Here is a 139646-nt window from a genome sequence, read left to right as displayed (position 1 = left end):
ATTTATAATTGATAAAGTTTAGGATAAATATGGTTGTCCTTCAGTCAAATTTGAAAAGTAGCCAATCAAAGTGACGGGTATACAGCATACATTATGTCACCTTTGTGCCATGTTTGAATGAAATTTACTCAAAGGAATTAGACACCGAGAGATGGAGGCACATGCACAAATACAATTCATAGCACCCTCTAGGCCTTGCCAGATGTGGTCTAATTATTAATAAACGTATTTCTATATAATAATAATCTTTCCTCAAATAATGTTAAAATAAACAGTACATAAAATAGATGAAATTATTTTAAATAGAAATCATGGGTTACCTTCAAACTAAACATTCTACAAGGCAGTAGTAAACAACTCTGTCAAAAAACAACTTGGTTGGTCATGATGAATGTTAACAAGAAGAAGAGAATCACTACAAAGTATTGAATCTGCTGGATGGTTGCAAAAAGCAAAGACGATTCTGATCAAGTGGTATTTAACTCAATTTTGAAGTACATGACTGTCATGGAGACAATTATCAAACTCAAAACTTACATCGGGCATGTTTTACATATGACTACAACTATTTCAAAAGGCTGAGTTGTGAAAGTGCTTACTATGAACAACGTGATAAGACAGACCATTTGTAGTCGGTACAATGTTTATCACTGTGTTCAACGTCTGTCTGGTGATTGGCCTTTGCAAGAATGACAACAGGCCCTCTTATAATACCAGTGCTTACACAGTGCTAACTGCACTGCTAGTTTACAATTAGCTGTTGGGTCATTCTGACAATCTTCAGCTGTGTTGGATATCATGGCAACCATACAAAAGAAGGTAATGGAGGAGAAAAAAAGAAAAGAAAATGCGTTAGATTAATTTGGTTAATGCTAGCCTACAAATTCAGGTAATAATACAGTTTACTATTGCAGGGCAATGGGAAAGATGGGTCAACATTTCAAACAAGTTGGAAATGTTACTGATCTATATACCCAATTTTAAATGATACCCAAACAACACAGAAGGAAACTGTTTGTTTTATGTATAAATAAATGTGTAGAAAATTACAAGAAGAACAAAATTATATAGAATTTGAGATCTGAGTAAACTCAGAGGGATTCCTTTTGAGGGGTATAGCCATGCATCAAGAATGACAGCCCCTCTCCTTCCACAGTTGTCAATAATATCTATAATATATGCATATGGTACAGTTCATACGCCTTAAAAAATGAGATGTCCACATAACCATATTCAAGCCTTTAAGCCTGATATTACCTTAATAAAATCTGTAAGAGAATTTTTCCAGGATACCTGAACTGTACAAACTTTCAGAAAATGACATGTATTAGAATTAAGGAAGGATTCTAACAACTTTTGGCACTCGCTACCAGATTATTGATAATGTCTGTCTTTAATTATCTTACCTGGTGCTTCATTGGAACAGCTAGGTGTGTCGCATTGTTCTTCAGTTATTGGCTTGGCATTCTCACTACAACCACGGGTAGGGACATTGTTCAGATAACAGGTTACCTCCCTAGTCCGCACACCTTTACCACAACTTGTAGAACACTGTAACAACACATTAACAATATTAACGGAGACAAACAAACAAACAGAGACAGACAGACAGACAGACAGACAGACAGACAGACAGACAGACAGACAGACACACACACACACACACACACACACACACACACAGACGGACGGACGCACGCAGGCAGGCAGGCAGACAGACAGACAGACAGACAGACAGACAGACAGACAGACAGACAGACAGACAGACAGACAGCATAGGAGAAAGAAAGCAAGCAAGCGAGTCCATTTGTCCCCAACCCACACATTCCTTTTAATACATTATGAACATCATGAAGAATACAAGAGGATATGACGACACTTTTGTGTACCCTACCCTTTTGCAATATGCATGAGATCTCCTCTTACCTGTGACCATTCTGTTGAAAACCACTTTGGCTGGTCTTCACATGGCCCTTCTCTACAGTCAGCTGTCTCATCTGGTTTAGTTACTACATCACATGCTGAGTTATTAAAATTTTTAACTTTACCATTACGTAGACCAGCACATACAATATTTCGCCTCTTAATACCACAATTTGAGGTACACTGGTGGAAAATAATGACAAATTAAAGCTGTTAGTGCTACACAGTTGATGTAATATTGTTTTGCTTTCAATGTTTGAATCAGAAGAGGATATGAGGATACATTGTTTGTACCCTTCCTAGGACAGGTGTAAAATAGCGGGGAATTCAAAATAACATTTACTCATTTAGGACTTCCAAAGAGTTGCTTTCTATCTTGAATAATCTAAACAAAAATTGTACCGTTAACATTTGGTCAACATTTCTACTACAAATTTAGTTTTTACCTCAGACCACTATAGAAAAAAATATATGCATCGCAAATAACACAGCGATTTCCATCGTACCATAGACATTGGAGAGATTCCAATGTCTATGATCGTAATTAGGATTGCCTCTGTTTGAAGTTGGGATTAGCTCTGTAATATATGAAGCACCATCACCGTCAGTGTGACGTAGGTCCTGATTTTATATACCCTGTGAAACGAGACCTGCCCAGCTGTCACGAGACCATGATCTGAACGTGATATGTGACGTCATACACGGTCAAAGTTCACTGACATTGCTACAGATACAAACGAACAATGTCTTCTGCCGAAATGCCACACTTGTCTGATTTTGAAGATGTTGATCATTACAAGTACATTATTTCATAACACAGGCCCATTACAATACACACATAAGCATGACTATAAACTTGAGACGTGCAACATAGGAATGTCTCATTCTGTAACACCTCTCAGGTGCACGTGGTCATCATCATCCAAGTGCTACAGATTCGAACAGGACTATATCATCGGCTATGGATGCCATATTGACTTCGAACATGAATTTGCAAATGATCGAAACATTCTCCCAACATACAACAAGAATGCCTTGAGAGACCATATTTCAAGAAATTCGATTACTACTTCCATTTTCTGCTATATTGTCCAGTTTTACTGAATAGTACTGAGGAAGTGCTCATTATAAATGCATACAGTCGTGTCAAAAATAGGGGAATATTCAAACAGCTGTAATTTACCTAAAATGTGGAAACATTGACTACCTATAAAATGACATCTGTCTCGAATATACCAAAAGGATACCCGGAGTGCAAATCGGCAATTACGAACATGCACGAAAAGCGGGCAATCGGCAAACTTCGGAACGAGATGGCTCAAAACAAGAGTCAGGAGGACACTGTGAGTGTTGAGCAAGGCAATCATTGACTTCTTAAATCCGGCGATTCACACCTACAAACAATACGCATTGCATATCTGTTTTCTATAGTGGTCTGAGGTTTCACCTGGCATCACAAGCTCAGTCATGTCAGTGGGTATCAAATAACCATGACACACACAGAGGTACACAGCAAGACATGCTAATCTATTTTTGGTTTTGCTCATACTCTTGGTACATTGTCAAATTATGTATGCTAAAAGTCAATTGACTTCCAAGGCTTGCATAAGCTATTAATAATGATTTATTTCTCTCTCCAATTTTCAGCAATTTTGATAGCAATATAAATGAACAAAGCCAAAAACAGACGAGTTGGTGTTCCAGGATACTTACTGCATCCCAATCGTGTGGAACCCACGTAGGATCACAATTGTCACCACACAGTTCAACTGTATGTGGTATTTCTTTACTTGGATCACATGCATCCAGTTCCATACTGTCGCCTTTCAGGTCCACGCAGTAAAGGGCACGTGATATAATAGTGCATGGCTCTGTACACTGTAAAACAAAATTATTTGACCATTTAAGCATTTTAAGCATCCTGTGCTGCCTGTCATAAAATCAAAAGTGATCTGAATGCAAAATTTTGAATTTTCATGTTCACTTGAGTCTGTATTATGTTCAAGCTATGATTATGTCTGAGGACCCGAAATTAATAGGGTTTTTTGTTAAAACGTTTCGTTTTGAAAAGGAAAAGTTGCAGTTTACATTGTAATGTCACATCTTTATCTCACTCGACAGGTGATACTGTCCAGACAGTCTGGTACCACTTACCCACTACATGTTGTTGCACTGTCCTTACTGTCTGATACCCATATTATTTGAAAGCACTCACCTCACTCCAAGGTCATACTGCTCAGCTCGACTCATACCACTTAACAAATGCAACTCTAAGCTGAGCATGATACTGTAGTTTGATACAACTTACCAACTCCATATCTTTCAGCTGTACATACTGTTTGAAAATACACCTCCGACGTGATACCTTCAAGATAGTCTGATACCACTTAGCAAGTCTTATTCACTTACCAATTCCATGTTGTTGGGCTGTACATACACTGTTTGAAGACACTTACCTCTCCGAGGTGATACTACCCAGATGGTCTGATACCACTGTGACTTACTAACTCCAAGGTAATACTATCTAGATAACCTTATACCAATTAACCAAACTCCATATTCTTAAATTTGCAAACACTTACCTGGCTCCAAGGCGATACTGCCCATTGAGTCTGACACGGCACTTCATTGCACCTCTGTCGATAATTTGGCTTATCTTCACGTTTACAACTGGTGCTTCCTGGCACTGAACACCTAACCTCCCTTGTGCGATAACCTCCGCCACATTTTCTTGAACACTAAGAAAAAATGTTATGTAAATGTTATCAAGCATTACATATATCCTCATGCACATTAGGGTATTACAATTCATATATATATATATATATATATATATATATATATATATATATATATATATATATATATATATATATATATATATATATATATATATATGAAATATATATATATATATATATATATGATGTTGACTATATTGATAACATTTAATCCTATCATACATGTAATACCATAGACTGTTAATTACTATATATGCAGACAATATGATAATGCCTTAGATGCAAATCACACACTATAATACGTAATCCCATACTATAAATCAATCATTTGAATTCATTATTGTGTCTAAACATGTTGAACTTCATAATAAATGCTTAGAATGTATAGTACAATACAAACCTGTCCCCAATCAGAAGTCTGCCATAGTGCACCACACTCGGGTGATTGGCATTGTCTAGTAGTTTCTGGTTTCTCACCACTATCACACTGTGAGTTGGCTACTGAGCTATCTAAGCCTTCTGCCATCATTCTCCAACAACGAACAGCTCTGTACTGCAATCCCTGGCCACATGTTACTGAACACCGACTCCATTTACTAGCCATCCATCTACAATACAATAATAATACATCACAAAGCAATGTAATACAATAGAATACTTATGTTACAATAATACATTACAATACAACAGAGTACAATAAATTACATATATATATATAAGTACTTTATTTCATCGATAAACTTGTAACTGTATACATTTATAGACTGCAATCTCTAGTTGATACATCTTGGATGTCACATGGTGTTGGAATGCTAGAACGTTGTCACTATTAGTAGCACAACCACAGTGGGTGTCATAATCACTGAACATGTTACAAGAACAAACAATTGGATACATTCATTCCATGTTTATGTGTTGTGTTATGTTGTATGAAATAAGTTGTGTGAAATAAGGATACATCTGAATATTCAAGTGTTTTGTTAGATATGCAAGTGATGGTGGTGGTGGTGGTGGTGGTGGTGGTGGCGGTGGTGGCGGCGGCGGCGGCGGCGGCGGCGATGATGGTTGTGTTGGTGTTGGTGTTGTTGTTGTTGTTGTTGTTGGTGGTGGTGGTGGTGGTGGTGGTGGTGGTGGTGGTGATAGTTGTGGAGGTGTTGGTGGTGTTGGTGTTGGTGGTGAGGATGATGATGATGATGATGATGATGATGATGATGATGATGATGATGATGATGATGATGATGATGATGGTGGTGGTGGAGGTGGTGGTGGTGGTGGTGGTGAGGATGATGATGATGATGATGATGATGAGTGCGTGATTTTCAAGGAAAACAATGACAAAATTTCATACCTGGCCTCACATGGTTTTCCACCACAAGTACGTTCTAATCTGGGTTCTGGTCTGGTAGCGGGATCACAGTCTGATTCTCTGGCGCTCTCCCCAGTATTACGAAAACATCGAGCATATGTCACTGACAAACCTGTGTGTGTAAAACAATGGTGCCGATGGAATTATAGTACAAATGACAAATAGTTGAAATATCTTATCAATTAATACAAGTCAAGTTTTGCTTTGGGTGAACGACTTTAAACCAATCACAGATGTCTGTGATATGACATGAATATTAGTATATTGCCATATAAGGAACTCGAGTAAGATAAGGAGGAAAATCATATAAGGAGTTCTGTTTTGCCATATAAGGAGTATCTCTATATAATGTGTGGTGTGCTTTTCATGTAATCTCCATATAAGGAGTTGAGTTTTTACCATGTAACGATTATGACCTCCATATAAGGTGTTGTGTCTTTGCCACGTACGGAGCAGAATTTCCATATTAAAGGAGCCGTGTCATTCCCATTTAGGTTGTAAGCTCTCCATGTATAATTACCTGAGGAACATGTGGCACTACAGGGTGCAACATTTGCTACCCAATAATACGTATGCGCAGGCAAATACTTCTTATCAATGTCTGATTCATTAAACTTTGCTCTTAAATTGGATCTGTCGTCTTGGTTCGTCTTGTCATTGTTTCTGTTTCTATAGCCACGTCTCGTAGAACTAAGAGCCATGATGTCTGGTGTCGGTACTAACGTTGACTGGACATCGATTTCGAAAAATGAGTCTTCACTATTATCATCATAATCTTCTTCATCCTGTGTCATCTCTGCCTCATCATATCTATCTGCAATTACTGGAATGTAAAATAGTAGATAGATGCTACACATAATTCATTCAATGAAAGTGGCACAGTCTGTAACTGGCAGCCCATTTTAAGGCCAAAGACTTAGTGTAGAAACTGCTCAAATATAATAAACACACACGAGAGTGCATGGGGGAAGTGAGTGCAAAGTAGCACAGAAACCAAGAATGATGTGCATCGTATTATTTCCAAATATACTAGTAACTAATAAATTACATCATAATTCCATCGTTCCATCATGTCCAAACCCCCTATTAAAGGCTCTATCAGTTGCTCAAGTATATTCAATTATGTCATACCTTCTTTGAGTTCACCATGACTCGGTTTGGGTGCATACTGAAGTAAACCAGCAAGGGTCGGACGTTCCTCAATTTTAATCTGTGTTTCCGATATAGCATACTGGTACGATATATGTAAGTTTTGTACGTTATGTGGTGCCATCGATAGTACCTGTAAGAAAATCAAGTTCAGAATGACTTATTTTGGAAACAGATCCTGGTTAAATCTGCACTAGCTAAAAACTGGAATATTTTGTAGAAACTGTTTTGTTAAATATAATTGGGATACTCATAATGTATTGAATTACCTGTGAGTAAACTGTGTAGCTGTACGCAAAGTGTGGTGTGCAATAAATACAAACAAATTGAATTGGGGGGGGGGGGGGGTCCGCACATAACAATCACGGCCCCTATGCAATTATGATTTCAACTTGTTACTGTACTACTTATGGATAAAATCAGCCTCTAATTAACAGGTACATAATTTGTCTAATTTTAGTTTAACAATTTTCAGTGAATATATGTTTTGTTGTCTGGTCTGCAAAATAATACTAGAGTTACGACAAGAGCCCCTTCAGAAATACAGTTCAACCCTGTATGTATCATTTGTCCAGTTATAACCAAAATCGAAACTTACAATTACACTTATTGAAAATGATTTAATCAAAGTTTTGTGTAATTATTTTTACCCGCATTTTAAACCTTACAAAGTCTGCTTGTCCCTCCTTGAACATTAAACGTTCCACCACTAAAGTGACACGCCCCCTCCCCTCCTCCCTTCAGCTATCTATATACTCTCATTTGGACAAAGCTTTCTTCATATTGATGTGACCCTTACCATAAGCATGAGTGGTTGGTCTGTTGGTCCTGGTGCAACCATATTCTCCTGTGTATCATTTCTCCTTTCTGTTGGTCTCACATAGTCGAGAGTGGTTCCAGCTATTTCATACTTAGTTGGTGGATTTATCATCCTATAACCATTGATAAACAATCTCTCATCTAGTCCACTTCTCAATGCTTGGGTAAAAATCATAAAAGAGAATTGCTGGCAACAAAGTACATACACACCTAATAAAACAGTTTTGGTTGAGATGGAATGGAATAGAAATAGACTTTATGGTTCGTCTTTAGTGTCAAAACAGTGTGTAATGAAGACATGTGCAACAATATTTTCCAACTCACCTAAATACACGTCGTCATATCTGGTTTTCTCTACTATTCTGATGTGAGTTGCACCTTTAGGTATTCTTACGACTTCAGTATAACCTGCAATGAAATACCAGATGTAAACTGAATGCCACCACCAATTACATTAAAGAACGTGTATGCTGAATTTTGTTTAATTTGAGCAAGTTGTTCTTGACATAATGATGACACAGACAAAAACAACAAACAAACAAACAAACAAGCAGACAGACAGACAGACAGACAGACAGACAGACAGACAGACAGACAGACAGACAGACAGACAGACAGACAGACCCGTAACATAACATAACCTCCCATTGTGGGAGGTGAAACACACGTACTGTAAATCAATATCAATATAAGATGCAATACTGTACCATGGAAATATATGTAAGACATGGCCACATGCGAATCTAGACTCAATCAACACGCATTCAATGTTACGCAGCTTATGCAAATGTATGCATTAAACTCCAATAATCTCATACCAACTGATACAGTTTGAAAACAATTTCTCTATATGTACTCTTACCTTTTGTTATGTTGGATTGTTTAAAAGTGCCTCTGATAGTTTTACAGGCCTTCCTATCACCACCACATACACCACAATGATCAAGCCTCAAGTTCGAGTAAAGTTTACCGTCACATCCTATGGGCTGTATGAAAACAGTGTTCGTGTTAATGAATGGAAAATCAGTAAAATCACAGAACTAGTCATTTTACTAGAGTTACAGACCGGTGTTTTTTTGTAAGAGGGTGACAAGTCGGTAAAATCACTGGACTAGTAATTTTATCTGGTTCCTGACCATTGTTTTCGTTGAGGATGGTAGATCAATAGAACCTGGTTCTAGTCCCGATACAATTTATTGGGGTCGTTACCAGGGAGATGAGTAGGTGAAAAGTGCGTATACCGAGTTTCTCAACCTACAAGATTCTACAAGATTATGGTTCTCAACCTGTGCTTTTACTAAATAAAAGATTTCTAGAATCTACTTGAGGTCTAAGACATTGTTCACGACCAGTCGTTTGGTCGTGAAGGTTAAGTTGATAAAATCCATTTTACTGGGATTCCAGTGTTTTTTAAGAATAGTACGTAGATGAAATTTGCCAACGTTCTCCAATCATTTCACGAGAGTCCCCACGTCCCCTCACCCCACAAGTGTTTGAAACTGTGAAAGAAAATAAAGTGATAAACTCTACCTGAGGTTCGTGCCATTTTACAACGACAACGAAATGTGTGTAAGGTATAAAAAAAATTATACAATGTTTCATTTGAGTATATGAAAACAGGCAAAATCTACCCGAGTTGCGTACAGTCACTTTTGTGATGGTGGTGTTAAAGTTTCTTTTGATTGGCATTGGAATATTACTAAAAAGACTGGGGTTTGAAGTATACCTGACACTTGCCAGCCACACAGATTGCCTTCTGGTGTTTCATTTCACACGGCGTACCGTCTAATACTTGAGATAATTGCGTCACCAAAGATGGCTCTTCCTCAGAGTAACACACCAATGCACATGGATTGCTGTTTGCTTCTGAAATATCAAAAACAATGAGATGCTATTCTACTGTACTAGTTGTAACTGGAGTATCATTTTTCGATCAGACATTGTATATGTCAATCAGAGGGATGATAGTATCCATACGTAATACAGCAACAAGTTGAAATAATGATCACCGTTGAGGGGGCTGTTTTTTCGGTACAATTTAAGAAAAAAAGAAAAGTACATTATGAATGATATAACAATATTACATCTTCCTTTTACATCTCTGCAAAACTATTGCGCTCTGCCACTGCGGTATAGAGCACTGTCTTAGCAGATTGATACTCACCGAGTTATATATATATATATATATATATATATATATATATATATATATATATATATATATATATATATATATATATATATATATATATATATATATATATATATATATATATATATATAACTCGGTGAGTATCAATCTGCTAAGACAGTGCTCTATACCGCAGTGGCAGAGCGCAATAGTTTTGCAGAGATGTAAAAGGAAGATGTAATATTGTTATATCATTCATAATGTACTTTTCTTTTTTTATATATATATACACAATTAATTGCCGCTAAATTCTTACCTTTTCTAGTATAATATGGCTTCCAGTGATGTTGTCTACCAAGATAGAATAACTCTGTGTCGAAAGAAGAACACTGCATGGCTCGGAAGTCCCCGAACAAACCAGGCGGGCATGGCTGCAAAATCATGATATAGTGACATTGCACATATAATATTGCATACAGTTAAACACTTCTTACTATTTTCACGAGAAGCTGACAACGTACATGGTTTTCAATTAATTTATATGTTGAGAAGCAACTTATCATATTCAGGTCACGGTGTTACAATTAAAATAATACGTCGATATCATTTTGTCGTTTTTGTCATCAAATTACTCGCATCATGATAATGAAAGGAGATGTTCAATACTTACATGTATGTTACAGGCTCTGTATTCCCTATCTTGACCGCCACAGAGGTCGTTGTGTACTGATATGTACATGCTCCTATATATATGAAGGTAAGACAAGGGTCGGATTATGTTTACAATTATTCTGTGATTTTGCACCCTACACGTTTTATTTGATGTTAGACTGCAAGATCAGTCGTTGTGGGCGTTTTTTAAAATCTCTTTCCATAAAAGGGGGGCGATAAGGATTCTCTCAGCGATGTATTTTACTGCGTAAGGCCCTACAAGACTGGTCGTTGTGGGCGCTCTTCTCAGCACTTTCCACAGCGGAAATATACCAATTTGAAATTATTCCTGGAAAGTTCACTTCTACTTAGCTGCGTTACCTGTACTAGCAGTTGATGGCACTGTGTGTACTGACTTGATGTCCTTGAGTACACTGTACCAATATACAGACGGGGTCATTTAATTGTTTGTCAACAAATCCATGGGATGCTACAAGGATTTGATCAGCACGAGATGATATAGGCTTCAGCAACTACTATGACATATTAATTCCGTCCAAAACCACGAATGAAAAATAGCTTCCGTGCACGTGACAATTACGGGGACTTTAAGTTAATCACACTGTAAGTGTAAAAGTTACATATTTAAATTCATATTCACATTATTCTATGTTTATTGTGAGGGCAACTACTTCTTAGATGTCATCTTGCTAGAGAAATTCGGTAGTGATACCTCAGACAATTATTTGGTTGCAGTGCGTGAACGAGTGACGATAGTTAGGGCCCCGGGGTAAGGACAACCTAGGTGACCCATGGTGAACCGTACACATGTACTTCAGTAATTATACAAACTAACAAATACTCAAGCATCAGCAGAAGGCAACACCAGCACTACGTGTTTTAATCATTCTCGAGTTATTATTTCTACCACTACATTTCCAGTGGGAGGCTCGTTAAGAACGTTGCCGTAAAACAGGCCGTGGTTTGCGACGATGGTTTTAATACACCAACAAGAATACCAGTTCGTTTTCAGTGTTTCAACTACAGTCGAGTCACATTTATGGTTTCAACACTTCTCACTTATTAGACCTAAGAATCTCAGTCCATCAGTCTCGCAAGCCAGTGTACATATATTTCTACTGAAGCGACTTAGCGGTGCGTCTTGGACGGTGCCGTAAAAGAGGCTGTGGTTTACGACGATGCAGTCCATATGCAAACTCTGTTCCCAATATTGAAATCTTAAAGGTGGCGGTTGTTGTTGTTGTTGTTGTTGTTATTGGTGTTGTTGTTGTTGATGTTCGTTTGTTTGTTTGTTTGTTTGTTTGCATGTGTGCGTGCGCGCGCGTGTGCGTATGTGTGTGTGTGTGTGTGTGTATGTGTGTGTTTGTTTGTTTGTTTGTTTGTTTGTTTGTTTGTTTGTTTTCGGGTTTTTGTTTTTGTTTGTTGAGGGGTGTTATTTAGTGCACATTACAATTGATTCATATTTGCACATGTATTCAGTAATGTTGTTCCCTTTACACATTTACACTTTGTTTCTCATCAGGGAAACAACCAGTATCAACGACACGTATGAAAGGGGATTCCATTGGTTTACCTCACCCCACCCATCTATCCTTACCTATTCATTGACAAATTGAACGTCACTATACTAGTAGGCATAACGGATATGAAGTGCAATATTTGTGTGATCATGACTAGAGTACATTTTCTTTTCGGGTGATTTGTTACATATGATAATAACTTCCCGGGTGAAATAACGTGAAATGCTGAAATATCCAGGAATTTGGTTTTGAATCCAAACTTACGTCACATATTCTGTGAAAGCTATTTCAGATCACCAAAGACAACAGACCAACGGAAAGTAATAATATCCCGAAACAGCCAGACGGTACAGTCAGTGCCGTAACATGAGGAGGAGTATACACTTTCGTTTAGACCGCAAGGAAAGGGAAATTGTTTTGAGGTGTCTAATACTAGCAATAGATATATATTTAAATTGGTTGCAGTTTACATATTGAAAGGTGTTCTCTTGTAATAATTACAATATCACACCACCTCGCCTCACCCAATCTGATTGTCTGATGATCATCGTACGACCACATCGTATAACCATCATTCCTTATATGATCGTACGACCTGGGTGTGTGTGGAGGTAAGCTGAATAGAAAACTCTCGTGATCGCAAGAGTCGCATGATTTGGCATATATATAAAATATCTGTTACATCCGCCCATAATATTCACCATGATCCACAAAGAGTCTTTTAAGAACATTGACACAAGCCACCAATACATCATGGTATGAATGCCGTCGGGATTTCCGATCGCTCGCAGCGATGTATATGGCGTGATGTTCTGAAAATCCGTACGTTATTGGTGTGGTGTGATGGGGCGTTATTGGTGTGGTGTGGTGTGGTGTGATGGGGCGTTTATGGTGCGATCGGGGAAAACTATGCATACATCTCCATATTTTGATCTTCGACCCCCTGTTACAAGTTTGTAAACCCACAACCCTCTTTGCCGTAACAGTATCAACTCTCGCCACCATATTTTTAGTCGCCCTAGCGGAAAAAAATATCTGCTCTCGCTTGTGAGAATGTTGACTGTCGGTCATATTATTATAAACTGATATTGTTTTCATTCTTCCCTTTTATTTGATTTGGTAAAGTTACAGAGTTCAACCCGAAACACATCTCGCAGAATAAAACCTAACTACGTTCTATGATTCTGAAGTCAGTGGAAATTTCTAGGTATACCCTAAAATTACGTCACAGGTTCGTTAATTTAGAAAAAAATACTAAAAACGCAAAAAAATTGTGTAGCCTCACGAGAAATAGGGGATGCGGAAACTGCCATCAACGTAAAAAAAACAATAAGCTTATAAAACTATTCTTCCACTCTGTAATGGCTGTATATGTGATAGGAAGAAATAAACAACACAGAGACTATTTGGAAAACAATGGAAAAAATGAAGTAGACACCCACACAGAAAAAAAAATATAGTAGAATAAAATTTAAAAATCTACCTATCCCACCAATTCTAAAATTGAGCGTAATCGGAACCACACAATTTTTTTATTAGGCCTTTAGTACATGTGTTGATTAGGTGGAAATAAATAATTGTGTGTTTTGGGATAACATGTCCTCAGCAAATAGGGTAGGTAGTTTATTTTATTTTATTTCATCTTCTTTTTTTTAAATTAATTTTGAAAAATATTGCTTCAACCCAAAAACAAACAAAATATCGATTAGAATACCCCTTCTGTGATAGTTTGATGAAATATGTACAGACATCTCTGGGGAAAGACAATAGTCGTGCATGAAGGTCAACAAAAAAACAAAGAATTTCGGGGTTTTTTCGTTTTTATTTTAAATGTTAAAAAATGTTTAGGATGGGAGGCTTAAACTATGGTCGGTGGTTAGGCGTAAAAAAATTTGTGTGGTTCCGATTACATTCAATTTTCAAATAGGTGGGGTAGGCAGACTTTGTTTTTTATTTTATTACATTTTTTTCATGTGCGTCTAGTTCAGGTTTTCCATTGTTTTCCAAATGTTCTCTATGTTGTTTATTTCTTCCCGTCAGATGTACAACCATTGCAGATTGGAAGAAGAGTTTTTTATTGTCTTTTTAAGTTGATGTCAGTTTCCGCACCAACTATTTCTTGCGAGACTTTACTTTCAACCACTTAACTCTCTTATAACATCATAGGGGCTGTAATTTGCCTGTATGTCAATATATGTATATGTACTTACCCCGTCTGCAAACATGTTCTTTCTCTGAACGATGCTCCAATGTCACAGGGCCGTGAACATTCTTTCCAGACACTCCATGTACTCCAGTAGTATTCTGTGTTCTATGAGAATGTAAGGACACAAAGGTGTAATGTAAACACAAGTGTAAATAATGTAACAGTAAAATGTAAATAATTTAGTCTAAGAAGAGTCTTTTAAAACTCTTCCTTCCATTGCAGTACAACCATGCCTCTGATCAGAACGTCTTTTTATCAGGGGTGGACAATTAAAACTGACTTTGAAGAAGCCGTAAAATCTCCTTGTCGCACATGTGAATTCTTTTTACATATACCTGTAACCACTGCATACATGATGATGCAATATGTAAGAAAATACAGAGTACTTCAAGTCATTAGTTTAATAGTATATAGCATCGTGTGTTCAGTGTGTCTTTGGGTACGTTGTATCCTAGGATCCTCCTGTGTGCTTTTAGCATGTCCGTGAGCGAATATATGTCAGTTTGATAGTGTGATAATGAGACTTCTCGGCACCTTCAAGTTCAAAGTCAGTTTTAATTATCCACCACTGATAAAACAGTGTCTGGTCACAGGAATCTCTAGCTCTAAAAACGGTGAGAATGGCTGTAGCGATGTGATCCTATAGAGCAAGTAAAACAACAAACTTGAACTTGCCTAATGATTCGGCTTTGACCATCATGAAATTATATAATTACACACTCTTTGTGATAAGTTACATCCTTGTTTTACTCTGTAGCGAGTCTTTACATTAGATGAACTATTTCATCGTTAACGTGAACGGCGCAAAATTAACAAATGTTGGACTATATAGTCGATATCAAGTGAAAAAATAAATGCAGACATATGCTTTCTTTGTTAACAGTTGCTATAAAAATAAACTGACTTTTTGACTGACAGTTGACATCACGAAGCTTTCAAGTTGGCAATATATATCCCTAGGACGAAATCAGGTCATGAACTTGTACTTCAACTATTACAGTCGTAAAGTTTGACTATAGGTTGATTTACATGTAAACAAATTTATATCAGAATCAGAATCCACCCATTCACAATTCAAGCTAGATCTACAAATAACTTTTGCGAGGAAATTTGATTTAGTTATATTGACTACGGGTTAGGTTTACTCAGAAGTGCTTACAAATTTAGTAATTAATTGTATGAACGTTAAACATTCTACCATTGGTATATTTGTTATTGTTTATTAAGGTGTCCTGTGTGGACTTATCAGTACTTGGATAAAATTTACAAAAGAGGGAACCAATTCAAGCCCTATGGGTTATAGGACACAAAGAATATCAAATTAAATACATAAATAAATAAATCACACACGTCTTAGTTGTAAATAATTTACATGTAAACAAATTTAAAGTTTTTCCTTCGGTTAAAAGCCTCGTGTAAAGAGTTTGCAGTATCAATGGGAAATTTCTCATGGAAACACGATGGGCGTTTATTTATTTATTTATTTATTTATTTATTTATTTATTTATTTATTTATTTATTTATTTATTTATTTGTTTGTTTGTTTGTTTGTTTGTTTGTTTATTTATTTATTTATTTATTTATTTATAAAGCGACAGGTTGCCTGAATTACAAGTTCGTAAAGATGTTAACTTAACAACTATTCACACTACAGAAATAGGACAGAAATGATTTTTTAAAAAAACACTGCTCAGATGTTAAAATAAGTCATTTAAAAATTCCTAGATCATTAAAATCGCCCAACTGGTCAACATTCTGAAAAATGTCCATGGTGTTAAAAAAAAAATATCTGAGTCCTGGATAAAAAAAGAAATTTTTTAAAAATACTTGCTCAAAATGTGGTCGAAAGAGTTGACTACATCCAAAGTGTTGACTATGACGTCATGAAATTGTGGCGAAAACCATGTACAACTTTGTAACACTTGCAGTACAGTAACTGACTTCAATTCATTCAATCTTATCCGACTTTATAAACTGAACAATGTTAACGATATGAAGGCATTACCAAGATTTGAACTACGAACAGACGGACGAGTGCGGAAATAACAGAGAGCTAAAGTCTTGTAAAATGTACATTTTTTACTCCACTAACTCCGAGGAACACTTGTAAATTGTGTATTAATATGATAACACGTGTACCGTTTGCCAAAGTTTTAGAATGTGGATAACAGATTTAGGACTAAGGTGTCAGAACTCGTACGTCTTTGAGGGGAAATCTGGTAAAATTTACATTTTATCCTGTAAAACTCCAACGGGAAGCTTGGCACGAAATCTTCGGAACTTTACACATTCGCCAGGCGGCGTTTTGCCAACGTTTTAGAAGTCTGATACCTGCGAGGGGAAATCTGGTAAAATTTGCATTTTTTATCCAGTACACCAAAAGTAACTTCGGTCGAGTTGGCTCGAGGTTTTAGAACTCGGATAACTGAGAGCGGAAATCAGGTAAAGTGTATATTTGATCTGTATAACAAGCTCTTAGAATGTTGCCGCCTGAGAGAGGGGACTCCTGGTAATTTTTAAATAGTTTTTCATGTATATAACTAACTGAACGTAACTTCATTTTAACGTGTACACTGTCAAAAACTTCGGTTGGGAGCCAAGTCAAATGAGTGAAATCGTACATTAATACACGTAAAACTTGCGATTCACAGACGACTGCGTGGTAATTACAAATTAAAATTGAAGCAATTTTTGGCTGAAATAGAGAAATGATGAGATATTTCAGTAACTGTTTGTTTCTTCTCTATAAAGTACAATACAACGGCACCATTATATGAAATATACAAACACTATGTTATCACATAATTTTATGAAATATACAAACTACGTCATCATGTCATTTTATGAAATATACAAACTACGTCATCATGTCATTTTATGAAATATACAAACACTACGTCATCACTTGTCATTTCGTGAAATATACAAACACTACGTCATCGTGTCATTTTATGAAATATACAAACTACGTCATCATGTCATTTTATGAAATATACAAACACTACGTCATCGTGTCATTTTATGAAATATACAAACACTACGTCATCGTGTCATTTCGTGAAATATACAAACACTACGCCATCATGTCATTTTATGAAATATACAAACACTACGCCATCATGTCATTTTATGAAATATACAAACACTACGTCATCATGTCATTTTATGAAATATACAAACACTACGCCATCATGTCATTTTATGAAATATACAAACACTACGCCATCATGTCATTTCATGAAATATACAAACACTACGTCATCATGTCATTTCATGAAATATACAAACACTACGTCATCATGTCATTTCATGAAATACACAAACACTACGTCATCATGTCATTTCATGAAATATATAAACACTACGTCATCACTTGTCATTTCGTGAAATATACAAACACTACATCATCATTTGTCATTTCATGAAGTATAGAAATAACAATTCATTACTGAATGAAGTAAATATATACACTTCGTCATTATTCGTCATTGAATCAAATATACAAATGATATTGTTTGCCTTAGCAAGAAACATACAAACACCACCACACGTGTTTTTCATTGAATGAAATACACACATTCTACGTAACTGTTTGTCACTGAATGAATATACATGTGCGACGCCATCACTTTCACTTAATGAACTCTAAAAACAAGCCACATCACCGCTCCGTACATCAAGTCATCAGTCGTTATTGAATGACTATACAAGCACTACATAATCAATCATCGGACGAACTATAAAAATAAGCCACATATCTACTCATCTTTGAATCTGAGCCCACCAAATCATCGTTCGTCATTGAGTGAAACAAAAGTAATATGCTAATTGCGTCACTATTGAATGAAATGCTACAAATACACGCCACCATCATTTACCGAAAAAAACAACAGTATGCTGCAATTCCTCATTAATTAACATATGCACACTTAGTCCGTCATTAAATGAATACAATTGATACCCGGTCACTTTCCGTCATCCAATGAAATGTACAACTCTAGGACACAAATCACTATTATTAAATAGAATAGAATAAATGGAAGCTCACAAAATGTCATGCAATGAAGTGGATACACAGACATTGATAATTATTCGTCACTACACATGTGATATAACAAAGGCTTTATTATTTTCCGTCACTGAATACAACGAACTAAGTAATAAGTCGCCATGAATGCTTTAATACATCAATCATTGAACTAGTCATTATTCGTCATTGAATGAAATATTATAAACACTAGCTAACTAAACTTTTGTCACTGAATGAACTTTGATGGAGGATACCTTCAGTTAATGCATTATAAATACAACAATCATTGAACCAGTCATTATTCGTCATTGAATGAAATGTAATGAACACTAGCTAAGTAAACTTTTGTCACTGAATGAACATTGATGGAGAATACCTGGTAGATCTTCAGTTAATGCATTATGAATAAAGCAATCGTTGAACCCGTCGTAATTCGTCATTGAGTGAAACATAATAAAGACTCACTAAGTCAGCATATGTCACTGAATGAACTTGATCAATGATATCTCACAGATCTTCGATGAATGCATTAATATAACAATCATTGAACTAGTCATTATGCGTCATTGAATGAAATATAATAAAGACTCACTAAGTCAGCATATGTCATTGAATATGATATAACATATCCTGGATCACAACTTGTCATTGAATGAAGCATAAACATTATCATCGTCATTGAATGAAATCAAACAAACATTAAATCCTTGTTTTATTTGTTATTAGGTGGGAAATAACACAACGACGTCTCCATTCGTAGATGAATGAAACAAAACAAACACTTCAGCACCGTTGGGTAAAACTGAATGAAATACCACAATTACGAGGTCACAGCTAGGTAGAGTACTAATATTCCCAGTGTAAACATATTGAAGCTGACCCCATTCTCCTTAAGCATCTATTCATTACGACCTCCATCTACCTTAAATACACATAATGGGAAGTAGGGCGAGATCGTTGGAAGTTATTCGACGTCGCAGATACTTGGCATCCCTCGTACATACTACAGTGTCCCTCTCCGAATTCTTTCTCCCGATCATATTAACGACTTTTAATTTTAAAAAGAGAGAAACCGTTCTATCAGTAATCTTCTCTGCATAGTTTTAAAGTAAAGCTGGTGGTTACGTCGCACCATACTTTTAAACGTGAATGTTTTACTGTAAACGGTCTTAGATACTTCTACTTAGCAGATAATCTCCTCGTGTTCAATTCACTTGGACAAGCAGTCTTAGCAAGTTTATCACATCAATAAATGTCTTGCTGTTAACAAAAAATCGCGTTAAAATATACAGCGAAAGAAACATATCAGAAGACCAGCTGGTTGCTTTTCAAATCATTCCCATGGAAACAAAAGGTATAAGGGAATGTTTCTCGTCTATTCTTTGTGGTTTCGGCTCTCCTTTACTATAAAATCGGAAATAACAGAGCTCTCGACACCCTTGAGTCCGTCAACAGAAAGTGGGCTTTGTGCACAGAAATGCTGGCAATAAACGGGCGAGTACTAAGAATGCCAATCTGCTTAGCCTGAAAGGGTTGTAAAGTGTGTCAATAACTATGTATTGAACCGCACTCAAAGGCAAGATAAATACGGGATTTTGCAGAGACTGTTAAGACTATTCCGAACAATGGCAGCTTCTACGCAGATGTCTGATTTTTGTCATTACTCGGCTTCAGCTGGTTGAAAGAACTTTCGTTTAAAATCTATGACAGACTCGAAAAAAAAATTGTCAGAGGCTGCTTGCTCCTGTCGTAATATGAATGTTTGCCTTAAAGACTATCGGTATTTAAAATACAAGAAACAACGTGTTATGATGGAGAACGAGTTATGAATGCTAACTATACATATACATTAGGACCATTCATACATGTATCGGCCGTGGAGGGATTCAGGGGAATGAAAAAGAAACACACCGTGCCAGGGAGACTTCCAAAATTCGGTCCGTTCTATCACACAAAGTACGGGACGTCCTTTTCTGTTTGCTAAATAAATGTGAGTACGCAATATCTCTGTTACAACCTTGTAGAACGTATCTATACAATATTTCTAACATCACAAATATAGCTTCAATTGAAGGATAGATGTATTTGTCAACGAGACATTCGGCACAGTGGCAGAACTGGTATGCCCAGGAGGACTTCACTTCCCACGCCATGAAAATCATCCTAACACCAAAACAAGTCTTTTCCTGACAATTTTTGTTATCAATTTTATATTGATCATTTCAAACTAATATTGGTGGTATAGATCAAGTGGTGGGGTTCACATTCACAAGTCCTGTACCTTAAATTTGATACTGAATAGATAAATGTATAACACCTAGATTATAAAATCTGCAAACAGCATGGAGATATTTTCCGAGATAATAAAAAACCTAAAGTCGATTTATCTGGCCACAAATCAACAAGATTGTCGCTACAGGCGTTGAAATGGTCTAACCCCCCCCCTACTCTCGTGATGTAGTTTCTTTATACCTCCATGTGAAATGTTACTATGCCCCCCCCCCTGTGATAAATACTGACGAGTCCCTTACACCTTGAAAGTACCGGTAGTTAATGAGTCCGAGTGGGGTCAGAAGAAACACAATCGTTGTGCGGAAGTATAGGTTATCAAGCAGTATAGGTTATCGGCTTTGTAGGGTTGGAGTGAACGTCATACATTTATCAGACTTATCAAGATAACAAGTTTAAAAATGATTAAAGACACATAAACTTGACCCTTCATCGAAATACTTTTTAGGTGAAAAACCGTAGACTACCCCTGGAAAGCTTTCAAAATTGCTGTTATCGTGTATACATATACGGTATGTACCGAGGGCAGTATGGAATATATATGTTTTTTTTAGCGCGATGGTTGTTTAGTTGCCTCGTTTGACGTGATTTATAGCAACAGTCGATACAAACTTTAAAGGTAGGGGTCAAAGACACAAGGTCTCTGCATCATTTGAGTAAAGTCAACGAATATTCTGCAAGTATACACACGTGCCTTCACATCTGAACTTAGTCGATTCCTTGCCGTACATTTTTGACGTTATCAAGTGATCAAAGAGCAAGGCCACTGTCAAAATCACAAATAAATTTTCAACTCGGACGTCACGGTTACAGTTAAAGTATGTTGAGAAACTGGTAAGAGAGAACTTCCTCTGTTATGTGTACCCCCAACTAGACGTGTGCATTTAGCGAGTACTTGTTTTGAAAAAAAAATTCTATACAGTCATTTCCTCTGTGCGTTGTACGTTTGAAGAAAGGGAGACAACAAAAGTAGCATTAGTAATGAAGCGGCGCTATGGATCGTTGAAGAACAGACTGGCCGGGTCATTCAATTGACATGACGATAGAAAATAGGTAGTTAATGGTCGTTCCTCAAGTCATGCGGGACATCATAAACAGTAGTCGCAGTGAAACAGCTCAGTTAGACCGAGATAGAAGGACGGTGAACCCGTTAAAAATCACACCATGATATACTTACTGTTTTCTCTATGTCGGAGGTTTCCTTGGAAGTTATCCACTCCTCTCCAAACTGTCCTGCAGCCTGATTCGTCCATAGGCAGTACAAACTAAGGTGTATCAAACACACCCGAAGAAACGACCTGCGTTCCATGGTAAAATAGAAAAAATGACGACGAGAAAGAGAGGAAGTACGTGTGCTTTGGAGTTGAACTGCACCGATACTCGACAGGGTTCTAAATGCTAAGTTCCACCACTGTCATTTTAAGCCTTTTATAGGCGTCTGACTTCAAGAGGCTTTTGTTGCTCCTTTCTTGTAGTACCTTACCGCTTAATTACATAATGACTCTGCCCTCCTTGTCAAGAACTTTGACAACCACTGGTTGACATGTACAGTAACACTCGTGGCGACACGTACGTAATGTATGGCTCAGTGATATAAAGCCCGAGTTTCCTGTCCATTTCGGCATTGTGTCCTTGCGTTGTTGTGAATCGTTCAGTATATATGGGTCACTATGTTTCCTTGCCTTAATTAATGCATCATTGCTAGAGAATTATTACAAGAGATATATCGGTGCCAAAGGGAATGTGTCTTCTTAGTGCGATATCGCTTAAATAGCAACCTCGCTCGTCATGGCACGGTGCCTCACAGACACGCTGTAGACATTCTAAACATTTGAAAACTTCTGAACACGAAATAGGGTGTGAAAATATTGGCCTGTCAAGCACAAAGGTGAAACTATTATATCCACGGGCTGCAGGAGGAGTCAGTTCGTGGATACGAAACGTAAAGACTACGAATTCTCATTTTCGTCAGGACACACATTGTTTTTTTCGAAGCCTCGAATAAAAGTCGAATTTGTACTAACTACGTATGTCTATCAAAATTTTAATGTACTAGGAGAAATCGAAGGAAACTTGAAAGGGGGGATAACAAAAAAGAAAATAATGCTGAAAATTGTGCGATAAATTAAGCTTATTTTAAGTCAATCCGTTCGGGAAAGAACTGGAGAAACTGGATGCCTTGAATATGGTCATAATTTTTCCGACGTCTTCTAAAACGACTTTAATTTGTACATATTCTAGAATGACTTGTGTATATGGGGAATGTATTTCAAAAGAGTCGTGTTACTTTTTTTTAAAATGCAACGTAACGAATTCTTAGACTTAGTGAAATTCCTGTTATTGTACTTACTGTCTTTTGATGGTTAGGCGTGTTCAAAACAGAAACGATTGTATCTGAGTGAAAGAACCGGAATGGAATCTCCATCACTCAAATCTCAAATGGGTATAAAGTTTTACGAGCAATAAAAGAGTTAACTATGACTACACAGTACACTAATCTGAGCGCAAAACATGTTTAAAAACACGCGATGCTAATATTGTAGAGTGTCGATTTGATTACAGAGATACAATGTGTTAATTGTTACCAATTAATACTCTCTCAGAGTGGCAATCTATTGCGGCAGCAAACAACGACAACGTTGTCATCTATGAAGTATATAAATAGACACTAACAGTCGAGATAAATGACTGCAATTGGATTATGAGCGGTGTTTAGCCCAAATATTTACAGCGTTACTAGTGTCTTACGGGTAATCTCCGTGTGCTCGAAAACGGTCTATTGGTTTGTGAGTGGCACTGCAGAGTAATAGTTATTCGAAAGTGGCACATTCTTATAAGCCTGAGTGCTTTTCCGCTCACCTACATACACACACATGTTCTACCATTGGCCGCAAAGAGGCATGGGGGATTTACGACAATATTGACAATGTCATGAAGAAGGACAACCAGGATTCCAATTTTTGCTGGGGAAGTATTTAATATAGATATCGTACTGCGCTGCTTTGTGGGTTCGCGCTTCCTTTCCTTCGTCCTTCTGTGTCGTCAACTTTTCTTCATTAAGAAGGAATAGCATAAACAGGCGTTATCGTTCTCACAAACCAGGGCGCTGTTACTAGTATTTCATAGACCTTACACGAAACGTGTAGGGTCTATGGTTATTTCTTCCGCGACACTGCGAAATAACTTGGCGGTGCGTCTTGAATGGTGCCGTAAAAGAGGCTGTGGTTTACAACGATGAGGCGTTAAGGTCGGGACGGTGTGTGATACTCAAAACGCCCAATAAATGTGAAATCCGACTGTTTTTTTCCAAATTAGAAAGAAGAGGCGCGTGTAGAACGGTAGCCATTTGTTATCAGATTAAATTCAAATATAGTTTGTGATAGGGGGTCTAAACCCACACCTGTCCCTTACCCAACCCAAACGTTAACTCCCTAGTTTTGATAAAGATGTACATCGTTTGTTTAAAAACGCCAACTTTCGACATTCTTGTCAAAACACTCTTGGATAGAGGACAGATAGTGAAGATGGATTTATCTTAACCGCATTTCTATATGCTTTTGGAGCATGAAAAGCCATTTTCACAAACTGTCAGGCTGTATCGCGTAACCTCTCTAAAAAAAAAGAGTTAAAATTCTTTTTAAAAAAATGGCAGATCTGCTTCCATTTACATAAAGTGTCTGAATTCTACCGGGGAATTAAGAATATAACTTATATCTAGGACGGTGGATTTATACCCAGGACCTGGTGTAGTGTTGGATAGTCCTCGTGTCTAAGTGACTACAACACACCATTGTCTTTACTTGAGAGTGGATCGTGTTCAACAGGCCGGATTTGAAGGAAACATGAAAACAATTGAAACGCCAATCATTCTCCATTACTACAATTGTATAACAGCGGTACTAAGAAACACTTTGAGTGTAAACATTCAGATCCCGTGGAATCCCCAGTTGTCAGTTATAATCCATTAATAACGTGTAGGACTACACATCTAGTCTCAAAAAACAAACACTGTGTTCGGATAAAAATAGCACTGAACCGAAATTCCGACGGTTTAGAAGATTATTGCACTCCGAATATACAACATTCAATTACCGTGATTGACAGACGAGCCTCGTTCCCGATCACAACTTTCACTATTGTAAATAGTTTACGTATTCAAATCGTTCCATTCCAGAAACCGGGATCGTAGCAACGTGATCACACTACATACAAATTTGTTCTCTTCCATGCGTCATTATTTTCTATTTAAAAAAATACTTTGTTTCGATAATTTAGAATTTGGAGTTCGCGTCACATACTTCAGCATCTTGTCAACTTTCAACAAGATACAAAACAATGCAAGTGACGTTAACCAGCGATCTCTGTCACGTGCACACTGGAATAACAGTGTCGGATTAATAGCCTATGGAAAAGAATGCCACTTGACAATGTGACCATCAATGTTACAATAATCCGAGGTAATCAGTTGATACAAATACTAAGGTATGCGTGTGACAACAACGACAAAACAAACGGCAACGTTTCTATTTGTAGTCTATCGTCTGCTTAGGTTGTTTCCATACCAACCATACATTATTCCGACAGTGACAGTGATACTTTATTTGCTATGGTTGTAATTTTGTCGAGTACATTTCAATCACAGATATTGATTCTGTTAGTGCTCATCTCATTAAGAGACGGCGACTAAGCAACACGACTTGTTTACGTACACCCTTTATTTCCTGTGGTAGAATCTTCTTAATACCCCCTCAGGGCCGGGGATTGATTTAACATGCCTGTCGGTTTCAATTAACATTGTCTGACGGTCCAGACAAACTAAAACGACGTGCCATATCACCGTGAAAAAGTTTCAGGACCGGTCTTTCCATAGGTCTTTTTTCTCCGCGTCTTCTCTGAAATTACATTTGAATCCAAAATATATCGATTGAAAATATATTGTTCATGTGTCGAAGAATGAACTTGTCGCAATCGTTTCCAATTTACCGTTCCTAAGTTCCATGTCTGTTTCACTGTCCCATTGAAACGATATCCACGTACTCACCTACAAAAAATTTAACTGCTTGAATTTTATTAGCCATATGTACAATTTCGATAACATTTGTACTTATATTTGGTACATCATATATTCTTAAATTCATATAACGTGTTTTTGATCTTTTATGAGAGAATTTTATAAATTATTAAGCATAATTTGACGGAATATTATATAAAATAAAACAAAATGCTTTATTTTAGAATTGATTTGTAACTTAGTATGGAGAGAGTATTACGTTTGTGAGAATGTTTGTATGCGGGGGGGGGGGCGAGGAGGGGATAGTAGGTTGGAATATATAGGCTACGAGATGTGTCTGTGTGTATGTATAAAATGTATGTATGTATATATGTATGTATGTATGTATGTATGTATGTATGTATGTATGTATGCATGTATGCATGCATGCATGCATGCATGTATGTATGTATGCATGCATGCATGCATGCATGCATGCATGTATGTATGTATGTATGTATGTATGTATGTATGTATGTATGTATGTATGTATGTATGTGTAAGTGTGTCTGATAATGGGTTCACATTATTGATGCATAGTACAAATTGCACCCATAGTTTCATATAGTAACACCCATAGTTTAGTACACAGTCCACAGCTTTTGAAAACTCTGAGACAAAAAAAAACTATATACAGATTGAAATGTTCTTTTTGAATGTGAGGTCTACATCGTTACCAAAACGTGTGTTACACCAACATTTCCCTGGCACTGATTTACTTCAATATCACATTTTATCGTTATCGATTCTAAGCACTCACTGCAATCATTGGTTTGACATAGTTATACTATCACAGCCAATATTAATCACACAGAGGGAGAGAGAGCTGACATAGTGAACGTCTACTAACTAGAGGCTACAATAACACACAGTCAGATAACCCAGCTGTATCTGTTTGCCAGTAATATGACTATCGATCTTTAGATCCTGCACACGCGCATATAGACTATCTAAGGGACTGACCAAAGTTTCTCCAGCCGGGGGGGGGGGAGTTATATGTATCATGCTAACTTTGCTATGCAAAGGTCATTAAACTAATCAAAAGGTGAAATGTAAGATACATTTTTGTATTTCAAGCATACTGTACAAGGTGTTAATAATCCAATTAATTTTTTTTTATGTCTATATTTTGTCACAAGTTCCGTTTGTTACTGCTTGCTTGATGAGGGTCGTTGGAGTATCCTTTTTAGGTTCTTTAAGTTTAGGGAGATAAAATTAAAGTTATGTTAAGGTTGCCCCAACCTTTTCAAAAACCAATTTAGCGGATTTCAATCCCGAGTTTTGATAATGCAACAGATTGGTATTTGCTAGTGCTATTTTATAAGCAATGTTGGGCTGACTTCTTTCACCTACAGACCATGGGTCTGTTTTGCCCCACAAAATGAATCACTGTCGACTTTGTGTATGTATCACTGGCGTATGTAACCGCAGCGCCTTATTTGCATATACACCCTGATAGTAATAATCAAAACCAAATATAGGAAAAAATCCATCAATGTCAGAATCAACCATGTTATCTGTATTACTCATATAGTTAATCTGTTTTCCGGCCTCTTCAACATGCAGTATTGTACACACTGTTATAGCTTTTTAAGGACCCACAGCGATGACTATTTCCGGCAAATTGTACGATACAGGCACCTTATCTCAACGTTTATGATCCCATTGAATCGAAAAACATACATAATTAGAAAATGATGCCATCTTTCCGGAATTTGCGTGGGATCTGGGGGCGTATAAATAGCTGTAATAATTACTCCCATATTATGAGTACTCTCAATGAGACGTTTCATTACCTTAGATGACAACAGCTGACACAAGTAGAATTTTTTTCTGACCACTAACTACCAGTAAAATGTGCCATGCAATTTAGACGAGTGATTTGTAGGAGTTATGTCACGTGAACGAATAACATGGTAACCGTCCCCAAATCCGATGCAGTTGCTTTTTTCCTTTAGATGATCTGTTGTTCAAAAAGTTAGTTTGAATAATTACTCTAAAAACTCACCCACTCACCAACTCACTCACTCACTCACTTACTCATGCATTCACCGCTCACATACGTAACACCCTCCCTCTCTCCGTCGCTGCCTATCTCCTGCTACCCCTAACTAATCCACTCTGTTACCCCTCACACACACTTCATCGCGCTCTCCCCTCCCTTATACGTGCACACATTCTCTCATTACCTCCACTCCTTATCTGCAATCCAGTCTGTCTCTCCTCCCCTGACTCTCCGCGGTACATTTCTATTCCCCCCTCCCTCCCTCCCTTCTCTCTCTCTCTCTCTCTCTCTCTCTCTCTCTCTCTCTCTCTCTCTCTCTCTCTCTCTCTCTCTCTCTCTCTCTCTCTCTCTCTCTCTCTCTCTCTCTCTCTCTCTCTCTCTCTCTCTCTCTCTCTCTCTCTCTCTCTCTCTCTCTCTCTCTCTCTCTCTCTCTCTCTCTCTCTCTCTCTCTCAAATGTATTCTTATGAAATGTTAATTATATAACGGAACTGATGACCAGAGAGAAGCATGGAGAATGTGGTCAGAGCTCGAGGTCTTTTCTCCACCAGATGTTAAAAGCAGAATACATCGTCGTGTGCTCTGCCATCCTCATGAGGAAAACAAAACGTGTGAGGTACATTGTAGTTTTATGTCGCTTTTCATCGTTTCTTTACTTATTTTCATAAGGTGTTTCCTCTAATTTGAAAATAATTACGCGATTTCTTCGCGGATTACTAATGAGCGGACAGTAACGTATTCTGATGTGTTCTAAGAATCTGTAACTTTTCGCTATTTCAATGGAAATACCAATAAGCTTAGTAATTTCATCAATTTATCATAAAGCTGATTGTATTTTGCCCGTTCAAGAAAACATCAAATATTTCCTGCAAACCGCCGAATTACCTGTCCGCTTGTCGTAGATGTCTAGTTCTGTATAGTGTGCGGGCTTGATGTCCCGACAGTGTGTGAGTAGTACGAATAAACAATCCCGTTTATATGATACCATAAGGACCGATAGGGTTTGGCGAAGCGGTAAATACTAGACACACTTATTAAGGCTAGAGGTGCTGGTGTTACGGATAACAGAACACAATTTTCTTATAGTCGGCCTCGCAAAGTTTTGAGGTCACGCGAGATCACAGTGAACTCTCAGCAGTCATGGAGTAATAATACTTAGAACAAATATTTGCGTTTCACGAATAGTATTCTTGTGAGATGACAACATGAAGTTATTAAAATATCACCGACGTCAGGTAATGACTAATTACAGGCAGCTGAAAGAACAATGACGTAATCACATTGTTTAGCTAGTTTTCATATTTTGTTATCATTTGCATTGAATTAAGGCGACGGCAACACTTCCGTTTATTCATTTTAATATGGTGATAATTAATTTACCATTCAATCATTTGAGTATTGTATAATTTATGTTTATAAGAATTTGATGTTGGAATAAAGACGGGTCGATTCCCTTTAGAAGCAAGAGAGCTGAAGGCAAAAGCTAGGCCTAGACTAGGAGCTTCGATCTGCACCAAGGCTACTTCTAAAATGATCCAAGTTAACTGTGGGCGTTGTATGTAGTCTGAGTTAATTCCCTAAAGTCCAAGTGATTCCGGTACACAAGTGTGAAGATCACAGAAAGTAACATTGATGGAGAACTAACGTTAACAAAGGGGGTCGAACATTTGTTAAACCGGTGACGACCACACTTTTGTTACACTGGCAATCCTGTTGATTACTGTCTTGAGTGAGTGAGTGAGTGAGTGAGTGAGTGAGTGAGTGAGTCACTGAGTGGGTTGCTAGGGTGGGTGTGCGAGCGAGTGTATGTAATACAATGTGTATGGTTGTGCGTGCGTGCGTGCGTATGTAGTTTGTGTATGTGTGTGTGTGTGTGTGTGTGTGTGTGTGCGCGCGCGCGCGCGTGTGTGCAAGGACTTGTGTGTGACCGATAATTCCACGTACACGGTATACTACACCATCATACTCAGCAGGACATACAGTAGTACTCCACTGCATTGATTTACCGTACGTGAATGGAGTGACGACGTGGACGAAGTTACATAGTTTGCAAAGTCCTGTATCAACAATCAAGCTGAATGGAAGACTACGATATATTGAAGATATTGAGAGATAGATAGGGTAAACCATAGATTCTACACGAAACCCAGACCCTTGGGTATATGGGTAAACACAAGTACAATGTGTGTAACCATAAATACATACTGTATAGTTGGGCATATCACAGTGTACGACATCGTAAAACCTGCCATTTTTTTATCTATTTATTTTATTTTTTTTTACAAATTTGTACATAGTAATATCGTTCATCGAGGATCCGCGGGGACATGACACCCGTGCGGTGTACGAGGGTAGACAATGTGAGTATTCTTCAGTACTACCGTTTACGACGACAATAACGTGTAATACTAGTACATAAACAATAATCACTGAGAATCTTCACTGAGACGGTGTGAGAATATCGCATACTGTCTGGAAGCGAAATTCCTTCGTTTATTTCAAGACAACCCTCCCACACCTACCCCACTCACGACAGCGAGGGAAAGAGGGGGGAGAGAGAGAGAGGGAGAAATGCAACAAAATACAAACTTACATTTTATGTGTTAAATGAAGGTATATTTATTCTTCTATATTTAATCGAAAAAGTGCAAATGTAAATAGAAAGTTCACTCTGCTGCCTGCATTTCTACATCTTCACCCGTGATGGCGCTGTCTTCCTTCGTTGTCGGCGAGACAAATTCGACTGAAAGAAAGGAAAGTAAATGAGACGGTAATATCTTACTATTAAAATGTGAATCTTCACAAAGCACGTCTTGTGGCGACAAATTCCACGTATTTTTTCCACAGCGTCCATTTCTATCACTTTCTATGTAACTCACAAAACGCCGAAAATATACCCATACTTTCATAATCTCGCACGTAATTATTACCGATCTGGATATTTATGAAAATCAAGCACAGAGTCGTGCTTGGTCGAAACATTTGTTTGTGCCATTAGCTGGCCCAAACTCACAAACTCTGTTGATTGGTTAATTTTTTTACTGAAATATTCGTCGTTGTGGGCGCTCTTCGCTATGGTGAACGTACGTGTGGGACCTCTCAGTATGACAGATTATTTCATTTCAGAATGCCAAATATTCCGACTCGTCTTGAAAAAATATGTAAATGCAATTATTAAAAGTCAAACTTCAATGACAATTTGATAACGCTAACCATCCATTTGACTTCTTTCTCTCTCATTTCGTAGTAGACCCTTCAGAAGTTTCCGTTTCTTCTTCCCTGACAACTCAGTATTGGCCTTGGGATTGGTTCTAAAATGTAATACAAATCGTCAGTAGTAACGAGGACCCGAACAGCAGACAAACATGAACACAACACAGCATGCCATATTAATGAAATATCGACAGCAGAAATGAAAAATCTCGATGCACAAAAATTCACCCTGTTATAGTACATCCTCAGGTACCAACACAACAGCCGTTTGTATTGTCATGATTATTACACAGAGGTATCATTGCATTGTAACGGACGTAAGCTGCGATACAACCTGACTTTGGCTCCGTTGACATGATATGTTTTCAAAAGAAAATACAATGATTTTGTTGTATCTGCGCCTACCCGTTTACACGGAGACGCCAAAGATGCACATGAAAACGAAACTATTTGAAAACGCTGCAGATTTTTTTTTCAAAGACAAAACGTTTGCTTCTAAAACGAAGTCCGTGTAAACGAACGAAAACGAAAGGGGAGTCAAGTAAACGAAGTCTTGACTAAGAAAGACTGTGGTTTGAGACCCTATTAAGCGAACAAACTGAATACACACATCTTTCATTCGAACAGTGATATGACCAAAACTGTAAACAGTCGTCATTTCAGATTGATGTAGAGCGCCCTCGACGGCGTGTCTTTTAATGTACATTTTGAACAAATGACAGGCTATCCAACCTTTTCTTTTTCAGCTGTTCTGCTGCTATGCGATCGCCCGCTGCTTTAGATTTCACGTAGTCTCTTCGAAGTCGCTTGAGTTCCTTCTTTCGCTTCTGTACTTTCTTCTGTTGTTTCTGCTTCTGTACACAAGAAAGATAAATAAAAAAATGTCTGAGAATCTTTAGAGATGGGACTCAGTGAGACGGAGTATGTGGAATTCCGTTTTGCATATAACTTTGTAAAGTTGTATAGCTGTTGACAGTGACTGTCTACATCTTTTTTCGTTATCTCTGGTAAATACATCTGTAGAGTGTCATGTGCGCGATTTCCAAGTCGAAATTGTGGTCGATAGCGCGGAAGCTCGAACTACGAGCAGACGTTGAATTCTATCTCTGACCACCACTTGGTCTGTGATTCTATGAATTTTAAGAAGATGTCACTCACATACATATTAGTAATTGTGACTTTCACCAAAGTCAATTTCACTAAAACTGTCAACTTAAAAAAAAATATAAAAAAAATAACCTGTAAAACTTAAAACTGTACTAGCTGCAACTGGAGCGTTCTTTGAAAATGTTTTGTAAATATAACGATTTACTCATAACATATAGCGAGGGCCAAAGTACTGGGATCAAGAGAAAGTTGGGCGTTTTCAGAGACCAAACAGCGACAGATTAGAGAGGTTGGCGAAGTAAAACCTAGTCCACTGATCATACCGCCCTCTAGTGGCCGTATCGAAACTCATTCTGCAGAACAAGATACGACCTTGACATACTGAAATTTCAATGTCACTTTTCATATTGAAATGCATGTGCTTGGACGATTTGTGCGTTGCTAGTATAGCAATGGGTCGACGCGTTTCCACCATGTGAGTTACCGCTGTTGGTACATGGTAGGGATAACGCATCACACCTCCCGTGCGGCTAGTCCTGCTTACATACGGATTAAGTCGTCCCTTCTTTTTGAGGTGCTGAGGGTCATGTCAGTAATCTAGACCCGTGCACCGTCTGCAAGCAGGACTAACCCCCGTGCGGCCAGATGATGGTCAATCGTAGGTTCATACACAGGACATACAGATGACACCAGACTGCGACAGTCTGGCTGTTAATTCTGTTTACAATAATAATGGATCGAAAATCTGATTAACATGCTCTCAAACATCTATAAATATTGTAGATGATGTCATGTGGGAGTGTTATTTGTTGTTGTTGAGTTTTCCGTCGTTCCGGAATTTGCACTCACAAATAATATTGTAAAATAACGCAAACCCTGGAACGACAAAAAGCTCAAAATTATATTTTAAAAAATAATGACGCTGCGATTATTACAGTTGTAATCATGTTTATCTAGTAATACTTATAAATTTGTTTACGAATGGTAAATATTTCTCGGACAGGTTCAGTTATATTGTGTTGTACGTACGTGTCTTGCATTTCAAGTGCCCAATTATCGACACACCATATGTGTCACTTATTTTTTTCCAAAACTGATTGTTCCACGTTGAAAGATTACTAATTCAAAATACACGACACAAAAATGTCTTTTAAGTGGATACACACTGAGTTTTCCAATGTTGACATCGTGTGATTTGTAGGGTCAAAGAGGCCCCCTAACTGTCTGGAATTTCTACAGCGAGTCTCTATTCATTCATCATCGTGTATTTGCAACAGTGCAAGGAAGGGCCTGTGCCGTTTCAACGATGGAATTATCTTGGCCGCAGATATTCATAATAACAGCGTTGCTGCTGATACCCATTCTCTATGAATGTAACAAAACGGTTCATTATTATTGCAAATATATAACGTACCAGCTGATGGTCTTACTGGTTGGGCTTATCACAATTCCGTTTGCACTTCGAAAACCCGGAGACGTAACGAACCAAAGGTAACCCTTTTGTCAATTGTTCTCAGTTAACACACATAATCGATTTGACTCGTTGAGCTTTTGGTCCTGTACAACGTGTACAACACGAGATTGGTCAATTTACGAACACCGTTGAACTCTCCCATCGTCGCACACACTAGTGTCAAACATGCTATAATTCAATGACTGTGAATGAATGAGTTGGTCAGTAGTCGGCCATGTTCCAACTTTCCACGTTGTCAACAGCTGGTTCAGCCGCCAGTGACAGTACAATAGTAACGGTTGTATCGAGTGTGGCCTTGACGGCTAATCGAAGCTTTCCAGCCCGGTCAGTGCACTTTGTCCCCGCGCCACAACTTCCAAAACAAGCGTACCAAACACAGACCTTGTTTGTTATTACAATCATCGTTCCGAAAACAACTGACAGAAAAATTGTGACATAAATATTAATATTTATACCAAGTCTGCTGGGATATTGGTACATTAGTGCGGTATTTGTACTATTCAAATATTGATCATTGGAATTATTTTTTAAATTGTTGTAATCATTGTAATAAATGGGATAATTCTGACATTACATAATGATATCACGTGACTTGAAAGTAAGGAATAGGAATCTACAGGTACGGTACATGCACATAATGCTTAGTCCTGCTTGCAGACTAGTAAGTCAGGACTCAATATTCTGACATTGCCCCCCCCCCCCCCCCTTTCAAAATCACATCTGCAAGCAGGACTAGACTAGCACATTCCACACAGTGTCTATCACAGTCACTAGTGTACATCTATAAGTGTGTAGGTAAATACATGCCTATGACACAACAAAAAATAAATATTAAAATAACATTCTAAAAGTATATTATGTAACTTTCCATTATTTTTTCATCTTTTTTGCCAGTCGATAAATACAGTAAATCTTTACTGGCAATAGTGTAGTCCTTTTGGTTACCAGGGTTACCTCATTGTTAATTGTAGTAATTGTACACTCCCCCTCGCTTACAAGTGAAGTATGTTGGAAACCTGATTCTAACATTTGTGCCTTCTACACTAAAGAAGAAAAAGAAGGATATGGGCCAATGTCAGAATTGAGTCCGAAACTACTCTGTCCACAAGCAGGACAATAAGGGCACTGGCTTGGTGTCTGTGTGTAAAAAGTTATGAAAGGGATACACATCAGAAACTTGTTTGTCAACAAACTGTAAATGCATATGATGTGTCTGTCTGTCTGTGCGTAAGCAAATTCATCATCATACATACTTCATCAAGTACAAAGTATAGATAAACCAACAACAATTATTGAATTTTTTAGACATGTACATGTATCCTTCAGGGCCATACATGGATCTCGATTTGATGAAACCATACTTTATTCATATACAATGTATGTACATGTATATATGTATGATCATGGCCAGATAAATGCATATCCAGTGCCAGCCTGTGTAGGTATTACAGTGCTTCCAATCAAAGTATGACCGATGAAGTACTGCAACATACTGATACATAGTCAAAGTATGACCGATGAAGTACTGCAACATACTGATATATAGTCAAGGTATGACCAATGAAGTACTGCAACATACTGATACATAGTCAAGGTATGACCAATGAAGTACTGCAACATACTGATACATAGTCAAAGTATGAACGATGAAGTACTGCAACATACTGACACAGTCATTTGCCTGATGCTTTGGCCTAGATTTAGCTATAGTAGTCACAACACTGCCAACTCAGGGGCAAAGTTGAATAAAAGTTTACTTTGATAGTGCCGCCCAATGAGCACACAATATTCATTGTTACAAATAAAACCCATCTATTGGTAGATATCACCATGGCTAGATGTACAGAGTAATGCATTAGACAACAAACCTCAGTAAGTGTAAGTGGGGCCAAATTTAAAATTTGTTATAACTGAAGTTTTCAGTAATGATGCACACAATTGCATCACACAGGGCATCTTTGATCTGACCCTACTAAATCATACACACAGACTTAGCTCAGTAATGTATCTGTATGTTGCAGTACTTCATCGTCCATACTTTGATTGGAAGCACTGTAATGATATAGATAAAGATTTACATGTACACACACATAAACGTATAGATAATAATAATAATGTTGGTTTTTATATCTCGCTTTCCCAGTCTCTGTTCAAGCTCTTTTACAGTTAGTGTACAATAGTAATCGGATCTCACCATAAACAAATTTATTTTCTATCATCTGAAACACCTGAGGAGGGATACGAATGTAGTCGGCCTCATGCATGTAAAATCCAGACTTGATTTGTCCCCACAAGCTTGAGCTAATAGAGGCTTAACGATGATTATACAGTCCCTAATTATAACACTAAATTTATCTTCAGAAATTATCTCCATTAAGATCATAAATATTTAAATACCATGAACAGATGGCCAGTTCTACTGTTTCTGTTCATACCTACCACTTTTGCCTTGACAAATCATTAATGACAAATATAATGAACATATGTCTCATGTGAATATCAAAATGTATTTTTTTTTTTTTTTTGCAAGAGCATGATAACAAAAATTGACAGTCAAATAATGAAGTGTGTATCAATAATTCAGTTTATTTGTCAGCTAATGATATGTTGATGATGTAGGATTAATTTCACTTATTCAAACTGTTCAGACAAACATATTCTTTTTTATGATGAGGTGAATTTATAATGAATGCCAGAACAATGAATTACCTGTGGCAGCTGCAGAAAGATGATTGACTCTAAAACACATGTAATATATATAAAATATCGTGATTATAATTTTTTGAACAGATGCAATTCCTGGGTATCCATTTAATGTGGTGTGTCCGCAAAGCAAATCTGACATTATATTGACACTAAGATAAAAAGTTATGATGTGCAGTGTGGTGTTCCCCAAAGATAACCCAGTTTTCATCATTATGACCCATAACAAAATATTTTGTCAGTGTTTTTGATATGGGTGGTAAGCAGGTATTAAAATCTGCTGGGGTTCCCTAGTAATTTTACCAGTGTTCCCCAAACAAAATTATAGTAGATTGTACCGAAAACTATGCAACTTTTACCCCTTTCCCACTCGCTGTTACCAAGGTTACCAACCTTACCGAAAACACTGTCTGTGTCTTATGAGAGGGCAAACTGGTATGTAAATAAACATCCTTGGTGATGAAATCATTTTTTTGGACAAGTGATTTATTAAAGTTGCACAAGCTGAGTTAGTAAACATCCGAAGGAAATGAATCATGACAATCAAACAGGCATAAAGGGGTACAAGTTGAGTTTACACATTTTGGGCGAGATTTATGTTGTGTATTTAAAAGACACTCATAGTATTCTATGTAATGAAGCAAAGGTAACTATTGCTTGCAATTGACTGACCTCAAACCTGGTATTAAGATAAAACATATCAATGACCTGATGATGTAATTTTTGATTAGTACCAAAAATGTTGAGGAATCCATACTAGGAAATGTTCTAACCAAATTAGAGACAACTGTAATGTCATTGAAGGCATACAGCGACATTAATATTATACTATTATAATAATAGTTGAATCAAGATTTAATGCGAGTATTTTCACTTGCATAAAAAGTTTTTAAAACTATCATCGAAAACACGCCATTAGTTGCTGATAATCACAGTATAGACAAGGCTCCAATCTTTTCTGTTTAATCAGCTTCCTGTAACATCCTATTGTTGTTTATATCTTTATTGTGATGATAGGAATGGCATGATGTGATAAACCAATGACTAACAAGTTACTTTGGTCACTTCACCTGAAATACAAAGGTTCAGATTAAAGGTTAAAGATACATAAGTACATGTAGTACCCAGTTATAGACGTATAAATACATGTAGTACCCAGTTATAGACGCACTGACGCAACTTGACCTGTTGACCTTTGCCTCAAAATGGGGGCAATACATAATACATGATTCGGCAAGACTTCAATGCATTCATATTTAATTTTTCTACTTAATCAAATGTGAATGATGTATGTCAGGTTGTTAATAATAATTTTATGGGCCGGATAAAGGTTTTGCTGGCTGAGGTTATACATATACTGTAAGCTGTACGGCTTAGTACTGGGTTTTTTATCGTTTACCCTATATATTTGCAAGGAAGCATCATTTGAATCACATAACCACATATATTGATAGTAAAACATTTTATTCGCAAAAATGTAAAGATAGTAAAAGTAAAATCAACATCAAATCACTCAGCAAATGGATGTTGATGAGCGTGCCACTTGCATATTTTGGTTAAGTTGCGAGTGTGTGATATGGAAAATTACTCCACATGTTCGATGGGCTTGCTCTCTACTGAATTGCATTGGAAGTGTTACTATGACAACAGTATTTCAACAGTTGTGATACTGGATTTTCAATTTCAGCAAAATATGTATTAGTTATTCTGTTTGTACAAATGTAAATTTACTGATGGGGTTTTTGCCAAGCGCTGGCCATCACGCACCAAACCAAATAACCAGTTACTTTCTCTAAAGTAGCTGACTACTTTTTCAAAAAAATGTACTTTAGAAGTAAACTGTAAAATTGACCAGTGTTGTTCTGTTTGTACAAATATACATACATGTACATACGTAAACCTAGATATTTTCACTACTAGAAAATTTGGCAATTTCCAAGTCTTCAGCTAGTTCTCAAAGACTAATTTTTACTAATTGCCAGACTGGTATATTGTGTTCATGTATAAGAAGGTATTTTAGTCACTACTTATTTTTGCGTCGTTGTTTTCAAACAAAATAAGTGAAAATAAGTCATTTAAAAAAAACCCTAAATTTTCCAGGTTTACAGGATGTCTTTTTAACCTATTAAAATTGGTAGGTTTTTATTACCTGAAAGTGAAACAATGTTTGTGACAAAATAAATTTCTACCAGGAAAATGATATCTGTCGTAAATTCTGAGTAAGTAGTTTAGTACATGTAGTTACATGCAAGTAATGGAGGTAGATTTATTCAATTTGATGTGAATTAATACTAAGTGATTGTCGCTGTAAGTGTACTATGGAGTCAAATCTTTTATTTGCCTGAATAAAAAGCAGACAGTGTAAAAAAAATTGTGCTAAAATTGGTCACCACTAAAATAAATAAGTCCAGTAGTTGCTATTCTGATCAGAGTATTAATATCGTTGTATTGGAATTAAGTGGCAAATTATATATTTAGTGTAGTTGCTAAGATTTTGGTAACTGAATGGGGGAAATCTAGTAAAACATTCATTGACTTCCATACATGTACCATAATTTGAGTGGGTAACCCTGGTAACAGATGGGTGAAATCTGGTAAAACTTGCATAGCTTTCCATACATGTACCTGTCATAAGTTTGGTTAGGAACTCGGTAACATAAAAGGAATGCTAATTTCTAGTTAAAGTTACATAAATTTCCATGCCATGTACTATAAATTTGATGGGAACCCAGTAAAGTTACTGGAGTAATTGCATGTAGGTTTGACCTGTATTTTATACCTGACCATACTTTGTGAAAAACATAGATTTATCATACATGTACAAAATGTATATGTAGAATGAATGAATGATTATGCAGATGTGCCATTTTATTTCATTTTCAACACATGACAAAGCATTGAAAAGATTTAGAAATGTTTTACAACAAATAGAACTAAAATAATACAATATAATACATTGATGGACATGAATAGAATTTAAAAAATAAAATCTTTTACAAAATACACTGTATACTATTATGTAGAGACATGTAACAATTACCAGGGCTAAGTTTTAGTTATTAGAATACTGAGATAATGCTGAACAAATTTCTTTCTCATCATCATACAGTTGAATGCAAATATAAGTCCTATATGTAAATATAGAACAATATGCCCAACATATTAACAGAAAACAATGCTAATCCTTTGGCAAACCTACATTCCTAGCATGACTACACCTTGGGTATTGATGGAACTTGTTACAAACAGGGAAAGTAAACAATGGAATTGGATTAATGACACTTGGCACAGCATGTTGGAACAGCAGAGATTTGTACATTTGTATTACAATTCATCATTTGATAGGAACAGTGCTATGGCCTCCTCACATAGCTTATGGTCACAGACAAAATTCATCAATGCTTTAATGTTGGCGGTTGTAAATCTCGGCATAATGCCATCACAGGGTGTATTTTCAAATGCAAATATACTCGTGTACATGTAAATATAGAACAATATACCCACATGTGAAAATCAATTTTATGCTTAAGTTTAATGCCATCAGAGGGGTACATGTATTTCAACTCATTTACAACAAGCAAATGAAAATGTACCGACATACATGTACATGTATTTATTAAAAGCAGAGAATAGTATACCCACACATTTGATAAAAATCACATAATGCTAAACCTTTGAAATACATACTTCTCACTATAATACGGTACCATCACAGGACGATGAACTTTTCATAAAATGCAAATGTACCTATGTGTAAACATAGAACAATATACGCACATGTTAAAATCAAACAACGCTAACTTTGAAATTCATGAGTCTCAGTATAATGCATTCAGTAATCATAGGATGTACGGTATTTCAACACATCTTGAAACATAATAAAACACAAACAACAACAACGTACGAAGGAAGCAGAGGTACATAAAGTAATCTGATTATCGAGCTGAATTCCTACATCAGATTTTTAATCAGACTGTACTGCCCCCAACACAAACTATGCCTGGCTTCAACTACATGTATACATGTACTTGGACATTAAACAAATCTTGCATATTATAACCGTCCCCAATATTGACCTTTGTGCCAGATGATCGGATGGTAATCTACCCGATGTGTGTAGAGCATATAACCTCTGATCAGAAGGGGGGAAACATCAATCTTAGGGTTGTAATATTTCCATGATATGCTAAAGGAATATTATTCTTGCAATTATGATTCCATATGGTTAGATTCCTGAAATCTGATGTTATCTTGCAAACATCAAAATTTTGATTCATAGTACATGTACTCTTAATACTTTGCCCATTGGCAATAAAAAAGTCACTTGCTCAGCAACCATCCCAGATGTTCTTTACTGTAACTATGGCAACATAGCATGTGTATATGAAGGCATGTAATAAAATAGTATATTTTTACATAAAAAGGACAGTTTAATATATTCTGTTATGCAGTTACCCAAAAATTTCTCATTGATAATATGAATTTCAAAAATGATTCAAACTCCCTTTCCCTCTGATTATAGAAGGCTGATATTTTGATATTTGATGATAATGTGCTGGGTTACAACAATGTTGTTCTTAGAATTTGATTAATTAAACTTTATCGATGTTTTCATTTGAGAAGGGTTAAAATATCAAATCTATCAAAGACGTGAACTAAGAAAAGAATCATGTCATTTTGTGTGTATAAAGAACACTTGTCACTCTGGTGAAAAGTATTGAAGTATTCACTGATTTTATTATTTTATTATTTAAAGATGATAAAATCCCAAAGTGTTTTACCAGGGTTCCAAAGTTACAGTACAAGGCATGGAAAATTAATTTATGCAAACTTTACCAGATTCCTTTATCTATTAGTCTTCAGGCTATCCGTTAGTTTTTGCATCTGAAGGTCCCTTACCTTGAATAGCCCTCTAGAGTTTATCTATCCTTCTTTTACTGGAGTAACAGTTCCATAATTTATATGCAAACTTTACCAGATTCCACTTCCCTTCTGATACATAAATTCTGAAATCTTAGCAAACTTTATCAGATTCCTCTAGCCCTCTGTTACTGGGGTTCCAAAATCTATACAAATTTTACCAGATTCTTCGACCTCTCTACAGGTGTTTCAAAATCTATTGTAAACTTTACCAGATTCTTCTTTACACTCTGTTACTGGGGTTCCAACATCATAGCAAAGTTTACCAGATTCTTCTTCACACTCTGTTACTGGGGTTCCAAAATCTATGCATATTTTACCAGATTCTTTGACCTCTCTACAGGTGTTTCAAAATCAATGTAAACTTTACCAGATTCTGCTTCACCCTCTTTTACTGGGGTTCCAACATCTTAGCAAAGTTTACCAGATTCTGCTTCACCCTCTTTTACTGGGGTTTCAAAATCTATGCAAATTTTACCAGATTCTGCTTCACCCTCTGTTACTGGGGTTCCAAAATCTATGCAAATTTTACCAGATTCTTTGACCTCTCTACAGGTGTTTCAAAATCTATTGTAAACTTTACCAGATCTTCTTCACACTCTGTTATTGGGGTTCCAACATCATAGCAAAGTTTACCAGATTCTTTTTCACCATCTGTTACTGGGGTTCCAAAATCTTATAAAAACACTATATTATATGAATTTTTCTTCTTCTTTTTTCAGATGGGCATCATGGGCAACCACAACTCTTATCAAACCTTTGTTTGGTATTCGAATGACAATATTAGACGAAGAAAATTTGGAAAGTGAAAAGCCATTCATTGCAATCTGCAATCACCAAACTTTTATCGACTTTGTAGGCAAGTTATAATGCTACATGGAAAAATGTCATTTTGACCTTTAACCTCATGGAAAAAGGGATACACCTTGTTAACTAGCTTTCATGTACAAATGTAACATTTCGTAATGATGAATTGAATGACCAATGAGTCATGTACTTATCTGACTGAATACGCCCTAATATTTGAGTTATCAGAAAGATCAAATATTTCATAGTGTGGCCATTAGGAGTACTGTTCGGGGGCCATTTTGGGACCAGAATACTGGAATGATGGAACCCAAAGGTTGCAGCCACAAAGTTACCACTCATTTCGAGAACAGGTGAAGCCTGCGGCACTACTACATTAGGGCCCGTCTATCCAATATCATCTGTATTGCAGACATGCATGGGCTGGTTTCAACCAAACGTGGCACAAATGTCAACCTGAACAGGCAAAACATTACTCATAAGGGAATAAGAACCCTTGGTCATGACACAAGAACTAATGATAAATGATGAATATATCTAAGTTTTAGTCTATCTGAGCTGGTTTGTTGAAACTATGGTAGGTCTGCCGTTGTTTATTTGCCTCCATTCAAGTCTGGATAAACAGTTTTACTTGATTTCTACAAGGTATTCTGTAAGGTAGGCCATGATGAGGTGCCCTCACACATTGGTCAACCCCTCCCAAGATTGATGCAGAATTCTATATGCATAATTTTTTGGATAATTTTTTCTTTGTTTTCTGTAGGGATGATGGAGATCTATCCAGACAGATGTACAGCACTTGCCAAGAACTCTTTAAAATATGCTGGGACATTTGGTATAGGGATGTGGCTGACTGGTATCATCTTTATCGACAGATTTCGTCCAGACAGAGCCAAAGATACAATTGATTCTTGTGTGCAAGTTATGATGAAGAAAAATGTAAGTATTGTAAATAAATTTGTATAAGTCAATAGTGTGTATCAAAAGTGAATAATAGTTTAATTCGTATTCGGGAATCTGTGTGCCATCCGTATCAATTTGACATGTCATTGACGCATATCAATTTCTCGTAATGCACAAAAGTTGTAACGCGTCTTTTCCCACATTGTAACAACCGAGAGATAGTCACTACCGACAGTAAACAGATTGTTTTGGGGTGATCCACAGTCCCTCGAGGAAACAGACATATAATGTTGCCCTCACGATAAGTCAACATGTGTACATAATGTTCCCTATCCTTTTCTAGGTCTGGCAAAGTGTGCCCTCTAGGCTAATTTCATGCACCACTGACGCACCAAATTTGGTATTCTCCAGTCCCTTACTATGTCCGGTGATGTGTGGCCCGTAGGCCAATTTGATGGACCACTGACAGACCAATTTTTAAAACTCACATACCAAAATTTGGTGTTGTGGTGACTCACAAGAATACCCATTTTATCGTGCTGAAACATAACAAACGTTGGCTATTATATTAGATGGAATACTGCCGGTATTCAACTGGTCTAACTAATTCATACAAAATAAGTGTGAGTTGTTCTGCACTCACTTGACTATAGCACTTAGCATGTTTTGACTTTTGTTATTTACATGTACATGTACATACATGTATCTTGTTTCTAGTGTTAGAAAGGTACCATGTATCAAACAGCTGGTTTCAAACATTTAAAGTTGATATATTTGTAAAACATAGTTTCCTACTAGCCTCAAATAAGTTACTCACTAAATAAAACTGACAAATCATGTCATCAAAATTTGCATATATATTTTTAAATTGCAATGTCTGTATTTGAGGTTTTATGTTCATTAATTGTGCGTTCTCTTTCCCAGGCCAAAGTGTGGATTTTTCCAGAAGGCACCAGAAATCCAGATGGTGGTTTATTAACTTTCAAGAAAGGGGCCTTTTATCTGGCAGTTCAAGGCCAGGTGAGTACATGTATATTGTGACTACATATTACAATGTACCTCAACACTAAGTAGGTATGTCCGCACCTGAACAGAGTATTGCCACACCTCCTACCCCCGCAAGGCAAGTATGTATATGTATGTATGTATGTATGTATGTATGTATGTATGTATGTATGTATGTATGTGTGTGTGTGTGTATGTGTGTGTCCACACTTGAATGGGGTTTGTTTCCCCCCGCCCCAATGACAAGGTACATAAAGGTACATGTACATGCCTGTCTTCTACACAAAGTTGGGGTCTGGTCTTCCATGGCAAGGTAGGTGTACAAAAAGTATGTATGTACATGTCTGTACTCTGTACACTATACAGCAACATTTCTAGGCACCATGTCCACACATGCAGATCGTATCTGATCCTCCATAGGCTGTTCTGATTTCATTTCATTTACTTTTATATCTGTTTCATCTGTAACATACAATCTCTCTACTATCCAAAAGTCCATATATACATGTTTCTACACATTTATACAAGAATTCACATGCAGTGAAATAATCTCAATAAATCTCATTTCTTTACATTTACAGGTCCCTATCGTACCAATTGTCTTTTCAAATTACTCAGAATATTTCTGTGCGAAAGAAAAGAAATTCACAAACAACGGTGAGTATGTTACTATAGACATTTAGTATTACATAGTACTACTAGTAGTAGTAGGTCAGCTTGTGTTTTGATGTACATGTACGTGATGCACAACCTAGTTCCAAAAACACATGCACACAGGTCAATGTTCATAATGTACATTTACGCACAGACAAGTAGAAATTACTTGTCTGTGATTTACGTCACCACATTACTACAAGAGCTATATGAACTTTAAGTGGCAGTCTGTCATTGAAGCCCTTTTGACTTTCAACTTAAGTTAGGGATGATCAGAAAATATGGAATTTATACCCTGGTCATTCTTTGTCATGACAACGCATATCTATGTCAGGTTCTGCGACGCTCACAATACGAGTAAAAACATTCTGAATCACTATATTTTTCCCAATGTTTCATGAAATACAGTTACGACAATACATGTTCACTGGTATTGTTCTCTGTTCAACCAAGCAAAAAATACTTCAGCCCTCTGGGTTTTTGTCACTACCAGGGTACTTGCAATCTTTTGACTGGAACTGCACCCCTTAAGTCACTCATATTTTCACTCGGCCGACCAAAAAAAAAAATATATACAATGTTTGGAAACAATAAGCACAATGTAAAATATGGACCTCCATATTGCTATAAACACCGTATGTTTTAGAAGTTGAAGTAGTATGAGGATATTTGAATACAAAACAATAGTAACCACTCAAAATGTAAAGTTCCAGAATTTTGCCCAATTAATAATAACAAAACAAAATAGTGGCTAAAAACACGTCGAGCACAGTATTATTCAGTGTCAATAATAGAGCGATATATATATATACAAAATATACCTCTATATTATTACAGGATCTGTATTAATTTACAATTTCTACTGAGTATTAGATGTATTTTCAATTATACATTTATAAAAGTGGCCATATGGATGGGGATTGGGTATTTATTTTGGATTTTTTTAATTTATAAAACAATTTTATCATGGCTTCCTATTTGAAAAATCAATGTGAGTCAACAGTGTGACCAAGTCTGTGTTTGTAATTCAATATAGTGAAAAAAAGCTAATACAAATGTGTGAAAAGTTTGTTATGGTACGTATAATAACAAAGATTTTACATATTTTATTAATCTTCTGTAATTTATAGACTTACAAACGCAGACTTGGGCTACGTTGTTTCACATTGATTTTTCAAGTAGGAAGCTATGATAAAATTGTTTTATAGTTTAAAAATCCAGTCAATTCTCGTCAATATATGGCCCCTTTTCATTGTTTACAATTAATGCTAAAAGGTATACATGGTAATTGAATATCTGACTGCAAGCAAAACTAGTTGATAATTAGCTAAAAAGAGTAATGAATCATTTGTATACATGAATATTCATGCCCGCTGTGTTCATACATGTACAATGTAGTATCAACTGAAAATTTCTACTTGCAGTTAAAAAAAAAATCTGAACCGAATCCCAAATGACATCATGTGATAACAACCCATTGTAATACACTCCTTGACAATGCTGATGAGTCACCAGCAAAAATTTAGAATTCACTTCCAAAATTTTTTTTTTGAATCGGAATAGAAATTTTGATTCGATAATAAATCATTTTGCCTGTCACTTTATAGATGTGAAGACCAGTAACTCTGACTGTGAGCTGTCATTAATTCCACTAGATTTAGTTTCTGCAGGTCTAAATTATGTACATACGTAGACAGTGGAGGGGAAATGGAGCATACAAGTCAATTAGTTCTATTTATAGAGGGGGTATATGTACAGACGGTGATTTTAGAGTGTTTTTGTTATTAAAATCTGCACAAGATGTAACTAAGGTATTATTTTTTCAATCAGATAACCAACAGTATATTCACTAAAAATTGTTAAAATACAAATAATTAGACATTGTACATGTCAATTAGAGGTCTATTTTATCTATAAGTAATATAGTAATGAGATAAAATCATGATTCAATGGGGTACTGATTTTTGGGTGCGGACCCAAAAATCAAGTTCGATTGGTTATATTGCACCATACTATGTGTTCTGCTACACAAATATGTTTATAACAACAGGTGATTCAAAACTATACAGGATGTACGATGATATTACGAGTAAGTCATAACATCTAGAAAATACATGTATACACATATATATATACATATATATTATATATGTATTATATTATTTTGACAAATGTAGTAGAGAAATCACTGATCCAAGAATATTTTGTGCACTAGTCAGAAATAACAGCAGTTGGCTGATATAACACATGCTTGGCCTACATGTAGCTTGGGTCTCATGCTACCAAGACATAGCTATTATCTAGGTTATATGCAAACAAAACTACTGTATTTGGTATTCTGACGAGGACTCATGAATAGCCAAGCCTATAGTACCGGTATATAGGTGAACTACATTGTAGTATTTGTACCTAACAAACAAACAAACAATCAGCTGATCGAACCACCCAGAGGTCAGCCTTAACGAGAGAAGTCATCTTAAAACACGATTGTTGATCAGGGATAGATCAAAAACTGACCTCTGGGTGACCTACCTCATGTCTAAAATCAGGTGATCATACTGCCACCTAGAGGTCAACTTTAGCTAGGGGGAATTTGTAAGTCTGGTGAAGATTATCGGACAGCTTAAAAGTATATTGTGTCATCGGTTGAACAGCTCTATGAGTTGAAAAGTCATATATCCAGATATCCCTGATGAGCCAATTCCAAATTATTCTTCGCTATCAATCAATATGTACTTACATGTACAGACCTGGCTCAAAATGACAGCTTCTCATATCTTTTGTATTTGCTAATAATTTATGTTATATAGTTTATACATGACATTATTTCTGAAAGCCTTGAGTCGACATATATGATCTTCTTTGTGTTAATTTGCTTACAAGCAGTCATGTACACCGATATGTGTTGAATACCCTCAAAGTTCTTTCATTGGGTGCAGGAGATAATATCAGAAGGACATTTATATAATAGCAATATTTATATTGTACATTTTGTATATTTAAATCCGAGCTACATTTATATTTATTTTAGCCTTGCAAATCAATTTACTGTTGTGTGTGCCCAATATCATGTTGTACGACATCAAGCACGTACTCCACATTGTGTTGTCAGACAACAGCATGATGTGGAAAGCCCAAAATGACATATCTGTCAATCTACAATTGTATGAAGTAACAAATACTTCAACATGTTTATGTATTAGGGACAATCACCTGATGTCAAAGTAGACGAACTTTGTTCGCTTAGAGGGGAGGGGGTCTGCCAGTGTCACTCAACGCAATTGTAATCTGGATGCCAACAAGGTCTTTAACTGATGTAATTTTATTGTAATGATAGGAACTAGACTTGTCACTAATATTCAACTTCTGAACTTCATTTTTTGCATTTCCAACCAAATTTTGAAAACTTTCATGCCTTCAAGGATAACAGGTTTTGTAGTTACTACTGAGATGTTGATAAGTTGATTAAAATTTACTTCTGATGTGAGATATAGTATTTGGTTTCCGGTCAGTATTATAAAATGTTTACCATGTTTTTTAAAATAGTATTGATCGTACTGGTATGACTGCCAAAATTCTCACCATGGTTTACATCTTACATAAATGAATCAATGTCACACTTGTACGAATTCGTTTTAGGGGATGGGTTTTGACCTAAAGGAACAAAAGTTTGTTTGTTGACCTTGTGTGACACTGTCGGATTGTCCGTATGATATTTTTAGGAATGAGGCACGAAAGATACCAATATTGTGGTGTCTGAAAAAACTAGACAGTTCATTTTGTATTTTTTCCCAATGTATGGTAACTGTTTTCATAACTTTCCTATTTGTCAACATGCGTTTAATAACTTTTTGCCTCTCTTTGATTTTATCGACAGTGAAATTCACTATTAAGGTGCTACCACCGATTCAAACAAAAGGATTAACGATGTCAGATGTTGGAAAACTATGCGAGGACACGAGACAGAAGATGCTAGACACCTACAATGAAATCTCTAGAAAGGATAAAGGCCTTGAAAAGTGATTTCTTTCTTGATAAAATCACAATCGTTGGATCTGGTCCAGCTACTGATCTGCGACCTATGACCTGGACTAGTCAATTTTTTTACAAGGGGTGTCTGACACCAAACGGAGGATACGAAAGAGGGACCAATCTGAATGTCGGGAAAAAAGTCATAGTGCGTAGAATAGACGCCAAACCAGATCCCACGCTTACTTAAATGCATTTCTATCAAATTTTACAAACAGTAAAAATAATACGTCGTTTTATTTGAGATGTAATTTTGACATAAAAAGAAGTATGTCGTTTCTTGAAGTCCAGACATATCAACTTTTCATATGCCCAAAGTACAAATTTCGTCTTTGGCAACTCATTCTTGATAAATTTTCACCCATTTCTAAATGACTTTTCAGCGTCATACAATCGTATGTAGTTAGTCACATGTACTTACATATTCTCACACAAGCATTTTAGGTTGGCCAATGTTTGAGGGCGCCCCGTCACGGCGTACCTTACAGACTATATATTAACGACAATCTGTATGTGCAATACGGTATATTTAATAAAGCCCCAAACTAAAGAATTCAAATCTGGCACTTCTTGTAATAATTCCCACAAAATATATTTAATAAATTTGACACTGCCAGTCATCTTTTAAAAAAGATGTAAATTTGTGTCAGAAAATTAATAACATCATTGTTGTGACAATCATTTTAATATTTATTCGTCAATCACACAAGATAAAATTACAAAATGATTGACACTGCCAATTATGCAAAAGATGAATTCATGTAAAAAAAAAAGAGAAATAACATAATTATGATAGTTATTGATATTAATTCAGTATAACGACATGTCCAAATTTGATATGGTAATTACAAGGGTCTTTTGGTGATAACTGCATCTAATAATGTTGATTTTTGTGTAATTTTCAGATCAGCTGTACCTGTTGTAGACTACCATTAGCTGATACGTAGAAACAAAATTTGTTCATGCCACCTTACCAATAGATTTTCCTTTCTAATACAACAAGTATAAGTATCTCCTTGTTAATTTATTCTGGCCAGCAGTGGCAGCTTTGACCTTTGACCTTCAAGATGGTCAGATTTTGTGTGATACTTATGCTACCTTATATATATATATATATATATATATAGGGCTATCTTTGTATATGTTTTGTAACATCGACTTGCTCTTTTTTTAAATCCAGACTATTTTAGTTATTTTCTGATCAAACTTTCTATTTTACTCCTCTTCCAAAAAATGCTCAACGTGACTACACAGTGAATTTTAAAATTACTGCAAATATTATACTATTTTGGTTCAAGGAGGCTTTATTTTATATGAGTTTAATAGGGGTTAATGTTTGGTTAGGTTTAACTATGTTATCATTTGAAAAGTGGTTACATTAGGAAGTCTCTCCTGTTTTCATAAATTATGTTCATCAATTCACTATTCCTCTATGTGCGTATGGTTGTAAAATTGTGGCAGTCCAATATGACATATTTCAGTTATCAACCCTGTATCACAAGAGGGCGCCCTATACAAGAAAAGTGAGGATAAAAAATGACATTGCATGGAATACAGCAGGCAGCACATGTGGCTAAAACAACTGAGTTCCTAAAAAAGTATGTGATCTGCAACAAAGTTAGTGGACTATTTTTATTGGTGAAGAATGCAACCAACTTTTCTTGTAAAACACTGGGAAATGAACGATGATTTATTCAAAGAAGGCCATATGGCTCACACTTCTGGTCCCACTAGGTGTGGCTGAACAGCACCCCTAGTGACCAAACTGTACAATCTTTTGTCTTTATCACAACTGGTGTATGACATAATTATAGTTTGTTACCTGTAACGAGTATGTCATGCCATCTCTAAAGAATCATTATTGAGCAGATCTATCTGACAATTCAATTTTCAGGGTCGCACTTCACTAGGTCAACAGTATAATTGGAAGCTTTTGGGATATTGGTTTACAGCTTCTGTCTGTCTGTCTGTCTGTCTGTCTGTCTGTCTGTCTGTCTGTCTGTCTGTGTCAGTTGCTTGATCATATGTGGCTCTTCATGTATCTATCATTTATTTTCATCTGCTCTGCTCACTGCAATGGTACTTGGTTAAATGAAACTTTGTACACATGTACTTGTCTAAACAGAGAAATTATAGTAAAAATGATGTCATCACCAAAATATGTTTTCCCATGAATCCCTGCAGCAAATCCTAAAAATGGCCGAACACATTTCAAGTGCAATAGGGCTTCTTTACAAGATTTCAAAATTGTGTAAGTTACTGAGGTGCTATTTTATTACCCCGAATCATACTGAAGTTGATAGCAGTAACCAGCATAAGTGTACTTGAGGCAGAAATAAATCTTGACAGACTTTTCCTTTAGATAAATGTACTTAGCAGCTTAACGTGTCATAAAAGTATCCGCCACCTGTTGCCATGCCAACCATGCATGATAAATAGCTGCTGTTGTAGCAGAGTCGAGGCCTATACATGTATTTACACATACATGTATCTCTAGATAAGTCATCTTGTAAATAGTCGGACAACAAAGGTTTCATTTATGTTATGAATTTAAAGAAAGTGTCAAAATACTGTTGTGTCAAAATTATAAATATTGACATTTATTGGGAGGTACAAATGGATGTAAGTCATGTTTGCATAATTTTACATTTTACACATACAGGTTTTAATTCATTTTTGAATATGCGTAAGAATATTTTTAGATCATTTATAAGGTAACAAATTGTCAGTTGACTTACGTTACAGTGCCATTTTGGTGCAATTTTAAAAGTTAGGATGGAAATCTGTTTTCATGGCTTAAGACATACCAATGCAGCTACACAGTACAACAAAATCTGACTGTCGTTCTCCTTTGAGATACAATATTTATGTTACCAAAAAAATGCCAAGAAATTAAGTTTTCTTGAATTTCAGATTTTTGAAATATTCTGAATTTGATATTACTTCATGTACATGGGTAGACACAGAGTGGTGGTGGTGGTGGTGGTGGTGGTGGTGGTGGTGGTCCAGAAATTTATAACAAATAGGTAACAGCTGATTGTAATTTCGTACAATGTGCATAATACAATTGGTAACATTTACAGAACCATCACAGCTGATCTCATACATATTCATGTGATGAAAGAATGCCGGCTTAGAGCTGTGATGGGAACAACTTGCCAAAATACATGCATGTACCAGCTCCAAATCTAACCACTCAACTACTACACGTCATTGTCAGTCATTATTACGACCTATGACATGACTTTAAAGGCCCCTGATTCAGTCCCAGGTTAAAGGACCTTTCTGGAGAACTAATTTTCCCTCAATTTTCTGCTTGACAACTGTTTTTCAAACCACAATTTGAATTCTTATGCAAGTACCTTTAAGATTACAAATGTACTGTAGGTGACAGTGATTGGAGATGCATGTTATTTTACAGCCTAAGTTATAAGTATAGAATCTGTATCTTTTTAAAAGTCAGGGTTTTAATCAAAATTCTCACATTCATGTAATCTTATCAGTGGACCTACATGTATACAGCCGATTTCATGTTAAGTATTCACTGGCTCTGTTTGATACAACCATGCAGAAACTAATAAGAAAGTATGCATGCTCACAAGATAACAATTCTTGCTACATTTAGCCTAAATTAAATAAACCATTCAAACATACTGCAACAAGATACAGACACACAGGCACCAATTTTTTGGTGCCTACCTTTGATGTCTGCGTTGTGGCACTTTAGTTCATTTCATTTTAGACAAAATGTAGCAAGACACTATTCATTTTAGACAAAATGTAGCAAGACACTATTCATTCAATTTTGCTATCTTAAAATGTAGCATGTCCAGTTTCTTTTTGGTTTCTGTCATATCGCATCAATCAGTGAATGCTAACATGAAACAGGCCGTAATTAAGACCAATGGCAATTCTTTCTGTAGACCTCTTTGACTGTTTTTCTCCTGAAACCCTTAATCATCATTGGTTGAAGTAGATTGGATGATCCGTTGTGTGGGTTAGTGAATGGTTACAGAAACAGTTCAACAATGGATCTTCAAGCCTATGGTTCAAGATGCATGTTTTTTATCTCCCGAGTATAGTATCTTTTTTATGTTAAATGAAGTTTATTAGTTTCTTTTAAAATATTTCGGTAACAATAACGAGTACATTATAATGTGTATAAAAGGGAATCAATTGTGTATTTCCATAACTGCTTGCATGATATCTCTTCCATCTTTTTACTAAATTCTTTTCATACAATTTAATAATTGTACTTGAACACAGGGTAAATAAGCAAATATTGCTTTATTTAGTTTCACTGAATTAGTAAAAGTGACTCTGGTCTCTCTATCTACATGTCTATAATATATTATTATTAGTGACCTATAGTGTGATTTCACCCTGTAGTGGACTGATGCAGACCAATATAACTTGTGAATTTCATGTAGCCCAATGACCAGTGTACATATGAAATGTGAACTTCTCCCTGCTTGCAATGAATCAATCACAGATGAAATGTGAATTTAAATGAACCAATCACAGATGAAATGTAAATTTCACCTTGTAATAGACCAATCACAGGTGAAATGTGACCTTTTCCTTGCAATGAACCAATAACAGATGAAATGTGACCTTTTCCTTGCAATGAACCAATCACAGATGAAATGTAAATTTCACCTTGTAATAGACCAATCACAGGTAAAATGTGACCGTCTCCTTGCAATGAACCAATCACAGATGAAATGTAAATTTCACCTTGTAATAGACCAATCACAGATGAAATGTGACCGTCTCCTTGCAATGAACCAATCACAGATGAAATGTAAATTTCACCTTGTAATAGACCAATCACAAATGAAATGTAAATTTCACCTTGTAATAGACCAATCACACATGAAATGTGAATTTAAATGAACCAATCACAGATGAAATGTCAATTTCACTTTGTAATGGACCAATGAAACACAAAATATGACTTTCACCATGTAATGGGCCAATGACCAAATGCAAAAATTGAATTTCACCATGTACAATAGTCAATATATATATAGTTTATAACCAACATCAATGACATACATATAATGTATACCATGAATTTCACTCTCTAGTGGACCAACAAATCACCTCTAAAATGTGAATATCACCTGGAGGTAACTCACTGACCAATTGATGCAAACTGAATTCAGCTTGTAGCAGACCAATGAATGAAAAATGAATACATACATGTTATGTATATATCACCTTACATCATGATCTAATCTGGTCATTTTTGGCACCAAAATGAAAGCTTTGGTGCAAATAGGTTATAATATATGCAGAGCTTCATCAGTGCTACAAATGAGATAGTGAAATAAAGTGAGCCAAAAATTGCCAATAATAGTTACCATGGTACAGCTGCTGAACCAGACAATAGCCTTCAACAAGACTTGGCAATTAAAAGTAATCATGTGTACTTAATAGACATTTAATACTTCTGTAAGATATACATGTACTGTACATGTATATGAGCACACGCACGCACACACACACACACACACACACACACACACACACACACATACACACACATAGACATTTCTTTGCGTGTACATTTCACATTTTCAGTCTTCCAAATTTCTGCTTTTTACTTTTTCTCAAGTCTTTCTCCTAATTTGGCATGTGCAATAATAAAAAATAATCAAATAAAAGATTGTGTTATCTTTGATTTGTATGTATGTGTGTATGTGTGTGTACATTGTATGTATGTATGTATGTATGTATGTATGTATGTATGTACAAAATGTATGTATGTATGTATGTATGTACTATGCATGTATGCATGTATGTGTGTATGCATGTACATGTATGTAAATGTGTATATGTGTGTGTATGTATACAGTATGTATGTATGCATGTATGTATGTATGTATGTATGTATGTATGTATATGTATACTATATATATGCATATGTATGTATGTATGCATGCATGGGTGTGTGCATGTACATGTATGTATATATTGTGTGTGTATGTATTGTGTATTTGTATAACTGTATTAACCTACATATTCCTTGGTCCAGTATTACTCAAGAAGCCAGGTGGACCATTTGCATATGCAAATAATAATTTATTTCAGTGAAAACTCATAAAAAATTTATGCATAGTTAGCTTTAAACAGAGACCCTTCACGAAAGTAGGGTGTACGCTTTAAACTGTGTATCACGTGTTTAACCATAGACCCTACATGTACATGTATTGGGTCTATGGTTTAAGGTTCAAAGTACTGTCATTCTTAATCTAACACACCATACATATTCTGTAACAGTATTAATCAGACCAGTCCTTGTTCATACAAAATTTGTTTAGAGTCTTTTCAATCAATCAATTTTTACAGTGCACTTGTATTAGACACAGAGTCAAGAGACACTGTACAGTCACATGCAGTCTATAAGGTAAGCCGTGACAGGGCGCCCTCACGAGTCACATATCGCTCAACCCCCTTGTGAGAGGAGGCTAGAACAACACAATGTATATCTTACAGTTCTAGTCACATGTTGAAAAGTAAAATGAGAAGTGATTCCAAAAATTGTAAATTTATTACACTGAATTCAAGTCAATCAAAACAATGTGACTTGGATAAAATAAAGGAGATGAACATATTCTTTGTATACACAGACTGGTAGATTATTGTAACACCAATCAACCAATCACGGGATTTAGATGAAGTGTGACGAAAACATGTATATACAACAACAAAAATTGATGTATTTACAACAACTGAAATTGATGTTTTGGCAAATAGAAATGGACACAAACTAAAACTATTGCTGTGATATGTTGATGTAAGCTATTGAATGAACAGTTGGTTTTATTGTACTTACAGTATTAAATGTATGTATGTGTGTGTGTGCGTACATATGTATGTATGTATGTATGTATGTATGTATGTATGTATGTATGTACAAATGTATGTATGTGTGTGCGTGTGTGTGTGCATATGTATGTACATGTATGTATGTATCATGTATGTATGTACATACGTACGTGTGTGTGCATGCATGTGTACGTATGTATATGTATGTATGTATGTAATCAGTATGTATGTATGTATGTATGTATGTATGTATGTATGTATGCACAGGTACTCGAATCAATGTGTAGAAAAAAAATGTATTGTGTCTTATTTATATACATATTTTTTTTTTAAATCATACATATTGATTCAAGTACCTGTGTATGTATGTATGTATGCATACATGCATGTACGTAGTGTATATGTGTGTGTGTGTGTGTGTGTTTTGACGGCCGGACGGACAAAGTAAGTGGAAAACTCTCCAATCACCAATGTTTGGAAGCATATCTAATACTGCCATGTATTGGTTGGAGAGCAGATTGGAGAGGGGGGATAGGAACAAGTAGATAAAAAGTGTCATCTAAAACCGTTTCGCCGGGAGTGTATACATCGCAATCATTATGGACACAGTGTGTAACACCATAAGTGTGCTGGGTGCCATAATGTGTATATAAATGGTTTACCAGAGTCTGCACAGATAACAAGGAAGTCTGTGCTTCCATTGAACATGGATGTATCCATGTATAGCGCATATGCATTGAATAACTCCTATTTTTAACGGGTGTGAAAGGTATTAACGATCGAGAACCCACTCACCTTTGGCTTTCTTGGACGGTTAAGTCCTCCCGAAGCTGGCATTGTTATCCCCTCTGTAAATATTCTGATAACAAGAAGAAGTAGCCGAGTAGATCGACAGCATACAAATACACGTGCAGCTTGGAAAAGGTGACGAGTGTGAAGCTACCATCATATTCATATTCATATTCACTTTCAAAAGTTGACCTCTAGCTCAATGTGAATATGATGATAGCTTCACACGTTCATCATCAGATTCGAAGTCTTCCGAACGGGTACGAACAAGCGTTCGGCAAATCACATAAATCCTTCATTGGCAGGTTGAAATGATGTGATTGTAATTACTTTTCACTTGATTTGCGTGGATTTGCATGCTTTCTTCTTATTTTTGCCAGAGTATCCAATTTGCACCATGAATTATTGTTGTCATAGACCATAATTTTTACAATCGATTGCGTTAACCCTCCCCGATCAAGGGAACTACATACATTGTGATAATTGTGGTCTTGACAACACTATTTTGTGTAAATTTCACCAGTGTAAGTGTTAAGTAGGGTTTCAAAGATAGCGACACTTCGGGAAATCAAAACACACCCAGCCAAGCCGTATTTTATTACATTACTCACACAGGTTTTTTGTACATTCAAATATTGATATTTCATTTTCAAAGATATGGGAAAGGCATACTAAACATCCAAATTAGTTTTTTATATGACAACAATAATTCATGGTGCAAATTGGATACTCTGGCAAATCCACGCAAATCAAGTGAAAAGTAACTACAATCACATGATTTCAACCTGCCAATGAAGGATTTATGTGATTTACCGCGGCCCGAACGCTTGTTCGTACCCATTCGGAAGACTTCGAATCTGATGATGAACGTGTGAAGCTATCATCATATTCATATTGAGCTAGAGGTCAACTTTTGAAAGTGAATATGAATATGAATATGATGGTAGCTTCACACTCGTGAAAAGGTGACCTGTAACATCAGTCGGTCACAGGTCAATCGTATTTTAAATCTGCGTTGGGGGCGCTAATCTAAATAAACAACATTGCCTCTCTATGCCTCTCATGCCTATGCATGCTATGAAAGGGTCCGGGTGGGACTGCGGCTACAGACAACAACAGTTTCCGCCTTCCTTTTATCAACTCCATATGGAATGACACTGAGCTGCAAAAGCTAGAAAGACAACATGGTGCACAATCGTTATGGAGAACTTTCATTCTGGATAGGTGCGATATGTATTTCGTTCAACTTCATAGTTACGGAATGTGTTGTTGGGACAGCTGACACGTTCAATGGTACATCGTCAAAATGGATCGAAGTGACAGATCACGCAATCTCTCCCTCTGGGCTTACTCTTCTCAACAGATACATTTCGAACTATCTCTTCTGGGATTTCAGTGTAAACCAGGAAAAACATTTCACACTGAAAAACTTAGAAAATGATCTACACACGACACAAGCAACGAATGACAGAATGGAACATCTTCCCCCATGGGTTGTCAATTTCCCAATCAATCAATTCAACAAGACACAGACGTGGAAAATTATCAGGAGAATTCTGAAGAAAAGGACTAACACATATTTTTATTTACGAGAAATAAGAACTAGTGCGACCTGGAGAACAGATCAAACTTTGAGACAAAGTTGTAAAGAGGAAAACGAAATAGTAGTCTTCATACAGCTCAATAAGTATTGGGAAGATAATTGGTATGGAGAATTGCTACTATACGGTGAGACCGGAATCGAGAAAGTTGTACACCCAAAAGCTGGTAGGATTGTCATGGCTCGATGTCCAACTAATTATCTGATAAAATCACCCTCTATGAACACCAAACAGGGAGTAAAAACTATGATCATCAGAGCGACCCCGTCTTATAAAGTACATTCTGATGCGTGTAAGGTTGAGGAAAAGAGAGAACAAAATTTCTATGAAATGATGTTGGCAAATGATCAGTATTTCCCTACAATGAACACAGAATTATCAAAACAGAAGACCTTTGATCCCGAGCAATACTTAACAAAACATTATTCTGTCGATGACAAGAGAGACATTTACATATTTGATGACATCTTTGAGATTTCTGATGTTGATTCTCTGGCAGATTTCATTAATTCTAACGTTTCATACCAGGAGAGTATACCAGAAGACATTTCTGATAATGTGTACTGGGCATCCGGTAAGTTTAAACATTAAAGGGGCATAGTCCACATCAGAATATTTTTCTGTCCAGTAAGTTTAAACAATAAAGGGTATAGTCCAGATCAGAACATTTTTCCGTCTTTTTGTTGTTGTTATTGCTTAATGTGAAGAATCAATAGTATATAATAGGAGAGGTCCATATCATTGTATCATTGTTAACTAAGCAATTCAATAAAAATAATTTTAGGGTACACCTGGAAATTGTCAATGACATCATGGCAGCATATAAACACCATTTTAATTATGAAAACATAGCTATTGGGTGATTTCACACTTGTTGCACGAATCAATATCAATACAATACTAGGTGAGTTTTTGTAGTATGTTTTTGTTTCGATAACAAAAATGGTGGTTCAAGTTGGACTACTATGTACCTTTAATGATAATGGACAAGGACTAGCAGAAACATTGAATATCACCATGATTGTCAACCGAAAAATCAATTGATTATTATTTTATAGGTGGTAAGTTCATTTTCAGATAATAGGAATTCTGTAGTACAAAACAAAGGTAAATTACTAATTTATACAGCCATGTCTTAATTAGCATACTCCTCTTTAAAGCCCAAGGTGCAGCCATGCTAGGTGCCCATGCTACGGAAGTAGGTTTTGCGCATGTGCAGCAAAAAATTTTTGTTTATCTGGGAGGAGCATTTGGTAAATCTCAGACCCCCTAAAAGAAGTGGTGTGAGAGCTAGTTTAGGCAAAATGTGTAGAGCTATAATGGTATACACCCTTTTGTTTGCTTGTATTGTTTGATATTTGGCATCTCACATGTTGATTGTTTGCACCATTCACAGTGTCTTATGTAATGTCCATGCTTTGTGAAAACCTGATTGACAACTCGGCCAATGGTTTTTACTGAAATAAATTAACCTTGTTCTATCATAAACCTGCTATATTGACTACCAAAGTTAGTTAACATCAGTTATTTCTACTCAGTTGCAATTTCTATATACTTACAAACAGTATATATGAAATATGAGAGCCATGTAAAACGTTTTCGGTGCAAAATGGGATGAAGACATGAACTCAAAGTCATTGCTCCTTTACAGCAGTTTGAAATTCCTACTTTTGCAAAAATTACCCATAATCCCTTTTAAATTCCAGGCTGCTGCATGTAGAGACAAATAAAGAGTATATAGAAAGGGTGTCTATTCAGATAGAAGAAAAGGAATACCTTTGCTATTGTGTTTACTTGAGTATATTAGGATACTAGTATCAGCAGTACAATGAACACAGGGTGTGATTATGCAGGTTTATATTATACACCATGGAGATATCAACAATTGTGAACAAGTTAGGGGGCTTGTATGTGCATCGCAGACTCACATAATAACAAGAGTTGTGAAGTGATTATGCAAAAACTGCCAAAACTTACAGTTTATTTCAGTAAACTACGGCGGTATAAACACTTTCAAAGGAGTCAGTGGTATAGGATCTATGAGGGGCTCTAGAAACTAGAATATGGAGGAGGGTGGTCATTACTATATGATTCTATATTTTGATTCTAATATATGATTCTAGCAGCCAAGTTCAATCCTAGTTTGCACCCTCCCTGCTGACCCCCTTCCCCAACCCAAATCAACAGGGGACTATCTTTCCCAACACACTAGTGGGTAGCATATTCACATACTGTCGACCCTTATTGTAGTACCCTTACTGTTACTTGGCTATAGCAAAGACAAGGAAATCTGTGGCTATTATAAGCTACCCATTCTAACGTTAATTTTGTTTGTTTTTTGACAGGTTATAATGTTAATGTATTCATCAAGTCAGCAATCTGGAAATCAGTCAAGTCATTAATTCAGTATGTGACTGGACGTAGTGATTACGTACCCTATGATGTTACCTGTAATCTGATTAGAACATCAGATCACAGTCTAATACATCAAGATTGTGTTCATTCCCCTGATGAATTCACATTTCTATTGTATGTTAACAAAGATTGGAAAGTAAGTGTACAACTCATAACACTCAAGTATTAAAGCACCTATATACAACCCTTAACACTCAAGTAAAGTGGTTCCACTGTGTGCCACATTCATTTACAACCCTAAACACCTAAGTAAAGTGATTTCACTGTGTGCTACTCATTTACAACCAATAACCCCCAAGTAAAGTGATTTCATTGTGTGCTACACTCATTTACAACCCTTAACACCCAAGTAAAGTGATTTCATTGTGTGCTACACTCATTTACAACCCTTAACACCCAAGTAAAGTGATTCCACTGTGTGCCACATTCATTTACAACCCTAAACACCCAAGTAAAGTGATTTCGCTGTGTGCTACACTCATTTACAACCAATAACACCCAAGTAAAGTGATTTCCCTGTGTGCTACACTCATTTACAACCCATAACACCCAAGTAAAGTGATTCCATTGTGTGCCACATTCATTTACAACCCTAAACACCCAAGTAAAGTGATTTCACTGTGTGCTACTCATTTACAACCAATAACACCGAAGTAAAGTCATTTCACTGTGTGATACTCATTTACAACCCTAAACACCCAAGTAAAGTGATTCAACTGTGTCACACTCATTTACAACCAATAACACCCAAGTAGTGATTTCACTGTGTGCTACTCATTTACAACCCATAACACCCAAGTAAAGTGATTCCACTGTGTCACTCATTTACAACCCATAACACACAAGTAAAGTGATTCCACTGTGTGCCACATTCATTTACAACCCATAACACCCAAGTAAAGTGATTCCACTGTGTCACACTCATTTACAACCCATAACACCCAAGTAAAGTGATTCAACTGTGTGTCACACTCATAGCCAACTGATGGTGTACTCAAGAAATGAAAAATGATCAATTCTATCACACCGTACACATATCAACATCACTGTCATTTTTACAAAATCAGATAATACAAAGCAAGTTTGAAATAATCACATTCACAGTCAGAAACAGTGTTTAGATTAACAAACAACTGTGTTATCAGTGTCTGTATATTGACCAAGAAATTACAAGAAGTTGAAAAAAATGATAATTTTGTTAGCTGAAGAAATAACAAAACTAACATTCTTATCCTTTCAGATAGAATATTACGGTGAGACTGTTTTCTTTGATGATAACTTCGAACCAATCATGGCTGTCAAACCACAGTATGGACGTGTCATTGTCTTTAGTTGTGGTATTCCACATTCTGCCCGACCTCCAAGTGCACTCGTAAATGGTAAAAATTTCATCTTTTTATCACATTCATTTTTGTAATTTATGATGAAGTTACTATAAATGGTGAATGCCACATTGTTTATCACCTCTCATCAATTTGAAACCAAGCTTAGGCAAAAAAAGAGAATTGTTTCTGGTCAGCGCGCACATCACTTAAATACCCTCACGCCGGTCTTTTTGTGTGTTTGTGTTTGTCCAGCCCATGCAGTCTACAGATTCGTGTTGGGGAAACACAAAAATAACTCTCCCTACTTCAGTGAAGACAACTGCAGAGCCAATCATGAACAACCAAATGACATCTGCCCCACGTATGCACTGGCTGTAAAATACTAAATAAAGAGAACAGTAAACTGCCATAAATAGTAGACTGAGTGACAGGTTTGTTGAGAATAAAAAAAAAAAATATTAAAAAATTGTGTCGTCAATTACACAAACTGTCCTGACCAGAAACAATTTTTTTTTTTGGCCTTACTTCAGTTTTAGGTATTCACACAGTAACTAGACAGTACTTGTGTACAACACGTACTAGGATTCTGTCAATCATTTACTGGGAACGCCACTCCATATAATAAAAACATTTTCATAAAATTTGGGGTCTGGCGATTCATTTCACGTTACATAAATTTTGTTCGGTTGCCAAGAAACACCAAATTGAGACTCTGTTTCACAGTCATTGTCCTAGTTGTTTTCCACTGTTGCCGTCGGGAACTTAGCAGACACGTATATGCATTAGATGAACAATACAATATTAATGACTTTATCTGAAGTTAATAAGCATGTATCCATGAATACTAATTGTTCATCTAATGCATATGTGTGACTGCAAAGTCCCATGAGGCAACAGTGGTAAACTGTGAGGGACAATCGAGGTGAAATAAAGTTTTAATTTGCTGTTTCTTGGTAATTCCTCAAAATTTAGGTGATGTGAGATCATGAAATGACTCTCCAAAACCTAAAGTTTTTGAACATATCTTCGTTTTCTAGAGTGGTCATACCCCTTTAGAGTTGGATATCGATGGCTGATGCAAGTAATATCATGATCTCACAAAACCTACACAAAAATCCAGAGTTAGAAAATGGTTTCCACCCAAATGTAATCACTTGATCATTGTCCAATCTCCACCCCAAAGTCATTTCCTCCAATTCTGTTATTTGCCTGTTCACTTAATGTATGATGTGTTTTATTTCCTCCAATTTATTGATGTGTTCATTTTACGTACCTTGTGTTGTGTTTTATTTCCTCCAATTCATTCAGGTGCTCGTTTGACGTTTGTTGCCAAAGTATCAACCCAAAAGAGGTTTAAAAATATGAGTGGACTCCATGACGACGCGTTACTACTAATGGAATACTTGGATGAAACAGCTGACCAAGACATTGGGGACATAGACAGAGAAAAAGTCTCTGATGTCATCAATGAAGCTAGCAAGGGGACAGCTACGAAAGAAGACATTTTTCATTATGTTAATTTATTTGAAGCTAGAGAAAAAGCAATCATTTTTGATCAAATTTAGGAAAAGAATACAGATTTATTATGCCATTATAGTCGTAAAAATATTGCCAATGGCGCTGCAGCAAAACTGATTGCGCAGAACTTTAATATTCATTCCATTCCATATTCTAGTCATCATGGCAACAGCAATTTGAATGATTTGTGGTTGCTATGCCCATTGTCATGATTGCTAGGACTTTCAAAATGATGGGCATCGTTATTTTTTGACAAATTCTACTTTTTGCTATGTCAAGGCTCCACATTTCCACCTGTCAACAAAGATCGAATATTAGTTATTGATACATGCACAACACAAACACACACACACACACGCACACACATCTGAACAGATGGACACTTACCATTCCTATAACTACGTCTCTATTGAATGTTTGGCATGTATCTTCCTTATCAAGTAGGCCTCTGGATGATGATAATGGTAAGCTCTTTCATCTGTATCTGTCAATCTGTCTGTCTGTCTGTCTGTGTGTCAAACTATTTGTCTGTTTGTCTCTGTCTGAAGTCAAAGTCTCGCTGTCCCCTTTAAAATCAGTAGATATTTCAGGGGATGATTGCACAATGTCGCACAAGCTCAATAAGCGGCCAAAACCCCCTTCCCCTCCCCCTTCCTCCTAAACGAATGTTCACAAGTGTGACATCACACGTTTATATATGATGTAACCCATGATGCAAAATGAAGTGGTCTCACCACTACAATCGATGCAATGTTAAAACATGATAGTAAACACGAAGTACCAACCTTATGAACCTGTTTACTCAGATGATGGTAAACACATTAAAATACTACCAGAAACCCAGCACTTCATCTCACATTTAGAAGTAAATTTTCATCAACTTATCAAAATTGAGTAAATAAGAAGTTGCTAATCTTTGAAGTCATGACAGTTTTCGAAAATTGGATAGGAGTGCAAAAATGAAGTTCAGTAACCGCATTGACGCCAGACCCCCTCATCCCCTAAACGAACAAAGTTCGCTTATTGAGCTTGTGTGACATTGTGTGATCGTCCCTAAATCATGGACAACAAAGTCAAGTGTTGTAAGCTTGTTTACATAATTGACCTTTAATAAGTGCTAACACTTGATTTTAATCAGCCATGTCTGTATGTTATATTTACAATATTTATCAAAAGAGATAGCAACAACTTGGCATTTTGAATCTGTTAAATAATTCACTAAACTAGCAACATAATTTGAAAACAACCAGACTGTAATAATAACTATTTAATAATAGTCTCATTGCGACGCCTCAAGTACAACCCATAAACACCAAAGTAAAGCATTTTCTGTACCACAATCATTTATTGCATCTATATCAAGTGTAAAAGTATACTCTTTCAATTGCTAATTGACCACATTAGAAAGGTCACATGCTAGGCTTGTAAATAAACCAATTTAAACAGTACACTTTTACACTTGATTTGAATGTTATAAACGAGTGTAGCACAGAGAAAGTACTTGTACTTCAGTGTTAATCGTTGTACATGAATTCAAATCCATAGTCAATGTTGCAGTTCCAAGATGCATTGCGTGAGACAACAACGTCACTTATGTTGTTACATTTAGGCTTGTTTTGTCTTTATTACGTTTGAAATAAAATTTTAATCATGAAATGATGGAAAGACATTGTGCTCATTACTTGTGAGTGATTTTATAGAACAAAGACTAAACACCATCAACGACAGAGAAGGATTTTAGCAGTAAATACAGGGTATGGTCAGGTGACAACTATCCCGGAGTAGCACATGAAAACCCCCTGTGTACACAGAATTATGGCGTTGTACAGGGTGACATTCGATGCATCTTGGAACCAGCAACTGCGGTCTACTATAGCATAACAAGTTCATTATAATAATACACAATACCTTATAGACATTCAATAAATACTATTTGAAATAAAAGATTTTCAATCAACTTTCTAGAAAACATAATCAAAAACTTATGAAAAAGTTTAACAAAAGAATGAGGAGGTTTACTTGGATTTGCTAATATATCTGATACATAGATGTAAAACCGTGCTAACTTGATATAAATATGGATGGAAATATATATGTAGAAATAGCTGTGCATGACCAAGACATTATTTTAAAACTAACATTTGAAAGTATGCTATACAGTGATTTTGCTATGTACTAAGTTTTTGACCCCTGATTACACAAAGAGATAAAATCTAGTCAAGTTTACTGAATATTCTACATACAATCATCAACTTGGGGGGTTTACCCTTGCTAGAAAAGCTGGCAGAATGCAGAGAGAGACTCAGCAAACCTTAAAGGCCAAGGTTTCATTCCCAGGTTCTCACATTAATGTTATCTTATCAGGGGAGAAATATCAGGATTACAAAGGGTCACATTTTTGGTCTGGAACAAGGTTTGCTAAAACTCGCTGCCAAACAACCATTGTTTTACACGTAAATTTGAATCTCAACCTTAACTGGGACTTTAAAGGGGCAAGTCAGAACTCATGAATTATTTTTAAATTCATTTTAATAGATTAGTTAATTTTTTTATATGTATGTTTCTTACAATAATTTTAAAATGGTTCGTCTAGCCAAGTATTTATCACACATAAAAATATTAAATTCCATCTGAGCTGCCCCCCAAAACAATAAGCATTACAATTATTTCATATATAAAACTTTGACAAGAATTTACATGTAACTGTGCCAGTGATTGGTTGGTTGACAACAATTTTGATGATATTGTACTTGTAACAGTAGGAGTGATTGGTTGCATTTTTAAAGCACTCTATGTGGCAGGGATTGGTTAATTGGTTGATTTTTCAAAGCACTTTATGAAACAGTTGCAGCAATTGGTTGATTTTTTAAAGCATTTTACGTAATAATGGCAGTCATTAGTTGACTGATTTCTATGTAAAAGTGGCAGCAATTGGTTGATTTCTAAAATCACTCTCTGCAATCATGGCTGTGAGTGATTGATTTTTAAAAGCAATGTAACAGTGGCAGCGATTGGTTGTTAAGTTAAAACCAACTCTAAGTAATAGTAACTTTGATTGGTTGTTTAGTGCACTCGGTCAACATTTTAACAAATACATGTTTTTGTAAATGGTGAAGTTTTTACAATAAATGCAGATTGAAAAACATTTACAACATTTTGCCAGAATAATTCACATAACGTCGTACAGTACAAAGTACTTATGGCGCACACATATATATAAAGGTCTTTATATAATTCTATGATTGCTACAAAAATGAAAGACTCTATGATTAATCATTTCGCAGTTTACAATATTGAGTTTTGACTACCATAGAATCATAAGATTTGTCACTGTCAGTACTCCTTATCACTAATAAAGGCCCATAATTCAATCCCAGGTTTTCACATTAGTGTTAGACACTGTGAGACAACTTCCAAATTTTAATAAAAACTGGGATGTGTTAATCCCATAGTCTTGGATTACTAATATACATGTATTATCGCCAGTGGAGCCCTAAATGTAAGAATTACATAGGACCATTAATTGGTTCAGGACCAACCCTTTCTACAACTGCTGACATCAGACCATGAACGAACAGAACCTGTTACAAACAGGGTAAAGTAAACAACTAATTTGAATTAATAACACTTGGCTCAGCATGTTGGAAGTACAGAGACTTGTATTACATTCCATCGTTTGATACAAAAAGTTTTATGGCAACTTTACACAATAGTTTTACTTTTGCAAACACATTTCCAGTTCTCATGGCATTTCATGCACACACAGAAAGAGGCCATACCGGTAATACAAGTTTCAGCTGTTCCAACAAGCTGAACCGAGTGTTATTAATCCAATTTTTTTTGTTTACTTTCCCTGTTTGTAACAGGTTCCATTTTTTCCACAAGCTGATGTCGGCAGTTGTATAACTCTGCCAGACAACTTTTTTCACACCAAAGTTTTTTAATCAAAATTGGAATCTGGCTTATAAAACCCCAACATTTGAATCCCATAGTCTCATATTACCACTATCTTAAGAGTAGAGAAATAAGGATTACATAGGGACCTTTATTTTGTTCAAAACCAACTTTTTCTATAACTCTGCCAGCCAACTGTCATGTTAATTTTCAATCCTAATCTACCACTGGCCTTTCTTTAAACAGTGTGTGTGATTAAATAGTACTCTCCAGGACAAGTCTCTCAGTCTTTTTACTACCGGATAATATAAAACATTGTAAACCTAGATATTGTCAATACTAGAAAATTTTGCAATATTTTAGTCCCCAGCTTTTTCTTAAAGATCCAATTTTTACTATTTACCAGATTGGTGGTACACTGTGTTCATTTACAAGAAAGCATTTTAGTCACTACTTATTGTTACATTTCAGTGAAATAAGCAAAAATTTCTTTAGCAGAAATTTCCAGGTTTACAATATGGCTGCTTGAATTCTTCTTGTACAGTAAAAAACAGATACAGGTACAACAACTAATATAGAAATAAATCCAAATTATTTTAATCCATTATAATCTAAACCGCCACAGAGTCTATTTCTTCACCACCTATACGTATAATAATATTCTGCTAAACTTGCTAAACTAAAGATTTATAAGATTTACTGACTTGTTCATGTATTGATACGATACATCACGTACAGTATAACCTATCAAATTCAATTTTGATTAAAGGGGAACAGTCTGTAACTTTCCTGAATTTGGTGGTTACTTTTGTTTTGTTCTGAAATACCCTTTAATTCCTAAGACTAAAATGCGTTGAATTGTACCAATCAACTGGTTGAGCTCGCACCAAGAATTTATGCATGATATAAAAATGGTACTATGACATAATTTTTTGGTTACCAATAAATTTTAAAAACATCACCAAGTCTCTTCATGTATATTCTACCACCTCTACACCACTATGTGAACTCGGATTTTCTTCTTCGAAGAGTATTATGTATTTTGTATTATCTATAGAGTTTCATTCAAAATGGTTTCTCAACTACAGACTGTGTCCCTTTAATACATTTTAATGTCTTCAAAGTTGTGAGTAATGTTGACTCAATATCATTTTACTGTTCTTTGTTACTAGAAACAACATCTGAATTAGTAAAGGGCTATCCATTGTGCTGATGATTTTTTTTTTTTTTTTTTACATTATCAAAATATCTTTTTACGAATTTTTTTTAAACTTTATTTGTTGAAAGACATTCTAAAACTGCCTATTCTACACAACAGGGACAACACAGATTTAGGCATATACATGTAGGAAGCATCATTCTAGTGTACTGATAAATGACATACTGGTAGTGACGGAATATATTCATAGACTCAAAGAGTTTTCGGTTTACAGACACTCATCAAATTAAATTAAAGGAATTAACTGGGGAAAAATAAATATATCACCCTTCAAAAGAGTAAAGAAATCACCACAATAAATATTAGTATTTGAATGTCACTTTATCATCTACATATTCTGGACAAAATATTCAAAAATTTATCTAATGATTTTTAAAGGGTATAGTAAGGTATAGAAAATTTTCATCAACGATATTTGTCTAATTATGATGAAAAATGTAGTAGCTTTTAAAGTGACCATGTGGATGAGAATTGGGTATTTATTGTAGAGTTTAAATTCACAAAACAACTTTACCATGTTTTCCTACTTCAGAAAACAAAGCAAACAACGTATTCGAAGTCCTTGTTTGTAACTCAATAAATTGCAACACGTTGAAAAAACTTGATGTCTGTTATTGTACGTACAATAACAAAGTTTTTACACACTTTTTAGCACTGTGTAATTTATTGAGTTACAAACATGACAAATTTGCTATATGTTGTTTCATGTTGTTGTTTTTTTCAAGTAGGTAAACATAGCATAATTGTTTTATGAATTTAATGATCTAAAATAAATACCCAATTCTCATCCATGTGGTTACTTTAACGAGAACATCTTTTTATAATCATAAACAGCGCCCTCTATCATGAGTGAACAAGACTGGCTGCAGTCGAAAGCTCTCTGATTATCAACAGCGCCCTCTATCATGGGAGAACATGACTGACTTCTCAGCTTATCAAATATACGTTGTGTTTATTGGATATTTAGTATTCAACATCTTTTTTATTTTTTCATAAATCTGATTCTTACTATGTATGACTTCCAAGTGACCATACATTTTCAATATTCTACAAAATCTGTTGACAAATTTGTTGTAAATGGTCTGTACCAAATGTTTACATATGGACATCAAGCCTAGTGTATACAATAATATCAATAAATAGTAGAGAGGTAATTCAGCTTTATGTCAGAATAATTGAACTGTTGGTTTTAAAGCCCTACAAGCTGCAACTGGATCATTTTTTTTAAAACCGTTTGTCAGACATAAATAACTTACTTGTAATATTGTACACCCTGAACAGTATTGAATTAACTGTGGGTAAATGTATTTGTCCAGCTGTACACATAATATGGTACAATGAAACCAGCCAAAATTATTTTTAGTCCACACCTTAAAATCAGCAATCATGATTTCAAACTGTCACTGTACTACTTCTGGATACAATCAACCACTATTAATATGTATAATGTCTAATTATTGGTATTTTAACAATTTTCAGTGAATATATTGCCGGTTGTCTGATCAAATTAAAATATTCTCCAGTTACAGCTAGTGTAGCTTTAATGTTGTAGGTTATTTATAAACAGCAAACAAAAATTGAAACATAGAGCAACTGTGAAAAAAAAGTATAAGTCCAAAATATACCCTGTAAATAAGAGTTGCTACGGTAGTGCTGAAGAGCCGAAAAAAAAGTGACAAAAAAGTTCGGAATAGAAGACAGTTTACTGTAATATTTTGAAATGAAGTGAGCCCTCTAGTGTACAAAATATACGAACCTTTCTTTTTTAGCCTATAAAGGCAAGAATAATTTAAATGTTGGATTCTAATCAACTATGTAAGAAGGCATTAAAATGTTTAATATAAATAAGAATAATTCTGTATGATCTAGTTATGGATGTAGACAACAAAGAAATATATAATGTGTATAATGTACATTGGCAAGAAATAATTTACTAATACAACATCAGCCTCACAGAAGAATGCTTATATAATTTATCTCAAAATTCTACTTTGTTCTACGATCAACCTCTAAATAGTCAATACTTTCTCATATACAATTTTTTGAAAAGAAATCATCTTCAAAAATTTCATTCTTGAATTGTTTTCCTAAGAGAAGTTTGCATGATGAATCAATCAATAATCATTGAAACATTGAAATCAAGTGAGCCCTCTAGTGTACAAAGTACAATAATCTTTCTTTTTTCAGCCTTTAGTGGTTCTCCTTGGAGATTTCATGACGTTCAAAACATTGAAATGATGTGAGCCCTCTAGAGTGCAAAGTACACTAATCTTTCTTTTTTAGCCTATGTTAGTTCTCCTTGGAGATTTCAAGATGATATTCTCACATTTTGGTATCCCTACTGTTACCAAGAACTCCATTTAGTATATCAATTGGCAAGGGGAAAATGATGGTGGAATTCTTCTCTGCTGAAATTGTGTTCAAGGTCTGCAGATAACGGAGCTGAAGAGCAGCTGGACTTTCGCTGATGACATCAGCGGCTTCTTTCAGTGCACGTGAGGCATTCTGTTCCCCCTCAGCAGCTATCACCTGTAAAAGTAATAGTCATAATAAATAATAATAATGTGAATTTATAATGCACCTTTCCTCCTGACAGCTAAAGGTGCTCACAATTATAACCCCTGGCACGGATCAACGGCAACACAACGGCTCTTCATACTTCCTCAACTCCCTTGGGAGCATACAATCCATTGCAGCCTTTATAAGTGCATAGGATTAAAGCATTAACATTGCAACCTCTATCCTACCAGATCCCCAATTATACAGCTGGGTTGACTGAGGCACAATCATGGTTCAAATCTTCCCCGAGGACTTTAGCCACTCAGAAACAAATGGCAGCGACAGGCCTCAAACCTGCAACTGGCAGATTTCAAGCCAGCCACTCTAACCATTCGCCCATCGTGACTCCACCTAAATAAGAAATGGTAGACCACTTGTTCTTTTCCATACTACATTGCATGAGACAATGTCCCTTATATTGTTATTGTTTGGTTTGGTTTGTTTTCAGTTTTTTGTACTTTTGAAATGACATTTTCATCTCATTCAATAAACCATGGAAAGATTTTTTGACCTGTTTAAGGTAGAACGTCCCTCGGCGACAAATTTGCCTGAAAATCAAAATTCTCTCAAAACTTTCCCACAATCCTCTTAAAGTTAAAGTGGCCATATGGATTAGAATTGGGTATTTATTTTAGATTTTTAATTTATAAAAATTTTATCATGGCTTTCTACTTAAAAATTCAATGTGAAACACCACTGACAAAATCTGTAATTTGTAACTCAATACTTTGCAAGAAACTGAAAACTGTAAAAAGTGTGTTATTGTACAATGATTTTATACGTTTATTGATATTTTGAAATGTATTCAGTTACAAACAAGGACTTGGCATATGTTGTTTCATATTAATTTTTCCAAGTAGGAAACCATGATTATGAAGTTGTTTTATAAATTAAAAATCCAAAATAAATACCCATTCCTCATCCATATGGCCACTTTACCACTTTGCCTTATGTAGTCTGTAAGATAATATGACATGTCATGCCATGCCTATCGGATAGCACTCACATGAAAGGGTTGATTGATGTTTGAGGGCACCGTATCATGGTGTACCCTCAGATAGCACTCACACGAAAGGGATTGATTGATGTATGAGGGCACCCTATCATGGTGTACCCTCAGATAGCACTCACACAAAAGGGGTTGATTGATGTATAAGGGCACCCTATCATGGTGTACCTATTAAACTGACTACGTCTTGTACACCTGATCTTGAACCTGACCTCTTGCAAATTTAGACAACCACTCTGATGCTCATTCTCAAATGTTTTTCACTGTAACTTACATCAATATTTTATCACTGCTGTCTATGTTGTTATCTCATCTAATCAGCCTGATGCTGTATTAGGCTCTCGTCCAATCAGAATGACACACAACATGATTGACAGACTGTGTTAGGCTCTCATCCAATCAGAATGACGCACAGCATCATGTGATTGACAGACTGTGTTAGGCTCTCATCCAATCAGAATGACGCACAGCATCATGTGATTGACAGACTGTGTTAGGCTCTCATCCAATCAGAATGATGCACAACATGATTGACAGACTGTGTTAGGCTCTCATCCAATCAGAATGATGCACAACATGATTGACAGACTGTGTTAGGCTCTCATCCAATCAGAATGATGCACAACATGATTGACAGACTGTGTTAGGCTCTCATCCAATCAGAATGACACACAACATGATTGACAGACTGTGTTAGGCTCTCATCCAATCAGAATGATGCACAACATGATTGATAAGACCATTTTAAATTCTCCTCTATTAAAATGATTGTGTTGAGGTCTCATCCAATCAGAATGATGCATAATTAACATGACTGATAAACTGTGTTAAGCTCTCATCCAATCAGAATGATGCATAACATGATTGACAGACTGTGCTAAGTTTTCATCCAATCAGAATGATGCATTGAATGAGTGATGGATTGTGTTAAGATCTCATCCAATCAGAATGATGCAAGAACATGATTGACAGATCGTGTTAAGTTCTCATCAAATCAGAAACACATATTAACATGATTGATCCGACTCATTTTGTTTTTTTTCACAAACTGACCAACTACTCAACCAACTGTTTTGAAGGTTGTGCCAAAATGAAAAGACAATCTTACCTTAGCTCTTGCTTCTCTGGCTGCCTCAGCCTCGGCTGCCATAGCACGTTGTAGCTGTACAGGTAATCGTACATCCTTTCTATAAGGTTAAAATAATACAAATATTGAGCTTACTATATCAAATTTTTTTCAAAATGAAATTTTTCATCCACTTTCCTTCCATTTTCTTGGTAAAAAATGAAAGGCAAGGAATTTTTTAACCTTGCCTCATTTTAAGAGGAATTATTTTTTGTTTCAAAACTTTATCTTAAAAGATCAACAAATATCTTAGATGAGGTTTTAGATGGAATGTCTGGCTTGGATTAGTAGAATATACCAGAGAAAATCTGAGATTTGGATTTCTACTGACTTTTAATTAATGCACCCATTAGATGTGGTTTTCCATGTAGTTGCTAATATGGAATAGCCTAGAACCTCTGTTTGAATGGAGTTCCTAGCTTAGAACAGTCAAGAATTGCCGAGATGTTTTTCCAGGGAGTTCTTGGCTTAGAACAGCCTAGAATCTCTGAGATGTGTGTTTCCATGGAGTTCCTGGCTTACAACAGCATAGAATCTTTGGGATGTGTGTTTCCATGGAGTTCCTGGCTTACAACAGCCTAGAATCTCTGAGATGTGTGTTTCCATGGAGTTCCTGGCTTACAACAGCCTAGAATCTTTGGGATGTGTGTTTCCATGGAGTTCCTGGCTTATAACAGCCTAGAATCTCTGAGATGTGTGTTTCTATGGAGTTCCTGGCTTAGAACAGCCTAGAATCTCAGAGATGTGTGTTTTCCATAGAGTGTCTGACTTAGAATAGACTACAATCTGAAATGTGTGTGTTTTACATGGAAATCCACACTCAGCGAAGTCAGGAAATTCTGACTGCTTCCCAATACTTACATCTCAACACGTTCAACTCTGATACCCCATGGATCGGTAGCTTCATCTAACACAGTCTGCATGGTGTTGCTAACAACTTCACGGTCAGATAGAATTTCCTGCAGTGTCTTGGTACCCAAAATATTACGCAGTGTAGTCTGCGCCAACAGACGAGTTGACCGCTGGGCATCTTCCACATTGGTGATAGAGATGGTAGGATTTATAATACGATAATACACAACAGCATCAACAGCTACGGTTACACTGTCTTTACTCAATATCTAGAAATAACACAAAAATAACACAATTTTTATTACAAAGTACCAGTCTTGGTTGGAACACAGTCGTACAGTGTTTTTTGTGTGTGTATGTGTGTGTGTTTTTTGGTTTTTGTTTTTTTGGGGTTTTTTTGGGGGTTTTTTGTTTGTTGGGTTTTTTTGGGGTTTTTTTTTTGTTTTTTTATTTGCGGGTTCTCTAAAACTTTACAAGTCTATTTAAAAAGATTAAAGAAACTGACAGTTGTACAGTTCACTTTAGGGTCTTTGTTGTAGTTGAGGTCAAAATTGAATTCTCTCTTTACCTGAAATAAAATTTTACCCCCTAGGCACATCATACGAACACCAATCACTAAATTGCTTAGTTGATACCATGACTTTTGCGCCATGCATTACACATGAATAACTGTAAGTATGTAATTAACAAAGTGAATCACTTTATTTCTTGGTTGACACCACGACTTCTGTTCCATGCACTACCCATACATTACTGTACTTGTGCAAAAAAAAATAATCATTCAATTTCTTCGTCAACATGACCTCCGTTGCACCCTACATACACCTTAATATCGATGTTTATAAGAATAAGTCAATCTTCTTGTTCTACTTTGACCCTAAAGGCGTATGTATGAGGTAAAATGCTATAACAGGTACTGATAAGAAAAAAAAACATTTCTCACATATTTTCTTTCCACACGTAGACGAAATGTCAACTGATTACAATTTCATTTTGATTGTGAGTCATACCCTGCGATGAATCTTTTGGGTTTTATTAAGAACTGCCATGAAACTTACCTCCTGAGGTGGCACATCAAATGTGACAGTTCTCAAGTCTACTTTTTGATATGTATCAATACATGGTAATATGAAAAATATACCAGGTCCTTTAGCACCACCTGGTAGTAGGAGACCTAGTCGAAATATCACGGCACGTTCATACTCTTGTACAACCTGTCAACAAAATCACATGATTGTATATTGATAAGTAAGGAACATAACGACACAAGTTCTCAAATATTTGAGAAAAGAATTATTTTCTTCAAGAATTTTGATAAATAGGGAATGTGCAATCCAGACTGAGCATGCTCAGACGCAAAGGACTATGCCATTATCTGTGATTATCGTAATACCTAATCTGGAGCTACCGATAAAATAAACCTCCCACAATGGTCAGGGTAACTATGAATTGATCATTTATGGTTACAAACACAATATTGTTCATAATACTAATTGATTAGCATTTATTATTATATTTCCCATGATGCAACATTCAACATGGCAGGTTTGCAAGTTTCCCTATTGATCTTATCCACTTTTTCTTTCTACCTATTTTTTTTTTTTTTTTTTTGTCTGAAATTCTTATTTTATTCATTTTCATGCCAGATAAAACCAAGTCTCTGGGCTGGTAATTTTATTGTTCATATTGACATTTTTCTATTTTGAAAAAGGGTAATGGGTACCATATATGGTATATGTACCAGTAGGTCTAAATAAAGGATATACATAAAATAATATTCAATATTATCTAAAACACGATACATTTAATATGACTTCAACAGTTTTTTTTCACAATTTGAATACCCTCAACACAAAGTTGACGTCGATAAAATTGCTGATTCCTTGTATTAATTTTACATCATTTTTTCCTAAGACAAATATAACTGCCATGTTTATTGGTATGAGAAACTATTAGCATAGTTGGCAAGTATCATGCTATTTTCTTCTGCTGTTCTGGGACTTCTTCATGTTCTCACACCTTGCCTCATCAGTGTTTGGCACTGACTCGGAGACAGACGTATATGGATGAACACACATTTGTATGCACACAGAGAGACACAAGTTACATGTATTCTGTATTATCTACACATTCTATTTACATATGTCTGACACATTACCATGAAAGAAGAGAGATCACTTTTTTTCAGCAGCTCAGTGTAATTAGGTCACTTCCTTTGTATAATTCAATTATAACTATGATAATTAATTATACTGTAGCGTTGATTGTAACAGCTATTACATGTAATATGATAATTATTATTTTTCGTTTAACCCTCATACTAGTATCTGAAGTTCAGTAATTGTCTACGCTTATAAACTACTGGGAAAGACCCTTTCCTTATTCACACAACAATTAGCATATTACATTATTTTATTGCTCATTTTCACAAAATTTTAATTTTGACAACTGAGCTTATATGTAAATGTAGTTATAATTTTGTCAGTATTACATTATTTGCAGTGCCAACATGGAGACTGTATGCTCTGCAGATCTTGCTCTACATGCAGTGCTAAAAATAAGAATGTAGTGTTTGCTCTGTAGATATGGACAAATTTCAACTCTACATACAGTGTTGGCAATACAAGTGTAGTGTTTGCTATGTAGATGTAGACAAATTTCAACTCTACATACAGTGTTGGCAATACAAGTGTAGTGTTTGCTATGTAGATGTAGACAAATTTCAACTCTACATACAGTGTTGGCAATACAAGTGTAGTGTTTGCTCTATAGATGTAGACAAATTTCAACTCTACATGCAGCACTGGCAATAAGAGTGTAGTGTTTGCTCTGTAGATGTAGACAAATTTCAACTCTACATACAGTGTTGGCAATACAAGTGTAGTGTTTGCTATGTAGATGTAGACAAATTTCAACTCTACATACAGTGTTGGCAATACAAGTGTAGTGTTTGCTATGTAGATGTAGACAAATTTCAACTCTACATACAGTGTTGGCAATACAAGTGTAGTGTTTGCTATGTAGATGTAGACAGATTTCAACTCTACATACAGTGTTGGCAATACAAGTGTAGTGTTTGCTATGTAGATGTAGACAGATTTCAACTCTACATACAGTGTTGGCAATACAAGTGTAGTCTTTGCTCTGTAGATGTAAACAGATTTCAATTCTACGAACAGCGTTGGCAATACAAGTGTAGTGTTTGCTCTGTAGATGTAAACAAATTTCAACTCTACATACAGTGCTGGCAATACAAGTGTAGTATTTGCTATGTAGATATGCACAAATTTCAACTCTACATGCAGTGTTAGCAATACAAGTGTAGTGTTTGCTATGTAGATGTAAACAGATTTCAACTCTACATACAGCACTGGCAATACAAGTGTAGTGTTTGCTCTGTAGATATGGACAAATTTCAACTCTACATGCAATGTTAGCAATACAAGTGTAGTGTTTGCTCTGTAGATGTTGACAGATTTCAACTCTACAAACATTGCTGGCAATAAGAGTATACTCTGTATATGTTGAAAAATTTCAGTTCTTCATAACCTTTTGTAAGTATAATTGGTTGTGACATGGAAGTATCACATAGTCATTAGGGATAGCATTTGTCATGTAACAGTAGATGCTTTCAATTACCATGAACAGAAACAATAGAAGCCATAATCACCGTGAAGTTGTGTCATCAGCAATTAACAATAATCAGTAAAACAAAACATCAATTCTTTACTAATTTTTTACAACTGATATTTGTCTCCAGAGTTATGCTACACTCTCTTTGTCTGCACTGAATAATAACAATTTTAGTCACATCTTTAACCACTTTTCAATGTTACGATGTACTATGAGCATTATACATTTTGGTTCTAAACTTATTTTAGCCAATTTAGCAGAAAGGATATTTGTACCAGAATAAAATCTGTATAAAAATGGAGTTACTTTCAGGAGTGAAATTCTGAATAATTATTGGTAATGTAGACAGGCTGTGAATTTATTTGAGCTACACCGAAACAATGTTTGTGGCAAAATAAATCTGTGTGAAAATGGATCTATCACAGGTAAATTTTTGGTAACTACGGGAATAGAGGTTGATTTATTTAATTTGGTGTGAATGAATAGAAAGAGTTACAAAACCGATACTGTATTATTCAAAGCGTTTTATCTGCCAAAAAGTGAAGCCAAACTATGACATATTGTCTTTCCACTGAAATTTTAGCTGGCCAAAATACATACTTTCAAGTGTCATAGCTGTACTCATTCTAAGTTCTCACTGCTCACAAATACATCTGTACAGTATCGTCTACTCACCTTTATGCAAAAACACAGAGAGAAAGGTAACGTTATCAGGAAAAGAACCCATGACATTCCTGTCAAGAAATAGCCACAAAATCCCATTTTTGAACTTGGTTCATCTGTAAATAAAGAAATACAAAAAAGAACTAGTACACAAAACAGTGGATAAGTGTTTAGGGTTGTCAGTGGCCGAATTTGCTAAACCACTTGCCTCTTACCACTGCAGTCAGGATTCAAACCCATTCAGGGTTTGATTAAATTTACCATGCTGTAAGTAAGAAGAGTGTGGTTCAGTTTGACTCTACTAAACAGCACAGGTTTTCCCCGGGTACTCCGGTTTCCTCCTGTATTAACACTGAACCCATGAGGGATGGCCGTCACTGGATTTCTTGGGAGATAAGTGTTTATATACGTAAGAGCTATCCAGTATAAATAACAATAATTATTATTATATTTTGCTTGTTGCAACTCAGGCCTGAGAGAGTGTATGAAATGACAAATCTTCAGTTAAAGCCAAAACACAGAAATTGGTAAATTACATATATATCATCTTTGAAGAAATGAGAACAAAATAACCCAACAGGTCACTTTTCAATGGTATCAAGAGATTTGGATTTATCACAACCAACTCATTCTTGTTTTTTGTTTGCTACACACAATTCATAACGAAGAATCTTTTAGTCTCAGCGAATACTGTGGTAAGAATGACAGCCTAGCAGAAATTACACAGACATCATCTTTGAAGAGACGAGAGTAAGATAACCCAACAGGTCAAATTTGATTTCTAAATATAAATAGGAAGTTTATCATCACCAGTATTGTGATAAGAATGACAGCTTGACAGGAATTGATGAAATCTAATCATCTCCTAAGAAATGAGATTAAGATATAATTCATATAATAATGAAAATTTCAACTCACAGAGTCAAATAAATTCTCGCAAATTCCAAACTTTTACGGTCGTCTTGTCAGCATCATCAGGGGGGTACTACAATGGGTTATTCCAAGAATTTTTTTGACTCCGTGAGTATAAATTTTCGTTGCTATGAATGAATCATGAATGGTCTTATTTTATTTTGATCACTAATAGTAAGACCAGTGTATAAACAGGTATTGAGGGATTTTTCCTAGTCAATACTTAGAGTTTGATTAGTGTTTTCATTTCATATTTTGCTATTACACAAGTGATGAAAAACTGTATACAATAGCAAAAATCTTTTAGTCCAAGCCAAATACTACATTATATTATTAAGAATGACAGCTTGGCAGGAACTGATAGAATCTACAACTGCTAACATCAGACCATTGACAAATGGAACTTGTTACAAACAGGGATGGTAAACAACTGAATTGGATTAATGACACTTGGCACAGCATGTTGGAAGTACAGAGACTTCACATTTCATCATTTCATAAGAACAGTTTCATGGCCACTTTACTATTATAGTTCAAGTTCACAAACAAATTAGAAGTTCCCCTGGTATTTCATGTACAAATAAAGAGGCCATAAAACTGTTCTTATGAACCATGAAATATAATACAAACATCGGCTGCTCCAACCTGCTGTGCCAAGCAATGTGCAATCTAATGGTAGCCAAATTTTGTTGTTATAAGTCAAATGAGAAAATTTAACATTTCTTGTGAGTCACCACATAGTAAGAGATAGGAGGATGCCAAATTTTGGTGCATCACTAGAAATTGTGTGTGCCAGTGGCATGTCAAATTGGCTTAGAGGGCACACTGGTGCCAAGTGTTATTAATCCAATTCATTCATTTACTTTCCTTGTTTCTGTTCATCCATGGCCTGATGTCATCAGTTGTATCATCTCCCAAGTAATAATTTTAAACAAGATAGCCCAACCTTACAGGATTTCTCCTCCCTCAAGGCAATATTTAAATCCAATAAAATTGGAGTTCTCGTTTCTTATTTGCTATTAAGCAAGTGATGAAAAACTGTATACAACAGTGAGAATCTTTCAGTCGAAGCCAATATTACATGCTATTATTAAGAATGACAGCTTGGCAGGTACTGATAGAATCTACCATCCCCTGAGAAACGAAAAACAAGATAACATACGCAACCTTATGGGATTTATCCTAGTCAATTTTTAGACCACGACTGGTGTTCTCATCAATACTTAATAACCAAAACTGTGCTTACTTGCTACACACAAGTGATGCAAGTCACGTATACAACGACAACTTCTTTCAAGTTTCAGTCTGAGCCAATGAGACAATATACTTATAAACCAATACTGTGCAATTAAATTAGAATTGACAGCTTGGCAGGAATTGATGACATCTATAATCTCCTCAGAAATGAAAACAAAGATAACCAAACAGGTCTACTTTTAATGTCTACATATATTAGGTTTATCATCACCTATATGTGCTTAAAGAACTGACAGCTCGACAGGAATTTGAAGAAATCTGTGATTTATCTCCAAACGAAATGAAACAAAGATAACCCAACAGGTCTACAAATTGTACCTTAATATCTAAATATATTAAAAAGTTTATCAGAGCCACTGAGGACAGTTTGAATAATGACAGCTCAGTGGCAGGTACTGTGTAAAATATACCATCTTCCAAAAAATGAGAAACAAGATAACCCAAGAATTCGTCTCCCTTATTAATCTCTCAATATATTATAGGTTTATTGGAGCCACGACTGTTTGAAAAATGAGAGCTTGGTAGGTAATTCATCAAATCTAGCATCTTCCAAGAAACGAGAAGCAAGGAAACCCAAGAAGTCTTCCTTAATCTCTAAATATATTAAAATTTATTGGAGCCTGGACAGTTTGAAGAATCACCTCTTGGCAGGTATTTACTGAAATCCATCACCTGGAAGAAAAAAGATAATTTTCCTGTCTACCTGTATTGGCTCATATACTACACCAAGACAGTAATCCTTGCGTATAATCCTTGGTTTCCATGGTAATGCCTTAATACATTCCATCGTAATGTGCAAACATTTCAATTAACATATCTATAATCATGAGTTGCTATTCAAACTGTCTTTTTTCACTCAACCACATCGACATGATGTGAAGTCTGTTTTTGGCAACCAGTTTCTAGATGAGTAAACACACGACATAATTTTCACTTCAGAGTGTGAACACTTCACAAGGCTGATTTACATACTATGATTACTGGTGACTTTTAATTCATTCCCTCAAAATAAATGAATTACAAATTTTAGTTTTCAATGCTTGTACTTGGAAATACATACTTGCCAAGTGAGTAATGCACATAAATTTTCAATTTCAAGTTTGAACATTTTTTTATGAGTAGCGAATTTATTTTACATATCGTGATTATCGGCTTTGTGCAGGCATTTTATTTTAACTCCGAGCATGGAAATAAACAAATTGTAAACTAGATCATCATGATAGTGTTTTTTTATGCTTACAGCAGTATTCTAGTCTAGATCCTGACAGGGACCGTATTACATACTACAATCCTAGTCTAGTCAATCCTGTTGCTGAAGGCGTTAAATGTGGTTCAACCTATCATGGTGAGTGAAGCACAAACGGCACATGTCAGTAGTAATCCATCACAAATTGACAGGCTGTCGTCATCGCTCATTAATATTCATTTGGTACAGCTGGTTCAGTTTTGATATGCTAATGTCCAACCAGGACTCCACCTCCAGTCTGTTTAAACTAAAATCATGTGGGGACACAACAATGTCATCATGTTTATATGAACACTGTAGGGGGGGGGGGAGCACAGATATCTGTGCTCAAGCAAGGAGATTGACTAGACTGGGATTGTAGTACATAATATGGTCCATGTCAGGACCTACATGTACATGTAGACTAACACATGCTGGCCAAATAAGTCATGTAAACCATTTTCAACTTTGAGCATCTATTAGGATCAGTAAATTCAATTGACATATCAAGATTACTGACAACTCACCAACAGTTTCATTTACCTCTGAGTCCCCAAGACAGTATTTACATGAATAAGGCCAAAATATTTCAAAATGTAATTATACAGACTGTGCTGTTATAGGCTGAAATGACATCGTTTATCTCGAGAATGTGATTTTCAAAAACTAATTAAAGATCCTTCGGCAAGAAAATCTACAGGGAAATATAAGTAAATTATCATAATTTTTGCAAGTAAAAAATATTTTGATGGGTATTAATAAAGCTAGAGTCAGTCAGGTTATTGAAACATAATTTTGTAATTTGGTTTTCATACAAAAGATAGCTTTTAGTTCTTATACTCAGAAATATAATGCACACGAGATAAGATGTAACAGTAAAATATAATTTTTACTGTCAAGTGTTAACATGTATCATTATTAATAGCAAGATAATTTAGATAACATGATTATGACTTGCAGACATTCTCATTTATCTCCCTCCAAGCAGGAAATAAAATAATTGTAAATGATAGTTTTTGTACTCGCACTCAGAAATACATTATGCGAGATATGAGTATTAAAAACATAGACTGTAATTACCAAGTGTGAACACTTAGTGTATTATAAATAGCAAAACTAATTTATATAACGTTATTATGACTTTATAGCATCTTCATTTATCTTACTCCGAGAGAGATAATATAACGATTTAATTGATTAAAAATGATACGTTTGTACTTATGGTAAGAAATACATGCTGGCCACAAAGTAGTCTAGTTCCTATATGATATGAGTTACGATTACCATGATCATCTCCACTTACTGTGTCTAGTTAAAGTTGAAGACTTTATCGTTAATCTGGCTAAACCCCATGCTGGATAAAGGGTGAGCAGTGTATGTCAGAAGTAATCCATCACAAATTGACAGGCAGTTGTAATTGGTTTACTTCCTTCAGACAATTTCTCATTAATATTCAGTTAATATAACTGTACTAAACTAAAATCCTGTGGGGATGCAATAACATAATCACGTTTATATGAACACTGTCAGGGGTAGCACAGATTTGTGTGCTAGAGTAGTGACTTTGACTAGACGTAGTGAGTGGAGATAATCGTAACTGGTATTGTATAGGAATATTAGACTAGCCACAAAGAAAACGTATAGTATATAATCATCTACAATGTAAACTTCTGAAAATAGCACAGATGAGTGTAGACTGTCGACAGTCGCTCACGCCTTTTTTCCTACGTTTTATCTAAACTCCGGTCCGGCGCAACACTAGCATGACTAGTATAATCGCAAACTGATTTCATTTCGAGGGTCGAATTACGAAGGCCCCGATCACTTGGGCCTTCGGCCCTCGATATCAGTTTGCGATTAGACTAGTGTTGCGCCGGATCGGAGTTTAGATAAAACGTAGCTGTAGGGGGGGAAATGGCGCGAGCGACTGTCGACAGTCTAAGATGACTGGTATAACATGATTATGACTTGCAGGTGTCATCATTTCGCTCAATCCTCAAATGTAACTAAATTATAGATTTTTGTACTTTAAGATGGAAATACACACTTGTTATATAACAGATTACAGTTATTGTAGTTATTATTTGTACACCACATTGCTATGCTTCCACTTTAATAGGGGTACACCATTTGATATCTAGAGTGGGGAAGGATGGATGATTTCTGAAAAAGATGAAGTTGTCATGAGTGAAATACAATAATTTGCTGATAAACTAAAGACAAAAAAATATGCTTCCAGGGTATGAGCTCATCAAAAATGTCAATCATTTGCAAGAGCAGAAACCAGCAACACATGTCAAATTCCAGTGAAAGGACAATGGTAACATTTAACCAAATATTTTTTTAGATTAAATTTACTGGTAGGCAAAAAAAAATAGATTTCTAGTTGCTCAAAAAAAATTGTCATTGTGGCCAAAAAGATGATAGTGAATCCAATTCCTCCAGCCCCCCCCCCCCCTCCCCCCTCAATATCAAATGGTTTACCCTTTACAATGCAACAGGAATGTGGAGCACAAATCAAATTTACCTTTCATAAAAGTTATCATTTTATGGACTTTCATATCATTTTTATTATGTTTACATTCCTGTCTCAGACTGGTTCTTTCTTGAAAATCAATATTTGTACAATAATACACATCATTCCTGACAGATTTTTTATCATAACTCAGACATTAAAATGATATAACATGTCGTCTGTAGAATGGAAATGCTGGCAAATACTGTCTGAGGCTGAACTCGATTAGTTGCTAAATTCAACTATTTTCAGTCTTTTTCTCTTTTCAACTTTGTACATTGAGTATATTGTTATAATTTATTCATATGATTTATGAGAATAAATTATTATTATTAATATTACTATTATGTTTACATTTCATTTTCACATTGGAAGAACAAAACATAGAGATATTTTTTTCATCAGCAACTCTCTCACAAATTTCAATTTAGTTCAGCGTCCATGCATATCACTTCATTATAATATGTTCATATTTTTTCTGAAGATGCTGTTGGCTAGCAACATAACAAAAACATAGGGATATCTTTTCAATCAGCTTTTTATTAAAAATAAATCTAAGGTCCAATGTTCAAGTATTACATACCACATCTGTTATTATACAACTTGAATATAATTTATCACTTCATTTTTCTTAATATGTTTCCTGACATGACCACAGCCCTGCAGCATATTAAACAAATTCTACATATTCATCATTTGTCATCTACTGTACAAATTTAAAAGTTCAATATTTATGTATATGAGATACCTCACAGACACTCCCATCAATCTGTATCATTTTTTTTTTTAAATGTATAATAAGTAAGAGAAGGTACGAAGCTAAGGTACAGCGAGCCGTACTCCCAATTTGAACTGCTGACCCCGATTACACCCTCATTAGCATAACACTAGACGTCCTGGATTACGAAATTCCATCACAAAAAAATGTTATATAAAGTAATAATTCTAGCACATGAATAGCTAAAAGGTATTAACTAATAACTTGTTGTTGACATCGCTACATCTGTTGCATTAAAAATGATATCTATTTCGATTTCAAATCATCAATCAGAAGCCACAATTTATGTGTTTGCTAATGAGGGTATAATCAGGGTCAGCAGTTCAAATCAGGAATACGGCTTGCCATACCTTCGTACCTTCTCCTATTTATTATACATTTTTTTTAATCATACAGATTGATTTGAGTGCGAGATACCTGATGAAAAAATTATGAATTATTATGTTATTTTTGATATTCTTTCCCCAAGTGGCTATTAGCTACCAGTATATGAAAACATACTGATATTCCTTCTGCTATACAAATCTAAGATTCAGTGTTTATGAATTATACATAAGTGGGAATATTTTTTCATCAGATACACAAATTAACGTTTCAGTTTTTGACAGATATCTGATTTCATTTAAGAAAATAAATGTGAATTTCTTGAAACTCAGATGACCATGCATCATGCAATGCCAAAATTGTCTTAGACAAGGTTCATACACTTCAAGTCAAACAAAATTTCAGGACTTTCCAGGAATTTTTCATCAGTTTCCAAGAATATTCATATCAACTGGTCATTTTCCAGGAATGTAGACCAGCGAAATATATTTCATTTGTCAACACACCTGCTTTTAATGCACCTGTCTAATCAAAACTTTATGACAGTAACGGAGATCATTCAGTTGATTTTCCAGGAGTCAATCACATTTTTCTAGGACATTCCAGTACTTTCCATGAGTCCTTTGAATTCCAGAACATTCCAACTGAAGTTTCCAGGAGTATATGCACCCTGTTCCTAGTTCTGACATATAGGTACACAGCTTTGACAAGAAGATGGACTGACTCTATTTTTTCTTATCTCCTTGGGGGCTGAGACACGATTTTAATATTCAGCTAGACTCTCTCACAGTCCACGGAACATCGCATCACTAAAAAGGACTGTTTTGTATGTAACGATATCTACTGCATATATTGTACTGTGGACCCTCGTCGACTACATAGGGACATTCATTTGGTGACGTGTTTAATACTGTAAAGCTCGGAGCAATGCGTCGCAAAAACGTGCAATTATTAGGATATTCTAGTACAATTATTTGGTAGATATTGGAACATACAACACAGCTACGTAATAGCGATGCTCCCAAGGACTGGTGAGAGAGTCTAAGTCTTAATGTACACGATAGGACATGACGATAATCCATTGAGTCTCAAGGTGTATTTCCACAGACACTATGACTAATGAGGCAACCAGTCAATCACGCAGACAGTGACAGCAACACCTACTCTTATAATTCATTTAATATGTTTCAATTTTATAATAGATTATTGTTATTATCATTTTTTAAAAATCATTATTACTATTTTATTAATTAATTTTCACTTTTTTTATTTTTTTTTCATTTTTACTGTATACTTTTCATTTATTTTAATTTACTTATTTCATCTGTGCTTTGTAACCTTTAGTAACTCCTCTGGGAATTATTCTGTGTTCGAATAATATTATTACTTGTTCACTGGCTAACGGGGCAAGCAGTCAATCATGCAACTACAAATTTCCTGAGGGATTAACTGTCAGTATTAGAAATACCATGAAACTAATGAAATGTCAACAGATGACGATTACTGAAAACAAATACCTGAGTACTAGCTACACTGCTTAAAAACAAACACCATGTGTTAAAAGCTTGACATATATTAAATGGTTTTATATATCTGTAATATTTGCGTAAGTGACATAGTCTCATCTCCAAATTTCCTGTTTCAAATGAAAGGGAAGTGGTGATATTAGAAATAGTGGTACAATTCAACTTTATGAAAAGTCAACACTTGTAGTCTGAATAGAAAAAAATTAATATCTGACATGAATAATTAATACAGCATATAAAATACTTGGCTTTATGCGTTTTAATCTTCTGAAGTATCACAATTCTAATTTTATCTCTTACATTTCATTTTTATTACCGTTTCAATGTTTTACTCAATTGTTATTTTCTTTCCAATCTATTTCATTCACCTCTTTTTATGAGTGCACACGAAAAGTCAATTTTTATGCAAATGTCAATAAAGTATACATTATGTATACATCCCATATGCTACCAATTGGTGCATATCTTTATATTAGTTACTCATTTTAATAATAACATATCTTTAACTCCACAGTTCTTCTTTCAAATGCAATTGGGAAGTGCCAATATTACTAGGAAACTTTTAATGAAATGTCTACACCAATACCCTTAGTCTTATGAAAAAAAAACCATCACTTTATAATAATATATTCCATGTGCTACAATGTACCACTGTCGTTGAGTATTAAGATGATAGTCCCCAATAATGTTTAATCTTCAGCCAAGGAAAATACAAGTGACCTAAAGGGCCTTTGTCACTACTCGTCTAGCAACTCGTGCAACTCGTAGAGAGAAATCTTAGGTCAAGGAGAAAAGTATTGGAGGATAACATAATTATACCAGTAATATCAAAGAAAAATTGAGGAAAGTAATGGTAATTTTGAACAACTGTCTCATATTTCAAAAACAGCAGAACTAGTGACGTAGACACACATAGTGACATAGGCGCGCGCTGTCGTGACATAGGCGCGCGCTGTCGTGACATAGGCGCACGCTGTCATGACATAGATGACCAGAGTATATATTTGTTGAAATTGGCTTGTGCATGGTATAAATGAATGTTTTTCATCTGTTAACGTCTATTACCATATCGTTTTAATAATGAATCTAAACTTCTTGTGTCAAATGTAACGGAAATGGCAATATTAGAAATACCATCCAACTAATGAAACGTGGACACAAGTCGTCTTAATAATGAAAAACAAGTTACTACAACTTATGAGATACTTGCATGGCTTTATACATCCCATGTGCAACCACTTGGTGCATAGTTTATATCAATTACTTGCATTTATAATGACATATTTCTAGCATCTGTCCCCAGCCACTGACCCACAGTCTAATTCTACCACAGCTGCTTGATAATAAGTTTGGACTAATTAAACTCTTGCTGTGTTTCCTGTAGTTGTACAAATGTTATTAGTCAGAAAGAAAACTTTGAACTCCCAACAATGCTAGCTATGTCAGCAAACACTGAGATACTTCAGTTTTTACATACAAATTTCCACCATTTCTAGGCCTAACTACATTTAGGTTATACTGGGAATAGCTCTGGAAGCATGCATTCCGAGAACTATGATACGTTACTAGCAGCTCCTATACTAGGGGAATTTTGATACTGTGTGCTGCAGGTATTTCCTGTGAATCATGGTTTTTGAGTGAAAAATTAGCATCAGAACACAAGGCACAACAGAATAGACGATTTGTAGGTCTAAGTTTTCTTGTACCTTATGGACAAAACTGAGTCTGGGTAATTTTTTGAACTCGAACCAAGCGCAGACTCAGTTTAAGGAAAAACCATAACGAAGGGGGATGAACACATGTCAAGAGTTCTTAGAGCACATATATTTTCAGAGCTATGTTCCAACTACATAAACTGAATTCTTTCACATGTACCTTGGTATTGCACAAACTCTTTTGTATACATCCCTGTATAACCTACAGAATTATCTTTCAGCTAGCTGTTTTCTCTAGCCTAGATCTTTTGCACTGGTGGATTAAGGAGCTAGGAAATAGGTTATCTCAAGAAGCTCTCTGCACAGCTTCTTGCATTAAAGATGATAACACCAAGACAACAAATCTACGGACTGTACTCTCGCCGTGTACAAATCAACAGAATGAATAGGTCCTTTCAGTTCACTTCAGTTCACAGAAAATTTACGTGCAGAAAAAAATCACAGTAGTTATCCAACTTTTCAAATATATTTTTTTTGATCGGATCAATTCTCTAGTTGGAAGATGTTGGATACTCAAGTCAGGTTCATTTTCATTCAGCCTTGATGCATTACTGACAGAGACTACAGTGTATATATCAGATAAGCTAGTGATTGCACAGGCACTGAGCATTGAAGATTCAACTTGGGGGCCTAGTACTAGGTATAGCTAGCTGTTATCTTCTTGAGATGCACCTCAGGACCTAGATATACAGCTTAGTTGAGTAAGTACATAAGATAAGGTAAACTATTTAGAGTAGTATCACTCACATACTGCCATGCACCTTAATTAATCACACCAAGACCTGACAATAGCCCTGCAGTCCCAAAACTGAATTGATTCAAAACCGCTTCTTACTGAATCAATTCTGTTAATTTAGTTTGAAACCTGTTTATTTCTCCCGTGAGAAAACTTAGCAAAACTAAGTAATAGTCATGTGTGACATAGCCTATGACAGTTTGTCTGACATCCCATCAGTTTGCGCACGGCATGACATATCTTATATGTGTGATATCCCATCACAGTTTCTGTGACATGAAATCCCATGACAGCCTTTTGTGTGACATCCCACATCTGAAATCTCATCATTGGATGACAAACATTTTAACAGAAACTATTCCTAGATGACCAGTCAAATTAAAATCGGGGTGTCATAAATATCGTCATACTATTCTTGTGATCAATATCTTTCTTAAAACCACTGAGGTGATTGAGGATCAGTGACGTATACTAGACATGGGATTGTCATGATGTAGAATGAATTTTCATCCATATTTTCTGTTCAAAGACAATAACTTGGCCTGTGCATGGAATTAATTGAATAGTGTCTGTAATCAAATGCCCAGTTTGGCTTAGGATTGAAATTTAGGTGTGAAAAACAGTTGTCGGGCAGAGTTATAGAAAAAGTTGGCCGAGTCTGTAAGATACGCCGTGATGGGGCACCCTCACACATCGGCCAACCCCTCCCACGTGAGAGGAGACTGATGAGGGTGGAAAGTCACGACATATCTTACAGTGTAAAGTTGGCCCAGACAAAAAAATTATCTCAGGCCATCAAGATGTCCCATAGAAAACATGAAAGCATACAAATACAAATACAAATACAATAATATTCAACAAGCAACTATCGTACTGTACGTGACACTTTTTTAATTTCTCCAAAAGTTTGAAAGAACGTATGCATCTGAGTCAATGCAGATTCAAATTAAAGTGATGTTACTCTCTAGAATATGTCTGTTAAATGTTACTACAGAAGCTTTTGGTGGAGCGATGTAACTGCACAAACATGGAATTGAATCCCAGGACCCAGTTTGAATTAAGATTAAAAGTTAGGTGTGAAAAACAGTTGTTTGGCAGATTTATATGTACAGAAAAACATTGGTCCAGAACAAACTAGTCCAGAACAAACTAGTCCAGAACAAACTGGTCCAAAACAAACCAGTCCAGAACAAACTAGTCCAGAACAAACTGGCCCAGAACAAACTAGTCCAGAACAAACCGGCCCAGAACAAACCGGCCCAGAACAAACCGGTCCAGAACAAACCGGTCCAAAACAAACTGGTCCAGAACAAAGGTATGAGCCTATGTAATCCCTTATAGCTCGACGGATAAAATAACACTAATGCTAAACGCTGGAATTGAAATGCCAGGCTTTACATAAAATCAAATTAATGTGATTCAGGAAATCTGTCATTTTATTATGTAACATAAACCTTTTAAGCTGGACAATTAGATATTATTCCCCAATACTTCTCTTCATTCATCCAAGGAAAATATGAGTGACCTTGGTTGGTGTGGGGGGGGGGGGCCTTTGACACTATGAGTAGTAATGAAATCCTTGGGTCATGAGTATTTGTCAACTGAATGAAGAAAAATATTGGAGAATAACATAATTATACCAGTGCCAGTAATATCAAAGAAAAATCAGAGAAAAGTAATTGCAATTTTTAACATTTTGACTTATATTTCAAACACAGCAGAACAAGTGACGTAGACATGAGTTGTCGTGACACAGATGCACATTGACGTGACATAAACGACCAGCGTATACATTCCCTATTTTTTGTTCTGAATGGCTGTGCATAGTATAATATACTTTTTCTAATTACATTTACACATTTGTTATGCAGCACTCATCAAATTATCTTTCATTTTATCTTAAAATTTATTGCTATACTAACAGAAATGTCACTGACTTTCTGACATAAACGATGCAATAAATTAATATATTGTTAGTGTACAACATCAAAATGAAAAAAATATGTCTTTACAAAAGACACGAAAAATTCATTCTGAAAATTACATTTTATTCTACACACATCCTAAAGTAATTTTTTTTAAGACTGCAAGCTATAAATATATCAACTTTTCTGTGGTTTTTTTTTTGATAAAATTTAAAGAAATTGAAAATTAAGGAGAGTTTTCATTTCATTGTTTTGCTACATGCTCTCTAAATTATCAATAATTCACTGCATGTTTGATAATACATACCTAATTTACTATGAAAATTCAATTATGCAACCACGTTGAGTTAGAAAAAGACCTAGGCTGTATTTATGCAAATATGTCTACATCTTTGAAGACGTAAGTGTAATAGACAGGGTATGAGTACAGATATTGCATATCATGTTAATTTTTGTTTTAAGTAACAATACCAGTGGAAGTCTACAATTTACAGAATTTGTAAACATAATGGTGTATGTATAGTGTATGTATGTATGTCAGGTCCCATTAGCATCATAAAATTGTCAGCATCAAGTACAGTGCATAGTGGTTGGTTTCTACTGCATACAACACTTATTTTTACACTGATACTGACCTTCATGCAAATTCCGAGATAATCTATAAAATCACTTACCACTATGTGTGGCCATCATTTGATGACCATTCTGTTCCTTCATCTCTAAGCTCATATTAAAAGTTGTACAAAACAACAGTCGAGTCGTTCATCTACATAAAACCAAGACTTGAACAGCTATGAGTACTCTGTCACTTTTTTTGCACATACATACACACACTGTTATCATATCATGCACTCTGATAGCAAAATGAAGACTGCCACAGAGGGACTCTTTCAAACAACTCACCAATGTCAATTACTTTAACAGACACCAGATTCATTTAAATCAATAAGCTAGGAATTCTAGCAATTTTCACTATTGCTAACTTAAATGCTGTCAAACAATATGTATATTAAATAACAAAAATAGAATGCACATCACTCAGTAAGCTGCCCACCCCTCTCAAAACTAACAATGCAGTGGCCTTCTTTGATATATGCAATTTTGGATGTGGTATATACATTGTGAGGCGCCTATCTTATCTAATGTCACAAGTACTGCCAATTTACTGGTAAATTGCCAAAGTATTGATTGTTTATATAAAAAAAGCACTGATTGCGATATTAACATTGTGATATTGCATTTTTTTCGTTAAATCTGGATTCCCCACTTCATTTTTTTATTCGTTTATTTTCATCCCATATTTCAACAGCTATGGAAATTAGTCATGTTGATGATAACAATCTATATGTTATACTATTTTTGAATGTCAGCATAAGATACATTATACAATGCGAGAGCCAGGGTCAACAAAAAATATGGAGTCATAATCTGGATGTACTACATCATGACAATGTATGTGTGCATGTCACGACAACGCGTGTCTACATAATTCATTGGTTCTGCTGTGTTCAAAATATGAGTCAAAATGCTCAAAACTGCCATTCCTTTCCCCAATTTTTTTTCCAATTTTTTTTTAAGTACTGGCAATGGTATAATTACATTATTCCCAATAATATTTTTCTTCATTTAGCTGGAAAATACTTGTGACCGAAAGGGTTAATTGTCACTACGAGTCTAGAGGCGGGGTCTAGAGTCTAGCGACTTGTAGTGACTACATCCCTTTAGGTCACTTGTATTTTCCTTAGCTAAACCAAGAAAAAAATTGGTGAATAATATCTAATATCTTATATAAAATATGTGAGGGCTAGATATGACATTAAAAAAAAATTCACTCACTATGAGCATGTATGTTTCTTGACTTTCATGGGAAGGATACACTTTAATGGTCATTTCTCAGAAATTAAAATATTAATATTTGATCAACTTATATGCTGTTTTCTATATGCACATACAAAATAAACAATACGGTACATTTCGGCAACACATTAATGCTGACTAATTAAATCTATGTGTGATTGAGGTCTGTGGTAGACAGATCGAAATGTCACATCTGTTTCTAATTTATCGTTCTAAATTAACTATATTTTAAAGTATATTTATGTGTTTGTGTATGTATGTATGTATGCATGTGTGGATTAGCTTATGTTGTTATTCAAAATATTTTTATTGTGAATATATATATATATATATATATATATATATATATATATATATATATATATATATATATATATATATATATATATATATATATATATATGAAATATGACAAGTTCGGCCTAGATCAACTGTGAAATGTTATAATCTATTGCCAAACTACAAAATGACAAGTTTTGCGTGCCACATCATAATTTAGAACGAATGAGTATTGATATCAAAGTTTGCTTGTCACATGATGTTTGTGTAAAGTACTTTGACCTAACAATGCTCTCCAAACAGGGGTTAAAGGTCAGTTATAAGTAGCCCTAGACATACTTTTGGCCAGTGCAGTGTTTCTGTAAGGGATTTTTGAGAATCATTATTTTAAGGCCATGCTTGTGGGGATTCTGATGGTCTTGAAGGGAGGTATTTTCTTTCTGGGGAAACAAAAACTCTGTTTGCAATTTCAGCAAACATCACATACTAGTGTCAAACTCAAATATGGTAGAAAAATCAAGTTATCTTGGATTCAGATTTTACTCGAAAGAAGAAAATATATGTTCTATTCACTTAGTGATGTATATAGATATAAGATTGTGCAGCATATGCAAATTAACTGCAGGAGCAGACATGCAGTCACATGATTTCACACAACTATAAACACATAAATAAGCCTTAGTGGTAACACTGCCTGGTTACCTGAATTGATGATGCAGACATGCTGTTTGCCAAAGTTTTAGGCAAATTATGGAACAAGTCTGATAACTGTCACTTAAGCGATGCTCTATAAGAATTAGACATTACTCTAACAACTGGGATAACATTAACACCAATCAGAATGTTCAGTTTAGATGTTCCTGAAAATAGGAGCTAAAATCAGCCAATCAGAATCATCAGTTTCGATGTTGCTCAAGGACCTGGGGATATAAATTAGCCAATCAGATGTTTAGATGTTGCTCAATAGAGCTAGGCTAAAATTAGCCAATCAGAATGCTCAGTTTAGATGGTGATCAAAGAGTCGGGTAGTCTGTAAGGTACGCCGTGACGGGGCGCCCTCAACCATCGGCCAACCCCTGAGAGGAGGCCGGTGAGGGCGAAACGTCACGACGTATCTTACAGTCTAAGAGTCGGGCTAAACTTAGCTAATCAGTGTTAAGTTAAGATGTTGCTCAATAGAGCTGGACTAAACTTAGCCAATCAGAATGTTCAATTTAGACAATGCTCTAAAAACATGGTAAAAATAATTAAAATATTCAAATATGCAAAATTAATCAGCCTGTGCTAGTAACGATTTACCCCTCAATGACGTAATTATATATTCACCAACTTAATCTGAAATGGGGTCCATAAAATACAGTCTGTGTCACTTTAAATTTCATTTAAAAAAAAAAAAAAAAAAAAAAAAAAAAATCATACCCATAAACCCACAGAGAATAAGCACACAATCCTGATATCCATCTATCTTACTATGATTTATCATTGACAGATCTTATCATACATACAAGGTCAATTAATATAATTTATGATTGATGAGGTTAAAGATATCACAGTAGTTCGACTGTAAACATAAACATGTTGTACCACTGAGGGCGCTGTTCTGCCAATGTAAACTACTAGTAGATTATTTTCAAGTGATTACATTTTCACTGAAAAGAAAATTTGGCTGAGACCCAATTTTCACATTTAGGAAGTTGTAGGCAAAGTATGGTAACTGTGCATAGTAAGTTTGAGTGAAAAGGGTTTCTACTGCACTGCGTGGAAATAAATAACATACCGTTTTAGTGAAAATAATACAAATAAATCACAAGTAAATATTTAGTATTTCTCAATATATCGAACAGCAGACTCCTTGCATCTTTAATAAACAGAATAATAATATCGATATTGATATATCGCAATCGAAGGGATGTCCTATCCAATGTCAAAATACATGGAGAATGTCCACGACAAAAATTATTGCTAGGTTAAACCTAATTTTGAAGAAAGACAAATTCTTTTTTTTAAAAATAGGCCAACAAGTACTGTGTGTGCTGGAGTGTACAGTAGCAGTACTACTTGTAGGATGTCCTCGATGATATTTCGGTTTTTGTTTGAGATATTGGACAAATATGAAAACAGTATCACCAAGTACACTCTACTAGTACTACGTTTACTATACACATGTTTACTATGCATACTGTTTCAGCAAAGGTCACTGAAATTTGCTGTACATATATAGTTTTATCACACTCTCAATGTTCAGGAAACAAAGACCATGATGGAAAAATTACTCTCATCAAATAAAAAGTTATGCAATAGTATGCTATTTCTTCTTCTTTTTTTTCTTTTTTTAAATATATGAAAATTTGGTGCAATTTCAGTCAATGACAGAGAAAATAAGACTTAGTGTTAAATGTCAAAAGTGTGATCAACATTCTCAAATTGTTTAAATCAACCAGACATCAAATATATTGACATTAAGTATTCTCCATTTATGACTAAATGATGTCAAATTCAATCAGATAGACATGTGGAATATCGTTGTGTACTCAATTTTAACCCAAAACTGCATAATCGTAAAACCACCAAGCGTCTTGGGTAAGTACATACAACACCTCTCACTGCAGGTACAATTACCTGTGAAAGCATGAAGATTACTGTGGCTCATGACAATGACCAAATTGCTGCTAGTACAGTACACCCCTGGGATGATCACTTCCGTTTCATTATTAAACTGGGCTACATCCAGAGGGAGACCGACGCACATCACCACAATAAATCTCCAACTTTTGGATATTTGCCCAAAAAGGAAATAAAAATGTGGACTTCCGACATACGACTATTCATGACAAAAAATTTGCTCGACATTATATTTGAAGCAAAATTAATTTTTTTTTTGAAAAATTCACCAGACTTATGACCGGCCTCAATAAAATTGACCCTCAGTAAAATAACTAGGGAAGTTACATACATTGTGCCTACTTAAATACCACCCTTAACAAAAATAGTGAGACAAAAATACTTTCTCTTTATCATAACGGGACACATGCATAAAATTACGTATTAGTGCAAATGATAAAAATAAATGTTGACCTTTCCATTGACTGTATGTAGCATTATCGAAACTGTTACATAATGTACATAAATGGTACTAAAATATTGTAAAATATTGTAAGAACATTAACGAAGGAATGTTGCTGGACATTTACATTCATGTTTAACATAAAATATCGCGACTAACAATGTCATGAAATTATTGGAAATAAGCCGAAATTTTCACTGACATAGTTGACATTGTTTTTTTACTGGGATGTACTACAATAAGGATAAGGACATTACAGCATAGAATTGGGTTACGCTAACCATCATTTTTTTCAGTCAGCCGCTGTATTGCATTCATATCATGCAAATATTTTAACTGACATTAAACCGTTGACAGTATTGTCAGTCTCACTCAGGGATGGCATACCATAATGGAGATAAGAACATCACAGATCCAAACTGGGCTATTCCAACTTTTGTTGTTTTTAGTCTGCCCATTGTACTTCATCCGTAATAACATAAAATTGTTGGCAAAAAATCTGTGATAATTCTCCATCATTTTCTGACTTTGGAGTAATATTTTATTTTTTGTATGAACACATTTATAGTGTACAGCAAACCTAGATATTTTTGCTCCTTAATATGATGGCATTCGATCAACTCTTTCCCCCGCACTTTTGTTGACATTATTGACCCTGATACATCGTGTTGTATACAGAAATCATTTTCCCTTTTTCATTCTCAGCAACATAAGTGAAAATTTCCATTCAAAAAAAAAAAAAAAAAAAAAAAAAAATCTAAATTTTCAGTATCAAATCTGTATTCAGAATATGTCGTTTTGTCTAAACATCATAGTTATTTTACTTACCAATCCATTGGTTTCATTCCAAGCACAACAAGTGAAAAAAAAAAATTTCTAAAAAATTCTAAGGCAAGAGTAGTCTTCAGTGTGCTGTCGTTTTGTCTCAACATCCTGGTAACTTTACTTACCCATCCAGGAAAGAAATAATGAAGATGGTCCTCCTTAAGAAATGCAACGGAAGAGTTCTAGTATAGATATTTATCTTTTGACTGACTCAATACACAGATAACATGCAACTGATGCAGCATGTAGCATATGTTCCTTTTCTAGTATACATATTAAAGCAGGTAGCGTATGTTTCTATTGTACTTTATGCATATTAAACGGGTAACACTACAGACTACAGTACAAAAATAATTTGTTTATAATCTGCGGATTAAAACCAGTTTCAGTGTGCAGTCTTCACAAGATGTGACTAGCATCTATTACTTAGCATATATATAGACTTAATTATCATAATGTCTTGTTTTTATTTTATCATAGATTTGACATCAGTATCCTAAGGGGTCCTAATCATGAAATATGACATCCTTGTTGTCTGTACAATCAAATGGATGTTTTTTTGACCATTTCTGAAATGTCCAGGTTAATGAATTTGCATATTCTTCATCAAATAATTCAACTAGAACACCTCCCCAACACAAATACACAAACTGAAAATATCATACAACACATCCACCAATATAATTACTTGTTTCATATAGAACATCTGACCTCACATAACACATAAACACAACGTGTATAGTACACAGAATCTCATCTTAACACATACTCATGCACTCTTTCACTCTCATTTACCCCTCATGTATGTGACACCTCACACACATCCAAGCATACTCACGTGACACCTCACACACATCCAAGCATACTCACGTGACACCTCACACACATCCAAGCATGCATACTCACATGCATATAACAATTACTCGCAAATGTAACTAAGTCACTCACTCTCACTCATGCATGCACTCTCACTTATACTCACTTACACTCACACTCACTAACTCATTTGCACACTTACTCACTCACCCACTCACTATTAAACTCATTTGCACGCTTACTCACTAACTCATTCACATGATATTAATATTCATTCAAACGCTTGTTCCTCCCTCCCTCCCTTCTTCCCTCACTCACTCAATCACTCGATAACTCTCACTTTATACTCTCACTCACTCACTCACTCAACTCCCACCCACTCACTCACTCTCACTCAACCCCCATCCACTCACTCACGCACTCACTCACTCAACCCCCACCCACTCACTCACGCACTCTCTCACTCAACCCCACCCACTCACGCACTCATTCAACCCCCACCCACTCACTCACAATATCTCCCAAAACCATGTAGCTGCATGTGCATCACTTTGAACTATACAGTTCAGCTGTGCTATCAAATAGACAATTCAATCTGTGAAACTAATACAGTTTTTAATCACCATCATCATCAACATCATCATCATACTGCAGATTACCAAGATAGATCATTTAGATATTGATGACTAAATGTACACATTTTCATCAGCACAGGTCCCCTATTGCTAAGGTAATGTACATCAGACACACATGTTAGCAAGTCTGTTACGCTACCAATAATTGCATGGTGTCTTTTTCATTTGGTTTGTTGCAATCTGTGAACATTACCCATCAGTGTACACATTGCCCATCAATGCACATTTTAAAAACATTCACTTGATTCAGTACATCTTGTTTTGAAAAAATGCAGATACCTTTCCATCAGAAACACAGAATTCTTCAAAATCATTTCCTAATTACTGGGGTATGTTTTCAATTATCGTACATTTACAACTGCTCTAAGTTGCAAACTAAGTATGTACATGCAGGTGTCATCATCATCTGTAGGCCAACTATCCCAGATGTTTTTATTAGACACAATAGTAGTGTATGAGTATATATTGATAATTGAGGCATGTAATAATAACTTAATTTATTCTCTATTATGCAAATATTTCATCAGAAGTATACTTTTACACATATACACATCCCACAGCAATCTTTGAATGTGGTAATCATGTTTACATCGTACCGCTCAACCCTCTGAATTTGTTCTATTCACGTGGGGACCAGTACGTGTGCCCTCTTGTGATAGCCAAATTTTGTTGTGTCAAAATGAAAAACACTGGGATTTCTTGTGAATCTCAATTGTACCTGCAGTGAGAGGTGTTGTATGTACTACCCAAGACGCTTGGTGGTTTTACGACTATGCAGTTTTGGTTTAAGAGATAGGGGAACACTAAATTTTGGTGCGTCACTAGAAATTGTGTGCGTCAGTGGCATGTCAAATTGGCTTAGAGGGCACACTGGTGGTGACGCTATTTACATCATCACATCGTGGGAAAAATTTAAAACCCAATAAATAATTTTCACCTTATATAAAACTTTTGTAGAAGATCTACGTTAACATTAAAAGATCTTAGTTTTCTCAAGCAGTACAATCAACTGCGAAGTTTTTTGACAATGGCATGTGTGTTCTGTTTCCATGAAAGCTTACCATTGAGCGTCATCCCTAAACACGTATGTACCAACTTTATCAACAACTTCACCCATGATCAAAATTTCTGACTAACACTCCGCTCCTAAAAGTAAAAGACTGCTAACCAAACACCATGTGTGGTCTTCATAAAGGCAAGAACCAAAATCCCCACATGACTGGATTCTAAGCTATTTTAGAACTAATGATAATTTATTACAGTAAATATCATTTCATTGCAAACTATAATTTAGTACTCCTATACTTCTAATTAAAACAGACAAATTACTAAATCTAATGACTTATACCTTTTATTAAACTAACAATTAATTTCTGACACACCATTAATAAGGCATTTTTTGTCTTGTGGCAGATCCCATGAGATTCCGTGTGAGCCATTGAGTCCATAGCAACCACACGTGAGGGTGGTCAAGCTGAAAGTGTCAAACGCTTAGCAACACTATTGTTCTTAACATCATCACACCTACAGTATATGATCGATCAAGCAAAGCAAACTTTAAAAGTATGGTTAAATGGTAAAATGATGTGCATATGGGGAATGTAATTTTAATTACTTCAAAATTAATCAGTTTTTTTGGTCAAATATCAGTTATACATGATTACTAAAATTTTAACCAATACACACAACATACATTGGATAAGCTATTAAAGAGCTTTCGACTGCAAACTATATGTCTTGTTTACTCATGATGGAAGGCACTGTTGATAAGCTCAGGTTGTATGTGGTGGTGGTGGTTGTATGTGGTGGTGGTGGTGGTGGTGGTGGTGGTGGTGGTTGTATGTGGTGGTGGTGATGGTGATGGTGGTAATGATGATTGATGATGATTGATGATGATGATGATTGCTGATGATGATGATGATGATGATGATGATGATGATGATGATGATGATGAAAAAATAAACTTTAACTTTTAAAACCTCTATGTTGTTAAAATGATATCAAAATAGTTAACAGAAATCTTCATTTTTTTAAAACATTTTTTAAAATTTATCTTTTGCAGAACACTGCTCTGTAGTATTAGAGCACCAAACGTGTATGAAACGACTGCTGATCAATAGATGGGGTGACAAATTTAGAATCATAATAAGTCAAATGGTTAGCGTGGTCAGCTTGAAATCTGCAGGTTGATGCCTCAAGCCTACAGCTGTCTGTTTATGAATATACTGTCTACATCCCTCCACGCTAGAACTAAATTATCATAATTTTCAACTTTTGTCCTATTCTTGATTTACAAACAGTACTTGCTGTCCATAATGATTTATTATCAAGTGATCAAATTTATGAATGAAAAATGAACTTAACAATGCTTTAGCTATCTTACACATGACCAAACAATAAACGAAATACAAATATTACATTAGCTGTGTAACAGATGGTCCCAGTTTAGGGAAGCAGTGCTACTAATACTACATTTATCAATAAATATAATGATATACTTATTGTTCATTTCCAACAGATGCAATGAATTATTACACTTGATTAAGTATTATTACATCTCTTATTTCACAACATTATATATACATTAACTGTTATTATTGAAATAATGAAATGTCCTGAAATATTGCTAAAATGTTAAACTGATCTCATGATTAATAAGATGATATAAGTGATATAAAATATGTTTAGTTAAAACTGTCTATTTGGGTTCTTTAGTATGTGAGTGTTCATTTGCATGTACTGTAATTTGTCGTATTTTCCAATATAGTTTGTGCTTTTATTTTGCTTTGCATGAAACAATGTGTGTTTCAGGACAACAGAATTGCATTGCATTGCATTGTACTGTACTGCATTGTATTGTATTGTATTGTATTTTGTTGTATTGTATTGTACTGCATTGTATTGCATTGTATTGTTTTTGTTGTATTGTATTACATTGTATTGCAGTGCATTGCATATTGTATTGCAATATATTGTACTGTATTGTATTGTTATGTTGTACTGTATTGCATTGTATTGTATTGTATTGTATTTTATTTTATTGTATTGTGTATTGTATTGAATACACAATACAATAAGCATTATATTTGTACCATTGCATTACAAAATTACATTACATATATTACTATTGTATTGCATTGTACGGTACTGTACTGCATTGCATAATTGTAGTATATATTGTAATGTATTGTTCAATGCAATGTATTATGTTAAATATAATGCACAACAGCAAAGCACATCACAACACAACATAACCCAATCATATTGTCATATCATAGTCATATTGTATTGTATTGTACAAAATGATATTGTATTGTATTATATTGTATTGTATTTTATTGTATTGTATTGTATTGTATTGTATTGTATTGTATTGCATTGCATTGCATTGCATTGCATTGCATTGCATTGCATTGCATTGCATTGTATTGTATTGTATTGTATTGTAAATATGGCCATCATTCAAATTCATAGGGTTGCCATAGCAATGACCATACACGTCTGTATTTATGCAGTGTTCTAAAATACTGAAATATAGAATACTAGGGAATCTATGATTCCATCCGTTTGATTGCTTCTTAAGTATAATGGAAATTAATAATCATCCATTTGACAGCCCTTAATTGCAAAATGATTGATAGTAATTAGCTTTATAATGATGGCATTAGCTGATGTAAGTTCACACTAACTGCTATGTGATATTTGATAGGTTATCAGGTATATATGTGGGTTGCCCTTTAAGGGATCTATACCTGTTTGTTGTTGTACTTATTACAACAACAAAAAAGAGACAAAGGAGTGTCCACAAAAGGTGAATATTTCAATCTAAAAATATCATTCCTGGTTGAGTATTATCACTAATCTTACACAGTGTATTTTAGTTTTATAATTGATAATTATGTACTAAATATTATTGCTCATACTGTATTGTGGATAAATGTTGTTTATCACTCAAGCAAGAGATACAGGTAAGAACTGCTAAAAAAGCAAATCTTTCGGTCTAATATTCTCTAAGTGTATGCAGGATCACAAATTATTTCACATTCTTCCAAGTATGTAATTTAATAAATGACTACTATTAACGCTAAAACAACGAATCTTTTGGTCTAACATCCTCCAAGTGTATACTGTATTATGTAACATTCGTGCAAGTATACATTTAATAATTCAGACTTGCAAACTCGTCATCTTTCTGCTCATACTTTATTCACTGCATAATTTATATAGTTACCTAAAGTGTACAATTTATAGCCAATAGCGAGTGATAAGAAGCGCTAAAAATTGACAAATCATTTGGTCTAACACCTTGTAAGTGTTACTGTAGCATAATATTTAGTAATTTTAAAATTCTTATAAGGACTTGAGACTTAAGGCCCAAAAAATAAGAATTCTTTCTGATCAGCGCATGTATCACTTAACCCCGTTTTTTTGTATGTGTGTTTGTCCAGCCCATGCAGTCTGCAGATCCGTGGGGAAACACAAAAATAACCCTCACTACTTCAGTGAAGACAACTGCAGAGCCAATCATCAACAAGCAACTGACAGCTGCTCCACATACACATTTGCTTTAAAGTATTAAATAAAGAGAACAGTAACTGCCATAAATAGTATATTGAGTGACAGATTAGTTGAGAATTACAAAAAAAGAAAAAAACATCGAGTCATCACACGATTTCAGACAAACTTTCCTGGCCAGAAACAATTTTTTTTGTGTGTGTATAACTATGAACTCTTCATTTCTCTGCTCATTCTGTGTTCATTGCCTCTTGTAATATATTACCTACATTATATTTCAGAGGAATGAGTGACGAGAAGTGTACAAACGACAAGTAATCGGTATAAACATCACGACAAATAATCGGTCTAACATCACGACAAGTAATCGGTATAAACATCACGACAAGTAATCGGTCTAACATCACGACAAGTAATCCGTCTAACATCACGACAAGTAATCCGTCTAACATCACGACAAATAATCGGTCTAACATCATGACAAGTAATCCGTCTAACATCACGACAAGTAATCGGTCTAACATCACGACAAGTAATCGGTCTAACATCACGACAAGTAATCGGTCTAACATCACGACAAATAATCGGTCTAACATCACGACAAGTAATCGGTCTAACATCATGACAAATAATCGGTCTAACATCACAACAAACAATCCGTCTAACATCACGACAAGTAATCGGTCTAACATCACGACAAGTAATCGGTCTAACATCACGACAAACAATCCGTCTAACATCACGACAAGTAATCGGTCTAACATCACGACAAGTAATCTGTCTAACATCACGACAAGTAATCGGTCTAACATCACGACAAATAATCGGTCTAACATCACGACAAATAATCGGTCTAACATCACGACAAGTAATCGGTCTAACATCACAACAAACAATCCGTCTAACATCACGACAAGTAATCGGTCTAACATCACAACAAACAATCCGTCTAACATCACGACAAGTAATCGGTCTAACATCACAACAAGTAATCGGTCTAACATCACGACAAGTAATCGGTCTAACATCATGACAAATAATCGGTCTAACATCACGACAAATAATCGGTCTAACATCACAACAAACAATCCGTCTAACATCACGACAAGTAATCGGTCTAACATCACGACAAATAATCGGTCTAACATCACGACAAGTAATCGGTCTAACATCATGACAAATAATCGGTCTAACATCACAACAAACAATCCGTCTAACATCACGACAAGTAATCGGTCTAACATCACGACAAATAATCGGTCTAACATCACGACAAATAATCGGTCTAACATCACGACAAGTAATCGGTCTAACATCACAACAAATAATTGGTCTAACATCACGACAAATAATCGGTCTAACATCACGACAAGTAATCGGTCTAACATCACGACAAGTAATCGGTCTAACATCACAACAAATAATCGGTCTAACATCACAACAAATAATCGGTCTAACATCACGACAAGTAATCGGTCTAACATCACGACAAACAATCCGTCTAACATCACGACAAGTAATCGGTCTAACATCACGACAAGTAATCGGTCTATTAAACATCACGACAAGTATTCGGTCTAACATCACGACAAATAATCGGTCTAACATCACGACAAACAATCCGTCTAACATCACGACAAGTATTCGGTCTAACATCACGACAAGTAATCGGTCTAACATCACGACAAACAATCCGTCTAACATCACGACAAGTAATCGGGCTAACATCACGACAAGTAATTGGTCTAACATCACGACAAATAATCGGTCTAACATCACAACAAATAATCCGTCTAACATCACGGCAAGTAATCGGTCTAACATCACGACAAGTAATCGGTCTAACATCACGACAAGTAATCGGTCTAACATCACGACAAGTAATCGGGCTAACATCACGACAAGTAATCGGTCTAACATCACGACAAATAATCGGTCTAACATCACGACAAATAATCGGTCTAACATCACATGGTTGTAGTAAAATCATTAATTTAACATTCTTACAAGTAGATTGAATAATTGAGACTCAAGAACTCTTCAATGTCTCTGCTCATTCAATATTTATGGCGTCGAAATGTGATACGTCATACAGGTATACAATGTACATACATCAATCTATTTAGTAAGTGTTCCCTGTAGACCAGCTCGGCTTATTACAAAACATCACTCATTAATTTTTGAAATCATTTGTCGCAGTTGAAATACGGTACAACTCAATTTACATATATTAATAATATCAATTTTCAACAAAAGAATAGGTTTCCTTTCTATAACACTACATAGTGCAAACAAGTGTAATAGCCCTAAGTGTGCTTTCTCTGTAGCAATTAAAACATAGTGCAAATATATACAAGTGTGTATTTCTGTGTGTACACCTTCTCTGTAGATGTAATGCAAATAAGTGCAAGTCTCTCTACTTAGTGCAAATAAGTGCAAACCAGTTCCAACAAACAAAAATTAGTGAATTGATGTATTTATGACAGGAGTATTTTATTGCGCTTTTTCTCTCATTTCACTCATATATTGTATATCAAAACACACAATATCATACATTTGTAAAAATAGATACAAAATGTACATTACAACATGACCACAGAGTTTACTGAATTAATCTGTGATGACTCCACTTTTGGTATATTCTCTCTCTTTGAACACTAGGGCAGTGACATACAAACATGAATATGTATCTACGTATGCATGCACATGCACATGCACACACACACATGCACACACACACACACACACACACACACACACACACACACACACACAAATATACATATACACATGCGCGCAACCATGTGTGTGCACATGCATACAAACAGGCATGCACACACAAATATTTCCACACTGAAAAACTTGGCTATCGGGCATGAAAATAGTGTTGTTTACTTTAAGCCAGTATGTCAAGTCAGATAGGCAAGACTCTGAGATATATAAACTGAAAAACAGTATGATACACTATATGGTAAGAATTGTGTATTCTGTATAAAAATGTAATTAATCATCTTATTTATTATAGTATTGTTTTTTTTGTTGAGTGTATTTTTGGCAGTAGATAATATACACTTCTTTAAATATATAAATGTTGTGTCACATAAAAATATACTTGACTACAATACTGTGACAAATGTAGTGAATAGACAACATTATTACCATGCCTCTAACATCTTCCCTAGTTCCATTTTAATAAGGTCACAATAAATCTCCTTCTTTTCAGGCATGAAATCAGAGTTTAATCCCTTTTAAATGTCCAACATTAATTCCTAGAGGGTGGGTATTAAATTGCCTGCAGTGGTTTGTTGATTTTAGCACAACATGTAGATCTCTGGTAAAGACATGTAGTACTTGGTCAACGTATAGGATAGTTTTAAAGAAATGCCACAGGGTTAAAGGTTACCAAGAGGTTAAAGGTCACAACATGTAAATCTCTGGTAAACTTAGACATGTAGTACTTGGTCATTAACATATTATAAATAGGAAGATAGTTCAAAAGGTATGCCACAAGGTTAAAGGTCACCAAGAGGTTAAAGGTTACAGTCCATCAGTATGATCATGGAAACTAGCATTTGATAATTAAACTTGTACTAGACTAGTTGCAACTGCTATATTTTTTCATCGTGCAATGAAAGAATTTTGCTAAAAACTGTTTGGTTACTTATAAAAAGACATTGTATCAGTTAATTCGCAGCTAATTTTGCACATAGGTACATGTACGGTACTGTATTGACCTTGGTCAAATCTTGAACAAACGTTTGGTTTCCAATCCATTCCTTAGTTTGACTTGCTTTGATACTTTGATATGGTAATGTTCATTAGATATTCAATATCGAGGCACAAGCTAGGTCACTTTCAGTTACATGCATTATTTCATGACTTGTCTTATGAATAATTACATTTGTATGCAAACTCAAACTTAACGTCTTCTGGTCAGTGGAGACGCACTTACAATTTTAGGGTCTGTATCATAATATTAAAATACAATTTTTTAACATTTTCTCAGCAACACAGAAGAATTTACTCTCTCATTGTGTACAATTATACTGAGTAGTAAGTTTTACATCTAAAAAAAAAACTCACTTTCAAAAAAAATTATAAAATAATTATAAGTTCAGTTGCAGCTAGTGCATCTTAAATAGAGTATCATCAGGACACCTTCAATGAGGTGAAAGGTTATCAAAGGGTCAAAGGTTACAGTCCATCTGGCACTTACTAGTTACCAGCCAGCAGATGCGATCATCTTGTCTATAGGTTTTATTGATATACGAAGTGTGCTGAACCTATTTATAGAAGGTTTAAACTGTCACACAGTGATTGAGAGTACACTGTACAATACATCGTACATGAATAAAATACTCAATCGCTGTTGATTTAGACATACATGTACTGTCTGAAACGTAGAATGTATGCACATGTATGTATATCTGCTGATCAATAATTTTCACAATTTGTGTGAATTCATTTTTTTTTTTTTTTTCGCCTTCCTGACTTTTAATAAAAATCTTGATTCAATAAATACAGCTTTCACAGATTAAGTACATACAAACAGATGTAGGTTCAATAAATACAATAAAAGGTTATGAAAACCCAGACTGACAAAGTTTATTTAGGGAAATACAATCTATTTATTTATATTTTGACTAGGAAAAATTAACAAGAATTCCTGGCTATTCATGTTACTATCTCAAGAAGCTTTCCACACCACAAGACTTGTCTTTGGTGTTACTACATGTATCTCTAGAACCGCTCCACATCAATAGACTAATGCATTTGGTATTATCATCTCAAGACACTCTCCACACCAAGACAACAGTAGCGTCTCTGAGGGCTACATGAAACTGACAATACATGTACAAAGAGGATCGAGCAAGGGGTATTTCAGTAATTATTGCCACAATTTATTTCTTGTCAAACCGTGTAGCTTCATATAAAGACTGTAAAACATTTCGCAATTGCTGTCTGTCACACTTCACAATCACCAATTTATTTTCGATATTAAAACATACAATTTTCTACGCATATAGGATAGTTATTAATACTATCATCACTCAACATACAAACAGTTGTCACATTTATATTCATAAATGGTACAGCTGCAGCAACTTTGTCGTCTATTTAACTTTACTCGGAGTACCTTTAAGTGACATTCATGTAATTTATAATATACTCAGGTAAAAAAAAATTGTTCCTGGTCAGGAAATTCTGTAAAAAATGGTGTAATGACACAATTTATTTATTTTTTTATTCTCAACAAAGCTGTCACTCAGTCTACTATTTATGGCAGTTACTGTTCTCTTTATTTAGTACTTTAGTGCAAGTGTGTATGTGGGGCAGATGTCAATTGCTTGTTCATGATTGGCTCTGCAGTTGTCTTCACTGAAGTAGGGAGGGTTATTTTTGTGTTTCAATCCAGATCTGCTGACTGCATGGGCTGGAAAAATATGAAAAAAAAATGATGTGAGGGTATTTAAGTGATGCGCGCACTTGACCAGAAACAATTTTTTTTCCTAATGTACTGGTTTTCTTTGCAAACTGTGGTGCATTATTACACCTTCTAAGTTCTACATTAGCAGAAATACATGTACCTCTTCTCACTTGCAAGAATGTATCACAATTTCTTGCTACATTTTCTCTAAAAATGAAATAAACTATTTAGTACACATACTGACTGGAAATACATGCAGACACACCAGTGTCAATGTTTTGATGTCTACAACAGTTTTTGAAACTGCTTTAAAATTGTTACATACATACATAGTTATTCATGCATACACCCTGAACAGTATTGTATTACCTGTGAGGGTATATATTTATGCAGCTGTACACATAATATATGTTACAACAAATCCAAACCACACCCTAAAATCAGCGCCCCCCCCCCCACATGATCAAGATTGCAACTTAATTTACTATAGATAGAATCAACCCCACATGATCAAGATTGCAACTTAATTTACTACAGATAGAATCAACCTCTCGTAACATGTACAACATCTTAAAATACCACTTTTTAGTGAATAACAAGTTGGTTGTTTGACTTATAAAATCAAATAAAAGCAATTACATGTATGTGTTATTCTTAGTCTTAAAGATGGGGTTTTTGATATTTTATAAATTTTACATTTGTGAATTACCTCAGTTAACAATTGATTTTATTTTTGGGTTTTGGCATTATTTATTCAAAATCTTTAGTTTATCTTAATCAAAAAAATAGTACATCATTTAGAACTAGTGCAGCTGTAAAGGTGATTCAAAATATTCCATACCACAACCTTGAAATATGTTCTTTATATGTCTCTTAACCAGTAAATGCATGCAAAGCTGACTATTCAAAATTGCATGATAAGTGAGAAAAAAGAGTTAAAATTTGTGATCAGTGGCAACTTGAGCAGCCATTTAAAACCAGAATACGTTTAACGAACATGTCATCTACCAAAATAGCAATAGTGATTGTGAGTATTTTGAATCACCTTTGCATAATAAATCCGCAGTTCTGTATTCACTGTAAAATCCTCCTCATTAGAATTTTGTAGCCTACTGTGTGCCTTAATATAGAACTAGGACTGGACTTATTCCCATCTTGTAGGTGGTGTTTAGCAATACCATAAAGTGAGTTATTAAATGGTGTCTGACGATTACTGATATTGAGTGAATTGAAATGCAATTTTCATTTCATCAAGAGTATACTCAGAAGTAACGAGTCTCGGAGTGCTCAATAGCCTTGTTACCTTTCTACCATGATGAACAGCTGACAGGACTATGTAGTTCAGGTTTTCCACTGTTTTGCAAATAGTCTCTGTATTGTTTATTTCTTCCTATCAGATGTACAGCCATTACAGATTGGAAGAACAGTTTATATTTTCTGATGTCAGTTTCATCATCCATTATTTCTTGTGAGACTTCTTAATTTTTGTGCAATTTTATTATTTTTTTCTTGAATACATAAAAAAAAATGTTTAGGGTTGGCAGTGAAAAGCTAGGTGGGTAACCAGAACCAAACAATTATTTTTTTAGGCCTCATCAAATATTACATTGACATTAATGCTTTAAGTATTTTTTTTCAGTTCTAGTGACATAAATGCAGTGTAGTGTATGATATACGACAGATCCCTATGACATGTGAGTTAAAGTGTGACGTACTCAGGGAATTTGCATGACTGCTTACAGTGTTCTCTGTGCCTTTACTTTCACAAGTGTAGCAAGTGAAAGTGCAGCAAGCATGAATGGAAATACCCCTGAGTACCTGCACTGGAGCTCAAGCAGAATGGGGTTCTGTTATTATTACATAGGTTTATCCAAAATATATGTAGTACGCTCCACTGACAGTCGTTTGAATTCTACTATTAAAGGCCCAAGTCAGATTAGAATAAATCCAACACGACTATCAAAAAGTTGGTCCAGAACAAAAGAATAATCCTTTGTAATCCTTAAGACTCCACTGATAAGATAACACAAATGTGAGAACCTGGGACTGAATCCTTGGTCTTTAAAGGGCAAGTTTAGATTAGGATTAACGTTTTAGTTCTGAAAAACAGTTGTCTGGGAGAGATATAGAAAACAGTTGGTCCAGAACAAAAGTATGGTCCTACATGTATGTACAACTACAAATGTAATCTTTATGGCTCCACTGATAAGATAACACTAATATAATGTGAGAACCTGGGATTGAATCCCTGGCCTTTAAAGGCCTGGTTCAGATTAGGTTTAAACTTTGGGTGAAAAACAGTTGTCTAGTATAGCTATAGAAAAAGATGGGTCTATGTAATCCTTATGTCTCCACTGATAAGGTAACACTAATGTGAGAACCTGGGATTGAAACCTTGGCCTTTAAAGGTCTGGTTCAGATTAGGTGAAAAACAGTTGTCTAGTATAGCTATAGAAAAAGATGGGTCTATGTAATCCTTATGTCTCCACTGATAAGATAACACTAATGTGAGAACCTGGGATTGAAACCTTGGCCTTTAAAGACCTGGTTCAGATTAGGTGAAAAACAGTTGTCTAGTATAGCTATAGAAAAAGATGGGTCTATGTAATCCTTATGTCTCCACTGATAAGATAACACTAATGTGAGAACCTGTAACTATATAATTGAATTACTGACCTGTAATGACATATTTTTTGTGCGTGAAAGAATCATGTTATTTCAGCTTCATTGATTTTGTGATTACATCATTAAATATTTAAATGACATGAAATATTTTTTAAGTTTTATTGACACTGGCATAATTAGCGCTATGTGTAATAATGCTTTAGGGTGCGTAATTTACCTTAAAAGTGATGGGTTTGTCAGTTTGTTAAAACATTTTTTTTTAAAAGTGTATGTGTACATGTTGGCGATACTTTCATTTCATATGTTCATACTTAAAAGTTAACTGACTTGGAAATGACAAGTAAAGCCAGGAGGGAAATTTGAACCGTTTGTTTTAACAAAGTTCCCAAATTTCAGCAATAAATGATAATTTTCGTTCAGATACGACGTATTCATGGGGTTGTCATCGTATAATTTGACGTATTTCTTTACTAATCCTTTGACAGAGGGTATCATTTAAAAAAGAAAAAAATTTGCTAGGATGGAAATATAGGGTTGGTCGAGTTATGTGATACATAGAATTATTAAAGTATGGTTGCCCAAAGAAAAACCAACAGAATTCATCTACATATTATGATATAATAATCTCCTGTGCACGAAGGAATTATGTTTCAATTTCATGGATTGGAGTACATCGTCAAATCTAAATAACATGAAATATTATTTCTGTACCATTAGCGTTAAGTATAGAGCAATAACAGCGGATGTTTTCTGATAGAAGAATTGAATTCTACCGTAATGACATACTTCCTATAGGTCGGCGTGTTCCATATACTGAACCTTTGATTTGTACCACAATATTGTTTGCTTTCTGCTCATAGTTACATCTAATGTATGTAATTTATGTCTTCAGATTCAGCATTTGTGGGCAAGAGTGTGTTTGCAGTACAATTAGGGTGAATATTTTGTTTTATCACATAAATACGTGCATATCTTCTACTGTGTGACGTCAAACAGGGGGTGATTTCAGAGCATATCACCCCTGTTCTACCGAACTATTTTCTCTCCGTACTGTTCGAATGTTCGTGCCAATCCTACGCTACGATCAAGTTTATCGTAATAATTGCATGCTTTCAAAACGTAAATGCATACATTACATTACACGTATCCTTGGATGGCATGAGTTTGATACATAGAGGTACTTTTATTTTTATTTGATACATTTTATTCTATTTAAAAATCACGTAGATTATCGATGTAGCACTAGCAGCCGGCAAGCTTACTTCCGATTTTCCGTCGAGCTCAGATCTCCGAACTTACACAACCTGAGAAAATATGATTAAAATGACGGCACAAAAGTCGTATTCAGACAAATTCTACTTACTTTTTAAACTAAATTCGATATTACATGTACATCGCAAGGTTATAACCGATAATTTTGGTTGAGAAACCACAGAACACTATGACTGCGACCGTTACCATGTATATGGTAAGCTTGACCTCGCGACAGGTCACGCGATTATGTAATTTGCATAGCCGTCGGGCACCATTTGTTAATACGCGATGAAGAATATAGTGCGATGAAATGATACAGTATTCGTAAAATACGATTTAAAATTTTAGAAAAATACGGGGAAATACTTAAAGTTATGTGATAAATATATAATTCCATGAAATCAATGTTAGTTTTACGTCATAATGCTCCTCGTATGATTCCGCGAACTACAAATTCTCGCCTACCGGCTCAAATTTGTATTAGTCTGCGGAATCATACTCGGAGCATTATGACGTAAAACTAACATTGATTTCATGGGATTATATATAAATATATTTTAACATATCCTGAAACCTGGGTTGGGCTGTTGGGTTGGGCCACTGGGCTGGGCTGTTGGGTTGGGCCACTGGGCTTGGCTGTTGGACTGGGCTGGGTTGTTGGGTTGGGCCACTGGGCCACTGGGCCACTGGGCTGGGTTGTTGGGTTGGGCCACTGGGCCGGGTTGTTGGTTTGGACCACTGGGCTTGGCTGTTGGACTGGGCCACTGGGCTGGGTTGTTGGGTTGGGCCACTGGGCCACTGGGCCACTGGGTGGGGATGTTGGGTTGGGCAACTGGGCTGGGCTGTTGGGTTGAGCTGGACTTGGCTGTAGGGCTGGGCTGTTTGGTTAGGCCTCTTGGCTGGGCTTTTGAAAATTGAAATTGAAATACAGTCAATAAAATACACTACTGGGGTTGCTTTCTTTGTGGACTACATGTATTCCTGTATTTTCACCCTAAAAATTTATTTATAAAATTATGAAGAAATTAAGTGTGTTTTTAAAATCCAATGTTTCATTTATAATGGAGTGTGCTGATGATATGTAGGACAGTAGGGAAAAATATTTAAATGTGTTCTGGTATTTAATTTAAACAAGTGTGTGTTTCTGACAACCCAACTGACCTTAACTTTAAGCTGTCAACCTTAATTTTTTTTTGAACATTTAAAACAAAAAAGATAAGAAATTCTGTGTCTTCTTGACCTTCATGCAAATCTGTTTTCTTTCCCCAGTGATGTCTGTACATATTTCATGAAACAACCAGATTCACAGAAAAGGTATTCTGACAGACATTTCGTAATATTTTTCAAAAAGAAAAACATGTAAAACCTACGGTATGTTTTATGCCATTTTATTGGAAGCACACAATTTTATGGATTATAGAAAAAATAAGTACATGTTTCAAACTACCAAATTCAGTGTTCTATTTAGAGTGTACAGTTGTTTTTATACTGTACAATTAGATAAAATGTAATGTTATAATACACAATGTATAATATAATATAATATAATATAATATAATATAATATAATGGAATGGAATGTGATGTGATGTGATGGGGTGTAATGTAATGTAGTGTAATATAATATGATATAATATAATATAATATAATTATAATATAAGATAATATGATATAATATAATATAATATAATATAATATAATATAATATAATATAATATAATATAATATAATATAATATAATATAATATAATATAATATTGCAACATTTTATTTATAGAATATGCAATTATTTGTACAGGTAGAAAATGATACATAATTTATGAATGAAATTGATATTGTAATCCCTTATGATATTTACATTTTTGCTAATAATACATATTTATGGATTATTGAGAAAATAAGTGCAGGTTTCGAAATACTACAAATGTATCATTTTTAATTCAGTATTTTATATCCAGTGTACAATTGTGTGTGCAGTCTAATAGCCTAGCAAGTCATTTGTGACTTCAAAAATTGCATTATTTCTGTAATCTCAGATGAAAAAATAGATTTTTTGTGTAAAAGAGCATATTTTTTTTAAAAAAACATATTTTATGGATTTTAGAGAAAATAGTACAGGTTTGAGGTAACAGAAATGCATGTTTCACATCCAGTATTTTATAAAGAGTTTGCACTTGTTCATATTCAGTACAGTGACATAGAAAATAATATGTAATTTTTGAATAACAGTTTTCTACAATCGTATGTTTACATTTCTACCTAAAATTACTCAAAGAATATTCTAATGATTTTGGAGAAAATAAGTACATTTCTCAAAAGAGTAGAAATTTACCTTTCAAATCCTGTATTCTATTTAGACTGAGGAATTGTGTGCTTTGGGTGGTCACACAGGTAGCAAATAATGTCTAATTTACAATTACTTGAAATTGTGTAATTCAATATTTACATTTATACCTAAAATCTACACGTCATGAAAGAGTGGAGAAAATAAATCCATCTGTACATTTGAAGGATATTGACTTATTCGAAGGATTCGTTGCTAATAATAGAACTGCATGTAGCTCCATGTACCATGAATACTATTTATTTAAACATTGGCTTTTCATACGGATAACTAAGCCTTCCTTTCTATTCATGATATATTTAATTTTGAGACTTAAAACATTCCTTTTGCTACTGCCAGTGTTAATTTGCTTTCCAGGCAAAAAAACTATGAACAATTTGAACTGTTTGCTGAACTGGTAAATATAATTGTTGTAATATGAAGCACTGACAAATATTGGACTAATACATTGATACACACGCACACACACGCGCGCGTGCGCGCGCGCACACACACACACACACACACACACACACAAATTTGATATCATAGGGTTGTATTAAAGGAACTGTGTCTGACACTGAGTGGAAATTGGTGGCTATACTTGTACATCATAATCCCATCTCTTTCAGAAATTAAATTATATTATAAAGATGTATGCACTTAAACTAAAGCTAGTACATGTAAGGTAAAATTACTGAAAACCCATATATTTTTGTGTTGTGAAAATTTTGCCAGTGTATGGTGTGAGTCGTCAACTAGTTCCCAGGGATGACTTTTGTGAATTACTGTGTTGGGGATGGGGTGGGAGTGTGGGGGTGGGGGTGGGGTGGGTATTTATGTATAGGAAGACCCTTCAATCGTTACTCTATTTTTATGGTTTGTTTTTAGGCAAAATAAGCAAAAATCAGTCACACATGCATTTATGAAGTGTATGCAGATGAACACACATCTCAACTGCATGTGTTCATCTGCATATTCTTCATTTACATGTGTATCATCTGCATACATTTGAATGGTGACAAACAAGTTGATTGGCAATAGGGAACTTGCAAACCCGTCATGTTGAATGTTGCATCATGGGAAATGTGATAATAAATACCAATCACTTAGTATCTTATAAGTAATATTGTTACATTGTTTGTAACCACAAATAAGCAATTCATAGTTACCTTGGCCATTGTGGGAGGTTTATTTTATCAGTAGCTCCAGATTACGTATTACGATAACCACAGATAATCCCACAGTCCTTTGCGTCTGAGCATGCTCAGTCTGGATTGCAAGTTCCCTATTATGTGTTGAGATTTTAAAACCGAATTAAGTTTTTTGCAATTCTAGTTACAAGGGTAAGGTATGAGAGATGTAACGGCGCTGGAATGCATGGTAACACTCGACGTGTAATTTGATGATTGTCGTATGTAAGAACAGGGCCAGGGCAACAGAACCCAAAAGTCGATTTTCCAGTTCCAAGATGCATAGCGCGAGAGGACGTCGCTCACGTTGTTACATTTAGTGTTGTTTTGTCTTATTACATTTGAACTGAAATTTTAATCAGGAAATGATGGAAACACATGTTGACCTCTTTGGTTACGAGTGATTTTATAGAACAAAGACTAAACATCATCAAAGACAGAGAGTGATTTTACAGGTAAACCCAGGGTATGGTCAGGTGAGAACCATCCCCTGAGTAGTGCATACACAATACATGGCATTGTATGGAGAGATCGATGCACAATGCATCTTGGAACCGGCAACAGGTCTATCCATGTCTCTCTTTTTAGCAAAATTTAGTTACCACACATAGAATTCCTAGATCTCTGAAAATAAGATTCAGGTAAAATTTAATGTATTATTCCACAGACAGTTAACAAAAAGATATAGCCTCAAAATTGACAATTCATGTTGATCGTAGAAAATACCGAACTCTCGGCAACAGTCTTTTTTTTTTACTAAGGCCTGAAAAAAATAATTGTTTGGTTCCTGTTACCCGACCCCCACCTAGTTTTTCACTGCCGACCCAAATTTTTGAAACTTTTTTGAGAAAAAAATAATAAAATCGCTAAAATCGGGAAGTCTCATGAGAAATAGTGGATGCAGAAACTGATAGCAACTTAAAAAGACTATATAAAACTGTTCTTCCAATCTGTAATGGCTGTACATCTGACGGGAAGAAATAAATAACACAGAGACTATTTGGAAAACAATGGAAAACCTGAACTAGACACTCACACATGAAAAAAAAAAGTAACGTAAAAAATCTACCTACCCCACTTTTTCTAAAATTGAGCGTAATTGGAACCACACAATTTTTTTTATTAGGCCTTACTGATGAGGTTGTTAAGCAATACATCTGCTGAGAGTGACCTATACAGAACAACAGTTTGTACGTCAGAACCACACATAATGTTTTTTTTTCATGCTAGTTTATAATGACTATATACAAACATTGAAGATATCAAATATATATATTGGATCAATTCCAATATTTTTTTTTTTTTGAGTTGGTTGGTGATTTTCTCCTTTGGGTCTCTGAGTCAGTATTTAAGAATTTTGTCATGTAAAATGAAAAGTATTCTTTTGAAAGATCGTAAAACATAAAGAAAACTTTGATAATGTAACTATTGTTTTGAGAGTAAAAAAGTCAATCGCATTTCAGTGTTTAATCATTGGCGTAGGGTCTATGGTTTAACTCTGTCAGCATAATGTAGACGCCACAAGGCATCAACCTAGGGTCATAGAACGCCATCTCGGGTCACAGAACTCCAACAGAGACAGGCCGTGACTGATGGCAGTTATCAGTAACTTTCTGCTATTTGACATTTTGCATGTCGCAGGCATCCAGCCAGTTTCAACTTTCTGTAGATCTGACAGAGTTTTAGAACATGTTAGCTATCAAAAAGCGTGTTGAAATACAATTTTGTTGTGTGTACATGTATAGTACTTTAAAATTGTGAAAACATTGTGTTTGGTTGATTACTTTAGAGCAACTTATCATGTCTTGGTGAAAACAACAATTTTATGTGTAAATACTGCATGTTGTTGTTGGCACCTCTGATGTAAACAAGATTATTTGGTTGGAACTGTGTTGCAAATAGTGCAGGTTGGTGTTGGCAACTCGGATGTGAACAAGATTATTTGGTTGGAACTGTGTTGCAAATACTGCAGGTTGGTGTTGGCAATGCTGATGTGAACAAGATTATTTTGTTGGAACTGTGTTGCAAATAGTGCAGGTTGGTGTTGGCAACTCTGATGTAAACAAAATTATTTGGTTGGAACTGTGTTGCGAATACTGCAGGTTGGTGTTGGCAACTCTGATGCAAACAAGATTATTTGGTTGGAACTGTGTTGTGAATACTGCAGGTTGGTGTTGGCAACTCTGATGTGAACAAGATTATTTGGTTGGAACTGTGTTGCGAATACTGCAGGTTGGTGTTGGCAACTCTGATGTGAACAAGATTATTTGGTTGGAACTGTGTTGCGAATACTGCAGGTTGGTGTTGGCAATGCTGATGTGAACAAGATTATTTGGTTGGAACTGTGTTGTGAATACTGCAGGTTGGTGTTGGCAAAGCTGATGTGAACAAGATTATTTGGTTGGAACGGTGTTGTGAATACTGCAGGTTGGTGTTGGAATGCTGATGTGAACAAGATTATTTGGTTGGAACTGTGTTGCAAATAGTGTAAATAATGAAGGAACTGTAAGAATGTGATCGTGACCGACTCAAAAGGAACACACTATTACTTGATCAACTTGAAAGAAACATAATGTGATGGTGTGACTGACTTGAAAGAAACAAAATGAGACAGTGACTGACTTGAAAGAAAGTCACACTGACTCATTTCAAATAAACAGGATGTGACAATAACTGACGTGACAGTAACTTGAAAGTGTGACACTGACTTGCTTGAAAGAGACTGTGTGTGATGGTGATATCGATGGATTGACTTGTACAAAACAAAATGTGACAGTGACTGATTTCAAATAAATGGGATGTGACAATAACTGATGTGACAGTAACTTGAAAGTGTGACACTGACTTGCTTAAAAGAGACTGTGTGTGATGGTGATATTGACGGATTGACTCGTACAAAACAAAATGTGAGTGACTGATTTCAAATAAATGGGATGTGACAATAACTGACGTGAGAGTATTAACTTGAAAGGAAGTGTGACTGACTAACTTGAAAGAAACCGTGGATATTGATGGAAGGATTGACTTTTACTAAAGAAAAACACGACAGTGACTGATTTGAAAGAAACAGCATGACAGTGTGTGACTGACTACTTTCTGTGAAGAAACTGACTATAACATACAATTTATGGGTTTAATTATACAATGTTATGATAGCTTTAAACCTACATGTATAATTATGGACAAGTATTGCATAGATAACTGTCCATAGATAACTGTGCATGTATTCTTGTTGACTAGACATACCCAGTCTTTATAAACCCTGTAGCTATTAATAACACTCTCTCAATGATTATAATTCTTTAGTCTATTTACAATGTATGTCTCGTGCATTCAGTAATCCGTAGATGCACAGATCACGTTTTTAAAACATCGGTATTCTGATCATACCCGAGGGTTTATTTAATCAGGGTTCATTGCATTACATTGTCTCAGTCTGAGTATTCGGTTTGGGTTATTTTTTTTGTAGCTGGGCATATTCAAATTAAAATTTTTTGAATATTTTCAAAATTTAACAATTTGACACTATAAATCTCATGACGATCATGGAAATATTCGAAAGATGGCCTTCAAAGCAACGTATTATGCAAATTAATGCTGCAGCAAACATGAAATGTGGTTTAATAGATTTTGCAAAGAAGAGAGAAAAGAAATGAACTATAAATTAATTTATAAGGCTCTGTGAAGTAAGTAGGATTTTATCAATATTATTTTAAGTATGATTTTATGGATTATAAATTACCTTTCTCCAAAATATGTAGGTCAGCTAGGTAGAATAATTATTTCAATGACGTAAATTTAAGATTTTAATAACATTTTGTGATCATTTCACCAAAAAAGGTGTGGGTTGACAGGAAAACTTGGGTCAAATTAGATTTAATACACACATTTTGTTTTTTACTATTAAATAGAGATCATATTGTGAGCTTTACCCATCCGATTGTGTAAAGCTTACAACATGCATATAATATTTGTGTCACAGAAGTATGTCTGAATAAAAATGAACTGATTATTGTTGAAGCAATTACAAGTTAACTGCATGTCATATGTACATTAAAAAAAAGAAAAATTACAAAAATGGTAAAGAAATAACCTCATGCTCTAAAAAAAAATATATTGAATCAGATGTTTTTCACCATCTAGTAATTTGTAAATCTCCCAAAAACTCATGATTTTGTCACAAAGAAAAGCTGTGACAGTGAAAAGATTGACAGATAATACACTACTATGTATGTTATCAACAATGTAGTAATAAGGTTGAGAACATATGACACCATTGACTGAGATGAACCATAGACAGTGAATAGATGACAGTTTGGCATGTACCCACTCATCACTGTTCAATATCCCTTGAAGTTCTACTGTTCATCACTGTTCAATAGCCCTGTCTGCTGTTCATCACTGTTCTATAATTGTTTATTTTACATCTCATCAAACTATTTTAGAATTATTGTGACAATGAGTATATTGACTAAGAATCATACTAAGTTCAAAACAACAAATAGAGAAAAAAATAAAATAAAATTCCAACCTACATACTGACATTCTATTTTTTTTTTAAATTAAAACTACAAAGTGGCCATATGGATGAGAACTTGGTATTTATTTCTGATAAAATAACTCCACTATGTTTTTCTACTTGAATAATCAACATACACCAAGTCCTTGTTTATAATTCAATAATTGTAAAAAAAAAAAAAAAAAAAAAAAAAAAAAAAATGTGACAAATTTTTGCTTTTGTATGTACAATAACAAACTTTTTTACTCATTTATTAGTTTTTTGCTGTGTATTGATGTACAAACACGGACTTGGTAGATACTGTTTCCCTTTTATTTTCTTTAAAGTTGGAAAACATAGTACTAGTAACGTTGTTTTGCAAATCCAAAATCCAAATTAAATTCCCATTTGTCATCCATATGGCTACTTTAATTGAAGAATGTTTATGGTTTTCCTCCCAAAAAAGCCAAGTTAGTCATTTATGTCAATATTAGCTCTCATTATATTATATCATTCCATAGTGATGTACTCAAATCACTCAAGTTGAAACAATAATGGTTTTATTCCATGCATGACCAGTCATGGTGAGTTGGATACTGTATTTGTCATGACAGATGTAGGTTTGTTTTCACTGTAACCACGTAATTGCTATCCAGGGAATACTTGACTTACAGACAACATGGCCCCCACATCCCTGAAATTTTTTCCACTGGTTATTCTGTGATAATTAAATTACAATGTTGTTTTCCCTACTTAGCCCCTCTATCCCTACTTAGCCCTTTTATCCATACTTATCCGTACTCTATCCACATGTTGTTTTGAAGATGAGAATGAGATCTTCAACTACAGTACTATTGCTCCTAGCCTAGTTGACGACTGTGTTCTGATTTTACACATGTATGTTATCTTCACATAATGTAGTGTAAAATCGGAACACAGCCGTCAGGAACTAGACTATATTGCTCCTAGTCCTGCTTACAAACGGTGCACGAGTCTATATTACTGACTGGATTCTAATAGGAGGGACAATTGTCAGAATCGAGTCCCGGATTACTCCGTATGCAAGCAGGACTATATTGCTCCATACCCGGGGCTCCATATCATAATCTGCTTTGCCCTAGTTTGGGGTACTAACTTCTTTGTATTGCTCCGAGCTGCTACTTACTATTAGTATTACCTGTGCTACATGTACTTTTTTGCCACTTTTACATCATTGCTTTGCTACTAATTTTGCTACTAATTTTGCTAGAGTGACACAATAATCTGTTCTAATGCCACAATTGCTGTTAAAATTGCCCCTGTTCTCCTATTATTGCCCATTTACTCTTTAAGGCTGTTACCACCAAGTTGTACCCCATTATGCATCACTCTGCTTCTATTGCCTCATAATGACCTAGTGCTCTGGTAATAAGTCAGTCATACACATTCTACATGTACATTCATCAAATGGCTATGTTATTGCCACTGTTAGGCCCAAAAAAGGAAAGAATTGTTTCTGCACCACTTAAATACCCTCCCGTCGGTTCTTTTTTTTTCCATGTTTGTCCAGCCCATGCAGTCTGCAGATCCGTGGGGAACACAAAAATAGCCCTCCCTACTTCAGTGAAGACAACTGCAGAACCAATCATGAACATCAGAACAAGCAAATGACATCTGCCCCACATACACACTTGCTCTATAAAGAGAACAATAACTCATAAATAGTAGATTGAGTGACAGGTTTGTTGAGAATAAAAATAAAATTCACTTCGTCACACCACTTAATAGACAAACTGTCCTGACCAGAAAAAATGCTACTCTTTTTTTTTTTGCCCTATAGCATTGCCAGGCCTTATAGCATTGCTATTACAAACCCATTGATATGTAACTGCCCTTCTGGTAGTAGTAGTAGTAGTAGCAGTAGTAGTAGTAGTAGTAGTAGTAGTAGTAGTAGTAGTAGTATATATACTAGTACCACTACTACCCATCTATTATAGCCCCCACTATCCTTCTACTATTGTCCCTATACTCTCCACTATTCATACAATTACCCTGGTATTACAGTGCTATAAATGAACTATAGGTTATGTCCTCTTGTTCAAAGTACCAATATGGCCACATTGCTTCTGTATTGTTGCCATATGCTATACTACTGTAATAGCGATATATTGCTCCATTTCTCAGTAACAATTGATTGCCCAACTACTTGTACCCCAATTATCATATCCATATTTCAAAACTATTAATATTAATTATCCTGGTATATTTGCCACATACAAACAATTATTGCCCCACTACTGTAACCCTATTTCACAAAAAATATTGTCCAGCTATGATTGCCCCATACATTTCCAAACTATTATTGCCCCACTACTGTTACCCCATTTTACACCTACAAAATGTATTCTTGTCCTACTATTACTGCCCCATTTCCAAACTATTATTGCCCTGCTATGATTGCCCCATGTCCCAACTACTATTATCGTCATATTATTAACATTACCCCATTTCCCAACAATTATTACCCTAGTGTTAGTGCCCCATCAACTACTAGTATTATTGTCGTAGTATTATTACCCCATTTCCTACTTATTATTGTCCATGTATAATTGGCCCATTTATCAACTACTTTTGCCCTACTATTTAATATTGCCGTACTATTGCCCCATATCCGCTATAATTGTGGGTTATCATGCGTATTTCCCCTAAAAAAATCACTGATGTCAAAGGTGCACATCTTACATTTATTATCATATTCTGACATCCTAAAAGTACAGTCACATGTCAGTGTGTGGGCCTCAGCACAAACAACTGTAGAGTGAAAGCATCAGAAGTGACATGCCCTCTTTGCACTCCAGGCTTTTATTATCAAGAAAGAATTTTATCATGAACACAAACTTAGGCTGAGGCTAATCATGAGAAAGCCAAACACAGCAAACGTACCAAGTACAACTTTCAAAGCAATTAATTCACATATGCAAAAGTTTAGCACTAAAAATAAAGAGGTACAACATTAGGATATCATCTGTACTCTGTCAAACAGTTTCTCAAAGGTTTATAAAATGATCCATTTAATGAGAGCATACTATAAAACACATGTTATCATACATCACTTTAAAAGCCATATGGCCGTCATCAGATTCCTCTGATTAAGAACAATTTCAGTACAAATACTTGGAGTGTAAGCCTTGAAATAACTGATAGTCTATACAGTTTGTTATTCATGTAATCTATATACGGGCTGTATTATCAAGTAGATGGCTGGCAAACTATTAAGCCCACAGGGTATAGAAAATGAATTTAAAAACAGTCCTCTAAGATGTGAAGTTTTACTTACATCTTTAATAGAGGTCTGTTTCACATATATTTTCTCCATCTTCCTTTTAATATTGTTCTAGTATCATTTATTCATTATAAGCATGTGTGGTGTTTGCTACATGTGGTTGTAGACACAGACAAATGTCATGTCTATATTAAAACAAAGTCACCGTTGCATCACTTGTTACTTGTACAAGGCATGTACCCTATTGAATTTTAAATCTGCAATGGCTGCAAATGGAACGTTTTGGGTTTATTTTAAATGGTTTGTTAGAAGTATAATGATTTACTCTTTAACAATATCTTGCACACCCTGAACAGTATTGAATCACCTGTGGCAAAACATATTTGTGTAGCTGCACACACACAGTATATATATAGTACAATCAGAGTTTTTGGTCCATACCAAAAAATCAGTGTCTCGATGAATCACGATTTCGACTAGCCTGGATGCCAATGTGGTCTGTGAGTGGAGGTGTAAATTGTAATGATACTGTATAGGAACTAGACTAGATTTCAACTTATTATGTACTACTAATAGATAAAATAGACCTCTCATTGGACTGTACAATGTCGATGTCTGATTATTGTATTTTAACATTTCATTGAATATATTGTTGGTTGTCGAAAAGAAAATATAAATATCCAAGGTATAGTTAATAAAAGTTTAATGTCTTTTCTGATATTAGGAAATTACAAACTTGTCAGTGACTTGTATATATTATACGTTTATATGTATCGGGGAAAGCAGTTGTCAGGTCAACATTCATGGTCTCAATTACATCAACATAATTAGATGCCTGCTACAATCAACAACAATTATCTAACACAGGTGAAAGTAGTCTAAATGACCAGCCTGTGGTTCTAACCACAGTCTGAAAGTTACTGCTTGATGTAATGTGGTTGGTAAATAACCATAGACCCTCTACCAAGTGTTGGTGGATATAGGGTTTATAGCACAAAACACCATCGTCGCAAACCACGGCCTGTTTTATGGCAACGTTCTTAACGAGCCTCCCACTTTTATTTCAAAATGTAGTGGTAGAAATAATAACTCTGTTTTGCGAGAATGACAAAACACTTATTGCAGAAAATCCAATGAAGAAATGTAGTTTTCTTAACGGATGCACAATAAAGATTCTATTCTATTCTATTCTATTCTATAGTTATAAACATCAAACATACAAGAAACTCAATAGGATGCTCAATACAATCAATCAACTAGAATCACTAAGACATGTGTTTCTTTGTTTTTTAAGTTTCTCTAGGTCTACAGAACATATCACGCTTAGCTTGTCAACGCTGTAACTGAAATTCGCCATGAGCAAAAAATTATGTTTCTTTGCACATTACATATCAGCAATCTGCAAGTGCATATTAAATATTTTTTATGTTTGGAACTTTAGCTGAAGGCACTTTTAATCAGTAAAGAAGCTCTGATCTTGTCTTTCTCATAATTTTTCATATTTTCAACATATACATTTTGTATTTTCATGGTTGAGACCAATATTTTATAGCATGGAGCAAACAAATTATTATTATTTCAGAGAGTGTGGTATTGTCCAGGGGTATATATGATATAGATGCCTAAAGCATACTTCCCTTTGGAATATAATTCTATAAGAAAAACTAGAATTGCTGTTGGAACTCAAAATGATTTGTGGTTATTAAACTATAAATGTGAAAATTCAAATACTTGAAAAAAGTTCAAACAAAGAAGAAAGTTCATATTCATAACCAGTAGCGGCCTTACTTTGTCTGGAACGGCTTTGCAAAGGTAAATGAGAGACTGTCCTTTCAGTTCACCTATACTCCATATATCAACACATAATATTTAGTAATACATGTTTTCATTTTACCCAAGGCGTTTGCGATGTTTGTAAACCTCCTTGAGTACAGGCTGAGTAAAACAAACGTTAAACATGTCGTACGTACACGGTGCTCTAATAAATACAGACTTACAGTCAACCCCTCTATCTAGTGACCTCTGCGTGACCCAATATCATATACAGAATATTTAGAATGCAGTGTGTAAGGGAAGGCGTTAACGTCCACGCGATGTTTACATCGTTCTCCACACACATACATCAATAAGTTCTGTGACCCTTCTTTAAGAACCGCCTGGATGTCTATCTCTTTGCTAAAAAGAGTTTATTTTGATACAATTCGGAAGATTTCAACAAATTACATCGTGTATGACACTTCACATTTCCACACAGCCTAGCCACTGATGCAGTGATGATATGTACGTTGTTGTTGACTGCGATCACTTCGAGTCGAGTTGTCGCGTTTGTCACTATCAAAACAAAATATAACAAATATGTATCCCACCTGTCGAGTCTGTATGATCTTCCTCTTGGTTGACGGGGTGAAATTCTTGTTTCGTGCTCATCTTTTGCATTTCCATTGGTTCCGAATTAGCCAATGACTGTTACAAGCGACTTTGGTTCGTACCCGTACGTTTACTTTTCACCTCTAGGACATACAGGAATCACGCGCCTCCTCTCGACACGGGCTTTCTAACAAGTCAATATGATTTATCATTTTTTAATTCCCACATATTAATACGGTTTCTGGGCACAATTACATAACAAGGTATTTCCTGACACCTACTTTAGTTCATATCAATCTCCGCTATTAAATATTTATGAAAAAATCCTACTCATTGCAAGGGGGTGCAAGTCGATTGCTGGAATAGCGACCTAAATACGCACGTATGTACATGCATGAGGGCTTGGCTAGCCACAACAGTAATGTAGTGCGCCACCAATGTCTTAATTCCAATTTTAATTTGATCATTATTTTTGCAAATCAAGTAGTAACATAAAGTCAATCCTCATTAAAATAAACCAATCCCTAGGACCTATCATTATGATTCACAGTCTAAATTATTTCTTAGAATCATATTTCCTACCTAATTTTCTATGGGATCAAATCCATTTTCTCCACAGCAAACATAATATTTTACGAATCTGCCCAGCAGTTTTAAGTTTCAATTTTTGACCAAATTCCATTTCAAATGTACAGTTTATCTGCAATGGCATCAAATCATTGTGCCTACTACAACAGTTGGCGATCCAAACTCTCTAGAAACACCCAACTGAATATTACACAAAGCTGCTAATCAATGTTTCAGTAAAAAAGTTCTACTCCACTCCAAAGTACAATTACACATACACACACACACACACACACACACACACACACACACACACACACATACATACATACATACATACATACATACATACAAATACACATGTATATGCACACACACACACACAGATGGACAAAATAATTGTCACATACAACACTATTATGCTAAAAACACAAACCACACATTGTATTTTTTCTTAATAACTTTTTTAAACAATTTACTTTAATATGTTTATGTTAATATCATAATGATTGGAAATATCCATTTTTCTACACTTTTAGCAAAAAAAAAATTATTTTCAATTCTACAAAAAAAAAAAAAGCAATCCTACTTTGAAGGAGTACAAAATTAGCTGAATTTAACCAGAATAACTGAACTCCCTAAGTTGGCATCTAAAATCTAGTATGAATAATATTATTTTTATTTGGCAGTGTAACAACACTAGTAGAAAAAGAAAAGACATAAATGTAGGAATTTCCATACACTGCTAACAAACATAAAATCAAAAACAAAATAAAAATACTAACATATCTCAAAGACAGATTCTTTACATGCTCCATCTTGTAGTGCCCACTTTTTTCATATTTTATAAATTTCATTGGGTAAACTATAGGTTGATATACACCATTTTGTACACTGTAGTTCTGACTTTAGATTTGCTAGAAAATTGATGACTCTCATTCACATATCTTTATGAACGAAATACATAATTTTCAAGTATAGACATTTATCTTTTGCCGTTCGTCATAAAGTCTGTAATCTTCTTGGATTGTTTTGTAGGTTTGACAGAGGAGTTTTCCTTTACGGGTTTCCTTTTCTTTGAATCTGTAATGAAAACCATTGAGATTGGATATCAACCACATACTGTGTATAACATTGTACTTCAAATGGGATGTGATTCTTGTAAAATTAAACCAAATGTATTTAAATTTTCTAAAAACAAATTTCTGCCAATGATATTTCAGGCATATCATCCCACCACCTCCACCACCAACATCACACCACTATCATCATCATAACCACCACCAATATAATAGTCAAGATATACAAAATTTATTTTAAAAATACAACCAAAAACAATCACAGGTCATAAACAAATTACTAATGATGCAATAGTGTTAATCAAATATCTGACCTTTGACCTTGTAAGAATCTGTTTCCTCACTGGCTGCTCCTCCTCCTTTACTTTGATTGGCACGTGCTGCCTTCATGCGTTGAATGTTGCGTTCTCTCACAATACTGTGGTCAACAATAGGTTTAGGGTAATCTTCACCAATCACACAGCCAGCTTTTTGTTGAACATTAAGGGGTGCAGTCCATGGCTCATAGATGTATTTACTTGGCATTTTCTTAAGAACTGGCACATATTTCCTTTCAATAAAAGTATTGATATTTTATTTATTTATTTATTTATTTATGTAGTTCATCAAAAGGGCAGCAGTTTGATGAAGACGTTATGTCATATTTGTAACAAATTGAACAACCTGTTATTAAAGATGCATCCCAACTTTGACATTGATTTTTTTAAATGAAAAGATGCAATTTGATAATTAAATCAGTGTCTTCAACTTCAAACAAATCTGTCAATACCAATAGCGTTTCCTCTACAGTACAGAAGAGGGAAATTTGGCAAAATTTGCACAGTTTTCCATCCCATATTTATATTATAATTTTGGTGAGGAACCCTGGTAAGACACCTGGGGAACTCATGTAGATTTTACCTGCTTACAGTCCATATCAAAAAACACTAGTCTGAGCTAAGGAGCCTACTTGTATACCTGAGGTAGGAAGCCTACCTGTTTTATCTGAGCTAGGGAGCCTACCCATTTATCTGAGCTAAGGAGCCTACCTGAACTAGAGAGCTCTGTCTACCCATTTATCTGAACTAGGGAGCCTACCCATTTATCTTAACTAGAGAGCTCTGCCTACCCATTTATCTGAGCTGCGGGGCCTTCCCATTTATCTGAGCTAGGGAGTCTACCCATTTATCTGAGCTAGGGAGTCTACCCGTTTATCTGAGCTAGGGAGTCTACCCATTTATCTGAGCTAGGGAGTCTACCCGTTTATCTGAGCTAGGGAGTCTACCCATTTATCTGAGCTGTGTGGCCTTCCCATTTATCTGAGCTAGGGAGTCTACCCATTTATCTGAGCTAGGGAGTCTACCCGTTTATCTGAGCTAGGGAGTCTACCCGTTTATCTGAGCTAGGGAGTCTACCCATTTATCTGAGCTAGGGAGTCTACCCATTTATCTGAGCTAGGGAGTCTACCTGTTCATCTCAGCTATAACCTACCTGATGTATTCACCATCTTTGTCATATTTCTGTCCAAATCCAATTGGACTATACACTCTAAAGTATTGATGAAAGAAGGCACTGGCTGACAACCACATCCAATTACCAGCATTGATACTCCAATCAGCATCTAGTAACAGTTCATCAAACACCTGATGAAATAAATAACATGTACATCATGTGGAATTACTATTAAATTGAGTGAATGATATGTATGAATTAACTCCCAGTGGGTATTTAGATAGGACCAGCCCACACCAGGAATTTTGATAGGACCAGCCCACACCAAGAATTTTGATATAGCTCAGAGCAGAACTTTAAAAAGGACCAACTCCCAGCTGGAATTTAGACAGAGGGAATTTTATAGGACTAACGTCAGCAGGAATTTAGAGAAGAAATTTATGTAGTACCAACTGCCAGTATACAAAAATTTATTTGAAAAACGGAAAAACAGCACAGATTTTTACAGCATCTATATCTTATTCAACACTGGCATTATTTAGTTACTCAAAGTCATAGCAATGTAAAATAAACCAATCGAATGAGTGTCTCTAATGTGTACTCAGGGTATTGCCATGGGTGTTCTTATTTTATTTCATTAATTTAAACTTTATGCAAAGAAGGTTAAAAATCATACTGATAATCATGTTAAAGCTAAATGCTAGTCTTCCCCCAGGGTCCTAGTGAAGTGAATGAAAGTGTGTGGGCAGAAAACAGTGGTACAAGTATGCTATGAGTGCAAACACTAGACTTGCTGACGTCTCCAGGCTTTTGTCATTCTAGAGGCCTAAAAAAATTGTTTAGTTCTGGTTACACAACCCCACCTAGGTTTTCACTGCTGACCCTAAACTTTTTTTATGTATTCAAGAAAAAAATAATAAAATCGCGAAAATTATGAAGTCTCCCAAGAAATAGTGGATGCAGAAACTGACATCAACTTAAAAAAAGACAACACAAAACTATTCTTCCAATCTGTAATGGCTGTACATCTCATGCTAAGAAACCAATAACACAGAAACAATATGGAAAACAATAGAAAATATAACTACCTGCACTAGACACTCACATATGAAAAAAAAAAAATATATATATATATATATATATATATATATATAATCTACCTACCCCACCTATTCTAAAATTGAATGTAATTGGAACCACACAATTGTTTTTGTTAAGCCAACTGAATAATTTTTTTTTTTAAACACACAACACAGTGATCTTTTATCTGATATGATAACCTGACTGGGTGATAGTGAAATGGTTGAATGACCATGTATAGCCCTTGGGAGACTTAGCAATAGGGGAAATTTTTTTTAAGTTGAGGACATTTTCCTTTACAAAACTAGAAATGAATAACAAATTCAAAACATTTGAAGATTATGAGACTGAAGATAAATTATCCCAAGGGAGTGGCGTCTGTCTAGCTGAGTACAAACACTGATGTTATGCATCATAGGGTTCTATTATTAGACATGTTTAATCCAAAATAACAAATTTAGTCCAAATATAATCATATGATTTCATGTATAACGGAACACATGTGCACTAATACAAGTATACAACAGTGTTTATGATACAGCACGGCTGTGCAAATACAAGGAGTAAGTGTGTATGCATTTAGGCACGTAATCAGTGGTATATATCCATAAAATACATCTACATGTTATCTGACGGTAGTGGTACTTTGTTCACTTTCTCTGTTGGAATTCATTCTAATTAGCGTTTTTGAAGACAAAACTTTAAACTTTAGGTTGAAGTTCTGACAGACACCTAGCAGTTTAGTTGATGGATGATGACTAACCTTTTGACCTTCTTCCCAGCTGATCCAGAGGTCACCCCTTGTCAGGAAACATGCGACTGAGTGTCTAGCAAGGTGGTGTATCCAGCCTTCTTGGCGTAGTTGTCGCATTATTGCATCGATGTATGGATAGCCAGTTCTTCCCTGGAATGGAGACAGAAAATCAATACCACTATGATGAGCTTAATATTGAGTTTCTTGTGATTTGAAAACAGCGCAATTGTTATTTTTTAAATAGGCCTTATTTGCTAAAGTTGCAGAGTAAATTGTGCCCTGTATGTAGTAAGTAATTGGATGTTTATTTAATACAGCTTTTAGTCAAGTTGTGAATATCTTGGAATCAAGAAATCCATGACTGTATGCAAGATGGCTGCTATGTAAATTACACACAGGAGAAGGAAAGCAACTCATTATACAAACTTGGCTATATAGTATATTAGTGCCTGTTTGGATTTCTATGACTTAATTACAACATATACTATATAGGAAACAATAGTCTAAGAAAGAATATGGACATAGGGGTGTTATATTTGTATTTTTGGGTCAATTGGGTCATATGAGAAACAAAGATGGATTCCCTCATCTACTTTACACCTTCAGATATATAACACATGAAGGCAGGCATGATGGTGATGTGAAGATATTACAAGGTTACCCTGGCAACTTGGAAACATTGGGTACCCTGCCATAATTTTTGACAGTACCATTATCATTAATAATTCAGGTAAAATATTTATTTTGTCCATTATATAACCATGCAATCAAAATGAATCGTACAACCTGCTTCAGGTCATATCAGAGCATGCACCTCAGTCCATGTACTCGATATTGCACTTGCCAAGATTGCTATCTATGGAAATCATGAATATTCAATAAGGAGGTCACCAGAGGTCATAAAGTAACTTTGACCAATCACAAGGCAGCTTTCTAAACAAATGACCATTTTAGCTGTGGGAGATTTTAATCATATACCCCTTTACATGTATTGTTACCATTGCATTCCAACCAATCAAAATGAACCTTATAAAAAGTGTTTAGACACTCACCTCAGTCCATGCATTCAGATAGTCTGTATTGTTATCCCACGGTACTTGAAGACATATTGGATTACCTTCCATTTTATCAAAGTTTGGTGTTCCTGCTGCAGCTGTGTAGAAAAACTCTCGCCATAGCAACTGTCCAGTCAGTGATACTGGTGGTTGGGTACACTTCTGCTGAAGGAAAGAGAAGTCAATATGTATATACATTTTTCATTTTCTATAAAAAGTTCTACCATGTGCATTGTAACTGTGGCACTGTTGATCGAATCTCAATTAGCCTTGACAATAACCAAGAAATAAAAAAGAAAGTGAATCATTCAGTTGCTACAGTCACTGTTATGGTTGCTAAGGATTTCAGTAATAATCAGCCTACACAGAACTATGGTATGGAAAATGAAAGTGAATCATTCAGTTGCTATAGTCATTGTCATGGTTGCTAAGGACTCCAGTAATAATTAGCCTACACAGAACTATGGTATGGAAAAAGAAAGTGAATCATTCAGTTGCTATAGTCATTGTCATGGTTGCTAAGGACTTCAGTAATAATCAGCCTACACAGAACTATGGTATGGAAAAAGAAAGTGAATCATTCAGTTGCTATAGTCATTGTCATGGTTGCTAAGGACTTTCGTAATAATCAGCCTACACAGAACTATGGTATGGAAAAAGAAAGTGAATCATTCAGTTGCTATAGTCATTGTCATGGTTGCTAAGGACTTTCGTAATAATTAGCCTCAACAGAAAAAACACTGTATGGCAAAAGAAACCAAATCACAAGGTACATTTGTACAATATTTTGAAAGTCAAACGTATTTACTCCTTCACAAATTAATTCTGAAGATTTTAGTGGTAAACAGGAAAACACTTTAAAAACCATCTTTAACTATTATTCAATATTATGTTGTTTTCTCACCAGTCATTTTAAGGACCTCACCTTATTTTTACTGACTTCGTCCAAGGCATAATAAAAATGTCTGGGTGATAGACAACCGAATTTAAGATATGGACTGAGGACTGTGGTACTTGGTTTTAAACTGATTGGAGATGACTTTGGTTTGTCAAAGTTACATACCCAGGTCTGCAATAAAGAAAGTATTGAAAATATATAACTGTGTGTATGTATTTATACAGTTACACTGTATCACGATATCATGTAGGTGAGTATGGTAACATCTAAACGTACTGGTACATTATTTATTTATTTACTGTTATCAAATATTGCTAGGCAGTTCCAGCCTAGCAGCTACACTACAAAGACGTGTAGTTCTGTTCCATGAATAAGAGTAATTTGCTCAGTGTCGGACACAAATTAGATGCTCAGTGTCAGACTCAAATAGGTTGCTCAGTGTCAGACACAAATTAGATGCTCAGTGTCGGACACAAATTACACACGCAAATTCCCCAGGGTGTTTCACATAATGTTACCACTCTTGTAATGGTCACTACCCTGAGATTTCTCAGTTCACAATCGCTCTATATTTTTGGGATTGGCAGAACTTTACATCTATCAGTTCATCTAGTAATTTTATTTGTCATTTATACAGTATCAATTATAGAGTTCATCAAAATTGTGTCAATCAAACTTTGCATTCAATGTATCAGCTGTATTCTAGTTCAAAGATAAAGCATGTCAAGTACTGCAAATACCAAAAAAATATCCAAGAAACTTCCAGAACAATGTTTTATTTAAGTGTTAAATTTGGTACTGTATGAAAACATTCAGTTACTTATACTACTAAGACATCAAAGCAATACAATACATTCTCAGTTTATTGCGAAATAACCAGACAAGCTTTGTTTGCTACAACTTAATGTTTTGAGATTACCAATCCCATCATTAACAAAATCTACATGACATGTCTTGATATTAATTGCCCATTGTGTATGTACAGTCACAGATCACAGCTTGATATAATTCAATTACATCATCAACTATGTTAAAAAATACAGTCTCAGACCAAGGCTTTTAAATAATTCATCAAAATTGTGTCCATCAAGATTTGCAATATCAACTGTATTTGAGCTGAAGGAAAAGAAAGCATGCTGGGAAATGATTTTACAGTCTGTGCAGTAAAAGTCACGATGGCATAATTCAAGAATGATGAATAATTGGTAAAAGAGACAGAAATCTCCATAAATAAATTTGATCGAATCATGAGGCTAAATTGCTTAGGTATAATTGGGTCTTTCCACTGCTGTTATTGATTTTCAACACATGACCATTTTTGTAGTGGTCGAGTGGTCTTAATAATGATCCACCCACTATCCTTGTTACCAAGTTTAGTTTTGCAAGAATTTGGAGTTGGTTGTCAAATCCAGCCTTTCCAATATTGCATTAAATTATTTCTTCACATTTTTCCATAAATCTTTGCGAGTGACTGCATTTTCATTGTGTGTTTCCATGTCAATGTCTGTTTGGTTTCAAAGCTGCCACTAATCATGAGGAAGGAACAGTCATCAGACTGTAGCAGTTGTATCTATTTTCAATAATTTGATTTTATTAGTGGAATTAATTCAGAGCAAATCGCCATTTTGCAGGGTTCTCCCAACACTGGCCAACACATGTCAGTATACCAATCAGCAGTCAAAAATGTAATCAGTAATTGTGATCGTAATCATAGACATTGGAGGGTCAATCTCTCTAACATCTATGCCATAACCAGCAATTGAAATCTTTTCATTATAACTGACCGTGACAATACTAGTGTTACTCTTCATGATTATGAAAGCCCAACCAGCATCCATTCATGCCTGGGGAGAACCCTGAATTTTGGAAAAACAAGCATGTGTATTACCTTGTTTTGTAAATGTTCTGTCATTCTTTTAAGTGCTTCCTGTTCACCACCTGGGTACAATGATGGTCCTAATGTACTGATATCTATTCCTAAATCTTCTAAACTTGGTACTCCGTATTTCTCATCATGATCCTCGTCCACTGGTGTCGTGCAACCTTAGTCAGTAAATCAACGTATAACTCAAGTCAGGACCAAATAACAGATACTTACATGGCCACAGTCGAACTCTTACGATGTTTGGTAATTATTTTTGTTTCCATGGTGATAAATTTATTATATTCCAACCACTAACATTTGATGGATTTCAGTGATAAACAGTTCTTGCTACATGACCAAGGGTTCTAATGTTACGTATGAGTAACAATTCACATATTAAGGTTGACATGCTTTGCCAAAGACTGGCAGTAATGCTAGCAAATGGACAGTTTGACTGTTACAAGTCTAATTGACCTGAACAGGTGAAACTTTACTAATAAGTAATTAGAAATCTCAGTTGTGTAACGAGTACTATTCATTACATATTCAAAATTTAAATTTTGCCTAAAAAGTAGTCCTGGCATCATTTATGAATTCATAAATGATAATTTTATAAATATTATTATATCAAATTATTCATTTATTTTCTTAGACATACATTAGAGTAGATATATTTTTTTCTAAATTAAATTATTTCCCATTAACCATTATTCATTACCTTTCATATTTTCCTTGTTCAGTGCTGGTTTAGGTTTGGCAGGTGGTCCTATCCTTGATATTATGGATTGGAGGCTTCTGTACTGTAACGGTGCTTTGCCCTTATTGGCATCTATAAGTCTAAAAATGAGACAAAGTCTTGTCTCTCAGTCATTGCAGACAAAAACATTATACAGCGTCAATTAATACTGTGTGCAGTTTTAAAGATGAAAACTGTGTCTCAGCTAAGAGACAAATTCAACCAAATGAAATCAACAAAAACTGATAATTTCTGTCCAAAATATTTTAGTAATAAATTGCCATGGGTTGTTCAACCAGACTGATACCAAAACCATTGTATATCAAACTTAAAACAACCTGGCATAACATTCAGTTGTGATAAAAATCTCACCTTCCCACATCATACAAAGTGTGTGATACCCTCTCTATAAATCTCACCTTCCCACATCATACAAAGTGTGTGATACCCTCTCTATAAATCTCACCTTTCTACATCATACAAAGTATGTGATACCCTTTCTATAACTTCAACGCCATGACTTTCTGAGATGTCTTTAATTTCTTTGTCTCTCTTCACTGCATAAGGTTCTGTATCCACTTCAAACGTAAGTCTTGTTATATTCCACTCCTTGAATACCCTTGGAAGAACTTCACTTGGTTTGCCTTTCAGTACAAACAACCTATGAGAAAAATGAATGTACTGTAAACAGTCTCTGGTATACTAGGGTATAATTCTTACCCCATGCTGGATGGTCAAACTAGAACAAAAAGGTTGACTTATTCTCAGTACCTATAATTAAATTAAATTAAAAATTAACTTTATTACTTAACAACATGCTGTGGAAAGCATGGTATAGTAAACACAATACAATACAATACAATACAATACAATACAATACAATACAATACAATACAATACAATACAATACAATACAATACAATACAATACACATTACTTGTCTGCTGGGGGGATCTTTCGAGATGTATCTAAAAGAAATTTGGCAAAAGGAAGTTTATCATCTGTTTATAATACCATTTTACTTCATACTAGAGGGTCAAAATAGAACAAGAAGGTTCACTTATTCTCAGGACCTGCAAAAGCATTTTACCTCATCCTAGATGGTCAAAATAGAACAAGGAGGTTGGCTTATTTATATATTAAGAAAAATAAATAATTCCAATGGCATTGTGGCACAACTAACTAGATTAATACCAGTTATTTTATAGCTCATTTACAAACCTTGAGTCGAGTTTTTTCAGACCGTCATCTAAGTCTTGGAGAGACTGCATCAAGAACCTCCAACGATTAGCTCCTACTTTACCTGATTGGACAAACCATGGATCCAGTATAAAGATAGGTCTCATTTCTACACAGTTATCACATGCTGACAGTAGGGCTGGGTTGTCATGAAGACGAAGACCTTTACGAAACCAATGTATGGTTCTGTGTTGTGTCATTTCTGCAAAATATAAAGATTATTGTACTTCAAAAATGGCAAAAAATAGCACAAGCTACTTTTCTACTGGCAAAAAACAACAACCTGTACACTATCAAGCCATCCAGAGGCAAGTGGGACTATAATAACCATTGATCGTATCTGAATTCTGAAAACGTCTTCGTTTCCTAGGCATTTTAGGCACACTTACCAGCTGTTCAAGTAATAGTGTGTCTTCGATCTTCAGACATACGAGAACAGACTCAGTACAATCAATTTTGACTATACTCGCACGTAACATGCGTGTGTTATGGTCACGAACACCTTGAGCTTGACTTTGACCCCTGTTGTATAATGACTGAAATGGTTACGTAATGTACGCCACCTACGGCTCTCATACGATTCTTTTGTTTTTTATACGCTAGTTGCGCCATATCTATATTTATGTACTCTCAGTACAATACTCAATAAGGGGGTTCTACTTCGCTTGGATTGATTTATCAAGTTCCAGGTCTTAGGTGAAAGTAAATGGACTCTTAAACATTGATAAATCATGGGACCGAATGAAAGGTGAACGTTTGAGTGATCGGACGGGATAAAAGTAACGGTCATGCTTCATAGATTGCAATGTATCAATACATCAAGCGAAACTCATGTTCTTTCTTTAAAGTGTATAAATTAATGGTTGTACAAGAGAAAAGACAAATCCAGCTAATATCAGGTTTACATGGTACATACATGACTCTCATGTTAAGGCCATATTATATTAGCTGCAGTAATTGTAATTTTACTCTCTGACCTTTTTATCATTCCGGGGATTGTACAAAAAATAGTGGTTTATTATAAAAATGATGATAATAACACATATTTTAAGTACAATACCCAAAATGATAAAAAGCTCACAAACAAAAAATTACGGGATATAACCGAATTAAATTACCAGAATACAAGTCCAAGGCATCACATCCAATGAGGAAAAGTGCGCAAGCGCAATAAACCATATGTGATTTTTGCCATAAGCTATCAATATTGTTTTCTAAAAATGAAAGAAGTCCCAACGAATGTCTCTGTAGATGATTCGTTTCAGTACTTCTGCCAATCATATGTGTTTCATACTCAAATTAAGCGACAGATAGACCCGTAGATTTTGGCCTGGAGTCTATCGAATAATGGTGCTGTTTTTATACATATTTGTAAGAAACGCCAACAAAAAGCGGTTATTAAAGAAGATAGGCGGAAAGCTTATTACTGTATACTTACGTGACCTTTTGTTTACGTAAATAAGCTGAAATATCCACACTATTTCAGGTACAAGAGAATATATTGAATCATCCTGATAAGATTTTTTTTCATCCATCTATTCGATTGTCATCTCGGGCATAATCATAATGACCAAACCACGACATTAAACTACCGAGGTAAGCTTGTTAGTAAACAAATGTGACTCAAAGCACACCGATGGGGAGGGAATACATGTTAAAACATATGTAGGAGTGTTCTTCATGGATTAGAATTACAGGAGGTTGGAACACAAAACAAGTGTGGCAAGTTGCATCAACAAAATGCACGAAAACAACTGAAACATGAGAACATCAGTTACTGTGGGGTGAAGAGAATGTCCACTGAGGTAAATGACAATTTATAGCTGAAGCTGACTGCCGTTCAAGAGAGCAGTACAAAATATAGTAGATATAGTGCATGGCTTGAATGATAACAGTATGCAAATTATCAAAAGCAGGGTGCGATTTATTGATAGTAGGGTGCCGAACCTACACTATGTGGTATGCACAACATACGAATAAGTCTGGAATGATGTAAAATTTTGTCATTTACATATTATATTTGTACTTTTTGTACAGACTTGTGCCATATAGTAAGCCTATAATGGTTTGAACTCGATGCGTACATTTAAATTTGTGTACAACTGTGACGTCAGCGGGGAGTTAAGCTCGGCATCGATCATCGACAACATCAACACATAATTCGAAGAGGATTACTTTAAAAGTGTTTTTGCTTCGGTAGTGTTGATAAAAAGTAAAACTTTACCCTCTCCTTTCGAAACATCTTCAAACTTGAAGAACGGCAGCAATGTCTTCAGAAACCCTTTAAAATCTTCCTGAAGCCACCATGATCCTGTACAAGGTGGTGGTAGGCTGACAAAGGCAAGAAGTACAAAGAGTAGAAATTTCTTGTGTTTATACATGGCTATGGCCTTATGTCTTGTACATAGCTACACAACACAATTATAAGTAGAATATTACATCATTGCACTTTGCCCAGATAAACGGGCTTTGTATGTAAATTACGAAGTGGTCTAACTTGCTGAAGCAGTACAGAGGAATCGCGAATTAATATGATTGAAAATTTACCAAAGACAAATTTTATATGTCCATATTCTTTGCTTTAGTACATGCGTTTGAAAGCATCAATTTCACTAACCACTGTGACCAGGAAAAAACTTCACTTAATATATGTATCGAATGTAATGTGTGAATTACACAGATTTATCAGTAAAAACAAAGGTTTAAAATAAACATAAAATGGGGGCGCTATGTACACCATGGCGACACTAGATCGCATCGCTACACGAAATGTTTATCATGTTTATGACTCCTATTAACCTCGAGATACATAGTCATGGATATCTATTGTTCATCTAACACATATACATGCCTGCTAAGTCCCATGAGGCAACAGTACATCTCTGCTAGAACAACGGAGGTGTTTTTTTTAATTTTGGTGTTTGGTGGGAAGCGCGCAA

The 139646-nt window shown here is 35.3% G+C and overlaps 5 protein-coding genes across 5 annotated transcripts in view; 1 reads left to right on the top strand and 4 right to left on the bottom strand.

The window, feature by feature from the left end:
• Positions 1-22452, bottom strand: part of LOC144440956 (ADAMTS-like protein 2) — a 23621-nt gene extending 1169 nt beyond the window's left edge. The window contains exons 1-17 of the mRNA XM_078130430.1: positions 22024-22452; positions 14532-14632; positions 10800-10872; positions 10446-10560; positions 9725-9864; positions 8861-8984; positions 8323-8406; positions 7979-8157; positions 7162-7312; positions 6551-6853; positions 6013-6142; positions 5065-5272; positions 4506-4661; positions 3637-3801; positions 1927-2106; positions 1407-1551; positions 1-784 (exon numbers count right to left, since the gene is read on the bottom strand). The exon at positions 1-784 is cut by the window's left edge and continues 1169 nt beyond it. Of these exons, the coding sequence (XP_077986556.1) occupies positions 657-784; positions 1407-1551; positions 1927-2106; positions 3637-3801; positions 4506-4661; positions 5065-5272; positions 6013-6142; positions 6551-6853; positions 7162-7312; positions 7979-8157; positions 8323-8406; positions 8861-8984; positions 9725-9864; positions 10446-10560; positions 10800-10872; positions 14532-14632; positions 22024-22155 (2514 nt within the window). The 5' untranslated portion in view covers positions 22156-22452 and the 3' untranslated portion in view covers positions 1-656. The remainder of the gene's footprint in view (positions 785-1406; positions 1552-1926; positions 2107-3636; positions 3802-4505; positions 4662-5064; positions 5273-6012; positions 6143-6550; positions 6854-7161; positions 7313-7978; positions 8158-8322; positions 8407-8860; positions 8985-9724; positions 9865-10445; positions 10561-10799; positions 10873-14531; positions 14633-22023) is intronic.
• An 8060-nt stretch (positions 22453-30512) lies between these two features.
• On the bottom strand, positions 30513-56471 carry LOC144441515 (uncharacterized). The gene is made up of 4 exons (XM_078131098.1): positions 56344-56471; positions 31845-31966; positions 31113-31210; positions 30513-30642 (listed from the first exon to the last, which is right to left on the bottom strand). The coding sequence occupies exons 1-4, from the start codon at positions 56383-56385 to the stop codon at positions 30566-30568; spliced, it is 339 nt and encodes a 112-aa protein (XP_077987224.1). The 5' UTR covers positions 56386-56471; the 3' UTR covers positions 30513-30565.
• LOC144441472 (1-acyl-sn-glycerol-3-phosphate acyltransferase alpha-like) lies at positions 33526-48888 on the top strand. The gene is made up of 6 exons (XM_078131050.1): positions 33526-33710; positions 42039-42175; positions 42887-43062; positions 43951-44046; positions 44613-44688; positions 48563-48888. The coding sequence occupies exons 1-6, from the start codon at positions 33526-33528 to the stop codon at positions 48706-48708; spliced, it is 816 nt and encodes a 271-aa protein (XP_077987176.1). The 3' UTR covers positions 48709-48888.
• A 12494-nt stretch (positions 56472-68965) lies between the features above and the next one.
• Positions 68966-126144, bottom strand: LOC144440807 (band 7 protein AGAP004871-like). Its single transcript, XM_078130200.1, has 6 exons — positions 126004-126144; positions 78164-78267; positions 74914-75069; positions 73865-74124; positions 72986-73064; positions 68966-70838 (listed from the first exon to the last, which is right to left on the bottom strand). The coding sequence occupies exons 1-6, from the start codon at positions 126077-126079 to the stop codon at positions 70632-70634; spliced, it is 882 nt and encodes a 293-aa protein (XP_077986326.1). The 5' UTR covers positions 126080-126144; the 3' UTR covers positions 68966-70631.
• A 1412-nt stretch (positions 126145-127556) lies between these two features.
• LOC144440593 (cryptochrome-1-like) lies at positions 127557-139088 on the bottom strand. The gene is made up of 11 exons (XM_078129978.1): positions 138932-139088; positions 136690-136909; positions 135935-136129; positions 135451-135569; positions 134757-134896; positions 132896-133039; positions 131968-132135; positions 130925-131065; positions 129121-129272; positions 127965-128200; positions 127557-127654 (listed from the first exon to the last, which is right to left on the bottom strand). The coding sequence occupies exons 1-11, from the start codon at positions 139086-139088 to the stop codon at positions 127557-127559; spliced, it is 1770 nt and encodes a 589-aa protein (XP_077986104.1).
• Between the last annotated feature and the right edge of the window lie 558 nt (positions 139089-139646).

The sequence above is a fragment of the Glandiceps talaboti genome, chromosome 10 (genome assembly GCF_964340395.1).
Source record: "Glandiceps talaboti chromosome 10, keGlaTala1.1, whole genome shotgun sequence".
NCBI classification, from domain to species: Eukaryota; Metazoa; Hemichordata; class Enteropneusta; family Spengelidae; genus Glandiceps; species Glandiceps talaboti.
Note: the sequence above shows the minus strand (reverse complement) of the source record. Positions and strands in the feature narration are given on the sequence as shown.

Coding starts and splice junctions, on each gene's coding strand:
- LOC144441472 (XM_078131050.1), top strand. CDS start 33,526: ATGGAATTATCTTGGCCGCAGATATTCATAATAACAGCGTTGCTGCTG. Junction 33,711..42,038: donor GGAGACGTAACGAACCAAAG/GTAACCCTTTTG, acceptor TTCTTTTTTCAG/ATGGGCATCATGGGCAACCA. Junction 42,176..42,886: donor AACTTTTATCGACTTTGTAG/GCAAGTTATAAT, acceptor TGTTTTCTGTAG/GGATGATGGAGATCTATCCA.
- LOC144441515 (XM_078131098.1), bottom strand. CDS start 56,385: ATGCCAGCTTCGGGAGGACTTAACCGTCCAAGAAAGCCAAAG. Junction 31,967..56,343: donor ACCGTCCAAGAAAGCCAAAG/GTGAGTGGGTTC, acceptor TCTTGTGTACAG/AAGCAGAAACAACAGAAGAA. Junction 30,643..31,112: donor AGAAAGAAGTCAAATGGATG/GTTAGCGTTATC, acceptor CCTTTCTTTCAG/TCGAATTTGTCTCGCCGACA.
- LOC144440807 (XM_078130200.1), bottom strand. CDS start 126,079: ATGGAAATGCAAAAGATGAGCACGAAACAAGAATTTCACCCCGTCAAC. Junction 78,268..126,003: donor AGATCATACAGACTCGACAG/GTGGGATACATA, acceptor CTTTATTTACAG/ATGAACCAAGTTCAAAAATG. Junction 70,839..72,985: donor CCAGAGAAGCAAGAGCTAAG/GTAAGATTGTCT, acceptor TTACTTTTACAG/GTGATAGCTGCTGAGGGGGA.
- LOC144440593 (XM_078129978.1), bottom strand. CDS start 139,088: ATGTATAAACACAAGAAATTTCTACTCTTTGTACTTCTTGCCTTTGTC. Junction 133,040..134,756: donor CAGAACATTTACAAAACAAG/GTAATACACATG, acceptor TCTTTATTGCAG/ACCTGGGTATGTAACTTTGA. Junction 132,136..132,895: donor ACGAAGTCAGTAAAAATAAG/GTGAGGTCCTTA, acceptor TCTTTCCTTCAG/CAGAAGTGTACCCAACCACC.